The sequence below is a fragment of the Amblyraja radiata genome, chromosome 23 (genome assembly GCF_010909765.2).
Source record: "Amblyraja radiata isolate CabotCenter1 chromosome 23, sAmbRad1.1.pri, whole genome shotgun sequence".
NCBI classification, from domain to species: Eukaryota; Metazoa; Chordata; class Chondrichthyes; order Rajiformes; family Rajidae; genus Amblyraja; species Amblyraja radiata.
Genome location: NC_045978.1, coordinates 39,928,081 through 40,072,259, shown reverse-complemented (window position 1 = coordinate 40,072,259; position 144,179 = coordinate 39,928,081). Strand labels below are relative to the sequence as shown.

The 144,179-nt window shown below is 51.3% G+C and overlaps 2 protein-coding genes and 1 long non-coding RNA gene across 3 annotated transcripts; 1 reads left to right on the top strand and 2 right to left on the bottom strand.

Annotated features, from left to right (window-relative positions):
- Nucleotides 1-34,931: 34,931 nt before the first annotated feature.
- On the bottom strand, nt 34,932-60,664 carry eif6 (eukaryotic translation initiation factor 6). Its single transcript, XM_033042092.1, has 6 exons — nt 60,495-60,664; nt 51,681-51,766; nt 47,861-48,036; nt 39,284-39,460; nt 37,751-37,932; nt 34,932-35,105 (listed from the first exon to the last, which is right to left on the bottom strand). The coding sequence occupies exons 1-6, from the start codon at nt 60,599-60,601 to the stop codon at nt 35,096-35,098; spliced, it is 738 nt and encodes a 245-aa protein (XP_032897983.1). The 5' UTR covers nt 60,602-60,664; the 3' UTR covers nt 34,932-35,095.
- A 312-nt stretch (nt 60,665-60,976) lies between these two features.
- LOC116986500 lies at nt 60,977-61,902 on the top strand. The gene is made up of 2 exons (XR_004415493.1): nt 60,977-61,243; nt 61,592-61,902. It is a non-coding gene; the product is annotated as an uncharacterized LOC116986500 (long non-coding RNA).
- A 6,318-nt stretch (nt 61,903-68,220) lies between these two features.
- mmp24 (matrix metallopeptidase 24) lies at nt 68,221-103,499 on the bottom strand. The gene is made up of 10 exons (XM_033042091.1): nt 103,332-103,499; nt 83,243-83,391; nt 82,676-82,792; nt 82,096-82,400; nt 76,846-77,007; nt 75,839-76,053; nt 73,282-73,420; nt 72,662-72,812; nt 71,787-71,902; nt 68,221-70,738 (listed from the first exon to the last, which is right to left on the bottom strand). The coding sequence occupies exons 1-10, from the start codon at nt 103,476-103,478 to the stop codon at nt 70,401-70,403; spliced, it is 1,839 nt and encodes a 612-aa protein (XP_032897982.1). The 5' UTR covers nt 103,479-103,499; the 3' UTR covers nt 68,221-70,400.
- Between the last annotated feature and the right edge of the window lie 40,680 nt (nt 103,500-144,179).

Genomic DNA, 144,179 nt, shown 5'->3' with positions numbered 1-144,179 from the left:
TTCCTCTCCAGGGCGCTCAAATTGCTGAACCAAGCCACGATGCAACCAGTCAGTATGCTCTCGACTGTGCACCTGTAGAAGTTAGAGAGAGTCTTCCTTGACAATCCGACTCTCCGTAATCTTCTCAGGAAGTAGAGGCGCTGATGAGCTTTTTTGATAATTGCGTTAGTGTTCTCGGACCAGGAAAGATCTTCAGAGATGTGCACGCCCAAGAAATTGAAGTTGAAATTTTGTTTCACAATGTAGAAATTACAGCAGTGTTTATACATAGTCCCCCCGTTTCAGGGCACCATAATGTTTGGGACATAGCAATATCATGTAAATGAAAGTAGCTATGTTTAATATTTTGTTGCATATCCTTTGCATGCAATGACTGCTTGAAGTCTGCGATTCATGGACATCACCAGTTGCTGGGTGTCTTCTCTGGTGATGCTCTGCCAGGCCTGATATTCCAGCCATCTTTAGCTTATGCTTGTTTTGGGTGCTAGTCCCCTTAGGTTTCCTCTTCAGCATATAAAAGGCATGCTCAATTGGGTTCAGATCAGGTGATTGACTTGGCCACTCAAGAATTGACAATTTTTTAGCTTTGAAAAACTCCTTTGTTGCTTTAGTAGCATGTTTGGGATCATTGTCTTGCTGTAGAATGAACCGCCGGCCAATGTGTTTTGAGGCATTTGAACTTGAGCAGATAGGATGTGTCTACAGAATTAATTATGGTGAAACCATTGGCAGTTGTATCATCAATGAAGATAAGTGAGCCAGTACCTTCAGCAGTCATACATACCCAGGCCATAACACCCCCACCACCGTGTTTCACAGATGAGGTGGTATGCTTTGGATCTTGGGCAGTTCCTTCTCTCCTCCATACTTTGCTCTTGCCATCACTCTGATATAAGTTAATCTTCGTCTCATCTGTCCACAAGACCTTTTTCCAGAACTGTCGTTGCTCTTTTAAGTACTTCTTGGCAAACTGTAACCTGGCCATCCTAGTTTTGCAGCTAACTAGTGGTTTGCATCTTACAGTGTAGCCTCTGTATTTCTGTTCATGAAGTCTTCTGCGGACAGTGGTCATTGACATATCCACACCTGACTCCTGAAGAATATGTCTGATCTGTCGGACAGGTGATTGGGGATTTTTCTTTATTATAGAGATTATTCTGTCATCAGCTGTGGAGGTCTTCCTTGGCCTGCCAGTCCCTTTGTGATTAGTAAGCTCACCAGTGCTCTCTTTCTACTTAATGATGTTCCAAACAGTTGATTTTGGTAAGCCTAGAGTTTTGCTGATGTCTCTAACAGTTTTATTCTTGGTTCTCAGTCTCATAATGGCTTCTTTGACTTTCATTGGCACAACTTTGTTCCTCATGTTGATAAACAGCAATCAAAGTTTCCAAAGGTGATGGAAAGACTGGAGGAAAGACTAGGTGCTGAGAGCTCTCTTATACCTGCATTAAGGAGGCAATTAAACACACCTGAGCAATTACAAATGCCTGTGAAGTCATGTGTCCCAAACATTATGGTGCCCCGAAATGGGGGGACAATGTATTCACACAGCTGTAATTTCTACATGGTGAAACCAAAATGTATAAAAATGGCCTTTATTAAAATCTGACAATGGGCACTTTAAACACATGTCATATTTTCTGTTACAAATCTCAAATTGTGGAGTACAGAGGCAAATAAATAAATGATGGTCTTTGTCCCAAACATTATGGAGGGCACTGTACATGGGGATTTTGTATGATGTAAGTATGCCACATGTGTTTTACATGTAAGTTGTGTTTTTACATTTAAGGTTAGTTTATTGTCACGTATACCAACGTTGCATGCTAACCAGTCAGCAGATAGACAATACATGATTACAATCGAGAAATTTACAGTGTAGAGATACATGATAGAAGGAATAATGTTTAGCGCAAGATAAAATATTTAAGAGTGGAGGGATTGTAAGGAGTGATTGCTGATCCACTTTTGGGACCAGTACGCTGTCACCTGGCTTGGGTGTCATCTTTAAATATGATTTAAGTGTGTTTTACATGGGAATATGTGTGGTTTACATGTAATTTATGCGTGATTTCTGTGTAATATACGTGTGGTTTGTGTGTGAATTTTGTACAATTTCCATGAGGTTTAGAGTGTCATACAGTGTGGAAACATTCCCTTCAGCCCTCTTGCCAACTTGTCCCAGCTATACTAGTCCCACGTGCCTGCGTTTGGTCCATATCTCTCCAAACCTGTCCTATCCATGTACCTGTCCAAATGTTTCTTAAACGTTGGGATAGCCCCAGCCTCAACTACCTCCTCTGGCAGCTTGTTCCATGCACCCAACATCCTTTGTGTGAAAAAGTTACCTCTCAGATTTCTATTAAATCTTTTCCCTTTCATCTTGAACCTATGTCCACTGGTCCTCGATTCCCCTACACTGGGCATCTACCCGATCTACTCCTCCCATGAGGAATGGGTGAGATTTACATGTGGTGTGTGTGATTCATGTATGATGCATGGTCACTGCTCCCTACCCCGGTCCCAAGAGCCGGCCAACCCCCCCCCCTCCCCTCCTCCTCCCCCCAGGGCCGTGGCCAGAACGTCCCGGCCGGACCGGTATAGGCGAGGTATCCGGGTTGGCATTGACTGGTTGGGCTGAAGGGCCTGTTCCCCAGACTCTACATCCCTGGATGTGGCTGCAGACAAAGGGATTCTGCGGAGATGCAGAGATCCGGCAGTGGAAGCACTGCCCCAAGGGGGAGCAGTAGTGGGAACCTGTGGGCACCTCAGCCCAGTGTCCGTCACTGGGAGAAACCCTGGTCTGTTATTAATGGGGAACAGTGCTGGAGGAAGGCAGCAGGTGGGGAATGGACAGCGGTGGAGTGGAGCGGTGGGGCAGGAACCAGCGAGTGATGGTGGGGCTAGTGAGGAGGGGTTGATGGCCAGGTGGAAGGGGGAGAGAGTAACTTCTCCAGTCCAGAACGTAGTGAGTCTGAACAGTCCTTCAATAAGCCAGGGTACTGTCCGATTCACCTCCACCGCATTGCAGACATTGAACTTTGCCTCTGGAGCTGATGTGCTACAATGCTGTGAACCAAAGATCTTATTGCTGAGAACCATCTATCTATCTTCTATCTATACTGTAATGGCGCCACCTGTGGCTGCAGGATTGTTAGTGAATGAATAAACCACAGTGCAGCTGTGCAGTGATGGTCTGGTCAGCAGTGAGTTAATTTGTTATTCTGTGCCTGAGCTCAAGATATCACAAATTGGCTACGGGAATGGGATCGTAGATTCCCCAGCTTTAATTGTTCATGTAGATAAGGAATTCTACAGAGGCACGGAGAATGTTGTATAACGTTTGGTGTCAGGGAAAGCTGAAAATCTGTTCACAAAGTTTGAATGCTGTGAGACTGTAAAACTGTGAGACTGTAAAAAAAATGCTGTGAGACTGTAAAAAAAAAATCTAAATGGCGGTGCCCGGTGGAATTATTGGACGATTGGGTGAGTTCCAGCAAAGCCGGGAAACATTCAGTGCATACATCGAACGTTTAGAGATGTTTTTTGCTACAAATAACATTAATGAAGTAGAAGCTTCTGACACAGAATCAAGACGTTTGAATGAAGCAACTCAAGCTAGGAAAAGAGCAATTTTTCTCACTGAAATGGTTCCCGATTATGATACGGTAAAGAATTTGTTAGCTTCAGCCAAACCAAAAGACATGCCCTTGAAAATATTCTTAAGAAGTTAACAGAACATTATGATCCTGTTCTTAGAAATAGCTGAAAGCTATCGATTTGGAACGAGATGCCAACTTCCATAGAAGGACATTAGTCATTTTATTGTGGCACTCAAGAGGTTATCAATTCATTGTAATTTTGGAAATTTCCAAGACGGAGCAGTAAGAGACCGTTTCGTATGTGGACTGAAAAGTGAGCGGATCCGCAGTAAGCTGATGACGGTGTATGACCTGACCTTTGAAACAGCTTGTAAAACTGCTTTGTTTATGGATATGGCAGATAAGGGTTCTAGAGAAGTCAGGACAACTTCTAGATAACCAGCGGAAGAGTTGAACAAACTGCAGTCCAAAGACGGATAAGTCGACAAAGACGTCAGAGAATCGTTATCCATGGAAGGGTAACAAGACTACTGCAAAGTCATGCTATCGCTGTTTGGGCTCACATTCAGCACAGTCTTGTCCGTTCTTCAAGGCAGAGTGTTACTCGTGTCACAAGACGGGACATCTAGCGAAGGCTTGTCGCAAGGCTAAGCAGAAAAAAGGTTCAACATCAAGTAAGCATCTTCATTCTGTGGATCAACTGCAGGCAGAGCAAGAGCTTCTCGACATATACACCATCTGCAGCAATGAGCTAGTAAACCGGAAGACAAAGAATGTGTCCATGCAAGTCCAGTTGAATGGAGCTCATGTTAGCATGGAAGTCGACACAGGAGCATCTGTGAGGGTGATTCCAGAATCTGTGTATCGGGAGAAGCTGAATCAGATTCCTAAGGAAGCGAAGCGTATCGATCTACGTGGTTACTCTGGAGAGAAGATTCCAGCGTTAGGATGCGTACAGGCACCAGTTAGGTATGAGGAGCAACAGGCGGAATTGACTCTCATAGTTGTAAAGGGAGATAAGCCTGCATTGCTAGGTTGGAATTGGTTGCAGATCTTGAAGGTAAACTGGAACGAGATATTCATTGTTTGCGAAGACTGTAGGGGTTTCGTTTCCCTTTACTCCACTTCGGGCCCAACTGCCCGAGTTATTCTCTCCCTTGTCGGAGGGTCAAACGGCCACCACTCCACTCGAGCGGTTTCCAAGAGAGAGAATACAACAAAAGGGATTCCCCTAGGTTCTGGACCTCGGAATTATGGTGGGATATGATAAAAGGTTGAATTGACCAGAGTGTGCTGATGAGAGAAAACAGAAACCAAGATGGACTCAAAGCAAGTCTGAAATTTACAGGCTTTATTAAACAATGAGAAATCGAATCTCACCAACACTACATAATGCGTGGCTAAACTTATGCTTTAAACTAAGACTATGGAAGGAAAACTATCGGGCACGTCGTAAAACTTACTTTACACAATTTTACTTGCAAGTACACTCCCCCTTTCCCCATCTTCTCTCAACCTCTATCCTATTTCGGGAACTTCACCAGGTCACTGGGATACTTACAGCTAGGTTGATGCAGGCTCACGAGCCGTCCAGCAGAGCAGAAAGGGAGCGAGTTCTGGCTTGACTACGGCTTTTTATACCTGAGTTTCCTTTGAAACCCCCAGGTGGTCCTCTGGATAAAAGGGTTCTTTTGATAATTCCCAGTTTCGATCTGGCATGAACAATAGGCTTCCGATGATAAGGAGTTTGCTGATGTCATGATCCCTCAGCCTGATCATTATCCCATCGCCTACATGGGCTCCCATTGTCCTGATGGATGGGTCATCCACGATGGTGATTGTGCTTGCTGCTGGCCTGTTTACCACCGTCTGCTGAGGCTCGGTACCTTCCTTTGTGTTTCCAAGATAATCTCATTATCTCCGTTTCAGCCTTTCCTGCCCACACCATCCGCATAGTTGTGTGATGCCCAAGTCCACAGGCCAGACAGGTTTGAAACTTGAAACTGATTCTTTTTTTGTGGATTGTTTTTTTCCCTTTGCAGCCAGCAAGTCTGTCTTTTTAAAATGTCCATGTCCTTATCCGAGTTCTTCCATAATTTTGGAGGATTTGCCCCAATAACTTACATGCCCCTACGATACGTCCAGGCTTGCACGGACCGTATCGATTGATAAAGTTAGTGGGCAATCCTCCAGCCTCAAGAGCTGTAAACACTCCTTGTGAGAAGGTGAAATTATGTACCCCGAAAGCCCCTTTAATTGCTAAATTAGGCCCTCGAAGCACATTAACTTACACTATACACCTTTTACTTTACATCAATCCCACAAACCATACAGTACCCTCACGACCATTCCCTGAAAATGCAGGGATTACAACATATGTACAAAAACTATTGCACTAGAGTACAGACATTTTACAGTGATGGGGTGTCGTTACGGTGACGTCGGGCGGCTCGATTTACCAGCTGTTGTAATTTGGCCATCCTTCTCCGCCTTTTAAATTTGCAATTAATGCATAGCAAATACACCACAATTATCATCTGGCAGATGAACAGAACATGGGACACGATGCGGGCCCATGCTGGAACTATGATCCAGGACTCCAGGTCCCACCAACTTGGAGACTTGATCTCTTCGATCTCCCTGGCGATATCCAGAGTCTTTTGTTCCAGGGAGAAGAAGTGTTTGTGCGAGAACTCGACCGCCACCAGCAACTCTTTTAATTCTTCATTCACTGGGGGAATATCATACCCAAAATGGGCAACATAGTTAAATAAGTCAGTTACATTTTCTCGTACCGATGGGTAATATTCGCTGCTGTGCCACATGGACTTCTGCCCTGGGTTTAAAGCAGAAGCTGCTGTGCGGTATCGGGCACCACAGCTGTGATCCGTGCTGATACCGCTGGGCACTTGTGGTGACACAGTACGTCCCACTGCCTATATACGCCACCTGTGGAGGGACATGATCTGCTGCCATCGCCTCCATGGTACAGTTTATAGGCTGTGCCCCAACAGCCCTGAACCCACACTGAGGCCTAGCCTCAGCGCCCATGTGCTGGGGACACAGGATTACCTGTGCTCACCAGCTCCGACAACCCAAAAGGTCAATGCCTGTCACAGCTTGCTCCCTCACTATGACATAGGGCCGGACCTTCCCATAGCGAATATGCACCCCCCCCACGAACAACTCCCACGTTCTCCACTCGGTACAGAGGAGCTGGTCTTGCCGAGGTTCCCATCACCGGGATTCTTACGACCACTCCCATTATGGTGTGATTGGACTTTCCGCAATCCACCGGTACCGGGTAGGCCTCGGAGGCCACACAAAGCTGACAAGGACTCAAAGTGCTGTTATAAGGGTGTAGCGCTGCTAGGTGCTGGTTGCTTATCCAGGAGGGGATCCGACCTTGCCTCAGGTCATCCAGGTTGCTCCTTTCCTCCCCCAACAACCACGCACCATACAGCCCACACACCTCATTCTGTGCAGCCTGATCGGACGCATTCCGGTCCTCTTTAATCAAAGCGTTTATCGTTTTTGCATGTGTCTCCAATTGTGCTATGATTTTTTTTAGATGTAGAGTCATTGCCACCTCTTCGTGCAGTCCCGATCCTACCACCGCATTTTCCTCCCCCAGAACCTTTCGTAACTGGCCCTTCAACTGATTGATCTGCAAGGCCAGTTCTACGTTGTCCATGCTATTAATAATAGACGTCCCCGTGTTAAATGCTGTAAACCCGTCGTTAACCACCCCTCGTCTTTGCCTACCGGACCCCATAGTGAAATCCCCTCCCCCGCGGTACATCTCTTCTATGTCTATGTCCCCAAAATCCAGGTTGTGGAATTTCTGGAACATGTCTTTTAGCAGGGCCTGTTATAATAATTCCGTCTCGCGGGGGCACCATGCGGGTAACCGCACTTCAGTCAAATTTAATACTACTGAGTCCACAGCGTAATGCACTCCCTGGTATAGCACCTTTTTGGTTGGGACAAGCACTAACCCATTCTCCGGCCCTTTGGTGGTGGTTGGACAGTTGTGAGGGTCGATCGGTTGGGCTGTGGGTAGGGGCTTCTTCACCTGAACCAGCAATTCGGTGACTTTTACTGTCATCCCAGTTCTGGGGGCCACACATGCCTGCCCACTGCGGTCCCAATCTATCCCGTTCCCGGGGTCCTGCCACCACTTGTCAAAAGTGATTGATGCCCCTACCGGACACACCTCGGCAGACCCCCATAGACATAAATAAAGCCCCTGGTCATAGGCCCACCATTTGTCCCAACATACAGTGATCCCTCCCGGTGACCCCGTGATGGACCGTTAGGTATCATTGTCCAGTCTTTCCCAGTCCGAGGATCGATCCCTCATGTCCGAGCTCAGCTTCCTGAGCCACCACCATCTCCCCAAAGGAACGTCCCCCTTACAGGTTAAACACACCCGCCTGCCCTCAGTCACCCTAACCCGGTCGGTAGCCATCTGTATCTCGGCACAGGGTATGGATGCTTCCCCGTAGGCGAAGCTCCTGTGGCTGGAGAACATGGTCGAGTTCGACCCCAGCCACCCAGGCCATCTCCCCTCATGGGAGTATCCGGTCTGGCTATCCGCTACCAGGTTTCCTTGCCCAGTAGGCACGAGGGGTGCTCTGTCCCCTGAGCACCCATATACGATGGACTCCTCCATGTCCCCGCGACGTGCCACGCACATCCGGAGGCACATCATTGCCATCATCCATATGGCGGGGCTACCCATCTGGAAAACAAAGCAAAACACCTCCTTGCCTCCACAAAGCTATCCGCCTAAAATGGCATTTGGGGCTTTGTCTTTGACTGTTGTGGCCAACTCATAACCCCGTCCTTTATTGTCCGGTTCAACCGCTCTACCGGACCCGAGGACTGGGGGTGATAGGCCACATGCCACTTGGCCTTGATGCCCAGTATTCTAAGGGTGGACTGCATGACCTGTCCTGTGAAATGGCTCCCCTGATCTAACTCCACGAACTGTGGGAGTCCCCACCTGGTGAACACCTCCCTAACCAGGATTTTTGCCATACCCATAGCGGTGGCTGCTCTGCAAGGGAAGGCCTCTACCCATTTTGAGAACACATCCACAAGGACTAAGCAGTACTTGTAACCCCCTTGAGCGGTTGGAAGGGGTCCGATGTAGTCGATTTGAATCGACTGCCATGGCCCCTCCACCCTCCCGATGTGTCCCATGGAAACCTTCCTTTTCTGGGGGTCTGGGTTGTTTGCTGCGCAAACCAGACAGCTTGCACAAAAGTCGCGAACGTCTTCCCTGAGCCCTGGCCACCATCCTGCCATCTCTACTCGCTGCCAGGTGGTCTCTGGCCCAGGGTGACCTGCCCCTGGACCCTCATGGGCTAGTTTTAAAAATTCCCTTCTGTACAGGGAAGGCACCACCCACTTATCTCCCTTGAATAACATTTTCTCCTGCCTGCAAATGGCTGCTGAGGCAGCCTTTAAAATAGGGTCTTGTGCCTGGACCGTGGTCAGGTCCGGAGCCAAAATCACTCCCGCACTCTCCTTTTCTCGAGTCTGCTCCCTGGCTGCAGCTACCTGTCCTTCCTCATAGGGGTCCCATGCTTTCCCACTCCTGGCTCCTTCCCTGGCCAAGCAATCCGCCCTCTGATTTCCCTCGCCCCGTGGCTCCATTTTGGAATGGGCCTTCACCTTAAGTACATTTAAAGGTGAAATTTTATGAGTACAGAATCTTTATGTCCCTGTTCGGTTGAAAGGAAATAATAAAAATTGGAAAGAGCCATGGTTTTCAAGGGAAATTGGATACTTGGTTCGGAAAAAGAGAGAGATCTACAATAATTATAGGCAGCATGGAGTAAATGAGGTGCCTGAGGAGTATAGTAATGTAAAAAGAATCTTAAGAAAGAAATTAGAAAAGCTAAAAGAAGATATGAGGTTGCTTTGGCAAGTAAGGTGAAAGTAAATCCAAAGGGTTTCTACAGCTATATTAATAGCAAAAGGATAACGAGGGATTAAATTGGTCCATTAGAGAGTCAGAGTGGACAGCTATCTGCAGAGCCAAAAGGGATGGGGTAGATATTGAACAATTTATTTTCTTCGGTATTCACCAAGGAGAAGGATATTGAATTATGTGAGGTAAGGGAAACAAGTAGATTAGCTATGGAAACTATGAGATTCAATGAAGAGGAAGTACTGACACTTTTGAGAAATATAGTCAGGAAATCCAAGATCCAGTTGCAGGTGGGTTGCATTTCCTGACTGAAAGACCACAGGTGGTGAGGATGGGAAGGAGGGTGTCTGCAGAGCTCACCGTCAGCACAGGATCACCACAAGGCTGCTGTCTCAGTCCCAAACTTTTCACCCTGTACACACACGACTGTGTCTCCACCCAGGAAAACACCATCATTATTAAGTATGCGGATGATACCACCATCCTGGGCCTCATCAAGGGGGGGGACGAGTCGGGCTACAGGAGTCTGGTGAACGACATTCTTGCCTATGGTGAGGTGAACGACCTAAGCCTCAACACAGACAAGACAAGAGAAATAATAATGGACTTCAGAAAAAATCCACCCCCCCTGCAGCCCCTCATCATCAAGGGGACTGTGGTGGAGAGGGCTGACAGTTACAGATACCTGGGATTACAAGTAACATCAGATCTGAACTGGACTTTGAACACTGCAGCCACAGTGAAAAAAGCCCAGCAGAGACTGTACTTCATCAGGCTGCTCAGAAAAGCTGGTCTGCACTGTCGCCCTCTCACCCAGGTCTACAAAGGACTGGTAGAGAGCATCCTCACCACAGGCATCACGGTGTGGTATGGAAACACCACACAGACAGAGAGGAAGGCTCTGCAAAGAGTCATAAAGACTGCAGAGAGGATTATCAGAACTGAACTCCCCTCCATGGACACAATCTACACACAGCGCTGTCAAAAAAGAGCAGAGAGAATCATCAGAGACACACTACATCCAGCTCACTCCCTGCTCAAACACAAAAACTGCACATACAACCTCAGGCACAGACGAGCGGACAGTATCGCCACAAATAGAACACGCTTTTTTAAGAGCTTCTTCCCTGCAACAGTGAGACTCTTGGCCAAAACAAAACAAAATGAACTGATGTCCTGATATAGGGTTTGTGCAAGTTACAATGCTCTCACTTTCCCCTTTGTATAGGGTTTTAGGCATTTTCTTTTTTTATTTCTGGAGTGGTATGTGTTTTTTATGGATTATGTGTCTTCTCTGTGTCTTTTTAATTTTTAATTTTAAATTTGACTTGACTTGACTCTCTGAATAGCCGCACAAGAGTTCCTATGTGTGTAAGCACAAATGGCAGATAAAGTTTTTGACCTTTGACCTTTTGAAATAGCAGGGGCTATGACAGAAATATTTCAAATGTCATTTGAAACGGGAATAGTATCGGAGGATTGGCGTACTGCGCATGTTGTTCCATTGTTTAAAAAGGGGTCTAAGAGTAAACCTAGCAATTATAGACTTGTTAGTTTGATGTCAGTGGTGGGCAAATTAATGGAAAGGATACTTAGAGATAATATATATAAGCATCTGGATAAACAGGGTCTGATTAGGAACAGTCAACATGGATTTGTGCCTGGAAGGTCATGTTTGACTAATCTTCTTGAATTTTTTGAAGAGGTTACTCGGGAAATTGATGAGGGTAAAGCAGTGGATGTTGTATATATGGACTTCAGTAAGGCCTTTGACAAGGTTCCTCATGGAAGGTTGGTTAAGAAGGTTCAATGATTGGGTATTAACGGTGGAGTAGCAAGATGGATTCAACAGTGGCTGAATGGGAGATGCCAGAGAGTAATGGTGGATGGCTGTTTGTCAGGTTGGAGGCCAGTGACTAGTGGGGTGCCACAGGGATCTGTGTTGGGTCCACTGTTGTTTGTCATGTACATCAATGATCTGGATAATGGTGTGGTAAATTGGATTAGTAAGTAGGCAGATGATACTAAGATAGATGAGGTTGTGGATAATGAAGTAGATTTTCAAAGTCTACAGAGAGATTTATGCCAGTTGGAAGAGTGGGCTGAAAGATGGCAGATGGAGTTTAATGCTGATAAGTGTGAGGTGCTACATCTTGGCAGGACAAATCAAAATAGGACGTACATGGTAAATGGTAGGGAATTGAAGAATGCAGGTGAACAGAGGGATCTGGGAATAACTGTGCACAGTTCCCTGAAAGTAGAATCTCATGTAGATAGGGTGGTAAAGAAAGCTTTTGGTGTGCTGGCCTTTATAAATCAGAGCATTGAGTATAGAAGTTGGGATGTAATGTTAAAATTGTACAAGGCATTGGTGAGGCCAATTCTGGAGTATGGGGTACAATTTTGGTCACCTAATTATAGGAAGGATGTCAACAAAATATAGAGAGTACAGAGGAGATTTACTAGAATGTTGCCTGGGTTTCAGCAACTAAGTTACAGAGAAAGGTTGAACAAGTTAGGGCTTTATTCTTTGGAGCGCAGAAGGTTAAGGAGGGACTTGATAGAGGTCTTTAAAATGATGAGAGGGATAGACAGAGTTGACGTGGATAAGCTTTTCCCACTGAGAGTAGGGAAGATTCAAACAAGGGGACATGACTTGAGAATTAAGGGACAGAAGTTTAGGGGTAACATGAGGGGGAACTTCTTTACTCAGAGAGTGGTGGCTGTGTGGAATGAGCTTCCAGTGAAGGTGGTGGAGGCAGGTTCGTTTTTATCATTTAAAAATAAATTGGATAGTTATATGGACGGGAAAGGAATGGAGGGTTATGGTCTGAGCGCAGGTATATGGGACTAGGGGAGAATACGTGTTCGGCACGGACTAGAAGGGTCGAGATGGCCTGTTTCCGTGCTATAATTGTTATATGGTTATGGATATATCTATCCCCGCCCTTCCCTACGGCTGCTACAATCCTCTCTAATAGGAGTTTAGTGGTCAGGGACTTCCCGTCCGATGAGGTGTACCCTCGGCGGGACCAGATGGCCAGATATTCCGTGCAGGAATTGCATGTGAACATATGGTGTATGGAGTGGGGAAACGCTCGGGGTGGGTCACCATGTACATTACCACCGCCAGCTCGGCCTGCTGGGCGCTTAACGTATGTGGGAGTTTAAGAGCTAGGGCTATCTCTGCCTCGGGGTCCCAGATCCCACAGCCCGTGAGCCGTATGCCCTCGGACACGAAACTGGACACGTCCACGTATATATCCCTACCCGTGGGATGTAACCCTGCTCTAAGCCCAAAGTCCACCTCCCATACCCCTTCCACCGAGCAATGGTGTGGCTCCCCTGGGTACACCAAATTGGCTGTGAGCTTGGGCTCACATAGCCTCTCAACCCGTAAGGCCATTTGGGAAAGGAGAAGGGTCCAGCGAGTGATCCTCGCACTGCTAACGGTCCCATCCTTAATCCGACCGCCCAGCAGCATCTGGGTTGGGGTATGGTGGGTCAGGAGGGTTATGGGGGACATTCTTATGAAGACCTGTACCCTCTTCACTGCCCAGTATGTGGCTAGCAGGTGCCGCTCACAGTTTGAATAGGACCTTTCTACCTCTGTGAGGACTCTGGAGGAATACACCACTGGCCTTAACTTGCCGTGCCGTTCCTGGAGGAGCACTGCGCTCAGGCCATCGCTGCTTGCAGCTACCTCCAGGAAATATTCCTCCATGAAGTCAATGGCTCCCAGAGCTGAGGCCTTTTGCAGGTCCCGCTTCAAATGGACGAATGCCGACTCGCACTGCTCATCCCACTCCCACTCTACCCCTTTGCGTAGCAACCGGTGCAGAGGTGCTGCGGTCGCGGCATAGTCCTCTATAAAGTCTCGGCAGTAGCCCGTGACTCCCAGAAATGATCTTACCCCCCCCACGTCCGTTGGGACTGGGAGTTCCTGCACTGCCTGCCTTCTTGCTGTATCGATACCCCTTTCTCCGGCCCTAAGGGTCAGTCCCAAGAACTTTACCTCTTGTAACCCTATCTGTGCCTTCTTGGGATATATTTTTAAACCGCTCTTACAGAGCAGCTCCAGCAGTTCATTTACTAGGGGCCCATGTTCCTCACTGGTGTCCGTGAATAGCAAAATATCGTCCACATACTGGACGATCTTGTGGGGCTCACTAAATTCCTTTAAACATTCTGCCATACATTGGTGGAAAATACTGGGGCTATTGTGGAACCCTTGGGGAAGACAGTTCCACGTGTACTGCTGCCCCTTGAATGTGAAAGCAAATTTGTACTGGTCTTCCTTCCTGACCGGGATAGACCAGAAACCGTTCGAGATGTCTAGCACCGTAAATACAGGTGCAGACGCTGGAATTTCCGCTAATAGGTCTGCTACAGCTGCCACAGTTGGTGCGCAAGCCGGAATATTCTTATTCAGGACCCTATAATCTACTGTGGCCCTCCAGGAATTGTCTGGCTTCCGTACGGGCCAGAGCGGTGAGTTCACGTGGGTGGCTATGGGCCTCAACACGCCTTGCTTAACCAGTGAACTCAGGGCGACTTCTAAGTCAGCCTCCGCTTCTCGGGGAAAACTATACTGTTTCTGCGGTCGGGACATGGGATCCCCGTCTATCCTGACCTCAGTTCCTGTGACCCTTCCACAGTCGTGCTTGTGAGTAGCGAATGCGGCCAAAATTCACTTAACATGGCCTCGATACTCTGTCGGGGTCTGCCTCACTAGGACCTCTAGATCGTACCCCTCTCTGGGCTTCACGACACACAGAGCCCCTCTCTCTGGTGCCCTCTCGATGACCATTAACTCCTTCTCTCTCTCAGCCCCTTCTCCTGCTATGCCCCACAAACAGTGGTTCCTCAGGTCCACCAGGACCTGGTGGGCCACTAAAAGTCGGCGCCTAGTATCCCCTTTCCCTCCTGCTCCCAACTCATCAGGACGCATTTCCACTGCGCCTGGAGTGCTCCTAATTGAATGGACAAGGGAACAGAGAAAAACCCCGTCTTCTCGTTTCCCGTAAAACCGACAAGACTATAGGGTACCCCACTAGATAGAGGGCATGTACGGGGATTGTCCGTGTGGACAATGGTACTGGAAGCACCTGTGTCCAGCAGGTAACTCCCGACCACATCCTGGACCTCCATCTTGACCCAGGGTCTCCCACATGGGCCATACTTTAACGGGCATAGGAATGTGGGCTGTTTCGCTGGCAGTCATAAAGGTGCCAGGGGTGCGGATACGGGTGCGCCCTGGCCTGTTGCCATGGCTACCTGTCCGGATCCTCCTGCCTTTGACTGCAAATAGGTCAATAGATCTCTTACATCTATTGTTACCTCCGGGGCTGGGTTGGCCGTTACAGGGGTCCTATCCCCCACTGCTCTACTTGGGTTTCTGCACTCCCTCTTGTAGTGCCCGGGCTTCCCATACCCGTAGCACACCAGCCTCATCTCGGAAGAGGTCTGGCTGCCTTCCTGTTTCCACTGCCTCCTTTTGGGGGGTGCCGGTACTATTTCATGCACCTTGCCCTTAAAGGGCTTCTCCTCACTTCTCTCCCCATTGCGACACGCAAGGGTGAGCTTCCTGATCACCTCCGCATCGTTAAGGTTTGGGTCAGCTGGGTGGAACCAGTGCTCGGCCCTTGCCCTAACCCGCGGGAGGCAATTCGCCACCAGAGTCTTCAGCCAGTGAGCTGTTCTCTCATCTAAATTCTGCCTATCTAAAGGCATCCCACACGCTCCCTCATACACTGCCCACAGCATGTCTGCGAACATGTCCGGGGACTCAGCTACCTGCTGCTTCGTCTCCCCCACCCTGGTGAAAGGACTACCCTGATTCAACCCCATGGCCTCCAGAACCGCTGTCTGTGCCGCTACCCATGTTTCAGGTCTTCCCCCTTCCCTGGAGGTCGCCGCCTTGCATAGGTATGAATCTAGGGTCATCAGTAGCAGCTTTACCCGTTCTACCTCATCGCAATCGTTTATGTCGGCTGCCTGCTGCACCTCCATAAAATGCAATGACGGGTCTCCCGCCCTGGTTAACTTGGGAACGTGAGCCACCATCCCCCTCAGCACATGTGCCCCATGGGGAATGATGATATCACTCTCTATGGGCCCCCTATCTGCCTGCCCTACCGGGGGACCATATTTCCTTTGCCGTACCGGGCACATCTGCCCTACTCGGGGCTGTTGCCCATTTACCCCCGGCTTTCCCACCATGATCGGTAACCCCACCACCTCGTGGTGTGCTACACATGGCGCGGACGCCACTAACTGAGGGTGCTCTCCCGCCCCTCCTTGGGCCTGTCCCTCCCCGGACAACCCGAACCCCACCTGCCGACCCGGACTTATCCCCGGCGCCTCAGGAGGCGGTCTATTCCCCTTTGCCCCTGGGGAATCATCTGCTGAGGGAAGCCCTCTGCCCCCGGGGGACCCCCCTGGTCCTACTAGGTGAACCCGTCCCCTAGTCTTGGACAGAGTCTCCTCCAGCTGCGCTATCCTTGCCTGGCAAGGCCCGTGATCACTATCCCCTAGCTCGCTACGGGCCACCCTGTATGCTGCTTGGATATCTTGGAACTTTCCCTCCAGCTCCCTGCACTTCTGTGTACTCTGAGCCAGGAGTTCCTGGGCGTTCCGTTCCCTCTCCTTTGCCTCTACCACCTGGCATTGGAGGAATTCCAGGGCATTTCTGTGGGACTCCCTCGCCTGCAAGATACACTGCCTGGCTTTACTGCGTTCCTCATATAGCCCTTCCCCTTCTCTAGCGCTTTCTTCAGCGCTGGCCCTAGCTTCTCTCAGTTGCTCCTCCAGACTATCTACCTGTCTCTGCATTTTTGCTACCTGCTGTGATAGGCACGCTAGCCAAACTGCCTTTTCCTGCCCTTTATTATACGCTTTGCTTTCCGTCCATTGAGCAGCAGCTGCTGCAGGCTGCTCTGCTGTCAACAATGCTATCACCCATTGTTTGGTGAGATTGATCTTTTTAATTAGATAAGAGGAGATTCTCTCCTCCATCTTGCTACGTTCTCTCACCCCCTCTGGCAAGTCACATATCCCAAACCACCGAGGTCCTGCCGCGGTCGCCATTCTGTAGGGGTTTCGTTTCCCTTTACTCCACTTCGGGCCCAGCTGCCCGAGTTATTCTCTCCCTTGTCGGAGGGTAAAACGGCCACCACTCCACTAGAGCGGTTTCCAAGAGAGAGAATACAACAAAAGGGATTCCCCTAGGTTCTAGACCTCGGAATTATGGTGGGATATGATAAAAGGTTGAATTGACCAGAGTGTGCTGATGAGAGAAAACAGAAACCAAGATGGACTCAAAGGAAGTCTAAAATTTACAGGCTTTATTAAAAAATGAGAAATCGAATCTCACCAACACTGCGTGGCTAAACTTATGCTTTAAACTAAGACTATGGAAGGAAAACTATCGGGCACGTCGTAAAACTTACTTTACACAATTTTACTTGCAAGTACACTACCCCTTTCTCCTTCTTCTCTCAACCTCTATCCTATTTCGGGAACTTCACCAGGTCACTGGGATGCTTACAGCTAGGTTGATACAGGCTCACGAGCCGTCCAGCAGAGCAGAAAGAGAGCGAGTTCTGGCTTGACTACGGCTTTTTATACCCGAGTTTCCTTTGAAACCCCCAGGTGGTCCTCTGGATAAAAGGGTTCTTTTGATGATTCCCAGTTTCGATCTGGCATGAACAATAGGCTTCCGATGATAAGGAGTTTGCTGATGTCATGATCCCTCAGCCTGATCGTTATCCCATCGCCTACATGGGCTCCCATTGTCGTGATGGATGGGTCATCCACGATGGTGATTGTGCTTGCTGCTGGCCTGTTTACCACCGTCTGCTGAGGCTCGGTACCTTCCTTTGTGTTTCCAAGATAATCTCGTTATCTCCGTTTCAGCCTTTCCTGCCCACACCATCCGCATAGTTGTGTGATGCCCAAGTCCACAGGCCAGACAGGTTTGAAACTTGAAACTGATTCTTTTTTTGTGGATTGTTTTTTTCCCTTTGCAGCCAGCAAGTCTGTCTTTTTAAAATGTTCATGTCCTTATCCGAGTTCTTCCATTATTTTGGAGGATTTGACCCAATAACTTACAAGAATTCAAGTGTCCGGAGGACGTAATCAAGCAGCATCCGAAGGTGTTCAGTGACCAGGGAGAGCCAATCAAGGGGTACAAGGCGAAAGTGTGCGTGAAGCAGGATGCGACACCAGTGCATTGCAAACCACGGGCTGTACCGTATGCACTTAAGGACAAGGTCGAGAAAGAACTGAAACTGAGAACATTATCAGTAAGGTAGAAAGTAGTGAATGGGCAACACCCATTGTAGTTGTACCTAAACCGGATGGTAATGTTAGACTTTGTGGGGATTATAAGGTAACCGTAAACCAGGTACTTGAAGGTAGCATACCAGATACCCTACCAACGGCAGAGGATTTGTTTAGCACCCTCACAGGCGGCCATGTCTTCACAAAAATGGACTTGACTAATGCCTACTTGCAGTTAGGTGTAGATGATGAATCTAAATCCAAGCTGACTATCAACACGCATTTGCGATTGTTTCAGTTCAATAGGCTCCCATTTGGCATATCATCAGCCCCAGGGATTTTTCAAGGGGTGATGACACCAATTCTAGAGGGAAATGAAGGTGTGGTGTGTTATTTGGATGACATCCTCATCTCAGCCCCTGACAGGCAGACACATGATGAAAGGTTGGAAGTGGTACTCAAACGCCTTGAGACACACAGTGTAAGAGTGACGGCACAAAAGTGTGAGTTCTTTCAGAACTCAGTAGAGGACTTGGGTCATAAGATAGACAAGGATGGTCCACACCCCACCAAGGGTAAAGTTGATGCGATCAAGAACGCGCCCACTCCCAGAAACATATCTGAGATCCAATCCTTTTTAGGATTAGTGCATTATTGTGGGAAGTTTGTGCCAAATCTGCCCACCTGTTTACATCCCTTGAACGAGCTTTTGAGAAAAGATGTACCATGGAAGTGGACACGTGAATGTGACCAAGCTTTCAAGTCACTCAGTTGGCAGAGAGTACAATGTTTGTTCAATACGGTGTCAATAAGTCAATGAAGTTAGCATGTGATGCTTCACCATACGGTGTTGGTGCTGTGATCTCTCATGTGCTAGAATATGGAGAGGAGAGGCCAATAGCATTTGTGTCTAGAACACTCAATGCCAGTGAGAGACATTATGCACAAATAGAGCGAGAGGCTCTCTTGCATTGATTTTTGGTGTTAGGTGGTTTCACAAATACTTGTATGGTAGAAGGTTTGTAATCGAGACAGATCACCAGCCGTTGACAGTGAGCCTAAATCCAAAAACACACGTACCAACTCTGGCAGCAGCCTGAATGCAAAGATGGGCATTGATATTGTCTACATACCAGTATGATATTTAGTATCGTAAGGCAGCAGAGCACAGCAATGCTGACGCCATGTCTAGATTACCTTTGGAATCGGAGGTTACCCCAAACAGAGAGGACTTGTTTTATTTCTCTCATGTAGATGAGTTACCTATCACTTCAGGGACATTCAGAAAGCTACTCGCATTGACAGACTTTTGTCAAGAGTGCAGGAATATGTTACAAATGGATGGCCAAACACATTGCCGGATTCAGAAGCAGAACTGAAACCATTCTTTGTACGTAGGAATGAACTCTCAGTAGACCAAGGGTGTGTCATGTGGGGAGCAAGAGTTGTAATTCCTGAAAAATATGGAGTAAAATTGCTAGGAGATCTTCATAATCTGCAATTGGGAATGTGTCTAACAAAGAGTCTAGCTAGAAGCTATCTATGGTGGCCTGGTCTAGATAAGGACATAGAACAAATTGTGAACGAGTCTAGCTCATGTCAAATAGTTGGAAAGAATTCACCAACAGTACCGCTACAGCCATGGAAATGGCCAACTAGAGTGTGGCAAAGATTACACGTTGACTTTGCAGAGTTAGATGGACAACAATTGTTCATCTAGAATAGCTCCATACCATCCCGCTTCAAATGGTGCAGCACAGTGCAAATTGTGAAGCGTACATTAGTTAAGCAACTGCTGGATCCAAATCCAAAGAAAAGACAGTTGTCTCTGTTTCACAAACTGGCTAACTTTCTGATTACACATCGAAACACACCTCACACCACTACTGGTCAAACACCAGCTGAACTGTTCTTGAAGAGAAAATCCAGAACAAGGTTTTCACTGTTGAAACCAAACTTGGCTCCAACAGTAGAAGAGAAACAAAAAGAATATCATGACAGAAGTAGAGTAAAGCAAAGGAGACTTGAGTTGAATCAGAAGGTAAAGGTGAAAACCCATCATCACTAGTGGGTGAAGTGGTTACCTGGAAGAGTAGTGAGAACGTGCAGACCACGGGCATACTTGGTCAAGATGTTTGGAAATGGGGACGAGTCAGATAATTTGGTTACCACACAAGTACAGGTACCAACGGATGAACCAGAAGGTACACAAGAACCAGCCTGAAAATAGAGGTTCAAGTGTGGTTGACAGTCAAACAAAAATTGACTGATGGACTGGAATCTAAGAATGTAGGTCAAAAGGAAGACTTGACGATTAAAAATGAGTCCATGTGGTTCTAAACAGTCAGAAACTTTTGGTCAGGGAAGATATCCAGAAAGAAGGAGAAGCCCAGTGGTTAGGTTAAATTTGTGAATTGTACATGTAACATTATGCCGGATGCCCTCATTTTATTGTTATATAAAAGTAAACCACCAGACAAATTGTAATAAATTCATACCGTTTGTATTATATTCAAAAATGTCAACAAGGCGATAACTTTTTTATTAAGGTGGGAGGAGTTGTAATACTGCCACCTGTGGTTGGAGGATTGTAAATGAATGAATAAACCACAGTGCAGCTGTGCAGTGATGGTCCGGTCAGCAGTGAGTTAATTTGTTATTCTGTGTCTGAGCTCAAGATATCACATATCTATATTACTAAAAGTCTGATCTTGACCGCTTTTGGTCCATTGTGGTGCAATTTCCGAGAGAACACCGCCACCTATGGCCGTCATTTTTGGCCACCTCGCTCAGAGACCCCCTCCGCCTTCCTGGACCAGAGGATTTTTCCCCATCGATGAAAAATCAGAGAGATATTAATGTTTTTTTTTAAAATCCCCATTCTCTCTGCTGCCCCCGCTGGCGGCAGGGGGAGGGACTATAAAACCCGGGAGTGTAGTGCCTCACTCAGTCTCCGCCAGACCCTGGAAGCGAGAGGGTCATGGCTCTCTGAGCTGCGAATAACACTGAACGCACGTCTACTCCACGACGAGTCCCCTTGATGCGGCTGTAAAGCGGCTGCACCCCAATTGTTTGCCTCGCCTTTTTAACAAGTTTGTGTTCACAAAATGAATTTTGGTTGTCAGGTGGCTGCAGCCCAATTGTTTGCCTCGCCCTCTGGAAACCAGTATCTTCGGCCCGCAACACCCATACTAGCGCAACAGACAGCCCCCCCACTGGCGAGCATTATTGGAATTGGTGGAGAGGTGGAATATTGCGTTGGTGACCAGCCCTCCCATGTGATGCTGGGGCCCAACGGGTCCCACTTAGTCTAGTACTACTACTAAAACTCTCATCTTGTCCCCTTTCAGTTTGCGGTTTTTAAATTTGTGCATAAACATATGGCTAGGATTTTTCGCCATCTTACTCACCGTTCTCTGCTCCAAGCGCACCAAGTTTTGTTCCGATCGGTGGAATATTACAAAACTTAGGAAGGTTTAAAAAAATCGTGAGAAGCAGATTGGTCTTCTTGCCTGTCGTTCACCATGAAGGTAACGCCCCTTCCGGCACCCGCTGTCAATCACCGGGGCGAGAAGAATAAAACCCCGGAGGCGGGGCTCAGTCCAGAAGTCGGGCGTGAGTCAGTCAGCCTGGAAGCCGTGAGAGTTGAGTCCAGAACCATGGGTCCACAAGCCGTGAGTGAGTGAACTGTGAGTCCACAAGCCGTGAATGAGTGAACTGTGAGTCCACAAACTGCGACTGAGTGAATTATCTCAAGATGGTGCGGCCCTATCCAGTCGCCGTCGTGGCAGCTCCGCGGAATTTTTAACTTGCATGTTCTTTTTTAACTTATTTCTAAGTATTTCTAAGTACCAACTCTAGCACTAACAAAATATGACAGGAAACTCTCTTAAAACTAAACTCTAGCGTAAACGGAGACTCTTTAAACGCTGTACTTAATGATCCAGCGTGGCCAGCAGAGATCAACAGAGCGCGCCGCGGCAACAACAATGGGAGCGCGGCTCCAAGGAAAACCCGGAGAAAACATCGGGGTAACCGGGGGTGGGGGATTCAGAATAGGCTGAGAGCCCAAGCCTTTCGTCCTCCTCTGCCCAGCATTCTTCTGGCGAACGTCCTGTCCCTGGAAAACAAGCTGGATGACCTCAGGGCGAGGGTCAGATTCCAGCGGGACATAAGGGACTGCAACATCCTCTGTCTGACTGAAACATGGCTGACCTCGCTGATTCCGGATCAGGTAATCTGCCCAACCGAGTCCTTCACTGTCCACCGTGCTGACAGAACAGAAGCATCTGGGAAATCCAAGGGTGGAGGAGTCTGCTTCATGACCAATAACAACTGGTGCAACCCTGGAAATATCAAGATGCTTTCCCGTTCCTGCTCGCCGGACCTGGAGCATCTGACGATCTCATGCCGCCCATTCTACCTTCCCCGGGAGTTCAGCTCAGTGATCGTCACAGCCGTCTACATTCCACCGCATGCGGACACCGACGTGGCACTATCGGCCCTACACAATGTGTTATGTCGACACCAAAACAAGTACCCGGATGCGCCTATGGTGGTGGCTGGAGATTTTAATAAATCAAATCTCAAAAAAGTCATGCTGAACTTCTACCAACACATCACGTGTGCCACCAGGGAGGAAAGAACATTGGACCACTGCTATATGCCGTTCCGGAAGGGCTACAAGGCCGTTTCACTCCCTCCCCTAGGAAAATCTGACCACGCTGCCATTTTCCTGCTGCCGGAGTATAAACAGAGGATAGTTCGGGAAGCGGTAGAGACGAGGGACGTTAAGTGTTGGTCTGACCAGTCAGAGGCTATGCTGTAAGATGCACTGAGCGATGTCGACTGGAATATGTTCCAAGCAAGTTCTAGAGACATCAGTGAGTTCGCGGAAGCGGTCACGGACTTCATCGTAACAATAGCCGATAACATCGTCCCCAAGGTAAGGGTTAGCACCTTTCCAAATCAAAAACCCTGGGTGGACAGGTCTATTCGTGTTACCTTGAATGCTCGCACTGCTGCTTACAACTCTGGCCTGGCATCCGGCAATATGGACTTCTACAAGGCAGAGTCCGACCGACGGCGAAGGATGAAAAATGAGGTACAGGGACAGGATGGAGTCACAGATGGACACCAGACGCCTTTGGCAGGGGCTACGGACTGTAACCAACTTCCGGAGCAGGTCCCCCTCAACCGGAAGTGCTGGCACCTCCCTAGCTGATGACCAGAACTCTTTCTATGCTCGTTTCGAGACGGGCAACATCACCCCAGGTCTGCCGACTAACGACAATACCGCCAGCGGGCTGGCTATCGAAGCTGAAGGGAGGAATGTGCACACATTCTCGTTGTCCGAGCACAATGTGAGGAGGGCTCTGACATGTGTGAACACGAGGAAAGCTGTAGGCCCAGATGGTATATCTGGGCGAGTACTTAAGTCTTGTGCTAAGCAGCTTTCTCCAGTGCTCACCACAATATTCAACCTCTCCCTGGACAAGTCCGTGGTCCCTGCCTGCTTCAAAAGATCCATCATTGTACCGGTACCAAAGAATGCCTCTCCAGCTTGTCTGAACGACTACTGATCATTCCGGTGGCCCTCACCTCGGTAGTCATGAAATGCTTTGAGAGGTTGGCCAAGAAACACATCTGCGCCTTCCTCCCTCGCAACATGGACCCGCTACAATTCGCATACCGTCCGAACAGATCCACGGATGATGCGGTCTCAATAGACAATAGGTGCAGGAGTAGGCCATTTGGCCCTTCAAGCCAGCACTGCCATTCAATGTGATCATGGCTGATCATCCCCAATCAGTACCCTGTTCCTGCCTTCTCCCCATATCCCCTGCATTCTCATAGCATCCTCCTCACAGTTCACACTGTCACCCAGCTTTGTGTCATCTGCAAATTCGCAAATCATTGATGTATATTGTAAATAGCTGCGGTCCCAGTGAGTGAACTGAGTCCACAAGCCATGAGTGAGTGGACTGTGAGTCCACAAGCCGTGAGTGAACTGTGAGTCCACAAGCCGTGAGTGAACTGTGAGTCCACAAGCCGTGAGTGAACTGTGCGTACACAAGCCCTAAGTGAGTCAACTGTGTCCACAAGCTGTGAGTGAGTGAATTGTGTCCACAAGCCGTGAGTGAGTGAACTGTGAGTCCACAAGCCGTGAATGTGTGAACTGTGAGTCCACAAGCCGTGACTGAGTGAACTGTGAGTCCACAAGCCGTGAGTGAACTGTGTCCACAAGCCGTGACTGAGTGAACTGTGAGTTCACAAGCCGTGAGTGAGTGAGCTGTGGGTCCACAAGCCGTGAGTGAACTGTGTCCACAAGCCGTGACTGAGTGAACTGTGAGTCCACAAGCCCGTGGCTGTGTGATCTGTGAGTCCACAAGCCAAGTGACTGAACTGTGAGTCCACAAGCCGTGAGTGAGTGAACTGTGAGTCCACAAGCCGTGAGTCAACTGTGTCCACAAGCTGTGAGTGAATTGTGTCCACAAGCCGTGAGTGAGTGAACTGTGAGTCCACAAGCCGTGAATGTGTGAACTGTGAGTCCACAAGCCGTGAGTGAGTGAACTGTGAGTCCACAAGCCGTGAGTGAACTGTGAGTCCACAAGCCGTGAGTGAGTGAACTGCGTCCACAACCCGTGAGTGAGTGAACTGTGTCCACAAGCCGTGACAAGCCAATGCAATTAATCCTTCCCACGTGGGGGGGCAGTCGGCGCTTCCCGGGGCCAATGAATGGACTCGACCTTTGGGACAACGTCAGAGCTCCCTTGAGCCAATCAATCCTTCTCACGTGGGGAGGGGGGGCAAAAATCTCACTCTCCTTACTCCCCTTGAAGCTGCTGATCACATTGTCTTACTGACACCTTTCTCTCCCTCTCCTTTTTCCTACCCTCAGTCACTCCCTCCCTCACCTCTCCCCTGTCGCACTAGCCCACTAAAGACAATGTTTAAATAACATTTATTTTCCTCCCATCCCCCACTCCGTTAACTTGTGTAAAGCTAGTGCATTGGCAGCTGACATCACATTGAGGTCATTTTTGGTTTTCGGAATCTTCACGGCAGCTTGTGTAAATGAGATCCCATTGTGATTCGATGACTGTGAGATGCCATTGTGACATGATCACTGGAAGCTGCTAGAAAATTCTCCCACTCACAGGCACTTATTATTTTCAAAGTTGGCTTTTTTAAACTTTAAATATCAATAACTTGTGAATTATAACATCAAATGTGAAGAAACTTTATACTAACGACCATGGGAAAATGCAGAGTAAGATTCTGCAAATATTTTTGCGCTTTTGTGTACTGTTTTTGCGAATTCCTTGATCTCACAGACAAACAAGATGAGACAACAGACAATAGGTGTAGGAGTAGGCCATTCGGCCCTTCGAGCCAGCACCACCATTCACTGTGATCTTGGCTGATCATCCATAATCAGTACCACATTCCTGCCCTTTCCCAATATCTTTAAGAGCTCTATCTAACTTTCTTCTGAAAGCATCCAGACAACTGGCCTTCTGAAGTCTCTGTGTGAAAAAGTTTTTCTCCATCTCCGCTCTAAATGGCTTACCCCTTATTCTTAAACTGTGGCCCCTGATTCTGGACTCCCCCAACATCGGGAACATGTTCCTGCCTCTGGTATGTCCAAACCCTTAATAATCTTATATGTTTCAATAAGATATCCTCTCATCCTTCTAAATTCCAGAGTATACAAGCCCAGCTGCTCCATTCTCTCAACATGAGAGTCCTGCCATCCCGGGAATTAACCTGGTGAACCTACGCTTTTATGAGACTTTAATAGTATACTAGACTAAGTGGGACCCGTTGGGTCCCATTCTCACACGGGAGGCTTGGTCCCCCAACACAATATTCCACCACTCATGCATAGCCCCCAACTGCACAGACGAGGCTGATGGGTTCCCATTGTGACGCCCCTGATCCCCTCAGCCCCCCACTCCGCCCCTTGCCTTTTCCCTTCCCCCCCACCCACTCCATCCCCCCCTCAAACCCTCCCACATCCACTCTTAGCGGCGCAGCCATTCCATTGGGTTCCCATTGTGAAGTAGATTATTATCTCAATGTGATTAGGTTAGGTATGGGGGAGGTGCAGCAAGACCTGGGCGTCCTTGTACACTAATCACTAAAAGTTGGCGTGCAGGTACAGCAGGCAGTGAAGAAAGCTAATGGAATGCTGGCCTTCATAACAAGAGGATTTCAGTATAGGAGTAAAGAGGTTCTTCTGCGGTTGTATAGGGCTCTGGTGAGACCACATCTGGAGTTTTGGTCTCCTAATTTTAGGAAGGACATCCTTGTGATTGAGGCAGTTCACAAGATTGATCCCTGGGATGGCGGGACTGTCATATGAGGAAAGATTGAAAAGACTAGGCTTGTATTCACTGGAGTTTAGAAGGATGAGGGGATATCTTATAGAAACATATATAATTATAAAATGACTGGACAAGTAAATGCAGGAAAAATGTTCCCAATGTTGGGCAAGTCCAGAACCAGGGGCCACAGTCTTAGAATAAAGGGGAGGTCATTTAAGACTGAGGTGAGGAAAAACTTTTTCACCCAGAGAGTTGTGAATTTGTGGAATTCTCTGCCACAGAGGGCAGTGGAGGCCAAATCACTGGACGGATTTAAGAGAGAGCTAGATAGAGCTCTAAGGGCCAGTGGAATCAAGGGATATGGGGAGAAGGCAGGCGTGTCATTGATTGGGGACGGTCAGCCATGATCACAATGAATGGCGGTGCTGGCTCGAAAAGGCCGAATGGCCTCCTCCTGCACCTATTTTCTATGTTTCTAGAACATGCAGGTATTACTGCGAAGGTGCAGCTGACGGGCACGGCAAATGGAAAAGGGATTTATTAAGGTTTAAAATGTGAATAACTCATAAAATATAACAACAATTTAAACGTTAAAGAGATTTATTAAGTCCATACTAAGTAAACTAGCACATAATATACAGAGAAAGATGGCTGCACACACACTTGTGTTGGAATCAAAAACAGGAATGATTTATTTCCAAGTCAACGGCCGCTGACTGATTTACTGAGCATGTGCGAGTAATGAGCACAGTTGATATGCATAAATTACATGGATATTGTCACACTCAGTCACAGCTTGTGGACTCACAGTTCATTCAGTCACGGCTTGTGGACTCACAGTTCACTCACTCAGGGCTTGTGGACTCACAGTTCACTCGGTCACGGCTTGCGGACTGATAGTTCACTCAGTCACGGCTTGCGGACTCAGTTCACTCAGTCACGGCTTGTGGACTCACAGTTCACTCAGTCACGACTTGTGGACTCACAGTCACGGCTTGTGGACTCACAGTTCACTCATTCACGGCTTGTGGACTCACAGTTCATACAGTCACGGCTTGTGGACACAGTTCAAGCAGGAATACAGCTTTTTGATACCGTTTCTCCTTATCCAGTTCTGTTATCACTGCATGATTTTCATACATTTGTTTAAACATTTTCCACTCTTCCACCCTGTTCGCTTTGATTGGGTAGTGGAGCCATGTGGAAAGATAGACTGGCCTGCTCTATTTTGAAATATCAGCGTATTCCCTAGCTTTTAATAGCTTATCTAATGTTTAAGCAGTCTCCCACAGCATTGTTTTAAACTTCGATTCCCACAGCACTGATTTACAGGCAGCATCTTATCTTTGTGTGTTCACTTACCTGCATTCGGTCCGGTCGCTGAGCATTGAAAATTGATTCCTGAAAGCTTTTCAAAGCAGTGTCTATGTGATTCACAAATGTTCATTTTAACCGCTGCCACCATATTTTGATATATGTCTGCTTACAAAATAAGTAAACTAGCACATAATATAGAGAAAGATCGCTGCACACACACTTGTGTTGGAATCAAAAAGAGGAATGATTTATTTCCAAGTCAAAGGTCACTGACTGATTTACTGAGCATGTGCGAGAATGAGCACAGCTCATATGCATAAATTATATGGATATTGTCACACTCAGTCACAGCTTGTGTACTCACAGTTCACTCACGGCATGTGGACTCACAGTTCAGTCACTGTGGGGGGATAGGGAGGTGGAGCGGGAGGGAGATGAGGGGGAGAGAGGAGGGAGAGGGGGTAGTGGGGGAGACGGGGGGGGAGGTGGAGGGGGATAGGGGCGGGGTGGAGGTAGGTCAGAGGGGTGGAGGGAGAGAGGGGGGAGAGAGGAGGGGGGGAGAGGGGGAAATGGGGTGGAAAGGACGGGAAGGCAGATCGATGGGGAGGGGAGAGGGGGAACAGAGGGAGAGGGGGAGAGAGGAGCGGGGAGAGGGGGGAAGGGGGAGAGAGGAGGGAGGAGATTGGGGGGTAGAGGGGGATGCGGGGAGGGAGAGAGGGGTGTGAGGGGTGGGGAGGGGGGGGGAAGAGGAGGGAGGAGAGGAGGGGAGAGAGGATGAGGAAGAGAGGAGGGGAGAGTGGTAGCGAAAGGGCGTGGTGGAGCAGAGAGGGGGTGTGGAGGAGGGGGTAGTGGGGCAGAGGGGGAGGGAGGGAGAGATAGGGGTGGAGGGAGGAGGGGTAGAGAGGAGGGGGAGAGAGAGCTGGAGGGAGGGGAGAGAGGAGGAGGGGGGAGAGGAGGAGGGGGAGAGGAGGAAGCGGGAGAGGAGAGGTGGAGGGGGAGAGGAAGGGGGAGGAGAGGTGGGGGGGAGAGAGGAGGGGGGAGTGGTAGCAAAAGCGAGGGGGTGGAGCGGAGAGGGGGTGTGGAGGAGGGGGGTAACGGAGGGAGAGATAGGAGGGGGAGAGGTGGGAGGGGGTAGAGAGGAGGAGGGGAGAGAAGAGGGGGAGAGAGAGGAGGGGGGGAGAGGTGGAAGGGAGGAAGAGGAGGACGGGAGCCGGCTGAGTGAGCGGGCTGCGGAAAGCGGAGAGCCCAGGGAGAGAGAGAGAGAGAGAGAGAGCGAGAGAGAGCGAGAGAGATCTAGTATAGGGCCCGACTCTGGGACAAAGCTCTCGGCAGCTGTCTGGAGTTCTCGGGAAAGCCGAGCAGAGGCGCTTAGCGTGTGTCGAACTTCGGAAGCCCTCGGGATCTGCAGAACAGAGTCCACTTGCTCGTTCTTTCTGCGTCTTTTGAAGAACCAGGGGGGGGGGTAACGTAACTCGCAGCGCGTGCAAGAACAGTGGCCAGCAGGCTGCGCTTTGAAAACTCTGCGCAGCTGGCCGCGAGGAGCAGAGCCATTGTGATGTCATCAGCTCGTTAGATTTTAAAAATATCTCAGATTTGTGAACAATTTGAAGAAATAACTCAAGAAATAATGAATCAAAGTGGGCTTTGTTGGTCGGCACGTGTAGGTTGGGCCGTCGGGCCTGTTTCCACGCTGTATCACTCTATAACTGTACCGATTGAAGAGGGAACTACACTCGCTCCTCTGCAGGAACTATACATCAGAAGGTGTAAATCCAGAGCCAACAAGATCATGGGAGACCCCTTCCACCCCAGCAACAGACTGTTCCAGCTGCTACAGTCAGGCAAACGCCTCAGTTGCCATGCTGTGAAAACGGAGAGGATGAGAAGGAGTTTCTTTCCAGAGGCCATTAGGACAGTAAACTCCTATCTCACCAGGGACTAACTTACTGTACCAATTTACTGTTGTGTGGTGTCTTTTTAAAATTGCTGTTTTTTCTTTTTTTCCCCCTCCCACAAATATGTAATACTAGACTAAGTGTGACCCGTTGGGTCCCATGTTCACACGGGAGGGCTGGTCCCCCAACACAATATTCCACCTCTCCACCAATTCCAATATTGATGGCCAGTGGGGGGGGGGGGGGGGGGGGGGGCTTTCTGGAGTGCTGGTATGGGTTCTTGAGGTGGCAGCTCAGTCCCTTAAGCCTGATCTGCTGGCAGCTCACTCACGGCTGGTGGGCTGGCAGTTGACTCATGACTATGCAAGGGTGCAAGGCCATCAAATTCAAATCCATGTTCCTACCATTTCAAGCAGGGTGCAAGGCCACCAAATTCAAGTGCAGTTTCATACCACTTTCAGCATGGTGCAAGGCCACCAAATTCAGTGCCGTTTCATACCACTTCAAGCAGGATGCAAGGCCGCCAAATTCAAGTGCAGTTTCATTGCATTTCAAGCAGGGTCCAAGGCCACCAAATTCAAATGCAGCTTCATACCATTTCATGCAGGGTGAAACCACCATAAAACCACACAAAACACCAAACCCACAGTTCAGTAGACATTCAGTGTGTTCAGTTGATTCACAGCGCAGACAGAGTCATGACCTCTCCCTCCCCCATCATGCAGAGACTGAGCCACACCCACACATCTGGGTTTTATAACCCCTCCCCCTCCCACCGGAAAAGGTGTGGCTTTCAGGGCGTGATTGACAGGAAAAAGATTCTCAACATTTTTTAAACACTAATAACACTTTTATTTTTCATTGATGGGAAGAATTCTCTGCACCTGTTCAGCGGAGTAAGATGGCCAAAAATCACAGCCGTAAGTTTTATCTAAAATCAATATACAGTGCAAACAGGAAGTAAGTGCATTTGCAGTAGTGCCTTTCAACTTCATGCCACCATTTGCAGTAAGAAGTGCCTTTCAACTTCAAGCCAATGCACCCACACCACCATTTGCAGTAAGTAGTGCCTTACAACTTCAAGCCAAAGCACCCAACCCACCATTTGCAGTAAGTAGTGCCTTTCAACTTCAAGCCAAAGCACCCAAGCCACCATTTGCAGTAAGTAGTGCCTTTCAACTTCAAGCCAAAGCACCCAAGCCACCAATTGCAGTAAGTAGTGCCTTTCAACCTCAAGCCAAAGCACCCATGCCACCATTTGCAATACATAGTGCCTTTCAACTTCAAGCCAAAGCACCCAAGCCTCCATTTGCAGTAAGTAGTGCCCTTCAACCTCAAGCCACAGCACCCAAGCCACCATTTGCAGTAAGTAGTGCCTTTCAACTTCAAGCCAAAGCACCCAAGCCACCATTTGCAGTAAGTAGTGCCTTTCAACTTCAAGCCAAAGCTCCCAAGCCACCATTTGCAGTAAGTAGTGCCTTTCAACCTCATGCCACCATTTGCAGTAAGTAGTGCCTTTCAACGTCATGCCACCATTTGCAGTAAATAGTGCCTTTGAACGTCATGCCACCATTTGCAGTAAATAGTGCCTTTCAACTTCAAGCCAAAGCACCCAAGCCACCATTTGCAGTAAGTAGTGCCTTTCAACTTCAAGCCAAAGCACCCAAACAACCATTTGCAGGCAGTGCCTTTTTACTTCAAACCATATTTTCATTTTCAAACCACATTAAGGGTACTCACAGTTGTGTAGACATTTGTTCAGTGTTATTCAGAGCTCTTAGAGACGTGACCCGTGGCTTCATCCACCTTGCAGAGACTGTGAGGCACACCACTTCCTGGTTTTATAGTCCCTCCCCCTGCCTCCAGCAGGTGCAGCAGATAGAATGGTGATTTTTTTAAACTTCAAGCCAGCTCCCAAGTCACCATTTGCAGTAAGTAGTGCATTTCAACTTTAAACAAAAGCTCCCAAGCCACCATTTGCAGTTAATAGTGCCTTTCAACCTCAAGTCAAAGCACCCAAGCCACCATTAGCAGTAAGTAGTGACTTTCAACTTCAAGCCAAAGCACCCAAGCCACCATTTGCAGTAAGTAGTGCCTTTCAACTTCATGCCACCATTTGCAGTAAGTAGTGCCTTTCAACTTCAAGCCAAAGCACTCAAGCCAAAGCACCCAAGCCACCATTTGCAGTAAGTAGTGCCTTTCAACTTCAAGCCAAATCACCCGCCACCATTTGCAGCAATTAGTGCCTTTCAACTTCAAGCCAAAGCTCCCAAGCCACCATTTGCAGTAAGTAGTGCCTTTCAACTTCAAGCCAAAACACCCAAGCCACCATTAGCAGTAAGTAGTGCCTTTCAACTTCAAGCCAAAGCACCCAAACAACCATTTGCAGGCTGTGCCTTTTTACTTCAAACAAACTATATTTTCATTTTCAAACCACAGTTGTGTAGACATTTGTTCAGTGTTATTTAGAGCTCAGAGAGACGTGACCCTTGGCTTCATCCATCTTGGAGAGACTGAGTGTGGCACACCACTTCCTGGTTTTATAGTCCCTCCCCCTCCCTCCAGCATGGGGCAGCAGAGAGAACGGTGTATATTTTAAAAACATTAATATCTCTCTGATTTGTCATCAATGGGAAAATTCCTCCGCACCCGTAAGGCTGAGGGGGGCTCTGAGCGAGGTGGCCAAAAATGACGGCCGTAGATGGCGCCGTTCTGTCGGAAATCGCAGCACAGTGGGCCAAAAGCGGTCAAGATCAGAGTTTTAGTAATATATAGATGTGATTCTGTTCCATTCCGTTTTGTACTTTTTTGCACTATGCGCAGGCATTGCCACTTTTCATTTCACTGCACATCTCGTCTGTGTATGTGACGAATAAACCTGACTTGATTGTACTTGAGTTGAAGTTGGATATTCACAGCAGTTCCTTGTATCTGCAGTTCCTTGTATCTCCAGTAGAGGGAATCGTTGGGCATTTACGAAATCGAAAGACAATTGGGTGAAGTCGGAGGTTTCACGAAGAGAGATGATGAGCGGGAAATTACTGGTCATGGTCGGTCCTGGTGAGGGTGGGGGGGGGGAAGAGACATGTGGGGGAACGCAGAGCAGGGCGAGGCGACCCGAGAGATGGGTAGACTGGGAGGGGGGGGGGAAGTGGGGAGACAGGTCTGACCTTCTGTGCCCACAGGGTTGGCTGCAAAAGGTGCCCCCGGGGCACAAAGGCTGAAGCTGCCGGGCGACTTGATGGACGTGGGTTCACGGGAAGATCCTGACACAGGCGACGGCTGCAGCGGGCCTTATGGGCAGCTTGTATATGGGCTCTGTGGACTGTAACTGGGGATTGCACTTGTGTAATGCAACAATCAGACCAACCCCGCGGGGGGGAGGGGGGGACTCGCCCGTTAATTCTCAGCCCACCAGCCGAAAGGTTTCGGCGGTCGGTGCGATGGAGCTGGAGAGCGGACGCGAGGAGCAAGGGCCAGTAGGTGAACCAGGGTCGTGCCTCCAGCACCTTCAAGATGGCCAGGCCAGTAGAGGCAAGGGATGGCGGCTCGCGGGAACTGCTCCAGTACATCGAACACGTGGGCCGACCGGATGTTGGATAATGGAACCAAAAGTGGCAACGCCCGCACATGTAATATGTACAAAATAAATGTCACTGTCCAGTTGCATATGTGACAGATAAAGCTATAGAGAGTGAGCCGTGGGTGGAGGAGACCCAGCATTGGGGAGACGGGGCAGAGTCACGGGTGGAGACCTTGAGGGGAAGAGTGGAATGGGGGGATGTGGGATGGTGAGGTGGGGGGGAGTGAGGTGGGGGGGGAGTGAGGTGGGGGAGAGAGGTTGGGGGGTTGTGGGGTAGGGAGCCAGGGCGTGCAGGGGGAGAGAGACGTGGGGTGGGGAGTCGTGGAGAGAGGGGTGGGGAAGCTGGGGTGGGGAGTATGTGAAGCAGAGTGCAGTGCACTGGTGCCGGGGACGATCACTGGTGACGTGGCTCCCACCGTGGCCATGGACGGGGATCAGGACCCGGGCGCCAATGGCCTGCCAAGGAGAAGTGGGAATAGTCGGGAATGTCACCATGTTCCGGGTGAGAAATAACACGTGTTACTGTGTAGGAAGTAACTGCAGATGTTGGTTTAAATCGAAGATGTACGTAAAATGCTGGAGTTACTCAGCGGCGAGGAATGGGTGACGTTTCGGGTCGAGCCCTTTCTTCAGTAAGGAACTGCAGATGCTGGAGTCTGAAGAAGGGTCTTGACCCTTCATTTACTGCTCTTTCGGAACGATGCAGTACAGAGCGGCTGGTCCCACAAACACCTGGACTGGCAGCTGTTGTACAAGGCAAGGTTTGGTGAGCTCTGGGTTGAAACAACATACTGAGTGGTCTTTACTATCAGATGGCATTACAGCTTGGTTTGTGAACAGCTCCATCCAAGACCACAAGTAATCACAGAGAATCATGGACGCAGCCCAGACCATCAAACAAACCAATCTCCCTTCTATTCCCTCAACTCCCGGTCCAAGGTAGATCCTGACCTCAGGCGCTGTCTGTGTGGAGTTTGCACATTCTAAAGCTGTGGAGAGTGGTAGGTACCCCACTGCTCTAGTGGGCAGGGGATGAGAGGGGGGGGGGGGGGGGGAATGTTGCGGGGGCAGGTTGCAGTGATTGATTTGTGAGCCAGCACAGACTCGACGGGCCGAACTGCCATTCATCAATGTTGCAAAGAACCATTTATACCTCATGCTGCCTGGGCAAGGCCAGCAGCTTAACCAGTGAAACCCTGGCCACTCCCTCTTCTCCCCTCTCCCATCAGACAAAAGATATGAAAACATGCGCCACCAGATTCAGGGAGTTATCAGGCAACTGAATCATCCTACCACAACGGAGAGCAGTGTTGAACTACTATCTACCTCATTGGTTACCCTCAGACTATCTTTGATCGGGCTTTGCTGGCTTTACCTTGCACTAAACGTTATTCCTTTATCATGTATCTGCACACTGTAAATGCATTGATTGTAATCATGTATTGTCTTTCCACTGACTGGTTAGCACACAAAAGCTTTTCACTGTACCTCGGTAACTAATCTAAACAGGTCCCATCGGTGGATGTGGGGAGGTAGTTTCCCCTTGTGAGGGAATCTAGAACCGGGGTCCCGATCAAGACAGATGAAGCTAATGGTTTCTGTCCAAGGACCGCAGAGCCCGAGACAGTTTATAAATCAGAAATGATAGGAGCAGAATTAGGCCATTCAGCCCATCAAGTCTACTCCAACATGCAATCATGGCTGATCTATCTTTCCCTCTCATCCGCATTCTCCTGCCTTCTCCACTTAACACAGCTGGCGGGGTAGAGAGATGAGGGGTGAAGCAGTTTAGTGTACAGTAAGGAGTGTTTGTGGCATGCTATCTGGTGTATCCTGGAGTTGTCTCTGTGATGGCCGGCTCCCCCCACTGCCCGTCCACTGGGGGCTTCTCCCTCCAGCAATTCCTGCTGCAGAGTCCCCCATTCACCAGCACCCGATCACCAATCTCACTAACGTGGCCTCAAACACCAAGGCTTTATCTTTTTATAGTAAATAGCAAATTATTTGTTTAATCGACACTGACCATTCAGCAATGTTATATTTTACATTCAGACTTTGTTCGTGGTAAACGGGAGGTGAACAACGACGGTGGCACTGTCGGTCGGCTGCCAGTCCCAGCACAGCCCAGCCAGCGGGCCAGCGTCCTATGTCAGGCTGGGGGAGAGAGGGGGGGAGGGAGAGAGAGGGGGAGGAGGGGAGGGAGAGAGAGAAGAGATGACGATGGAGATGATGAGAGACGAGAGAGAGAGAGAGAGGGGAAGAGAGATAGGGGAAGGAGAGATAGGGGAAGGAGAGATAGGGGGAAGGAGAGATAGGGGAAGGAGAGATAGGGGGTAGGAGAGATAGGGGGTAGGAGAGATAGGGGCAGGGAGAGAGAAAGGGAGAGAGAGAAAGGGAGAGAGAGAAAGGGGAGAGAGAGAAAGGGGAGAGAGAGAAAGGGGAGAGAGAGAAAGGGGAGAGAGAGAGAGAGAGGGGGAGAGGGAGAGAAAGAAGGGGAAGAGTGAGGGGGGGAGAAAGAGAGGGAGGGGGAGAGAGAGCGAAGGGGGAGGGGGATTGAGAGAGAGGGGAAGGGGGAGAGAGAGAGAGAGAAGGAGGGGGAGTAAGGGAGGTGGAGGGAGTGAGAAGGGGAGGGAGAGAGAAGGGGAGGGAGAGAGTAAAAACATGTCAGCATCACTCCACTAAAGGCCAACATCTGGCCAGCACACAGTAACCATTCATTACACAGGTAGTGCAGTGCCTCAACTCCCGGTCCAAGGTAGATCCTGACCTCGGGCACTGTCTGTGTGGAGTTTGCACATTCTAAAACTGTGGAGAGTGGTAGGTACCCCACTGCTCTAGTGGGCATGGGATGAGAGGGGGGGGGGGGGGTGGGAATGTGGCGGGGGCAGGTTGCAGTGATTGATTTGTGAGCCAGCACAGACTCGATGGGCCGAACTTCCATTCATCAATGTTGCAAAGAACCACGTAAATAAATAAAACATGGCCGGATTCAGACGGCTAATGGGAGAGGGTGCTGGAGGCAAATGGAAGGCACTGTCCCAGTCACTGCCCAGTGATGTTCCCCAGTGCCCATGCCCAGAGTTGTTCCCAGAGGGTCAGTGCAGGAACTGGGCATCCGTGTGTAGTGCGGCCAGCTCTGCTTCAACCACGCTCGCCACTGCCTGCAACACCTACAGCTGAGTGTGGCGCACGTTCCCACCGTTTTGATGCATGTCAGCCTCCGGCAACCACAGTGCCCGCAGCTCCCACTTTTCAGCACAGTGGCGCAGCAGTAGAGTTGCTGCCTCACAGCACCAGAGAGCAGGGTTCGATCCTGACCATGGGTGCTGTCTGTATGGAGTTTGCACGTTCTCCCTGTGAGATCATATTGACAGGTTTGTAGGCGACTGTAAATTGTCCCTGGTGCATAGGATAGAACCAGTGTACGGGGCGATCGTTGGTCGGCATGGACTCGGTGGGTCGATAGGCCTGTTGTTTCCGCACTGTATCTCTAAAATGTAAAGTCTAAAAGCCCCCACTGAAGGTGGGACAAGGAGCCTGCGACGTTGTGAATCAGAGAGCAGACCACGTGGAAGGGGGGACGCAGGTCCGGGCGGTCGTGGTGCCGCAGTGGTAGAGTCGCGGCCTTACAGCGAATGCAGCGCCCGAGACCCGGATCCGATCCCTTTGGGTCTTGACCTGAAACGTCGCCCATTCCTTCTCTCCATAGATGCTGCCTTTACCCGCTGAGTTACTCCAGCATTTTGTCTCCACCTTCCATTTTATCCAGCATCTGCAGTTCTTTCTTCCACAGGTTTGTAGGTTAATTGGCTCAGTAAATGTAAAAATAAATGTCCATTGTGGGTGTTGGATGGTGTTGAAGAGCGGGGATCGCTGGTTGGCATGGACCCGGGGGGCCAAAGGGCCTGTTTCCGCGCTGTATCTCTAGACTAATCTAAAGAGCGTGACGGGGCTGTGAGCTCAGCTTCTCAAGGCCCAGGACAGCACAGGGGGAAGCAGCAATGCAATCCCAGCGGGAGCCTGGGAGCCCTGGATGGAGCGAGCAGGAATATGCCGAGTGGTGAATCTCCGGAGTGGGAGGGGCTGTGGACAGCCTCCATGTGTTTAGTTTAGTTTAGAGATACGGCGCAGAGACAGGTCCTTCAGCCCACCGAGCCCACGCCAACCACAGATCACCCTGTACACCAGCACTATTCTACACACCAGGGACAGTTTACAATGTTACCAAAACCAATTAACCTGTTCAGTGCCACCCCCAAGTTTACTCGGATCATGACCAATAGTGACAAATAAACTTGGCAGTGAACAGGTTAACCTACAACCTGTGCGTCTTTGGAGTGCGGGAGGAAACTGGAGCACCACAGGGACAATATACACACGGGCACAGGGAGAACGTGCAAACTCCGTACAGACAGCACCCGCAGTCAGGATGGAACCCGGCCTCTCTGGCGCTGTGAGGCAGCAACTCTACTGCTGCGCCACCATGCTGACTTCCCAGTGCCAGAGGCTGAGGCCACGGAGGAGGGGCTGCCACTGACCACATCTACACAGTGATGGCGGCTTCCGTTCAGTGGTTCAGCTCAGACCGTGGTCCTGTGAGGAGAGGGACGGGGAGGTGAGAAGGACAGGAATAGGTGGGGAGGACGGGGAGGGGAGGAGAGGAGGGGGATGGGGAGGAGGGGGGATGGGGAGGGGAGAAGGACAGGGAGGGTAGAGGGACGGGGAGAGGTGGGGTACAGAGAGGGGTACAGGTTGGGTAGAGGGGGGGGGGAGGGTTCCAGGCTGGCCCCAGCACTCACCTGTCGATGAGTGAGTCCCTCATGGTGGTGGCGATGGCGCTGGGCTGCGCTTCGTTGAGCCGGAAGATGCTCTCGATGACGGACAGCTCCGTACTAGTGGTGTCCAGGCCACAGAAGGCACACCAGTCGTTCACCACCAGCCCCCCCCCGATCACCTCACTGCCACGGTTCACCGTGCCCGCCTGCAACACAGCACACCGTCACACAGGGCCCGCCGCACCGCAGCAGCAACAACAGGTGCAGATGAAAGGGATGTTGTATCAGGCGGCGAGAGACCGGGGCAGAGTGAGGAGCGGAGGGGACGTGTGGAGGGACAGAGAGTGCCAGAGCAGCGACGGTGTGCAGGGTGGGTAGGTGCTGGGGCAGCAGTGACCAGGGGGAGGGTCACTGTGCCTCTCCCCCCCCCCCCCTCAACCCCGGCGCTGAGGGACAGCATCCTGGTGTCCTTGAGTGGCTGCAAACAGGAACCCTGGGCAACGGGCCAGGCCAGGCCAAGGAGGGTGCTGCAGTGTGTCGGGTGGGTCGATCCATGATGAGATGTGGAGTGGGGATTCCCAGACACGGCAGGGGGGAAGATAAGGCTGATAAGTGTGAGGTGCTACATCTTAGCAGGACAAATCAAAATAGGACGTACATGGTAAATGGTAGGGAATTGAGGAATGCAGTTGAACAAAGGGATCTAGGAATAACTGTGCATAGTTCCCTGAAGGTGGAATCTCATGTAGATAGGGTGGTAAAGAAAGCTATTGGTGTGCTGGCCTTTATAAATCAGAGCATTGAGTATAGAAGTTGGGATGTAATGTTAAAATTGTACAAGGCATTGGTGAGGCCAATTCTGCAGTATGGTGTACAATTTTGGTCGCCAAATTATAGGAAAGATGTCAACAAAATAGAGAGAGTACAGAAATTTACTAGAATGTTGCCTGGGTTTCAGCACCTAAGTTACAGAGAAAGGTTGAACAAGTTAGGTCTTTATTCTTTGGAGCGCAGAAGGTTAAGGGGGGACTTGATAGGGGTCTTTAAAATGATGAGAGGAGTTGACAGAGTTGACGTGGATAAGCTTTTTCCATTGAGAGTAGGGAAGTTTCAAACAAGAGGACATGATTTGAGAAATAAGGGACAGAGGTTTAGAGGTAACATGAGGGTGCAGGTGCAGGTGAAAGAGAGTACTCAGAGAGTGGTAGCTGTGTGGAATGAGCTTCCAGTGGAAGTGGTAGAGGCAGGTTCGATTTTATCATTTAAAAATAAATTGGATAGGTATATGGACAGGAAAGGAATGGAGGGTTATGGTCTGAGTGCAGGTAGATGGGACTAGGTGAGTGTAAATGTTCGGCACGGACTAGAAGGGCCGAGATGGCCTGTTTCCGTGCTGTAATTGTTATATGGTTATAAGATGAGACACGGGGAGGAGGAGGTGGGCATGGGTTGACATGCAGCTGGGGAGGGGCTGGGGACATGGGTGTGGGGAGGGGATAGGAGACGGGGCGGGGGGAGAGGGGACGGGGCGGGGGGAGAGGGGACGGGGGCACTCACCACGAGGGGCACCTGCAACAGGGAGGAGAGCTCGTCCTGGTCGTGGGTGGGGGTTTGGGGGTGGAGCAGGCCGCCCTGGTTACTGAAGCTGCAGTAACTGCCCACCAGCACCTGCTGGGCCACCGTCTGCCGGAACACCTCCACCTTCAGCACGTCCGACACAATCTCCTCCGTCTCCTGCTCTCCCACAGGGGAGAAACACAGTCACCACAGTGTGAGAATCATCCCATCAAACCTCCCTTGCCCCACACCCCCTCCCCCACCCTGCCCCACACCCCCTATCCCTACGCCCCCCCGCCTCACATCCCCTCCTACTACGCCCCACCCCCTCCACCCCACGCCTCACCCTCCCACCGCCCCACACCCTCCTCACATCAGGGGGCTGGGGGGTGGGGGGTGGGGCGTGCCAGGGGAGGGTACTAGGGGAGGGAACCGTTTGGGGACTGCGTGCCACAGTTGTGAGACGTTGACCTGCTACAGAATGAGTTGTTGCTGGTTTACACCAGGAGGGGTGAGGTTGTGATGGTTCAGAGTGAACATGTTGAGTATGAAGGGGGCAGGGCCATGAAGTGATGTGGAAGCAAGACTGAGAATTCCCATTGTAAACGGCAAGCATTGGTGTTGCAGCGGCTGTAAATGGGAGCGGCGAGCTGCAGTGAGCAGCTGGAGGCAGCAGAGGGCGTCTGGAGCCAGGAACCAGCTCTCTCCGTCAAAGCTGCTCGTGTGAAACAGGATAGACTCATCTTCACTTAGGGTTGAAGATGTAATCAAGGACTGAATCTCCGAGGCTTTCTGAGCTGCAAGATTGTAGGAACTTCCAGAACCCGAGTAGAGATATTTCTCCTCGCCCTGCCTCTTTAGCCAACTATCCAGAGTTATGTCGGAAGGAACTGCAGTTGCTTTAAGGTGAAGGGGAAAAGATTTAAGAAGCAGTTAAGACAGGTACATGGATAGGACAGGTTTGGAGGGATATGGACCAAACGCAGTGTGGGACTAGTGTAGTTGGGACATGTTGGCCGGTGTGGGCAGGTTGGGCCGAAGGGCCTGTTTCCACACGGTATCACTCTATGACTAAATTCTGGGTTAAACTGAAGATTGACACAAAAAGCTGGAGTGACTCAGCAGGTCAAACAGCATCTCTGGAGAAAAGGTTTAGTTGACGTTCGGGTCAAGACCCTTCTTCAGACTTCTCAATCTCCCAGCAAAAGGAGACAGGTTCTTACCACTCCTATTCCACGTCTCGAATCTAATCTCTCAGTGAAGCCACAGTATTCTAAGCTCCAGCGTGTGTCTGGGGCAACATTTCAGTTTCTCATCAAGGGGCAAGCTGCCCGTCTTTAGTGGAGAACGGGTTGAGGGCTGTGTTCAGCTAAAAACTGGGGGACGCGACACTGCAATAATGATAGGTGTTTCAAAGCCCTCCACTGACTCCCACACATGGTGGAGGGCTGGGGCTGGAGTGCGGGAGTGCCCGCTGTACCATCGCTGACTGCATCATGCTGGCATCCATTGCTGGACATGCCGAGGTGGGTGAACGCAGACCCTTGTGTCAGCGCACTGCTTCCCCACACCAGTGGGCACAGAGGAACGGGACCCAGGGGCGGGAGAGGGCTCAGTCTCCGAGTGCACTGGCATTCAGTACAGTCACACCTGACCTGACCACCACTGCAACTCCACCATACAGTCTGAAGAAGGGTCTCGACCCGAAACTTCACCCATTCCTTCTTTCCAGAGATGCTGCCTGACCCACCGAATGACTCCAGCATTTTGTGTCTACCTTCAATTTAAACCAGCATCTGCAGTTCTCTTACACATTCTTCCACCATACCACCATACCAGCTTGCCATACCTGCTGCGTTTAAACTACTAGATTACTTAACATTCACCAATTCATGATTGCAAAACAATTGGAGCAGACGGCTTGCATGGTAAAGGATCCGTGCTGACTTATAAAGTTCTTCAGGAAGGACCGTGCTCTGTGCTCTGGAGAGGCTGAACAGCACTGACAGACCTGGCTGGAATTGTTGCAAGGGGTGTCGGCATTAGTAGGCTGGTATATTGAAAGATGTATTTGGATGGTTCCAGAATGTATTTCTCTCATTCGTCCTGCACCACTCATCCTGTGCCCACCCACCCTGCACCCCTCACACTCAGCATCTATGGAGAGAAGGAATGGGCAACATTTCCGGTTGAGACCCTTCTTCAGACTGATGTCAGGGAGGGGACGGAACAAAGAATGTAGTCGGAGACACGAAGACTGGTGGGAGAACTGGGAAGGGGGAGGGGATGGAGAGAGAAAGCAAGGGCTATCTGAAGTTAGTTCATACCACTGGGGTGTATATTGGGGTTCAATGTTCATATCACTGCGGTGTAAACCACCCAAGCAATATATGAGGTGCTGTTCCTCCAGTTTGCGCTGGGCCTCACTCTGACAATGGAGGAGGCCCAGGACAGAAAGGTCAGATTGGGAATGGGAGGGGGAGTTGAAGTGCGGAGCCACCGGGAGATCAGGTAGGTTAAGACGGACTGAGCCGAGGTGTTTAGCGAAACGATCGCCGAGCCTGCGCTTGGTCTCGCTGATGTACATACAGATGGTGACACCTGGACAACGGATGCAGTAGATGCGGTTGGAGGAGGTACAAGTGAACTGCTGCCTCTATCATGGCTGCTCACCCAATCCAGGTCCTGCTCCCACCTTCTCCATAAAACCCTCAAACATCAATACAGACAGTGGTTGATTATCTAACATGGATAAACCGGCCTGTTGACCCACTGTCCACACACAACCCACAGCCACCTGTGCAAGCCATCCATAGTGGCGCTCAAGTTGGGAGGGTAACTGGCCTCTGGACATTGCCCCTACGTGTAGCTGGGTACAGAATCCCAGGGGAGTATTGAGAACACGGGGGGAATAAAGATGGGGCTAACATCGTTCATGTGATGGGAGGCCATTCGGTCCCTAAAGTCTGCTCCGCCATTCAATCATAGCCGATTTATCTCTCCCTCCTAACCCCATTCACCTGCCTTCTTGCCATAACCCGCCACCCGTACTAGGTACACACCAGGGACTAAGACGTTGGAATCTTTGACCTCCACACATGCTGCCTGACCCACTGAGTTCCTGCTGTAGTTAATGATTAGTATTTGTAGATGATCTGCTTGGAGCAGGTGGGCTGAACGCCAGTTTCTGTGCTGGATCCTTCTTCCTTCTCCAATGTTGAGGATGCTTGGCTCCACCCCGTAGACAGTCCAGATTTCAACTGCCCTGCCCTTAAATCGTCAGTCGCTCTCCCACTGCTGGTCTTAAACTAGTCAACAGTGTTTCATTGCCACACGCACCGGGTCCACAACACAACATTCTCATTGCAGACCCCCACAAAACACTCAATCCTTCCCCCCCCCCCCCCCCCCCCCCCCCCCCCCCACACGGCCTGGGATCGGGCCCTGGGATTTGTCCATGGTCACCACTGTTAATCCATCTCATTCAGGAGTAATGTCCCCCTTGCAGCCAAATCCATTAACCACCATAATGAACACAAATGAGAAGCATTCAGTTCCACACACACATTGCCACTTTAATCTTTCCTGGTATAATTCTTTCCCTGATAAATTCAGTTATAACCGCACAGACACAGGCCCTTTGGTCCACCTAGTCCATGCCGACCAGGATTCTATCCAGCGAATCCCGTTTCCTGCAGCTGCAACTAACTACCCTCAGGATTTTTATAAACCTCTGCAGCCTGTGTGGCGGGCTGTGGATTACGTGTGCAGACAAGAGCAGGTCAAGGCCATTCAGCCCATCAGGAGCTCCCGTCTCTTCTCTTGCAGATTACACGGCCCTTTAAATTGCCCCCCATGTGTGTGCAGCTGCAGAGTGTGGGGGAGATGATCAGAATGTGGACAACATTGTGGGATTAGTGTTTGTGGGTGGTCGATGGCTGGCATGGCCTCGATGGGCCGAAGTGCCTGTTTCCACGCATAATCTTTACACATCTGTGCGGTTTGTCTTCGAGTGGAGAAACCAAAGGCAATTGGAATGCGGCTGTGCTGAACGCCTCCATTCAGTGCCTCGGTTCCATTGGCCGCGCCCCTGACCCACCGCCTTGGTCTCCCAACAGTACAGAAAAGATTCACGAGGATGTGGCCAGGACTCGAAGGGCTGAGCTACAGGGAGAGGATGGGCAGGCTCTGTTCCCTGGAGTGTAGGAGGATGAGGGGTAATCTTCAAGGTGTATAAGATTACGAGAGGAATAGATCGGATAGACGCAGAGCCTCTCGCCCAGAGCAGGGGAATCAAAAACCAGAGGACATGGGTTTATGGTGGGGGGTGTGGGAGATAATTTCTAGGAACCTGAGGGACAAGAGATTGTGAGTGTATGGAATGAGCTGCTGTAGGAGGTAGTTGAGGCAGGGATTATTGCGACGTTTACAAAGGAATTAAAGCCCTGTCCCATGGTACGAGTTCATTCCAAAAGTTTCTCCCGAGTTTGCCCTGATTCGAACTCGTAGATTTACGGTAATGGCCGCTCGTTGGTACTCGGGGCTCTTGTGGACATTTTTCAACATGTTGAAAAATCTTCACGAGTCTTCCTGAGCTTACCTGCCATTAGCGAGTCTTCCCGAGTACCTGCCGTTAGCGTTACGAGTCGCTAAGAGATGTCCCCGAGCTCCGACGTACCCGCTACGTTCATTCCCCATGCTTACCACGAGTTTTTTTAAACTCAGGAGACCTCTTGGAATGAATTCGTACAGTGGGACAGGGCTATTAGACAGGTACACGGGTAGGACAGGTTTAGAGCAATATGGGCCAAACACAGGCAAGTGGGACCAAGTGTAGCTGTGACCATGTTGGTCGGCGTGGGCAGGTTGGGCCGAAGGGCCTGTTTCCACACTGTATCACTCTTTGACTGCCTCCAACGATGATCCCTGTAGGTAACAGCGGCCAGTTGTGATGTAGTCACCCACATCTACCTGTAACGTTCATGCTTTGTCTATCCAAGATGCTGTCTGATTGAGTCAAGGGTGTTTCATTGTCATATGCTCTGACAAGGGATGAATGAAACTCTTACTGGCAGCAACTTAACAAGCAGGGTATTTGGAGCATGTTGTTTTGTTCCAGATTTCGTCTCCACTCCACCCCACATTTATTTTATATTCTCTAGCTGCCCTGACTGGTTAGTATTTGAATGTGTCCTGGACACCGTGGTCTCCATTTCCTCAGCTCTATCACTCCCCCTCTCTCAATGCCGACACACTGCTTTCCTCATTATCCAATTGTGGAGGAGGATCACTGGCTGAGACCTTCAGTCTGTTTGTTCTCCACAGATGCTGCCTGACCTGTGAAACCGTTTGTTTTTATTCCAAGGAGCGGCTCCTGGATGTGGCTTCAGAACAACCAGTCTCCGTTCCAACTCAGTGGAGAGATTCTAGAGCTGTTGCCATGGCTACGACATCGAACACTTTCTCCTTCAAAAATGTGAGAATCTTCACACTCCAAATCCTTTTACTCAATGAATCGGCATGACATAAGGGGGGGAGGTGACAGCTCGCGTCTAATCAGCTGGCATGCATGCAAACAAAGGTGCTTCTAGGCACCACAATATGGAGAGTTCTCAAAATCAATCACGCTAAACCCGCCTAACTATTCCCCTGAAGATAGACACAAAATGCTGGAGTAACTCAGCGGGACAGGCAGCATCTCTGGATGGAAGGAACGGGTGACGTTTCAGGTCGAGACCCTACTTCAGACTGAAGAATCTTCTGTCTTCAGTTTAAACAAGCATCTGTAGTTCCTTCCTACACTAACTATTTCCCTGATGTTTCTGTTGTGTGGTCCAAGGACACGAGTGCAAAGGGGCTAAAACACAGCATTTAAGTAAAATAGACACAAAATGCTGCAATACAGGCAGCATCTTTGGAGAGAAGGAATGGGCGACGTTTTGGGCCGAGAACCTTCTTCAAACGTCACCAATTCCTTCTCTCCGGAGGTGCTGCCCGTCCCGCTGAGTTACTCCAGCATTTTGTGTCAATCTTTGGTTTAAACCAGCATCTGCAGTTCCTTCCTCACATTGAAGTAACCTTGCTGGCAACAACACTCACCAGATTGTTGGCAATCTACCCAGCTCAGCTCCATATGGAGCAGGCAGGGAGATGCATCTCAGAACCAAACCCCTGCTGGCCTGAGGTAAGCAGGAGGAGGGATTACACCAGATAATGTGGGGGGGGGGGGGGGGGGGGGGGGGGGAAAGGGCGATTACACCAGGAAATGTGGGGGGGGGGGGGGGGGAATGAGTTGGGCTTAAGAGCCAGTTTCCGTGTTGCCTAGCAATATGATTAACACTTTAATTCTATCGATGGGCACATTTTACGTTTAAAAGACGTTCAGACAAATAGAGGGGAAAGCTTGAGGGCTGAACGCGGAGAAATGGGACTACCTCATGCACCTTGGTTAGCATGGACAGGTTGGGCTGAAGGGCCTGTTTGTGTGTGGTTTGACTATGTCCCCGTGTTCCTGACCCCTGCACCAGAGTGGTGCTGACATCTCATCTGTTACTCTCCCTCAAAGGGCGGTCAGAGTGGAATATTTGCATATCTTTAAGGCACATGTGGACAGGCGTTTGACAAGGCAGTGAATGTTTACCCTGGGTGGACAAGAGCATGTCGAATCAGAAGAGCCATCACTAACACAATGGCGGAAGTGTTGGTGATTCCCTGGGGCGGGCGCATGTTTACTTGGAATGCCACAGACTGATTAGAGCAGCAAAGCAACTAGCCCTTTGGCCCACAATGTTTGCGCTGAACACCACGCCAAGTTAAACTAATTCCTTCTGCCTGCGTGTGATCCATGTCCCTCCATCCCCAACTTCCAATCTAAAAGGCTTGCAAATGCCACTAATGTATGTGCTTCCATCACCCCCCCCTGGCAGTGGGTTCCACTGTGTAAAATGACCATGCCCCAATCAACTCCTTTAAACACTACCCCTCTCACCGTAAAGCTCAGGAAAAGCTTCTGACTGTCTACCCTATCTTCGCCTCTAAGTGTTATATACTTCTATCAGGAGTCCTCTCAGCCTCTGATGCTCCAGTGAAAACGATCCATGTTTGTCCAATCTCTGCTCGGAACTAAGATTTTTTAATCCATGCAGCATCCTGGTAAACCTGCACCTTCCCCAAAGCCTCCACATCTTTCCTGCAATGGGGTGACCGAAGCTGCATACAATACTCCAAATGCGTACAAATCATAGTTTAATCAGTCTGTAGAAGGAAACGTCGCCCATTCCTTCTCTCCAGAGATGCTGCCTCACCCGCTGAGTTACTCCAGCATTTCGTGTCCACCATAGTTTTATACCACAGTAGCAGGACTTCCAGTCTCTTACTCAATGCCCTGCATGATGAAGGTGATCGTACCATACGCCTTCGTTACCACTATCTACTTCTGTTGCCACTTTCAGGGTTTGCATCTCAAGATCCCTTGTATATTATTCCTTCCTAAAGGGCAGTTTTTCCTCACAGAAATGAACACGATGTTCCAGTATTGATTGGACCACTGTTTTGAAAAGGTTCACCTTGACTTCCTTGTACCCCATGCACTGCTAAGTATTTTAACCACTGACTCAATTTGCCCCCACCTCAACATTTTTCACTGTACCTCGGTACACGTGGCAATAAACTGAAACGGAAACCTTCAACAAATAGTGCATAGATCAGAGGGTCGGCAACCTGCGGCCCGAATGCGGCCCGTAACCCGAAATCATCCGGCCCACAGGCGGATTCCCCCCCCGTAATTATCTGGCCCACCGAGCGCCGAGCTGTGGCTGTACCGCATCCTGCGCAAAGCCGCCGGCATGGCCGCGCACCTTCTGTGTACACATGATAGATATGGCCCGCTACCCGCCCACAGACGTGCGTCCTGGCCCCAATGCAGAACAAGGTTGCCGACCCCTGGCATAGATCTTTGTTCTTGTATCCCCTGTAGAGTTGTGCCTCCTGCTAATATCACCTCTCCTCTTTTTTCCCCCCTGTCAATATGTAATACTTCATACCTCTCAACATTACATTTCAGCCAAAGGTAGACACAAAATGCTGGAGTAACTCAGCATCTCTGGAGAGAAGGAATGGGCGAAGGGTCTTGGCCCGAAAGGTCGTCCATTCCTTCTCTCCAGAAATGTTGCCTCACCCGCTGAGTTACTCCAGCATTTTGTGTCTTCCTTCGATTTAAACCAGCATCTGCAGTTCTTTCTTATAGCCCATCCACATCGCATTTGTCTGCACCTCCTCTCCTCCTCGTCCTCCGCAGCCTCCAGGTTTTGTCTTTGTCTTGTGTACTCGAACTCAAGCGAGTAAAGATAAAACGTGCTGCCCGAAGTGAGACTTGCTGGGGTGCAGCTGGGGTTGGATGGTACGTTGGAGTGAGGTCTTGTCTACCTGCACCCCCCCCCCCCCCCCCCCCCCCCACCCCTTACTCAGCACAGACCACAAATCAGTGCCAATGGTACCCAGGGGCAGCACTGCCCAGCACTGCGCTGGTCCCCTGCACCATGCCCACCACGGGGCAATGCGGGCAGAGGGCAGACTTACCCTGTCGAGGTCGGGGTGCACCAGGGCCACGTAGTCGTTGCAGGCGATGACGTTGCCGAGTGCGGACAGGCGCTCCTCCACTCGCTGGATGGCCACAGCATCGGGCAGACAGTTGCGCAGGTGTTGCAGCTCCTGGTCAGTTGTATTGTTGGGCACCAGCAGCCCATGCCGGTTACCTGTTGCAACCAACACCATTCATTAGATCAGGACCATGCACCATTCACACAAACGGTATGATCTATAACAAAGTTTACCTCTACAACACGGTGATAACAGGCATAAAGAGCCTGTCCCACTCGGCGATTTTTTCTAGCGACTGCCGGCATCATTGACTGACGTAACAGGTCACCAAAATATCCTCGAATGTCGCAACATTTTTTTTGTCGCCGCTGGATTTTGAAATGTTCAAAATCTTTCAGCGACCCTGATACGTCAGCCAATCACGCCGGCAGTCGCCGAAAAAAATGGCCAAGTGGGCAGGCGCTTAAGGTTATGGAGCAAGCAGACTGGCCCCTTCAAGTGGATGTGTGACTCTGAGGGCAAGCTCACTGGCCCCTGGTGTTCCCCAAAATGCCTCCAGAGGGCGGTCTCCTTATAAATCAACACTTCATTCACACAAACTCTACGGGAAGATGCCTACAATGTTCGCGGGCACCAGAATGTACACTTTACTCCCTTCACATGGGTTCCCAGCAAGACTGCAATGATAAATATTTAAAACTATCGCTGTAATATTTTCAACACTCAGCGGTAATGAGGTCATCTCCATTAGACAAGTCCATGATGGATGGAGAATTGAGAATTGCAGACTTTGTGTTTTGTATTTGCAGTCTCCTGTGTCTCTACTGATTAGGAAGCTGGGAGGAGGTTTGAATGGAGAGTAAACACCAGCTGGGGGTGGCCGGGAGGAAGGGCCTCTGTCTGTGCTGTGCTCACAACCGTACACGGGTTTCTCACCAAATCCAGCACAGATTCAAATGCAGGTTCATCCAGAATGTCAACCCTGCACTCAATGTTTAGTGAGGTCGCGGTAGTGATGGGATGCGGAGATAGGGCAGGGAGATGGAGCTGAGACCAGTCCACACTCTGACCACACTTCTCCTTTTCCCGTTGAGTTAGCTTTAGAGTGTGCTGGGTCTGTTTTATACATCAGTCCCAAACATATGGCTCCATATTCTTCTACTTTCTTTCTTTAACTTTGGACAATGCAGCAGCCAGAAAATATCATTGTAAAACAGACAGCTTTTGCAGGAGAAGACTGTACACTTTGGCCATTTGCACAACGATTGCATTGCAAATGAGGACGGGTAATCTCAGAAGCGTTTAGCATTGATGTATTGAGTGAGAGCTGAGCAGAGGGGAGGGAACACACTAAGCTAACCCCCAGGTACAGCAGCAGAGGCAGGGAGAGGGTGGGCAGGGAGACCCTTGCCCCAGGGCAGCTTTGTATGGGAGTGCTCGAAGCTGCTGCCAAAGCCCAGAGGCAGCAGGCCGAGGAAACACTCAGTCAATGTCAGCACAGATCAGGTACACTTCCAGCCCGACCAGAAGAAATTAAACTCCTTACCCACGATATAACCTTAAAGATGACAATTATGAAGTGACACATTGCAAGGGGAATGCACGCAATCCAATTGCGATCAGTGTTTTGAGCACATTTCACAGGCAGGCAGGGCTCCACATCCATCCCAGCCAGGATCACAGCGTTGCAAACATTAAATATTCATGGCTGTCACTTCCATCAGCCCAGCACTGCAGTCAAGTGGAATAAATTACGCAGCGGCGGCAGCAAGGATCGACCCTGTGACTGTCACACACACCCTCCCCACACTGGGACCACAGCCGAACCCAAACCACAACGAGAACCCTGGCAGCAACATTCAACGGAAATTGGGTATGTTCTGAAGGAGCAAGCATGTTTAAGGAGCAAGTCATCAGGAAAGATCAGCATAGGAATGAAAACGTTTCAAGAACCTTTTACATAAAAAAAAGATTTGAGTGGAGTAGAGCGGTTTTCCTGGACCGGGCTGGTTCACTGGGGTCAGGGCTGGTTCACTGGGGTCAGGGCTGGTTCACTGGAGTCAGGGCTGGTTCACTGGGGTCAGGGCTGGTTCACTGGGGTCAGGGCTGGTTCACTGGGGACCGGGCTGGTTCACTGGGGTCAGGGCGGGTCTCACTGGGGTACCGGGCTGGTTCACTGGGGTCAGGGCTGGTTCACTGGGGTCAGGGCGGGTTCACTGGGGTCAGGGCGGGTTCAGCTGGGGTCAGGGCTGGTTCGCTGGGGTCAGGGCGGGTTCGCTGGGGTCAGGGCGGGTTCGACTGGGGTCAGGGCGGGTTCAGCTGGGGTCAGGGCGGGTTCACTGGGGTCAGGGCTGGGTTCGCTGGGTCAGGGCTGGTTCGACTGGGGTCAGGGCTGGGTTCGCTGGGGTCAGGGCTGGTTCGACTGGGGACCGGGCGGGTTCGCTGGGGTCAGGGCGGGCTCGCTGGGGACAGGGCGGGTTCACTGGGGTCAGGGCGGGTTCGCTGGGGTCAGGGCGGGTTCGCTGGGGTCAGGGCGGGTTCGACTGGGGTCAGGGCTGGTTCACTGGGGTCAGGGCGGGTTCACTGGGGTCAGGGCGGGTTCACTGGGGTCAGGGCTGGTTCACTGGGGTCAGGGCTGGTTCACTGGGGTCAGGGCGGGTTCACTGGGGTCAGGGCGGGTTCACTGGGGTCAGGGCGGGTTCACTGGGGTCAGGGCGGGTTCACTGGGGTCAGGGCGGGTTCACTGGGGTCAGGGCGGGTTCACTGGGGTCAGGGCGGGTTCACTGGGGTCAGGGCGGGTTCACTGGGGTCAGGGCGGGTTCACTGGGGTCAGGGCGGGTTAACTGGGGTCAGGGCGGGTTAACTGGGGTCAGGGCGGGTTCACTGGGGTCAGGGCGGGTTCACTGGGGTCAGGGGTCAGGGCTGGTTTGCTGGGGTCAGGGCGGGTTCACTGAGGTCAGGGCGAGTTCACTGGGGTCAGGGCGGGTTCACTGGGATCAGGGCGGGTTCACTGGGGTCAGGGCTGGTTCACTGGGGACAGGGCTGGTTTGCTGGGGTCAGGGCTGGTTTGCTGGGGTCAGAGTTGGTTTGCTGAGGCCAGGCCTGGTTTGCTGGGGCACAGACAAGGTTTAGAAGGATGAAATCAGACAGACACTACAAAGAAAGCAGGAAAGAACTCAAGCAGGGAATTAGCGGGGCCAGATGTGGTGAGCCTGATTAAAGACAATCCCAAGGCCTTTATACATACTGTACAAATAAGCGGGTAAGATAATTCAAAGATAAAGGAGGGAGTTATAGGCAGGGTACTCAACATTGCATCAGTATACAGCACTGGGGACAGTGAGATCAGTGTGGGCGACACTAATGTGCAAGGCCGGTTTGGGAAGCAAGTGGTGGTGTTGGGTCTCTTGAAGAGCAGGGAAGTGGAGAAATCCCCAGGGTCTGTCCCAGGTGGGTGAGAGGGCTCAGGCCTTGACGATCTATCTCTGCAATTTCTGACTCTGACTGGAAATTATTGGCCAGTGAGATTTGTATCAGTGGAGGGAGTGGGGCGGGGGGGGAGGGGAGATGTTGTCACAACATTCCTGTATCGTACCTTGGTGTGTGTAAATGTCCGTGGTGTGGGAGGCTGAGGCCAAGTGCTGGGAAGTGGCATGTGTACGTATACAATACACAGGTGCTTACGGGTAGGAAAGACACAGTGGCCAATGGACGTCTTCATGCTGCACAACGCCATGGGCACACTGATAAATTGGGACGGGGCCCAGCAATCACATAACCAATCTGTGTTTAAACTCACCAACACACATCCTCCCGATGATTCGGCATCCCGCGATGGAAGCATGCACCACCGGAATAGTTTCTGATAATTCCCCTTCAAAGACACTGGAAGCAGAGCAGAGCAGAGCAGATTAGCAGCCAGCTGGCAGCACGCTGGCACCACCTCACTCTGACCACGCTAACCCACTGAGCATCAGCGTGCAAGAAGAAAAACCCAGTGAAAGATCAGCTAGTCGTCAGCTCACACCCAACCAGACCCAGAGAAAAGGAAGAGGTGATGTTTCAGATTGAGTCCCCCCCTTCAGGGTCTCGACCCAAAATATCACCAATCTCTTTTCTCCAAAGATGCTTCCTGCCCCGCTGAGTTACTCCAGCTTTTTGTGTCTTTCTTCGGATTAAACCAGTATCTGCAGTTCCTTCCTACACTAACCAGGGTGAGGTAACGGCACTCCTCAGTCTGCATCAATCAGTATTGCTTGGGCAATGGAGGCAAGGCATGGAAGCAGCATGACTGACCAACCGACCACGCTGACCAGTGGACACCCGCCCACCCATGATACTCACCCCTGCCTTCTCACGCAGGCAGTTAGCGTCCAGTTTGCCCGGACAGACTGCAGTGCTGCCAGTGAGCAGCCGAATGTACTCCAGGTCATCAGCCCACCCCCTCCCCTCATACCCCCTCCATTCCCCCTGAAACCTACCTCTACCTGGGGAAATATATCTGCAACCCTCCCCTTTATATGCTTCGACCACAGCCCCTCCACACGTGTTCCACTGTGGGGAGCAGTGCCCCAGTGACACTCCCCTGCACCCTGCCACATGCCCGCAAGTCTATAGTTGATTGTTACGCGCACGGGTGTGAATGGGAAGAATGAAAGCCTCAGCTGCTGCAGCTTTACACATCAACCTCCCTGTACTCAGTGAGCACAGCAGCATGCAGCACCTTTCTCTAACTTTAAGTGGTATGAATATTGATTTCTCTAACTTCATGTAACTCTTGCATCCCCCCCCTCTGTCCATCCCACCCCCACCTGTCGTATTAGCTTCAGTCGTCTTGTTTAGTTTCATTGTCTGTAACTCGTTTTCACCTAGCTCACAGTAAACAATGGCCTGTTTCCTTTATCGTCATCACTCTTTTTGCATATCTTTCATTCATTTGTTCTATATCTCTCGATATCACCGTCCATATCTCTCGTTTTCCTTTCCCCTGACTCACAGTCTGAAGAAAGGTCTCAAGCCAAATGTCACCTACTCCTTTTCTCCAGAGAAGCTATCTGCCCTGCTGAGTTACTCCAGATTTTTGTGTCTAACCCCAGCTTCTGTTTTCAATGCCCTGACCATTAAGGCCCCCTCTTCCTAACAATGGTGATAAATCACAACACAAAGCGCAGGAACTCAGTGTGTCAGGCAGCATCTGGGGAGGGAATGGACTGGCCAGGACACATCTTCTGACTCATATTATCGAGAAAATTGCCAACCATGCTGACAATCTGTGTTGGAACCTTCAACAATTTATTGTGCTCCATCCACAGTGCGATTGTTTGTCAATCCTCCCCTACACTTCACCATTCAGTCTATGTCCTAGCGCATCAGTGCTGCCCAAACACATCATCTCACGTGTCTAGATTAAACTCCATTTGCCATTTCTCAGCCCATTCATCAACTCCTGTCTGCAGAATTACAAGCAGCAATCTACACACACACCGCATCATCGCCGTGACTCGGGTCATTGGAGCCCGAGTGGTCGGATCAGCCGATGGAGCCCATGGCTGGGGCGCGGCTCGGCACAATGGAGGCCTCAGGAGAGGACCCGGCAGCTTTGTGGCTCAACCTCAACCTGGCTGCAAACCTGTACCCTGGTTTCAACGGTAATGACTGTAACTGTAGCCTGGTCTCTGTGACGGCACCAGAATACAACAACCCTGCCACCCAAACATGACCGCTCCACCCCTCTACTGTGCTTTGCTCCCAGTTGCAAAAAGTTATTGATGAAAATCAAAATGGCTGCAGATGCTTCAATCTTGATACAAAATCAGAAATTAGCAGATCTAGCAGCACCTGAGAAAATCAAATCAAATGAATGTGTCACGTTTGGAAGAGCTTTCTTTGGAACGGTTTCTTTGGAGGTTGGAAGGAATGATACTAGATGCTGCAATGCATGGGCTCAATGCTGGGTCAGACGCACATGACGGGCCACAGTTCCCATATAAACCACTGATTGATTAAGGAATGTAGATGTCTCGGGAATTCTTGGCCCCAGAGCAGTATGGACCCCAGTGCCAGCACACAAACCAACCTCCCTTCTATTGACTCCAATTATACCTCACACTGCCTTGGCAAGGCCAGCAGCATCATCAAGGATGAGTTGCACCCTGGCCACTCCCTTCTCCCATCAGGCAAAGTTATAGAAGTATGAAAACGCATACCTCCAGATTCAGGGAGTTTCTTCCCAACTTTTATCAGGCAATTGAATCATCTTACCACAACCAGAGAGCATTTTGGTTTCACCGTGTAGAAATTACAGCTGTGTTTATACATTGTCCCCCCATTTCAGGGCACCATAATGTTTGGGACACATGGCTTCACAGGCGTTTGTAATTGCTCAGGTGTGTTTAATGGCCTCCTTAATGCAGGTATAAGAGAGCTCTCAGCACCTAGTCTTTCCTCCAGTCTTTCCATCACTCTTATTGCTGTTTAACAACATGAGGACTAAAGTTGTGCCAATGAAAGTCAAAGATGCCATTATGAGACTGAGAAACAAGGATAAAACTGTTAAGAGACATCAGCCAAACCTTAGGCTTACCAAAATCAACTGTTTGGAACATCATTAAGAAGATAGAGAGCACTGGTGAGCTTACTAATCGCAAAGGGACTGGCAGGCCAAGGAAGACCTCCGCAGCTGTTGACAGAAGAATTCTCTCAATAAAGAAAAATCCCCAAACACTTGTCCGACAGATCAGAAACACTCTTCAGGAGCCAGGTGTGGATTTGTCAATGACCACTGGCCACAGAAGACTTCATGAACAGAAATACAGAGACTACACTGCTAGATGCAAACCACTGGTTAGCCGCAAAACTAGGATGGCCAGGTAACAGTTTGCCAAGAAGTACTTAAAAGAGCAACAACAGTTCTGGTAAAAGGTCTTGTGGACAGATGAGACAAAGATTAACAATGATGGCAAGAGCAAAGTATGGAGGAGAGAAGGAAATGTACAAGATCCAAAGCATACCACCTCATCTGAGCATGTATGGCTGCTGAAGGTACTGGCTCACTTATCTTCATTGATGATGAAACTGCTGATGGTAGTGGCATAATGAATTCTGAAGTGTATAGACACATCCTATCTGCTCAAGTTCAAACAAACGCCTCAAAACTCATTGGCCGGTGGTTCATTCTACAGCAAGACAATGATCCCAAACATACTGCTAAAGCAACAAAGGAGTTTTTGAAAGCTAAAAAATGGTCAATTCTTGAGTGGCCAAGTCAACCACCTGATCTGAACCCAATTGAGCATGTCTTTTATATGCTGAAGAGAAAACTGAAGGGGACTAGCCCCCAATTCAAGCATAAGCTAAAGATGGCTGCAATACAGGCCTGGCAGAGCATCACCAGAGAAGACACCTAGCAACTGGTGATGTCCATGAATCGCAGACTTCAAGCAGTCATTGCATGCAAAGGATATGCAACAAAATACTAAACATGACTACTTTCATTTACATGATCTTGCTGTGTCCCAAATATTATGGTGCCCTGAAATGGGGGGACTGTATAAAATGTATAAAAATCTGACAATGTACACTTTAACCATATGTGATTTTTTCTATTATAAATCTCAAATTGTGGAGTACGGAGGCAAATAAAGTAAGTAAGTAAGTTTGTTTATTGGCCAAGTATTCACATACAAGGAATTTGTCTTGGTACTCCGCCCACAAGTAACAACATGACATACAGTGACAGTTACTAATGACTCAGAAAACACTAAACATTAATAATAATAAAATGTTAAATTTTATCATTAAACATTAATGATAAAACACCATTGATCAAGCTTGTGAACCAACAAAATACCAGATCAAAGGGAGGCAACAGATTTTTGGCTGTTGAGTAGAGCAATTACTCGTGGATAAAAACTGTTTTTATGTCTGGCTGTGGCAGCTTTGACAATCCGGAGTCGCCTTCCAGAGGGAAGTGATTCAAAGAGTTTGGAGCCAGGGTGAGAGGGGTCAGAGAGGATCTTGCCCGCTCGCTTCCTGGCCCTTGCAGTGTACAGTTCATCAATGGAGGGAAGGTTGCAGCCAATAATCTTCTCTGCTGATCGGACGATTTGCTGCAGCCTCCAGGTGTCGTGCTTGGTGGCTGAGCCAAACCAGACCATGATGGAGAAGGTGAGAACAGACTCTACGATGGCTGTGTAGAATTGGTCCATCATTGCCTGTGACAGATTATGCTTCCTCAGCTACCGCAGGAAGTACATCCTCTGTTGTGCCTTTTTGACTGTGGAGTCGATGGTAGCCCCCCACTTAAGGTCCTTGGAGATGATGGTTCCCAGGAACTTAAAAGACTCCACAGATGTGACTGTGGTGTTGTTGCTGGTGAGTGGGGTGAGGGGAGGGGGAGCTCTCGTAAAGTCTACAATCAATTCCACTGTCTTAAGAGCATTGAGCTCTAGGTTGTTGCGAAGGCACCAGGACGCCAGCTGTGACACTTCCTGTCTGTAGGCAGATTCCTCCCAATCCTGGATCAGTCCAATCAGGGTTGTGTCATCCGCAAACTTGAGAAGCTTGACAGAGGTGTCTGTGGAAGTGCAGTTGTTGGTGTAGAGAGAGTAGAGGAGAGGAGAGAGTACGCAGCCTTGCAGTGCTCCTATGCTGAGTGTTTGCGGGTCCGAGATGTGCTTTCCCAGCCTCACATGCTGTTTCCTGTCTGTCAGGAAGTTGGTGATCCACTGACAGAGGGGTTCAGGCACAGTCAACTCGGAAAGTTTGGAGTGTAGTAGCTCTGGCACAATGGTGTTGAATGCAGAGCTAAAATCAACAAACAGGATCCTCGCATAGGTCCTACGATGGGTCTCAAACATTATGAAGGACACTGTGTTTCCTTATCATGTATCTGTACACTGTAAAGTGCTTCACTGTATCATGTATTGTTTTTTTGCTGACCAGTCAACTCGCAACAAAATATTTTCACGGTACCTTGGTAATAGCTGATCATCCAAAATCTGAACTTTGTTCTGGCTTTTCCCCCATATCCCGATTCCATAACCATACAACAATTACAGCACGAAAACAGGCCATCTCAGCCCTACAAGTCCGTGCCGAACAATTATTTTCCCTTAGTCCCACCTGCCTGCACTCATACCATAACCCTCCATTCCCTTCTCATCCATATGCCTATCCAATTTATTTTTAAATGATACCAACGAACCTGCCTCCACCACTTCCACTGGAAGCTCATCCCACACCTCTCTGAGTAAAGAAGTTCCCCCTCATGTTACCCCTAAACTTCTGTCCCTTAATTCTGAAGTCATGTCCTCTTGTTTGAATCTTCCCTATTCTCAAAGGGAAAAGCTTGTCCACATCAACTCTGTCTATCCCTCTCATCATTTTAAAGACCTCTATCAAGTCCCCCCTTAACCTTCTGCGCTCCAGAGAATAAAGACCTAACTTATTCAACCTTTCTCTGTAACTTAGTTGTTGAAACCCAGGCAACATTCCAGTAAATCTCCTCTGTACTCTCTCTATTTTGTTGACAAGGATTCCCTGAGCCCTAAGAGCTAAATCTAACTCCCTCTTGAAAACATCCAGTGAATTGGCCTCCACTGCCTTCTGTGGCAGAGAATTCCACAGATTCACAACTCTCTGGGTGAATTTTTTCCCCCCAGCTCAGTCCAAAAAGCCCTTATTCTTAAACTGTGGACTCCCCCAACATCCGCAGCATTTTTCCTGCATCTAGCCTGTCCAATCCTTTAAGAATGTTACATGTTTCTACCAGATCCCCTCTCATCCTTCTAAATTCCAGCGAATACAAGCCCAGTCGACCCATTCTTTCATCATATGTCAGTTCCGCCATCCCAGGAATTAACCTGGTGAACTTACACAGCACTCCCTCAATAGCAAGAATGCCCTTCCTCAAATTAGGAGACCAAACTTGCACACAATACTCCAGGTGCGGTTTCACCAGGGCCCTGTACAACTGCAGTTGGACCTCCTTGCTCCTAAACTCAAATGCTCTTGCAATGAAGGCAAGCTTGCAAGCTTTCTTCACTGCCTGCTGTACCTGCATGCTTACTTTCAGTGACTGATGTACAAGGACACTCAAGTCTCCTAATCTGACACCATTCAGATAATGAGTGACATTTCGGGTCGAGATCCTTCTTCAGACTCCTTCATGAAGGGTCTCGAGCCGAAACGTCACCCATTCCTTCTCTCCAGAGATGCTGCCTATCCTGTTGAGTTACTCCAGCATTTTGTGTCTACCTTCGATTTAAACCAGCATCTGCAGTTATTTCCTGATAATAATCTGCCTTCCTGTTCTTGCCACCAAAGTGGACAATCTCACTTTTATCCACATTATACTGCATCTGCCATGCTTCTGCCGACTCACCCAACCTATCCAAGTCACCCTGCAGCCTCATGGCATCCTCCTCGCAGCTCACACTGCCACCCAGCTTTGTTGAATATGCAAACTTAGAGATGTTACATTTAATCCCCTCGTCTAAATCATTAATATATATTGTAAATAACTGGGGTCCCAGCACCGAGCCTTGCAGCACCCCACTAGTCACTGCCTGCCATTCTGAAAGGGACCCATTAATTCCTACTCCTTGCTTCCTGTCTGCCAACCAGTTCTCTATCCATGTCAATAACCTACAACGAATACCATGTGCTCTAATTTTGCACATTAATCTCTTGTGTGGGACCTTGTCAAAGGCATTTTGAAAGTCCAGATACACCACATCCACTGGCACTCCCTCGTCCATTCTACTTGTTACATCCTCAAAAAATTCCAGAAGATTAGCCAAGCATGATTTCCCCTTCATAAATCCATTCTGACAGACTTTCTGATCCATTCACAGCTTTCCAAATGCGCTGCTATAATATCTTTAATAATCAACTCCAGCATCTTCCCCACTACCGATGCAAGGTTAACTGGTCTATAATTCTGTTTTCTTTCTCCCTCCTTTCTTAAAAAGTGGCAACTAAATCATCCTCTCTGCCACAGAAGGTAGTTGAGGCCAGTTCATTGGCTATATTTAAGAGGGAGTTAGATGTGGCCCTTGTGGCTAAAGGGATCAGGGGGTATGGAGAGAAGGCAGGTATGGGATACTGAGTTGGATGATCAGCCATGATCATATTGAATGGCGGTGGTGTAGGCTCGAAGGGCCGAATGGCCTACTCCTGCACCTATTTTCTATGTATCTATGTATCCTATTACCAACTTGAGATCTAACTATTCCTTTGGTTTATTTATGTTTCATTCGCAAGAAGACCAACTTGCGAGCAGTCCTGATCTCCCATCCACCTTATTGGAGACCCTTGGACTATCTTTAACCAAACTTCAATGGACTTTATCTTGCACTAAACATTATTCCCTTTATCCTGTATCTGTATAGTATGGGCAGCTTGATTGCAATCATGTATAGACTTTCCACTGACTGTATCGCACATACCAAAAAAGATTTTCACTGTAACTTTGTACACGTGAGAATAAGAAACTAACTCGTCTACTCACAACCCGTCGTATATCTCTTTGTGTGAGTAGGACTTGTTTAGACCCACTTCAAGCTCTTTACCAGCCGGGGAAACTCGGTGGGTGCAGCAGCATCTATGGAGCGAAGGAAATTCGCTTCATAGATGCTGCTGTACCCGCTGAATTTCTCCAGCACTTTTGTCTCCCTTCGATTTTCCAGCATCTGCAGTTCCTTCTTAAACTCTTTGCCAGCCAGCTTTGATTTAGCAGTGAACCTGTATACGTTGCAAACTGCATACACTGCCATTCTTATGTTCCACCCATACAGCCTCACTGGGCAATCTGCTAGGAATACCCTCTCTGTACCACATTGATGTTCTGCCGAATCGAAAACACAACTCCCCCACCTACTTGAAGAATGGTCCCAACCCGAAACGTCGCTTGTCCACTCCCTCCACAGATGCTGCCTGACCTGCTGAAATCCTCCAGCACTTTGTGATTTGCTTAAGACTACAGCATCTGCAGTTCCTTGTGGCCCCATGCTCCCTGACCTCCACCCACGACCCTCCTGTGGCATTTGTACCCCATTTGTCCATTGAGCTGCCAGCCCAGTCCCTGCCTCAACCATGTTCCAGCAGTGAAGGAAGGTGTGAAATACCATGGGGGCAAGGAGAGAAAAGTCGATGAAAGGAACTACAGATGCTGGTTTACAAAAAAAAGGACACAGTGCTGGAGCAACTCAGCAGGTCAGGCAGTGTCTCTGGAGAACACAATGACATCTCAGGTCAGGCAGTGTCTCAAAGAGAGACTGTTGGGAGAACCAGTGGCAGCAACACACGGCGAGGTCTCACCTCCCCAGGTGGCCCTCACGCACCCCACCCCTCCATGTTCTCCTGCCCACCCCTTCCACAACCCCCAACGGCCCTGCCACCCCCTCCCCCATAAACCCTGCACAACCCGCTCACCTCACCTTAATCCCTCCCATCCACCCCAGTAAACCCTCCCTAACCCCCCCCCCCCTACTGACCCCACCACCGCCACAAACCCTCCCCCACCCCTCCCCTCGCCTCTGCCCACCCACCCATCCATCCACCCACCCACCCACCCATCCACAGCGGCCCCGTCAACCGCCCCCTCCCTCACCTGTAGAAGTTCTCGGAGCCGCCGATCGCCACCAGGCAATAAGCGTTGGTCAGTTTGGCGAAGCAGCCGATCTCGTTGTTGTTCTCGAAGGAGGCGCGGACGGCCATGGTGAGGGTGTCGGGGCCTGGGTGTCGGGGCCACGTGCTCCTCGTCAACGCAGCTTCCGCCGGCGACGTCACGTCCGGCAGCCCACAATGGGTTGAATAGAGCGCTTTCACCGCCGCCATCTTGGGCGCCGGAAGTGCATCGCGGGACCTGTCCGCCTGCCCGGGGCTGCGGGGAGGTAGAGGTGAGGAGCGGAGACCATGGAGACAGAGCAGGGGCCAGGCCTTTCGGCCCGTAGTGTCCGTGCAGAACACGATACAGAGTTACACTAAATATATAGGAAGGAACTGCAGATGCTGGTTTAGTCTGAAGAAGGGCCCCGACCGGAAGCGTCACCTGTGCATGTTCTCCAGAGATGCTGCCTGACCCGCTGCGTTACTCCAGCACTTTGTGTCTTTTTGTGTATTAACCAGCATATGCGATTCCTTGTTTCTACTGTCTGTCTAAAAGTCTCTTAAATACCACTATACAGCCCCCGGCAGAGTGTTGCAGGCCCCACACACTCCCACTATAAACAGGCCTCTTCAGCAGCATAGTCCTGCCGTCCTCATTGTGAGGAGACAACGGTGCCTTCAGGGGAAGAATGGGACGATAACTTCTCTCAACATGACGGCCTAAAGATTGTCGAGGACAAGCTGAACAAAGTCAGTAATGTGGGAGAGGGTGGGCTTGCAGAGGAGGTCAGGGACAGAGGCTACAGCATTAGGACTGTAAACTCATATCTCACCAGTGACTAACTTTACTGTACCACTCTACTGCTTTTTAAAAAATTGCTGTTTTTTCCCCCTTTTTCCTTCCGCCCACAAAAGGATCTGTTCCATTCTGTTTGTAGTTTGTTTGGTTGTTTGTTTGTCCTTTTGCACAAAGTCCGTGAGCATTGCCACTTTTCATTTCACTGCACTTCTCGTATGTGTATGTGACGAATAAACTTGACTTGACTTGATAAACCTGCTCAGTCATGGTCTAACACCTGACTTGATTTCCTTCCCCAGCAATGGGTGGTGAGCAGAGCAACGAGCCCAGCAGAGAGACCCTGAGAGAAGAGACTGCAGGAGAGGGAGAGGGAGAGGGGGCAGCAGCACGGCCCAGCCAGTCCGAGCCAGCGGACGGAGCCAGCGTTCCCCAGACACACATGGCCAACAAGACCGTTGACGACATGGCCTTCATGGTGGCCTGCACCAACTGGTACTGAGAAACGGTGACCTGCAGAGGCCATGGGCCACTTTCACCTTAACGCCACACACGCCCTTTGCGAGTCCGCATCCTCATATTTCTGTTAATAAAGGGGGAGCGTTGTCATCAATCTTCTTTGGGATTATTTGTTCCTGGATTAATCATTGCGATTGGGCTCTGCCTCCTGCAGGGGAAAGATTGTGTCACAAGTTAAAACATTATAGGAGTAGAATTAGACCATTCGGCCCATCGAGTCTACTCGATCATTCAATCATGGCTGATCTCTGCGTCCTAATCCCATTTTCCTTCCTTCTCCCCTTCACCCTTGACACCACCATGTGGCGCCAGCAATTGCTGCCTCGCCAACAGTCTGTCTGTCCCCTTCCTTCTTTGTTGTGTTAAATGGATGTTTTTAGTGTTCGTTAGCTTGTTTTATGTGGGGCTGGGGGAAACTTTTTAAAAATCTCTTACCTCGACGGAGATGCGATTTCTGTCCATATCGAATCCCTGTCCGCACTGCGGCCGAACATCGAGGAGCTCGTGGTCTCTGGTTGGAGACCGACTTCGGGAGCTCCAAGCCGCAGCAGCTTCAATCGCCCCGACGCGGGAGCTTCGATTGCCCTGACGCAGGGGCTTTGACTACCGGCTGCGGGGGCTTCGATCGCCCTGACCGCGGGAGAAAAATGAGGGAAGAAGATGAGACTTTATTGCCTTCCATCACAGTAAGGAATGTGGGCAATCCGCTGTGGTGGATGTTTATGTTAACTTTTATGTAATTGTGTGTCTTGTTGCTTTTGGTTGTATTGTAATACAAACATCACTGTACCTTAATTGGTACGTGACAATAAAAGACCGTTGAAACCTTTAATCAAGAATTTGTCTATCTCTGCCTTAAAAATATCCACAACCCTCTGTGGTAATGAGTTTCACAGATTAACTACCCTCTCACTAAAGAAGTTCCTCCTCACCTCCTCTCTAAAAGAGCGCCCTTTAATTCTGAGACTATGACCTCTGGTCCTATACTACCCCACTAGTGGAAGTATCCTTTCCATAGCCACTCTGTCTATGGATGTCATTATTCTGTAAATTTCAATGAGGTCCCCCCTCAACCTTCAAACTCCAGCGAGTTTCACTCATTCCTGGAATCATTCTTGTAAACCTCCTCTAGACCTTTGCCAGAGCCAGCTTTCTTCCTCAGATATGGGGGGCCAAATTTGCTCACAGTACTCTAAATGTGGCCTGACCAGCACCTTAAAGAGCCTCAGCATTACATCTCTGATTTTGTATTCCAGTCCTCGATATAAATGCTAGCATTGTATTTGCCTTCCTGACTACTGATTCAACTTGCAATTTAAATTTTTCGGAGTATTGCACCAGCACTCCCAAATCATATAACCATATAACAATTACAGCACGGAAACAGGCCATCTCGACCCTTCTAGTCCGTGCCGAACACGTATTCTCCCCTAGTCCCATATACCTGCGCTCAGACCATAACCCTCCATTCCTTTCCCGTCCATATAACTATCCAATTTATTTTTAAATGATAAAAACGAACCTGCCTCCACCACCTTCACTGGAAGCTCATTCCACACAGCCACCACTCTCTGAGTAAAGAAGTTCCCCCTCATGTTACCCCTAAACTTCTGTCCCTTAATTCTCAAGATATGTCCCCTTGTTTGAATCTTCCCTACTCTCAGTGGGAAAAGCTTATCCACGTCAACTCTGTCTATCCCTCTCATCATTTTAAAGACCTCTATCAAGTCCCCCCTTAACCTTCTGCGCTCCAAAGAATAAAGCCCTAACTTGTTCAACCTTTCTCTGTAACTTAGTTGCTGAAACCCAGGCAACATTCTAGTAAATCTCCTCTGTACGCTCTCTATTTTGTTGACATCCTTCCTGTAATTAGGCGACCAAAATTGTACCCCATACTCCAGAATTGGCCTCACCAATGCCTTGTACAATTTTAACATTACATCCCAACTTATATACTCAATGCTCTGATTTATAAAGGCCAGCACACCACAAGCTTTCTTTACCACCCTATCTACATGAGATTCCACTTTCAGGGAACTGTGCACAGTTATTCCCAGATCCCTCTGTTCACCTGCATTCTTCAATTCCCTACCATTTACCATGTACGTCCTATTTTGATTTGTCCTGCCAAGATGTAGCACCTCACACATATCAGCATTAAACTCCATCTGCCATCTTTCAGTCCACTCTTCCAACTGGCATAAATCTCTCTGTAGACTTTGAAAATCTACTTCATTATCCACAACCCCACCTATCTTAGTATCATCTGCATACTTACTAATCCAATTTACCACACCATCATCCAGATCATTGATGTACATGACAAACAACAGTGGACCCAACACAGATCCCTGTGGCACCCCACTAGTCACTGGCCTCCAACCTGACAAACAACCATCCACCATTACTCTCTGGCATCTCCCATTCAGCCAATGTTGAATCCATCTTGCTACTCCACCATTAATACCCAACCATTGAACCTTCTTAACCAACCTTCCATGAGGAACCTTGTCAAAGGCCTTACTGAAGTCCATATATACAACATCCACTGCTTTACCCTCATCAATTTCCCGAGTAACCTCTTCAAAAAATTCAAGAAGATTAGTCAAACATGACCTTCCAGGCACAAATCCATGTTGACTGTTCCCAATCAGACCCTGTTTATCCAGATGCTTATATATATTATCTCTAAGTATCCTTTCCATTAATTTGCCCACCACTGACGTCAAACTAACAGGTCTATAATTGCTAGGTTTACTCTTAGACCCCTTTTTAAACAATGGAACAACATGCGCAGTACGCCAATCCTCCGGCACTATTCCCGTTTCTAATGAAATCCTTTTGCACCTCCGATTCCTAGATTCTCTCTCCAATTAGAAAATAATCTACGCCTTTATTCTTATTACCAAAATGCATGACTCTGAACTTTGCTATACGGAATTTCATTTGCCACTTCTCTGCCCACGCTCCTAACCTGCCCTTCCTTCAGCAGAGTCCTTGCTTCCTCTACACTGCCTGCCCATTCACATGTCTTAGCGTCAACTGTAAACGTGGCCACAAAGCCTTCAATCCTTTATCCAAATCATTAATATACAACGTGAAGAGAAGCAGCCCCAGCACCAGCTCTTGCAGAACTCCACTAGTCACTGGCAGCTAACCTGACAAAGCGCCTTTTATTGCAGCAGTGTGTTAGTTTTTCAATTTGTTTTGTTTTTTTAGTGTCTTAATGTGTGTTTTTAATGTCTCTCTGTGTGGGGGGGGGGGGGGGATAAGGCGGAAACCGCCTTGGTCGCCTCCTCCATGGAGAGGTGACTTTTTCCATGTCGCCTCCCCCGTGGCCTAACAGCAAGGATCAGTGCGGCCTTTCCCGGACGTGCCCGGGGTTCAGCTGCGGGCGCAGCGAGGACGCTTTCGTCGAGGAGCGGGCGAGCCCTCGCTGGAGGGGAGCGCACCGTTCCCTGGCCCGCGGCAGCCTGAAGCCGCGGTCTGCGGAGCTCCAGCTAGCGCAGCGTCCGCAGCCTGGGATCCCGCGTTGGGGACCCTGGAGGAGAAGATCTACGACCACCGGCCCACGGCCAACTTCTACCGCGGGCGCGGCAAGGACTCACCATCCGGGGCGCGTTCCCTCGCCGGGGACCCCTGGAGAGAAGCTCCGACCGCCGGCCCTGCAGTCTGCGGTGCTTCTGGCTGCGGCACGGCGGGGACTTTAGATCTTTGACCGCCGGACTTCGACCGAAGCTTACCTGGACTTACCTTGTCTGAACATCTGGACGCCTGCCGCGGCGACTGCGGTGGGAAAATGGAGGAGGACTGGCCAAATGTTGTGCCTTCCACCACAGTGATGAATGCTGTGGTGGATGTTTGTGTTAAATATTTATTGTGTATTGTGTGTTCTTTTTTATTGTACCGCTGCTGGCAAATTCATTTCGCTTGCACTTTATGTGCAAATGACGAATAAAACTTGACTTGACTTATCTGTGCTAGTATCATCCCTTTAATACCATGGGCTCTCATCTTCCCTAGCTGCCTGACGTGCGGCACCTTATCAAAGGCCTTCTGAAAATCTAGGTAAACAACATCTACAGCCTCCCTTGTCTGTCCTGCTACAGCCCAAAGCAGGAAATCATTCCCCCACCAGGACTCGAGGATCTGAGCTGTGGGAGATGCTGGGCAGGCAAGGAATTTATTCTTTGGAGCGCGTTGATTTTATAGAGATGTATAAAATCATATGGGGAATAGATCAGGGTCTTTTAACCAGTGTCAAGGAATTAAGAACCAGAGGACATGGGTTTAAGGGTTGAAGGGAAAGATTTAATTGGAATCTGAATGGCAACCTTTTCCACAGGTGGGTGTATGGAGAGAGCTGCCAGATGAGGTAGTTGAGGCAGGGACTATAACAACATTTAAAATACATTTGGACAGGAGCGTGATTTGGACAGGAGGTTTAGAGGGATATGGGCTAAATGCTGGCTGGCATTGGCAAGTTGTGCCGAGCGACCCGTTTCCGTGCCGAATAACTCCATGACATTCACCCCCACAAACCCCCCCCCCCCACTGCTTTGTTTCCGTCTCTGATTGAACTCCACCCATCTACTTTAGCTCAATGATAGACAAAAGTGCTGGAGAGACTCAGCGGGTGCAGCAGCATCTATGGAGCAGAGGGTCTGAAGAAGGGTTTCGGGCTGAAACGTTGCCTATTTCCTTCGCTCCATAGATGCTGCTGCACCCGCTGAGTTTCTCCAGCACTTTTGTCTACCTTCGATTTTCCAGCATCTGCAGTTCCTTCTTAAATACTTTAGCTCCATTGTCCTCACCAGTGAAGCAACTGTGGCCTCCAGTTGGAGCCCAGACACACACTGGCATCGGAAAGTAAAAGGGAAAGTAACTTGGAGAGAGGGTGCAGAAAAGATTCACAAGGACGTTGCTGACACTGACTGGCCTGAGTACTGCACGGAGGCTGCATTGGCTGGGACTGTGTTCCTAGGAGATTGAGGGGTAACTATACATTTAAGGGAGGCATGGATAGGGTAGAGTAGCAGTTATTTCCCCAAGGTAGTAAGAATAAAGCCAGCGGGCACAGGTTTAAGGGGAAAGATTTATAGAGGGACCCGAGTGGCAGCTTTCACACAGAGGGTTGTGGGTATGTGGACCAAGCTGTGAGGAAACAGAGCAGGTACTATAACAATGTTCACCAGACATTTGAACACTTGTACGGACAGGAAAGGTTTAGAAGATTATGGGTCAAACACAGGTGAATGCGATTAGCTATGATGGCCATTTTGGTCAGTGTGGGCCTGTTTCATGTCACATAATGGAATGAACATTGGGTTTTATAAGGTTCAGCATCTTTGCCTTTTTAATGGAAGCACAAAACAAAGAGCTGGGTTGCTTTTCTGAATTGACGCAGCTCGAGCCGAGCTGGGCTGTTAAGGTGCCGACAGAGGCACCGTTTCAGACGGCCTGCCTGGTTCCGGGTGATCAGCATGCCTCAGGTGGTGACAGGGATTTCACCGTCCTGGTTCCAAGGGCAGCTACAGCACAGCCACGCTGCACATCCACTCACAAACCCCAGGCTGCAGTGGAGAGCAGCAGCTGCGGGCGGCCCCGTGGTTTTGCTGCCACGCAGGTTCCTGGCCTGTCCATTCTCTGTCAGCACAGAGGCCCCATGACCCTGGGCCTTGCAGGAGGGGCGCTCAGAGCGGGGTGAGGTGTCGGGACCGCACTGCAGCCTCACTGCCCTCCTTTCACAATCTGTCCTTTCCAAACCGATTCCGCATAAAACCAGCCAAATGCAGCTTGTCCCAGGATAACAAGACACGATGGGCTGGAGGAATGCAGCAGGTTGGGCAGCACCTTAGTTTAGAGATACAATCAGGAAACAGGCCCTTCGGCCCACCAAGTCCACACCGCCATTGATCACCCATTCACATTAGTTTGATGCTATCCCACTTTCTCATCACACTGGGGACAATTTACAGAGGGCAATTAACCTACAAACCCATGTTGTTGGAATGTGGGAGGAAACTGGAGCACCCAGAGGAAGCTCACGCGGTCACAGGGAGGACGTGCAAACTCCACCCAGACTGCCCAGGGTCGATTCCGGGTCTCTGGCACCGTGACGAAGCGGTTCTACCTGCTGCGCCAGCGTGAAGGGTCAGGGCCCCTCCGCAGCCAGACGACCCAACCCGTAATGTGGCCCGACCACTCGCCCCACAGACGCTGCCTGATGCGCCGATCTCCTCCAGCACTTTGTTGAGCTGAAGATTGCAGCATCTGCGTTCCCTTGTGTCTCCCATCTCAGGAAAGAACCAGCTACACTTCTAAAGCAAACTGGAATAGCGACCTTCGAACAATCGCACTGGGTGATAGTGAGAGCGGGAAACATTATACAAAAATAAAGACAAGCTCGTTCAACTTTCCGTGGTTTTTTGTTAAACTTTACAAAGAATTTCTACATCTTTTATCAACATTTACATCTGTACAAAGCGTCGCTCAGTTCACACTCAATGATTCCAACAATGCAGACTGCAGCGTGAAACATTGCGGAGAAATCACATCCCTTCCACACCAGGCCAGTCTGGCTGGCCAGCCACCACTTGGCTGGATGCATCAACTTTAGCAGCCGTCCCGACTACAACGCTAGCTGCTAGCCGAGTGTATGGGACAGAACTGCACCACCAATGAAATATGAATTTATATTAATAAATAGCACTTAAAAAATGAACAATCCAAAAAAACTCAGCTCTAGCCCATAATTGGATATGCACTTTGTAGCAACATCAGACTGTGGGTAACAGGGAGAAACCGCGGACATTGAACCTGATTATTGGTGTTGGTGGAGTGCGATCGGGCGCAGAATCAATCAGTGCACCAACTAAAGATGGAAGGCATTGCGTTATGGAGAGGCCGACCTGTCAACTGGTCAGATGGTGCCTGGTGTATGTAGTTACAGACGAATGGGTCAGTTAATGTTTCACCGTTCCTCAATAGTTACAGCAGACTATACAACCCAACCAAGGTCTCCTACCTCAGTCCCGATAACAGCTCAGTCCCATAAGACTCAACGTTCCACCCAAACGCATAAAGGAACTCCTCAGCACCCCTCCAGCCACCGTCTCTGCTCATGTCACTCCCCATGGAGTTGGGGAGGTTTCAAACTTTGACTACATTTTCACCGAGTTGTGGAGTTGAACAGGTTCAGCTGTTGAAGGTGGACAGAGTGACCAGGCTCCCCGGCGACCAAGGGCAGCAGAGACCAGGGGCGGCCCCTGCTTCACCCCTCTGACACCAGCCATCACCTGCCCCCAGTACAGGTGTGGCCGTGAGCCCAGGGCACCGTGAGTCACACCTGACAAACCAACAACAGTGGGTGGGTGGGCAGTGATGGCTTCCTGCCCTCACTTCATCCTTAAACCAGCTCATCCGCGAGTTACTAATGTGCGAGACCCGTGCCACAAAACTAAAGCTGCTGCAAACTGCCCACCAGCCCCAAACGTGGCCTAGTAATCTCAGTCATGGGAACAAATGTCGCATGAAGTTGGCTCAGATTTTCCAATTAGTGTAAACAAAACAAAGGGATTGGTGCAGCCGTGCACAAGGAGATTCCCACACACCGGAACGCTGCTGCATTCCCAAAGCCTCCCAACACCTGGTGCCCTGGGCAACATCTCAAAGCCCATGCAACCCTTCAGCCGTTGTCAACCTGACATGGTTACCGATAATACTGCAAACTTCAGCACAGACCCATCTCCTGCTCACTCCCAAGTCACCAGCTTCCCCTGTGGCGGTGGTGGCTGAGTGACGAGGATACTGACCTGTGGCAGGCAGGCTGGGTCTGGGCCAACGCTACACCAGGCAGGCAAGGCTAACACTGTTCAAACATGCTTGGTCCTGGTGCCCAAGTCACAGCCGCTTCCAACGCCAGTCACCCTCACAGCTTCAGAAATGACACTGATGAAGATTCACAAAGACTCAGTAATGTGGACATTCAAGACTTGACCAAACAACTAACAAAAAAATGTTTTAAGGCTGTTTAACTATTGTAGATATTTTGGCCCCCACTTATTTCAAAATACATTGAAATATTTGAATCCCCTGTAGATGAACAAAACCATGTTCGTTCCCTTCTCTCTGTTGCATGTATTGTGTAATAAAATGACACTAGTACATTAAGATCTTTGTCCGTTTGGCTTTAGATGTCCTGCTTCTCTCACCACCAATAACACCTCTGCTTGTCCAATGTCTCTGTTCAAAGATGCTTTGAGTTAAAAGGATGTGTCTTGGTGTGAGTATTGGCCAAACAAGTCACCGTTCAACACTGCAGAATGAGGAGTTGCTCGCCCAGTGTCCTCGCCGCCTCTGCCTTTCTTTGCTGAGGTCCAACGTATGGGTATACGTACACAGGCTGGGCTGACAAAATGGCACATCACAGACATGAATGAGGCATTGCAGGAACGATGTGCGGTGGCAACTCCCAGTTCACCAGTGGAAACACCACGTACGACAGGGTTCACATTCCAGCCTCTCCAGTTATCCTTCCCACGGACGGAAGAGCCCAGCCTCATGGACAAACAGCGCTGGTGAACCAGCCCCTCACACCCACTCCTGCACCGAGCGCTTGCTGACCACCAGGTTCTGCTGGGAGCCTTTCTGCTTGAACTGGAAGATGGTGTAGACCAGCACAAGGATGCAGAGGGAGAGGATGCAGGGGATGACCACGGCAATGGCGTTCACCGTGCTGGGCACGTCGTTGATCTGCACCATGATGTCCACATCGTCACTCGGCCGGTGGCGGTCACGGTTCGAGTCCCCGTCTTTGGCGTTGCAGCCCATCCAGTCCCGGACTATGGAGCGGGGATATCCCGGCTCCACCACCAGCCGCTGGTTGTCAAATTTCCAGTACTGCTTGCCCTTGTAAAAGTACGTGTAGGCTGGGAGGAGAGAGAGACAGTGTTAGACTCTGTCCAACCCACACTAACCCTGGTCCCAGTGACCTGCCCACTGTTGCCCAGCGTTAGAGTGCGGACCCCTGCCTCTCGGTCTCATGGGCACGGTGCAAGGCCGACTTAGACCCAGGGGCAGACTGGCACAGCATGGTGAGAGAGCAGCACCAGCTCAGTTTTGGGCACCAATGCAGCAGACAGCACGGGCATGATGGGCCAAATGGCCTCTGGTGCTGCTGGGGATCACTGCCAGTGTTGGCACAGGTGATGAGCTTCGCACTGCCTCGGCTGCACCAAGGACTGTTGTTTTGCACCATATTGTTTTTCTAATTTATTGCACTTTTAGTTTATTGTGTTATGAGTGTTGTACATAGACCAGTTATTCTGCTGCTAGTTAGAATTTCATTATTCTGGCATTACTTATGGCAATTAAATCATGGATTCTGGACTCGAAACGCAGGGAGCCGTGCTCGCCATCACCCGCGGCCGGACTGGTCACTGGACCAGGGTTAGTGTCACAGGGACCGGGGTCAGTGAGGTCACGGGGACCGGGGTCAGTGAGGTCACGGGGACCGGGGTCAGTGAGGTCACGGGGACCGGGGTCAGTGAGGTCACGGGGACCGGGGTCAGTGAGGTCACGGGGACCAGGGTCAGTGTGGGAGCCGTGCTTCACCATAGCCCAGGGCGTTGAGGTCAGACGTTGTTGGCACCGGCGTTGGGCAGTGACCCCCACCGGCCGTTCCCGTGACCCCTGGGGTTTGAGTTCAGGACCACAGTGTCGGCGAGGCACAGGTCACAGTCGGACACGGTTGGGGTCACGCACAGCCCAGAGGTCATGGCCCAGGGTCAGGGGTCATGGCTATACCCCACCTCCGCTCGGTGCCACACTCACTTCATTCCCCCACCCTCCGCTCGGTGCCACACTCACTTCCTTCCCCCACCCTCCGCTCGGTGCCACACTCACTTCCTTCCCCCACCCTCCGCTCGGTGCCACACTCACTTCCTTCCCCCACCCTCCACTCTGTGCCACACTCACTTCCTTCCTTGCTGATGAAGGCTCCCTGCGGGGCCTCGGGGATCCCCTTCCAGATAGTGATGGGTTTGGGGTAGCCGGGGTCCGACGCCTGGTTCTCCTCATTGTACCTCCAGTACCTGTGGAGTAGAGACCACCTCAGCACACGGCACCTTGGCCTGCTGCCCCCCACCCACTCCACCACACCCCACGCCCGGGTCTCCTCCTTGTACCAGTGCAACAGACACAGCCTCAGCAGTCAGCGCCCTGCAGCTGCTGCCAGCCCCACCCCACTCCCCCCCTGCCCCCCAACCCTGTCCCTCCCGCCACCCCCTCCCCACAGCTCTGCCTGCTCCAGGGATCACCCCAGCACCCCTTCACCCATCTCTGCCCTCCCTGCCCCATCCCTGGTGGAGGAGGGGGGGGGGTCCTCAGAGCTGACGATTCACATTGTACAACATACATTCCACAAACTGAAGAAAGGGGTCGGAGTATCGGCCCTGGCCTTGACTGGACCCCGCACCCTGGGAGCTCCGTGCAACGTGGACCCCCGTCCGTCCGTCCGTCCATCCCAGCCCCCTCCCCACCCACAGACCACAGACCGAACACACCCACACACTCTCATCCAGTAACACGGCCGGCTTGGGGTGGGGGTGGGGGTTGCTAAAGACAGCAAGGGGAAGGGTTGGAGAAAGAGAGAGAGAGAGAGAGGCAGCAAGCAGGAGGGGTGGGGAGAGAGGGGCATTAAGAGAGAGATGTGGCGAGAGAGGGTGGGGAGAGGGGTAGGGGTGGAGAGAGACAGAGGGGCATTAAAGGAGGCATGGGGAGACAGGGGCAGCAAGGGAGAGCGGTGGGGGAGAGGGGGTCAGTAAGCAGGAGGGGTGGGGAGAGGCCATTACTTGTTTCCTTTGAAGAAGTAGGTCTTGCCAGCGGGTTCCCAGCGCAGGGCGGTGTCGATGCCTTCCCGCGGCAGCCCCTTGCCCAGCTGCAGCAGCCCGTGGGGGTAGCCCGGCTCTGCCGTCACCTCCTTGAACACCCAGTACTTGTCCCCTGTGGGGGCAGCAGCCAGTCAGTCACAGTGCGGGGAGTGAACCACTGCCCATGACCCGTCCCGTCACCCCTCCCCTCCTCACCCCCTCCAACCATCACCCCTCCCCCTGCCCATGACCTCTCCCCCTCTCACCATCTCCCCCGTCCCACCACCCTCCCCCTCATCATGGACCCATCAGCTCCTTAAACACCCATGATTTAACCTTGGTGGGAGGTAGCCGGTCAGTCAGTGTGGGGAGTGGTCAATGACACCCCTTCTGTGTGAGGAGTGACCCCCCCCCCCGCCTGTCTCCATCCATCGCTGCCTGCCTGGGGCAGGGGCTCTTTAGCCCGCAGCGATTTAGCCGTCTTTCACCCACTGATCGGGTTGGGGGACATTGGGGGACGGGCAGCTAGTGTCTGTGTGCTGGGGACACAGGGCGGGGGGGACGGAGCGACCGGGACAGGGAGGGAGCGGGACGTGTCTCACCTTTAAAGAAGACAAACTTGCCGTCGGAGCGCTCGTAGGCAGCGTCGATGCGAGTGGGCAGACCTTTCCAGAACTGGTCGATCTGCATGGGGTACCCCTCCTGCACACGCTTGTTGCGCAGGCGCCAGAACCAGCGATCCTGCAACCACACACGCAGATCACTGTCGCCGCTGCCCCATGCACGTCTGCAACCCCCCTCCCCCCAGGCCTCACACTGATCCTCGGTACCCCGCAGCTCCCCCGCCCTCTGCACATACAGCGCATAATCCTCCAGTATTTCCGCCACCTCCAACAGGATCACACCATTAGTCACATCTTCCCATCTCACCCCTTTCTGCCTTCCGCAGAGACCATTCCCTCCACAACTCCCTGGCTAACTCATCCCTTTCCACCCAAACCACCCCTTCCCCAGGTACCTTCCCCTGCAACCGCAGAAGATGCAACACCTGTCCCCAGACCTCCTCCCTCGACTCTGTCCAGGGACCCCGACAGTCCTTTCAGTTGAGGCAGAGGTTCACTTGCACCTCCTCCACCTCATCTATTGTATCCACTGTTCTAGATGTGGACTCTTATACATCAGTGAGACCAAACGCAGACTGGGCGATCGTTTTGCGGAACACCTTCGCTCAGCCTGCCTGGACCAACCTGATCTCCCGGTTGCCGGATGCTTTAATTCTCCTTCCCATTCCCACATAGACATTTCATATTTTGCTTGGGTAGTTTACAACCCAGCGGTATGAATATTGTTTCCTCTAACTTCAAGTAACCCGTGCATCCCTCCTCTCTCCATCCCTCCCCCCACCCAAGTCGCTCTTCTAGCTTCAAAGTCATCTTGTTCAGTCTCATTGTCTGTAACTCGTTTTCACCTCGCCCGCAGCTAACTGAAGAAGGGTTTCAATACACAATAGGTGCAGGAGTAGGCCATTTGGCCCTTCGAGCCAGCACCGCCATTCAATGTGATCATTGCTGATCATCCCAAATCAGTACACCGTTCCTGCCTTCTCCCCATATCCCCTGACTCCGCTAATTTTAAGAGCCCTATCTAGCTCTCTCTTGAAAGCATCCAGAGAACCTGCCTCCACCGACCTCTGAGCAGAGAATTCCACTGACTCACCACTCTCTGTGAGAAAAAGTGTTTCCTCGTCTCCGTTCTAAATGGCTTACTCCTTATTCTTAATATGGCCCCTGGTTCTGGACTCCCCCAACATCGGGAACATGTTTCCTGCCTCTAGTGTGTCCAAACCCTTAACAATCTTATATGTTTCAAGTGGGCAGAAACGTTGCCTATTTCCTTCGCTCCATTGATGCTGCCTCACCCGCTGAGGTTCTCCAGCATTTTTAGCCTGTTCCATTTATCATCGTTACTTTTTTGCATATCTTTCATTCATTTGTTCTATATCTCTCTCTATATATCACCGTCTAGAGGTTTAGAGGGATATGGACCAAACGTGGGCAGATGGGATTAGTGCAGATGGAGCATGTTGGTCAGCTTGGGTACGTTGGACCAAAGGGCCTGTTTCCGTGCTGTGTGCCTCTATCCAACCACGTCATGTGGGGAGATTTGTAAAGAACAAATACTGGCTGCTCCTTCAACCTCCAGCAAGCCCACCGACCTCCAAGATTTATCAGCCACCATTCCCTTTCCCCGAACCCCCACTGACTCGTTCAACGCTCTCATTCCCCAGGTCCCTGCTGCCATTATTGATAACGGGTGCAACTGTTTACTGCGACGTGGACAGCAAGACCACAACCCCATGCGGCACCAGCACCCATGTGCACCTGCGCATCCTGCAGCCCTACACTCTGCAACATGTCACCGTGCCGTCACTGGTCTACGTGCAGCGGCAGCTCAGCAGCACCTCCTCCTGGGCACGGGGCACGCCATCAATAGGGAGCACTGAAACAGGCCCTTCAGCCCACCTCGTCCAAGACTATCTCCTCACGTTTGACCATGTCCCTTTGGCCACCTTTCTTATCCATGCACATGTCCAAACTTCTGTCAAATGATTGCAATCATTTGATGTACAATCTTACCTTGCACCAAACATTATTCCCTTATCATGTATCTCTACACTGTGAATGGCTCCAATGTAATCATGTATTGTCTTTATGCTGACTGGATAGCCCGCAACAAAAGCTTTTCACTGTACCTCGGTACACGTGACAACAAACTAAACTGTTGTTGTGCTGCCTCTTCTGGCAGCTCATTCCATGTTCCCACCACCCTTGCTGCCTTGTGGTGTGTAGAAGGTCCCGACCCAAAACATCACCTATCCTGGTTCAGTGTATGAAGGAACTGCAGATGCTGGTTTTACACCGAAGATATACACAGAATGCTGGAGAAACCCAGCGGGACAAGTCGCATCTGGGTAGAAGGAATGGGTGACATTTTGGGTCGAGACCATTCTTGAGACTGTCTATCATGTTCTCCAGAGATGCTGCATTACTGACCCGCTGCATTACTATTGTATGTTTTTCAGTAGCTGGCACCTGTGGTTCCCTGTGTCTCCCTGCTGACCGTAGGGAAGTCGATCGAACACTAGGCAACGTTGCTCACCTTGAACACGAACATCTCTCCCCGGAACAAGGCGATGGTGTTGAAGTGTCCATCACAGATGTTGGGCTTGGAGCCAGGGTAGGAGGGTCTCTCTCCGGAGGGCGGTCTGGGGGGCCGGGGCTGCCGCTCGTGCTTGCGGTCGGACGTGGAGTGGATCCTGCGGACCGTGAGGGTGGGCAGTGGCCGGGTGGGAGCCAGTCTCTCAGTGGGTGGGCCTGTAGAGTGGATAGGCAGCGTTACAGGCCAGGGGCTCTCTGGATAACACCGCTCCCATAGCCCACCCACCCGTGACGCCCCCCCCCCCCCCCCCCACCATCCCTTCCCAGGGAGATGAGATTGGCTCCGGGGAGACCCCTGCCCCAGCCTGGCCCCCCCTAGCTGGGGGAGGGGCAACGTCAGCATGTAGATGACCAGATGGTGTGACGGGCCAGAGAGAGGAATCACTTCAGGCTAACGGGTCCATCCAGGGGCACTGGCTAGTCGCCACCCAGCCGTCTGTCTGTCTGTCACGGGGAGACCCCGGGCCGAGAGAGATGGGGAGGGAGTGGGTGTAACGCAGCTGATTAGAGTGGGTTACAGTGTAGAGCATTGGGGTAGATGGGCTGAGCGGCCTCTGCGCCATTAGACACACCCCTCAGGTGCCCCACTGCTCAGGAAGTCCAGACCCTCCTCCACACGTCACCCTCACCGCTGTGCTGACTCAGTCACCGCAGCAGTGGCGCATACAATGCGGGCGCAGGAGCGGTGCAGCCATTTGGAGGGGGGGGGGAGGAGACACAGCAGCGGTGCAGCCATTTGGAGGGGGGGGGAGGGGACACAGCAGCAATGCAGCCGGAGGAGGCAACAATAATGCAGCCAGCCAGAGCTGCAGTAAGGATCACACAGGGCTGCAGGGACAGCCAGCAGCTTTGCAGCCCCAATGCAGCAGCGGGCTAGATCTGCAGCGACGGTGCACAGGGCTGCAGGAAGAGCCTGCGGTGGCAGTGACGGGGTCATGCACCACCCACCGTAGATCTTCTGGATGCCCTGCAGGTCGTCCTGCGGCAGCTTGAACTTCTCTGTGTCCATGTACTGGTAGAAGGGGGCCATGATGGCACTCGGGTCATTGGAGTGCTCCAGCCCCAGCGCATGGCCCAGCTCATGCACTGCAACCAGGAACAGGTCGTTACCTGGGGGGGAGAGAGATGGGGGAGAGATGGGGGAGAGGGTGGGGAGAGAGGGTGGGGAGAGAGGGTGGGGGAGAGGGTGGGGAGAGAGGGTGGGGAGAGAGGGTGGGGAGAGAGGGTGGGGAGAGAGGGGAAGAGAGAGGAGAAATAATCCATCTGCCACAGGCACCGTGGCCAGCCCCTTGACCACCACACCGACCACCAATCCTGGACCCCCAGGGACACCAGACCCCTCCCCCGCACCCACAGACCATGCACCCCAAACTTCGGTTTACATTTTGAGCCTCTTCTATCAATATCTCCTCATCTCAAACTTTACATCTTTTCTTCTCTGGCCTTGATCAAATATCTGCATATCGACACCTCCACCCCTCACTGGTATCCACCTATCACTTAAGATAGATGCAAAATGCTGGCGTAACTCAGAGGGACAGGCAGCATCTCTGGAGAGAAGGAATGGGTGACGTTTTGGGTCAAGATTTCGGGTGGGCGGCGCGACCGACGTCGCAGCGGCCTCTGCAGTCCGTCTGTCTTTTTTTTATTTTTTTGTCCCGTTGAGGGTATAGTTTGTAATAGGTTTTTAACTGTGTATGTGTGGGGGGGGGGGGGGGGGGGGGGGTGGGTGGGGGAAACTTTTAAGTCTCTTCCCTGTACAGGGACCCGACCTTTTCCCTGTCGGGTCTCCATTGTCTTTGGGGCCTGGCGCCGTGGAGCGGCCTCCAACCGGAACTACCTGGGGGCTCCAGTCGCGGAGCTGCGGACCTACCATCGTGGAGCTGGCCGGCTTCGGAGCGTGGAGAGCTGCGGTGGTGCGCGGCTGCGACCCGACTCCGGTAGATGGTGACACCGGGAGCGCGCGGGTCCCCGGTGGGAGACCGCTTTACGGGGCACCGGCAACGGCGACTTCTCCCGCCCGAATTGCGGGGTTGAAAGTGACCTGGAGCGGGGCCTTACATCGCCCGGCGCGGCTTAAACAGCCGCGGGACTTGCTAGGGGCCGCCGGGGGCTTTGACTTTGACATCGGGAGAAGAATGGAGAGCAGGGGAGAGACAAGACTTTGCCTTCCATCACAGTGAGGAGGAGATTCACTGTAATGGATGTTTGTCTAAATTGTGTTGGTGTGTGTCTTGGTTCATTTCTTGTATGACTGCAGAAACCAAATTTCGTTTGCACCTCATGTGAGGTTCAAATGACAAATAAATGGTATTGTATTGTATTAAGACCTTCTTCAGACTGAGTCAGAGGATCGGGAGGCACAGAGATATGGAAGGGTAAGGTGTCAAAACATGGATCAAAGCAGGCGATGGTAAAGAAAATTGTACTGTAGAATGGTTCATTACTGGCTATGGAGAAGGTGACAATGAGGCAGACAAACAGTAAAATGTAATCAGGACGGTGAAACTAGTGGGAGAACTAGGAAGGGGGATGGATGGAGAGAGAGAGGGAAAGGAAGGGCTACTTGAAGTTAGGGAAGTCAATGTTCATACTGCTGGGGTGTAAACCACCCAAGCGAAATATGAGGTGCTGTTCCTCCAATTTGGGCTGGGCCTCTGACAATGGAGGAGGCCCAGGACAGATTGGGAATGGGAGTTAAAGTGCTGAGCAACCGGGAGATCAGGTAGGTTTAGGCAGACTGAGCGGAGGTGTTCAGTGAAACGATTGCCGAGCCTGCGCTTGGTCTCACCGATATACAGGAGTCGACACCTGGAACAGCGGATACAGTAGATGAGGTTGGAGGAGGTGCAAGTGAACCTCTGCCCAACCTGAAAGGACTGTCGGGACCCCTGGACAGAGTCGAGGGAGGAGGGACAAGTGTTGCATCTTCTGCGGTTGCAGGAGAAGGTACCTGGGGAGGGGGTGGTTTTGGTGGGAATGGGATGAGTTAACCTGGGAGTTGCGGAGGGAACAGTCTCTGCAGAAACCGGAAAGTGATGGAGATGGGAAGATGTGACTAGTGGTGGGATCCCATTGGAGGTGGCGAAAATATTAAAGGATTATGTGCTGTATGCGACGGCTGATTGGGTGAGGACTAGGGGGACTCTGTCTCTGTTGCGACTGGGGGGAGGGGGAGCAAGAGTGGAGCTGCGGGATACTGAGGAGACCTATCCTCCTATCACTTGCCAGGCTTTGTCCCACCCCCACCTCTCATCCAGTCGAAGAAGGGCCCCAATCCGAAATGTCACCAATTGTATATGGACACATAAAGCTGGAGTAACTCAGTGGGACAGGCAGCATCTCTGGAGAGAAGGAATGGGTCGGGACCCTTCTTCAGACGGATATCAGGGGAGTGGGCGGTACAGAGATAAAATGTAGTCGGAGACAGTAAGACTGGTAGGAGCACTGGGAAGGGGTAGGGGTTGGGGCGAGAGAGAAAGAGAGTAAAGGCTACTTGAAGTGTAAGCTATCCAAGCAAACTATGAGGTGCTGTTCCTCCAATTGGCGCTGGGTGACGTTTCGGGTTGAGACTGAAGAAGGGTCTCGACCCGAAACACCACCCATTCCTTCTCTCCTGAGATGTTGCCTGAACCGCTGAGTTACTCCAGCACTTTGTGTCTATCTTTGGTTTGAACCAGCACCTGCAGTTCCTTCCTACACATGTCACCCATCGTTCTCGGCACCATCTTGTCAAGCAGCATCTCTGGAGAACATGGATAGGTGACGTTTCAGCTCAGACCGTCTTCACACTACAGTTCTCCAGTGATGTTGCCTGAACTGCTGAGTTCATCCAGCACTTTGTCTTTCTTTTGCAAACCAGCATCTGCAGTTGCCCGGATGTCCAGCACTCCAGGAGGCCAGGATCAGGGTCCATACTCAAGGCACTACGTGGGAGAGGGTCAGGGAACATTCACTAGGCTCCTGACGCAGGGTCTTCACCCAAAACCTCCTCTCTCCCTCTGCCTCCACAGATGCTGCCTGACCTGCCCAGTTACTCCAGCACTCTGCTCTTTGCTCCAGATCCCAGCATCTGCAGTTCCTGTGTCTCCACAAGGTGGTTTCTGGGAGGGGGTCGGGACCGGGACATAAGGGGGGGGAAGGATGGGCTACAAGTGGGGGAACGGGCCGTTTCACTCGAACAAGGGAGGCCCAAGGGTGACGCTGTGGAGTTGTATAAAATCAAAGGGACCACAGCTAGGTAGAGAGTCACTGTTTATTCTCTAGGATAAAACTAAAGGGCACAGGTTTTAGGTGAGGGGCAGGTTCCCCCAGCACAAGGCTCGCTCGGGGCCCGGCCGCCAGTCTCTCGGGATCCCGCTCCCCACGACCCCAGTGATGCATTGTTGGCCCCGCTCTGCCAGCGAGCTGAGCCATCATGCACAGGGAGTGTCTCACAGACACAGGGGCTGATCAGGGGGAGTGAAGCACACACACACACACACACAGGGCTTTGTGCAGAGACCTCTACATGCAGGGCCGCCACCTCAGCTGCAACTCAATGCCAGGCAGACACAGGCACGGGCTGAGGAGAGTGGCAGACGGAGCCATGCTCAGGGGGTGACTGGGAGCACTAGAGGGAGAGAGGGAGCAGGGAAGACGGGTGGACAGTGGGGACAGGCAGAGGCTGGAGTGGGGCCCAATGGCTATACCCAGGGCAAACGGAGACTGCTCCGTATGAAGGTCCGCACGCCCCGGAACTCTCTGGAAGCCACTGGATTGACCCACAGGAAACCCAGGCGAGGACAAGTCCCCAGAGTGTTGCCGTCACTGGGGCCAGGCTGAGGCAGACACTGCATCAGGGCAGTGGGTTGCCGAGAGGAACACCTTGCACAAAGTCCACAGTTTCTTGTTGTCCTCAGTAAGACCAAGGTAAGAGTGTTACTTTTATGACTGTCGTAGAGTTATAGAGAGATACAGCGTGGAGACCGGCTCAAGTTGCCTACACCGGCCAACGTGTCCCAGCCACACCTGCCCACCTTTGGTCCATATCCCTCCAAACCTGTCCTATCAATGTACCTGTCTAACATTCTTAAATGTTGCGATAGTTCCTGCCTCAACTACCTCCTCCGGCAGCTCGATCCACTGTGGTAGAGATGGGAGAAGAGAGCAGGGTGAGCCCGGGGTGAGGAGTTTTAACACAGATGGCGCTCGAGGGGCTAACGGAGTCAAGGGATATGGGGTGAAGGCGGGCACGGGTTACTGATTGTGGATGATCATAATGAATGGCGGTGCTGGCTCGAAGGGCCAAATGGCCTCCTCCTGCACCTATTGCCTATGTGTCTAGAACAGCAGCAGGCGTATCTTCGAGGGCGAGGGTCAACTGGGGAATTTAGGAGCGACATTCAGAGATTTTTATTAGGTGAAGGTTTTAAGGGATGTGGACCCAAGCCAGTCATGTGGAGTTAAACTGATCAGGGAGAGTCGAGCGCATGGAACCAGACCCTTTGGCCCATCTTGTACATACTGACCAAGGTGCCCTCACGTGCTAGACCTAAATGCCTGTGACTGGTCCATTTCCCACCTCTGGCAGCCCGATCCAAATGCCCACTCCATGTGAACATCATGCGCCTCAGGTCCTTTTAAAATCTTTCCCCTCTCCCCTTCAGTGCCCTTCGGTTTTAGACCCCCCACACCCAGACTAGGGACTGTGTGCGCTACCCTGGGGGTGAGACATGTACGGGGCAGAGTGTAACATGACCAACACTGAGCCCGAGCACCTCCCACCCTCCGCCCCCTCTCCCCCCCTCCTCCTCTCCCCCCTCTCTCCCTCCTCCTTTCCCCCAACTCCACCCCTCCCTCCCCCCTCCTCCTCTCCCCCTCCCTCCCACCCCCCTCCCGATGGGTCGAGGCTGAACGATGGGTGGAGGAGGCCTCGAGACCACTGTCCCCGTCACCCCCATGATGAGAGCAGCGAGTCAGTGCTTGGTGGGGGCCGTACCCCGGTGAGCATGACCGTCATCTGTGGGCCACCACGACCGAACGCTGGCACAGTAACCAAACGGTGGCATCACGGCAGCATCGAGACGGAACGTGGGCACCGAGACGGAACGCGGGCACCGAGACGGAACGCGGGCACCGAGACGGAACGCGGGCACCGAGACGGAACGCGGGCAGAACGTCGCTACCGCGCGGCACTGGGGCGGAGGCTGCTCTCACCGTCGTGGTTGGAGTTCCCCAGCGTCCAGGGCTCGTCGGAGTCGAAGTGCGTGTCGCCGCCGATCCCTGGCCCGGGGAAGTAAGCGTGGGCCAGGAAACCCCCCTCCCCATCGAATGGGGAGCTGTCGCCATGGAAACCAGACGCAAAGAAGATCATAATGTCTGCTTCCTTCTTGCCACTCTTGATATCGTGAAAGGGAACCTCCTGGAAGCTCAGCGGGGTCACATCCTGCCAAACCTGGAAGGCACGGCCGATCGCCCGACGTGTCTCACCCTCGCCAACCTTGGGCGTGAAGTTGTTGATGCTGCCGGGACAGCGGGAACAAGGGTTACACTGGCCTGTCCAACCCACCGCCACCCCCCACCCTGTTCCCCACCCCACCTTGGGCGTGAAGTTGTTGATGCTGTGGGGAGGGTGGTGCAGGAGTTACAGTGGGGAAACTGCCCCCCCCCCCCCCCCCCCCCCCCCCACCACCATCAACAGCTTCAGCAGGACCCTGGGCCCATGGGGTGGGGGAGTCGACATCGCAGGGTGCTGCGGGGAGGAGGGACGGAGGAAAGGGGAGGGGGAGGGGATTACCTGTAGGTGATGTGCTTCTGTCTCCACTTCTGGCCAGTCAGGGCGTAGCGTTTGCTCCGCTGTCTGCGGCTGATCCGCGGCTGGTCACTCACCCCGCACCGTGGTCTCCTCATCCACCTAGACCAGCACAGGCTGCTCACACCGTGCCCACAGACCCCACCCTCACCCCCAGCCCACCCCACACTCACCCCCAGCCCACTCCACACTCACCCCCCCACCCTCACCCCCAGCCCACCCCAACCCCCACCCTAACCCCCACCCTCACCCTCAGCCCACCCCTCACCCCCAGCCTACCCCACACACACCCTCACCCCACCCTTACCCCCACCCCACCCTCACCCCCAGCCCACCCCAACCCCCACCCTAACCCCCACCCTCCCCCCCACCGTGGTCTCCTCCTCCACCTATAGCAGCACAGGACATCCCCATAGCCCCTTCAACACTCCCTCTCTCTCCCTCCCCACACCCCCTCCATCACCCCATCCCCACAGCTGGAGGGTGACACACACGTGTCTGGGTGTAATGGCCACATGCGGTGATCCACCCCACCTCCCCTGGAGTACTCACTCGATGGTGGCCTGGTCCAGGATGCCGGTGACGGGGATACGGTAGAAGCGCTGCATGGCTGCGATGGCGGCCTGCATGGAATGCGCCGAGCGCAGCGCCGAGGTACGCAGCTCATCGGGCAGGAAATACCCGTACGTCTTCAACCAATTCTGCCAAAGACAACCGGCATGGTGGTGAGCGGACCCCACAACACTCCCCTCTTCTCACCCACACCCCCTACATCTCAACTGCCCTCCCCACTACTCCCCCCCATCACTACCCGCACCCTCCCCCACTCCTCCTTCATACGTCCCCCACCCTCATATCCCCACTCCCCTCAACATCCCTCACCCTTCTCCATTCCTCCCCCCACCCCACACCCCCTCCATAACACTCCCCCCCCCCAGATCAGTCCCCACTACTCCCCCTCCACAACAGTCCCCTCCTCACCCCTACATATCCCCTTCCCCACCCCCCTCCCCAAGGCAGCCGCTCCTTCCTCGATGCCCAGACCCACCCCCTGCCCACTGCTGGGCGAGCCCCATCCTCCATGGTCGTAGCCAGGGGCAGTGTGGGCACCCCGTCAGTCTCCAGCACCCACTCTGCACAGAGGGGTGCAGGCAGGGAGGGAGGTCTAGGGCTGTCTGCTGGGCTGTACCCGCTGGCTGACCCGACATGGACCGGCACGGACATAGCATAACGTCAGGAGGAAGGAAAGCTCAAGGTACAGAGAGTCAATCATGGCAGCTACACGAGTGTCACTGTCCTGCTGATTAATGTTACTGTTTGTACGCCTCGTTGTCACCTTCGCCTCAGCCAACAATGAACCGTTCTACATTTCCTTGATCATCGTTTGCTTTGATCTGTGTCGGAAGGGACTGCAGATGCTGGTTTAAACCGAAGATGGACACAAAAAGCTGGAGTAACTCAGCGGGACAGGCAGCATCTCTGGAGAAAAGGGATAGGTGGCGGTTTGGCTCGAGACCCTTCATCACTCTGAAGTAGAGTCTTGACCCGAAACATAGAAAATATGTGCAGGAGTAGGCCATTCGGCCCTTCGAGCCTGCACCGCCATTCAATATGATCATGGCTGATCATCCAACTCAGTATCCCGTACCTGCCTTCTCTCCATACCCCCTGATCCCTTTAGCCACAAGGGCCACATGGAAACTTTACCCATTGCTGCTCTCCAGAGATGCTGCCTGTCCACCGCTGAGTTACTCCAGTGTTTTGTGTCTATTGGGCTACGCAGGTGATGGTGGAGGGCTGGTTTGTGGTTGGAAGCCATTAACTGGAGGTGTAGCACAGGGATCAGTGTGACCACCATTGTTTGCCATGTACACAAGGCCCACAGCAGGTCATGTCAGCTGGACAGCCGGCATCACAGGAGGCAGCGGGCCATGGATGGAGAGTTTCACTGTGACCACTGGTGTCACACAACGGCCATTGCTGGGAGCTCCGGTTTGTAATCTGTGTAAATGGTCTGGACGCAAGGTGGGTAGTCTGATGGGTAAATTTGTGGATTAATCAGAAGTTGCAGAGCTGTTAACGGCAGCGGGGGGGATTGTCAAAGGAGCCAGCAGGAAACAGATCCGTTCAAAATATGGGCGGAGAAATGACAGATGGAGTTTAATCTGGACAAGAACGAGGTGTTGCAGTTTTGGAGGTCAAATGAAATGCAAGAGCAAAATGTACAGTACATGCCGGGACTCAACAGCACTGATGTACAGAGGGATCTGCCGGTACCGCCATAGCTCGTTGAAAGTGGCAACAAAGCTAGATGAACTGCTAAAGAACTGGTATGTTTGCCTTCAACAGTCGGGGTATGGGGAATAAGTCAGGAAGTCATGATGCAGCTTTACATGACATGGCAGATGCAGTATAATGTGGATAAATGTGAGGTTATCCACTTTGGTGGCAAAAACAGGAAAGTAGACTATTATCTGAATGGTGGCCGATTAGGAAAAGGGGAGATGCAACGAGACCCGGGTGTCATGGTACACCAGTCATTGAAAGTAGGCATGCAGGTACAGCAGGCAGTGAAGAAAGCGAATGGTATGTTAGCATTCATAGCAAAAGGATTTGAGTATAGGAGCAGGGAGGTTCTACTTCAGTTGTCCAGGGCCTTGGTGAGACCACACCTGGAGTATTGCGTACAGTTTTGGTCTCCTAATCTGAGGAAAGACATTCTTGCCATAGACGGAGTACAGAGAAGGTTCACCAGGCTGATTCCTGGGATGACAGGACTTTCATATGAAGAAAGACTGGATAGACTCGGCATGCACTTGCTAGAATTTAGAAGATTGGGGGGGGGGGGGGGGGGGGGGATCTTATAGAAACTTATAAAATTCTTAAGGGGTTGGACAGGCTAGATGCAGGAAGATTGTTCCCGATGTTGGGAAAGTCCAGAACAAGGGGTCACAGTTTAAGGATAAGGGGGAAGTCTTTTAGGACCGAGACAGAGAGTGGTGAGTCTGTGGAATTATTTGCCACAGAAAGTAGTTGAGGCCAGTTCATTGGCTATACTTAAGAGGGAGTTAGATGTGGCCTTTGTGGCTAAAGGGATCAGGGGGTATGGAGAGAAGGCAGGTATAGGATACTGAGTTGGATGATCAGCCATGATCATAATGAATGGCGTTGTAGGCTCGAAGGGCCGAATGGGCTACTCCTGCACCTATTTTCTATGTTTCTATAGCTAAGCCGCATTTGGAGTATTGCATGCAGTTCTGGTCACCCCATTTGAGGAAGGATCTGCAGGCTTTGGAGGGAGTGCACAGGAGGTTTGAATGCTGAAGACAAAATGCTGGAGTAACCCAATGGGAAAAGCAGCATTTCTGGAGAGAAGGAATGGGTGACCTTTCACAGACCCTTCTTCAGACAGCTGTCACCCTGAGTTACTCCAGCATTTCCGCCTATCTTCAGTATAAACAAGCATCTGCAGTTTATAAAATGATGAGAGATGTAGATAGTGTCGTACAGTCGTACAGTGCCCTCCATAATGTTTGGGACAAATAGTCTGAAGAAGGGTTTCGGCCCGAAACGTTACCTATTTCCTTCGCTCCATAGATGCTGCTGCACCCGCTGAGTTTCTCCAGCATTTTTGTGTACCTCCCATAGTTTATTTATTTGCCTCTGTACTCCACAATTTGAGATTTGTAATAGAAAAAATACACGTGGTTAAAGTGCACATTGTCAGATTTTAATAAAGGCCATTTTTATACATTTTGGTTTCACCATGTAGAAATGACAGCAGTGTTTATACATAGCCCCCCCCCCCCCCCCCCATTTCAGGGCACCATAATGTTTGGGACACAGCAATGTCATGTAAATGAAAGTAGTCATGCTTAGTATTTTGTTGCATATCCTTTGCATGCAATGACTGCTTGAAGTCTGTGATTCATGGACATCACCAGTTGCTGGGTGTCTTCTGTGCTGATGCCCTGCTAGGCCTGTACTGCAGCCATTGTTAGCTTATACTTGTTTTGGGGGCTAGTCCCCTTCAGTTTTCTCTTCAGCATATAAAAGGCATGCTCAATTGGGTTCAGATAGGGTGATTGACTTGGCCTCTCAAGAATATACCATTTTTTAGCTTTGAAACACTCCTTTGTTGCTTTAGCAGCATGTTTGGGATCATTGTCTTGCTGTAGAATGAACCACCGGCCAATGAGTTTTGAGGCATTTGTTTGAACTTGAGCAGATAGGATGTGTCTATACACTTCAGAATTCATTATGCTACTACCATCAGCAGTTGTATCATCAATGAAGATAAGTGAGCCAGTACCTTCAGCAGCCATACATGCCCAGGCCATAACACCCCCACCACCGTGTTTCACAGATGAGGTGGTATGCTTTGGATCTTGGGCAGTTCCTTCTCTCCTCCATACTTTGCTCTTGCCATCACTCTGATATGTCAATCTTCGTCTCATCTGTCCACAAGACCTTTTTCCAGAACTGTCGTTGCTCTTTTAAGTACTTCTTGGCAAACTGTAACCTGGCCATCCTATTTTTGCAGCTAACCAGTGGTTTGCATCTTGCAGTGTAGCCTCTGTATTTCTGTTCATGAAGTCTTCTGCGGACAGTGGCCATTGACAAATCCACACCCGACTCCTGAAGAGTGTTTCTGATCTGTCGGACATGTGTTTGGGGATTTTTCTTTATTATTGAGAGAATTCTTCTGTCAACTGTGGAGGTCTTCCTTGGCCTCCCAGTCCCTTTGTGATTAGTAAGCTCACCAGTGCTTTCTTTCTTCTTAATGATGTTCCAAACAGTTGATTTTGGTAAGCCTAAGGTTTGGCTGATGTCTCTAAAGGGCCTGTCCCACTTGCCGATTTTTTCAGCTACTGCCGGTGTCATTTCAGGGTCGCAAAAAGATTTTGAACATTTCAAAATCCAGCGGTGACAAAAAAAATGTTGCGACACTTGCGGAAACACCGTGCGTCAATACGTCATCACGCCGCGTCACGCCGCGACTTTTTCAGTTACCTGATACGTCAACCAATGATGTAGGCAGTCGCCGAAAAAAATCACCAAGTGGGACAGGCCCTTGTTTTATTCTTGTTTCTCATCATAATGACTACTTTGACTTTCATTGGCACAACTTCGTTCCTCATGTTGATAAACAGCAGTAAAAGTTTCCAAAGGTGATGGAAAGACTGGAGGAAAGGCTAGGTGCTGAGAGCTCTCTTATTAAAATGGCCTTTAATAAAATCGGACAATGTGCACTTAAATAACGTGATTTTTTTCTATTACAAATCTCAAATTGTGGAGTACACGGGCAAATAAATAAATGATGGGTCTTTGTCCAAACCGTTTTCCCCCCAGAGTGGAAATGTCAAAAACTAGAGGGCATGGCTTTAAGGTGAGAGGGGCAAAGTTAAAGGAGATGAACAGCAGGCATTGTGACTGGTTTGATTTACACTCAACACCTTCACACGTTGAACCCCCACTCTACCCCCTCTCTAACCCCCCCCCCCCCCGGTGCTGCAGGGCTGTGTGGGGGTATCTGAACTCTGGGAGTCATGCCCCTTATCCCCTCCACTCCCCTGGTGCTGTAGGGGTGGGGGTGGGGGTGGGGGGTCTTTGATCCCAGGGGCCCAGCCTCACACACATGAAGGCCTGCGTTTGCTGCCTTGCCAGTGGTCACCATGGAAACACTCCAATCATTCATCAGATCACATTTACATTCAGGGTCTCCAGATGCTCCCCGCTGCCTGGGGGCTGTCTCTCTCTCCCTGGGGGCAGGGGACAGGGGGCGGGGGGTGCTAATGCCACCATGTGTGGTGGCATGGTGGCATCCCGGGTATGTCGCCAGATCCGGAAAAGTCGGCGTACCCTTTGGGACGACTTTGGGACGACAGATGGCACAATGGGCTAAGTGTTCGGCTGGCAACCGGAAGGTAGCCGGTTCGAATCCCGCTTGGAGTGCATACTGCCTGTGTGTGAATGTGTGTGAGTGATTGGTGGTGGTCGGAGGGGCCGTAGGCGCAGATTGGCAGCCACGCATCCGTCAGTCTGCCCCAGGGCAGCTATGGCTACAGAAGTAGCTTACCACCACCGAGTGTGACTGAGGAGTGAATGAATAATGCGATGTAAAGCGCCTTGAGTATTAGAAAGGCGCTATATAAATCCCATCCATTATTATTATTATTATTATGTGTGTGGGTTTGGGGGGTGCCCCTGTGTGTCGTTGGGGGGGGGCAGGGGGGGGGGGTGCCAGTGCCACCCCTGTGTGTGGGTTTTGAGCGGGGGGGGGAGTGCCCCTGTGTGTGGGGGGAGGGGCTGCTCGTACCACCCGTCCGTCAGGCGAGTGGGGGGGGGGGGGGGGGGGGGGTGTCAGTGCCTCCGCTCTGTACTTTAAAAAATCAAAAATAATTTATTCGATTATTATAAAATATATTTGCAAACCATAACAGTGGTAACACACTGATCACCATAATACAAAATCACCAAATTATCTAATCACTAAATTTTCAACTAACTATATCACCATCCTTACTAAGGATACATTCCCGGAAATCCCCCAAGCGTCCAAAGATGAGGATGGGACGTGCCCGCTGGCTCAGCCTCGGCAGCTGTGCCTGCACATCGCAGGGTTACCATCCATAACCCCAGCCTCAACGACCTCCTCTGGCAGCTCATTCCATACACCCACCATTCTCTGTATGCAAACGTTACCCCTCAGATTCCTATTAAATTTCCCCCCTCACCTTGAACCTGTGACCTCTGGTTCATGATCCCCCACTCTGAGTAAAAGACTGTGTGCATTCATCCAGTCTATTGCCCTCATGATGTTATGCACCTCTATAAGATCACCCCTCAGCCTCCAGCGCTACTAAGAATAAAGTCCTCGCCTATTCTGCAGGTTGACTGCTACCCCCTGCACTTAGGTTCCAGTCAACCTGCCTCCCCTCAGCCAGCACGCTTCAAGTGCCACGCACACTGACACTCACACACACGCATGTGTGCACACCTGCACACATGCGCACACAACGTACAGTGAGAGGCCCCTGTACAGTGAGAGGGGCTGTTGCACAGTGAGAGACCTCTGTCACTGTTCTTCACAACCCAGTCCCGGTCTGCAGACTCACTGCTCTGCTGCAGAATAATTCTCCGCTCTCCTTACAAATCCACCGCAGCTGTTAATTTAATCCGGCAGATAAATAAAACAAATATGTTTATTTGATTTAAATCCAACTCTGAGAGCTAATTGTGCTCAGACTGGGGAGGGATGGGGGCCGTCTCCGAGCTCCAGTGCAGTGAACAGACTTGCCTCACTTCCCCGCAACCCAGCCGGCAGGCTGCTGCCAGAATGCTGGGAACTCGGTCAGGCAGCATCCGTGGGGAGAGAGCCACTCACGTGTCAGGCAATGATCTCTCATCTCTGGTCCACTCACCCTGCCCACCCTGCTGGGAGGGCCCAGCGTTCTGCGCCCCCCACCCCCTGCCCCCGCTGTCGTATACAACCTGGTTAATGCTGCTGGCAACATGTGTCTGCCACACATGGTGTGTCACATGCCACATACTGTCATGCCACCCGCCAGGGCGGCTGCACCACACACTGTGCCACACGCCCACCGTGCCACACACGGCCACCGTGCCACACACGGCCACCGTGCCACACACGGCCACCGTGCCACACACGGCCACCGTGCCACACGCCCACCGTGCCACATGCCCACCGTCACACCCACTGTGCCATGCCCACTGTGCCACATGCCCACCGTCACACTCACTGTGCCACACACACCCACTGTGCCACACATGCCCACCGTGCCACATGCCCACTGTGCCACACACGCCCACCGTGCCACATGCCCACCGTCACACCCACTGTGTCACACACCCGGGCCACTGGTGCCCCCAACTCTACAGGAACACGGCGCAGCCATCAGACCACAGACAATAAACTCTGCGCCCCAGCTCTCCCCACCACTGGAAATTGGCCTGTCTATCCCCCAACCCCCCCCCCCACTGCATCACCAGACCCCCCCCCCATCCACCCTCTGGCCCGCTACTGATACTCCCGCCCCTACCCTCCCTCTACAGGTGATTGCAGCTCTCGCTGAGGGTTGAAGGGTTGAGAATTGTTAAGCCAGAGGATGGAATGTGGGTGGAGGGGGAGGGGAGAAATAGATAAGAGTCCAGGTGGGGCACAGGGGAGGGGGTGGGGGAGAAAGCGGAGGGGGAGGGGAGAAATAGCTGTGCCTAGGGGGGTACAGTGGATGTTGGGGGGTGGGGAACCTCAGTCCCCGGTTCACACCTCCTATGGGATGGAGACCAGATGTGCACAGATGTTCCAGATGTGTTGCACCAGGATTCTATAACCGGAGTATGACGTCTCTACTCCCAGACCAAAGCCTCTTGGGATGAAAGCCAGGATACCCAACGCCTTCCTGCACATGCGGTACCCACATTAACATTCAATGTTTCATGCGTTACCACACACATTACCACACGCGCTGTACCCACACGCGCTGTACCCACACAAGCGCTATACCCACACATTAACGTTCAATGTTTCATGAGCCGATCACCAGCACCTTGCACCCCTCCCCATTTAGAAAGCGCTCTCCCTTTCTAAGTTTGGCACCGGACTGGATGGCCTCACCTCTGCCCACACATGCCATGAATTTCCCAGTCACTTCAACTGTTTACATTCCCAAAGACTCTCACATTCACCGCACAGCACACACCCGCCACCGAGCCTTGGATCACCAGCAAACTGGAGTACATCACACTTGATCGCCACAACCAAATCACTCATTTAGCTCAAAATACAAAGTGCTGGAGGAACGCAATGGGCCAGGCAGCATCTGTGGAGGAAATAGTCAGACAACATTTTGGGCCGGGACTCTTCTACAGGCTGATGGAGTCATGGGGAGAAAGCAGGAAAAATAGGATTGGCCCAAAGGCTGGCAATGATAAGTGGACACAGATGAGGGGGAATTTGATGGCCAAGGCTAGAGGCGAAAAGACGACAATAAGGGTGGATGAGGAGTGCAGTGTAAAGCCGGAGGGACAGTCATCGATGGGAGGAGACGGGGAGGGGACAGAGGAGAGATAAAAGGGAAATAGCGAGGGGGGTGGGAGATGAGAGTAGAGAATGTGTACAGTACGCTTGCCTTCATCAGTCAGTCAGGGATGGGTCAGGAAGACACGTTGCAGCTTTATAAAACTTTGGTTTGCCAGTATTTGGAGTGTTGCACGCAGTTCTGGTCGCTCCAGTGCAGAAATAATGTGGAGGCTTTGGAGAGGGTGCAGAGGAGGTTTACCACAACGCTGCCTGGATTAGAGGGTTTCTGGTTTTAGAGGGTGAGGTTGGACAGACTTGGAATGCTTTCTCTGGACAAGGCTGAGGGGAGACGAATAAAATTGATAAAATTATGAGAAGCAAAGATAGCGTAGACCGCAAGTCGACACAAAATGCTGGAGTAACTCAGCGGGTGAGGCTGCATCTATGGTGAGACGGGACGTCGCCAATTCCTTCTCTCCAGAGATGCTGCCTCACCCGCTGAGTTACTCCAGCATTTTGTGTCTACCTTCGATTTAACCAGCATCTGCAGTTCTTTCTTAAACTCAACGAGTAGACCGTCAGAATCTTTCTCGCAGGGTGGAAATGTCAAATACTAGAGGGCACAACTTTAATGTGAGAGGGGCAGTTTGAAGTAGATGTGCACAGAGGGTTGCCTGGAACGTGCTGAGGGGGTGATGGTGGAGGCAGATAGGACACTGGCATTTGGGAGGTTTCCAGATGGGCACATGGACATGCAAGGAATGGAGGGATATGGATCACGTGCAGGCAGTGGAGATCAGTTTAATTGGGCATGGACATTGTGGGCAGAAGGGCCTGTTCCTGTGCTGTACTGTTCTATACACTGAATCCTGCACCAGCCAGTGACAGTCCACGTTCCCCACCCAGAGTGCTCTCATTGTGTTTAACAAAGAACTGCAGATGCTGGGAAAAATCAAAGGTAGACAAAAATGTTGGAGGAACTCAAAGGATGAGGCAGCATCTATGGAGAGAATGTGCGACGTTTCGGGTCGAGACCCTTCTTCAGACTGATGTCGGGGGAGGGGGTTGACACCTGGAACAGCGATATAGTAGATGAGGTAGGAGGAGGTGCAGGTGAACCTCTGCCTCACCTGGAAAGACTGCTTGGGTCCTTGGATGGAGTCGAGGTGGGAGGTAAAGCGACAAGTGTAGCATTTCCTGCGGTTGCAAGAGAAAGCACCCGGGGAGGGAGTGTTTTGGGTGGGAAGGGACGAATTGACCAGGGAGTTCCGGAGGGAACGCTCTCTGCGGAAAGCAGAAAGGGGAGGAGATGGGAAGATGTGGCCAGTGGTAGGATCCCGTTGAGGGGCCAAAAAGGTCAGAGGATTATATGTTGTATGCAATGGTTGATGGGGTGGAAGGTGAGGACAGGGGGGACTCTGTCCTTGTTACGGGTAGGGTGATGGGGAGTGAGAGCGGAGCTGCGGGATATCGAGGAGACCCTGGTGAGAGCCTCATCTATAATAGAAGAGGGGAACCCCCGCTCCCTAAAGAATGAGGACATCTCCGATGCCCTGGTTTGGAACACCTCATCCTGGGCGCAGATGCGGCGCAGACGCAGGAATTAGGAGTAGGGGATAGAGTCCTTACAGGAAGCAGGGTGGGAAGAAATGTAGAAAAGATAGCCCTGGGAGTCACCTGGAATAGCGGATGCAGTAGATGAGGTTGTGTTCAAGGGTCTTGTGGCACCCCGAGGCCATTTTAGTCCAAAAGCATTTCAAGTTTATTAAACCCTTGAACCTGCCTGTCAATGAAATTGTGGCCAATCCATGACCATGTGGCCAATTCATTTCTCTTAAATGAAAGTTTGGTCAAATTAACTTCCTAATCTACAAAATTCTAGGGAATACAACCCTAATTTCAGAACATCTCCCTGTCATTTACCCCATGTGTCCAATGTACATAATGTTTGGGACAAAGACCCACCATTTATTTATTTGCCTCTGTACTCCACAACTTGAGATTTGTCATAGAAAAAAAATCACATGGTTAAAGTGCACATTGTCAGATTTTATTAAAGGCCATTTTTATACATTTTGGTTTCACCATGTAGAAATTACAGCTGTGCTTATACATAGTCTCCCCCATTTCAGGGCACCACAATGTTTGGGACACATGGCTTCACAGGTGTTTGTAATTCCCCAGGTGTGTTTAATTGCCTCCTTAATGCAGGTATAAGAGAGCTCTCAGCACCTAGTCTTTCCATCACCTTTGGAAACTTTATTGCTGTTTATCAACATGAGGACCAAAGTTGTGCCAATGAAAGTCAAAGAAGCCATTATGAGACTGAGAAACAAGAATAAAACTGTTAGAGACTGAACCTTAGCCAAACCTTAGGCTTACCAAAATCAACTGTTTGGAACATCATTAAGTAGAAAGAGAGCACTGGTGAGCTTACTAATCACAAAGTGACTGGCAGGCCAAGGAAGACCTCCACAGCTGATGACAGAAGAATTCTCTCTATAATAAAGAAAAATCCCCAAACACATGTCCGACAGATCAGAAACACTTCAGGAGTCAGGTGTGGATATGTCAATGACCACTGTCCGCAGAAGACTTCATGAACAGAAATACAGAGGCTACACTGCAAGATGCAAACCACTGGTTAGCCGCAAAACTAGGATGGCCAGGTTACAGTTTGCCAAGAAGTACTTAAAAGAGCAACCAGTTCTGGAAAAAGGTCTTGTGGACAGATGAGACAAAAATTAACTTATATCAGAGTGATGGCAAGAGCAAAGTATGGAGGAGAGAAGAAACTGCCCAAGATCCAAAGCGTACCACCTCATCTGTGAAACACGGTGGTGGGGGTGTTATGGCCTGGGCATGTATGGCTGCTGAAGGTACTGGCTCACTTATCTTCATTGATGATACAACTGCTGATGGTAGTAGCGTAATGAATTCTGAAGTGTATAGACACATCCTATCTGTTCAAGTTCAAACAAATGCCTCAAAACTCATTGGCCATTGGTTCATTCTACAGCAAGACAATGATCCCAAACATACTGCTAAAGCAACAAAGGAGTTTTTCAAAGCTAAAAAATGATCAATTCTTGAGTGGCCAAGTCAATCACTTGATCTGAACCCAATTGAGCATGCCTTTTATATGCTGAAGAGAAAACTGAAGGGGACTAGCCCCCAAAACAAGCATAATAATAATAATAATAATAATACACTTTATTACGGACTCAAGGTCCAGACAAGAGGCAACATTACATTAAAAATGCATTGCATATCAAATATCATAAATATATATAAAATCATGGTATATCACATAAAAACATCATAATTTATATTTAACAAAAACCCACAATACTTAAGTTAAAAATCCAGATTAAAAGATGATCAATGTCCTACAACGAGACAACGATACCAGTGTCTCCACAGCTGGGATTCGTAGCGTGTAGTGCTAACCCTTATGTTTGTCAAGGCCACAATAAGCACATTTTTAGAGTCATTTATCCTGCAAATGAATTTATACATGTGGTGTCTTAGGATAGCTTCTAAAGTACTGACTCCTGCAGCCACAAACATATTACTGGCACTACACCATCTAGGTTGCCTTAGCAGTGTTCTCATGGCATCGTTATATGCCACCTTTAGTCTCTGCATACTTGTCTTTAAATAGTTCGACCACAGGTGCGCAGTGTAGAGGGGTGTGCAGTATGCTCTAAATAGCGACATCTTCACCACATCTGCACACGCACCAAATTTAAGCAAGAGGATATTTGCCTGTACATACAGCATGCGGCGTTGCCTATAAATATCCTCATCATCTGTCATTTGTTCTGTAATAATATGCCCATAAGCTAAAGATGGCTGCAATACAGGCCTGGCAGAGCATCACCAGAGAAGACACCCAGCAACTGGTGATGTCCATGAATCGCAGACTTCAAGCAGTCATTGCATGCAAAGGATATGCAACAACATACTAAACATGACTACTTTCATTTACATGATATTGCTGTGTCCCAAACATTATGGTGCCCTGAAATGGGGGTATTATGTATAAACACAGCGGTAATTTCCACATGGTGAAACCAAAATGTATAAAAATGGCCTTTATTAAAATCTGACAATGTGCACTTTAACCACCTGTGATTTTCTCTATTTATAAATCTCAAATTGTGGAGTAGAGGCAAATAAATAAATGATATGCCTTTGTCCCAAACATTATGGAGGGCACTGTAACTCTCTCAAGAAGTGTGAATAGACAATAGACAATATACAATATGTACAGGAGTAGGCCATTCGGCCCTTCAAGCCAGCACCACCATTCAACGTGATCATGGCTGATCATCCCCAATCAGTACCCCGTTCCTGCCTTCTCCCCATATCCCCTGACTCCGCTATTTTTAAGAGCCCGATCTAGCTCTCGTGAAGACGGATCTCGACCCAAAACGTCACCTATTCCTTTTCCCCAGCGATGCTGTCAGACCCACTGTGTTACTCCAACTATTCATGTTTAAATGCACATCTGCAGTTCTTTCCTACACAATTCACCATTCTGTCCAAGGCCAACATCTGTCCCCGGAGCCACTGAGCAATGATGAGTGGTGTGACTGGGGCCCCCAAAATGCCAGGTCTCCATAAGGCCCATCAACCAGTATACCATCTATACCATGTCCATTGATCTTTCTACAGACACAACCTCGCCCCTATACCAGCTCTGTCTCCACCACTTCCAGCTTCTTGCCATTGAGGGAGAGTTCTTTCTGCTCCAATGTTGATCTGAAGATGTATCTGTACTGACAGCCACTCCGCACAATAACACTGTCCCTGCACAGTATGTTCTCAGCCCTTTGTCTACATGGGAAACTTGACCTGTGACATTTGCAAATTTGCGTTCTACACTTGTCCTATCACTGTGGGCTGTGAAGATTGAAAACACAAACAGGGCAGAGTTTTCAATGACTTTCGGACAATGAATCCGAGCAAGGATGAGTCCAGGCTCATCTGTAACATGCCGGCCTGCTTCAAGGCACTGAGAAGCTTTCCTTCCTTTCCCCAGAACTTTAACCCTGTGTTCCCTGCTCTCCCCTCACCCACACACCCAGGGAACGCCACCCTACAGGCCATGCCAACAATAACCACCCCACCTTCTCCTTGCCTCCACATTCACCCAGCTCCCTCAACCCTGGGGATCATTCTAGTCCATCCCCTACTCACCTTCCCCAACATGACTGGTCCCATTAGCAAAAGGGAAGCCGTATACACGGACACCACCAGTTCAGTTTATTGTCACGTGTACCGAGCTACCGTCAGCAGCTTTTGTTGCGTGCTAACCAGTCAGCAGAAGACAATACATGATTACAATCGAGCCATTTACTGTGTATAGATACATGGTAAGGGGGTAACGTTTAGTGCAAGGTGATCTCCTCCCGCACCTCCCACCCCCTCTCCTCCCCCACCCCTAACTCCCTTTCTTCCCCCATTTCCCCTCCCACCAACCTCCTCTCCCCTCAAACCTCCCCCTCCAGCCCACCCCCCTCGCCCTCACCCACCTGCCCCTGGTGTTGAGTCCATGTGTGGGCCGACATTGCTGCCCCACCCCTCACCATCAACACCCAGCCTATACTCTGATCTGAACATCCCATAATCCTGAGACAGGGTCTGTGCCCAAAATGCCAGCACCCCGCACCCACCCCCCGCGCATATAGGAGCTGCCCAATCTGCTGCAATCCTCCAGCACTTGCTTATTTGGCTCCTGATTCTAGCACCCAAAGTCACGTGCATCTATCTCAAGGTAACACCAAGAGGCACCACACTGCATTCCTATGCAGTTCTATGGTAGACAGCTGTATAACACCTTGACAACTTCAATATCATTGCACCCAATCTACACCCCTCCCTCACTATCACCCCATCTACACCCCTCCCTCACTCCCACTCCATCTACACTCCTCCCTCACTCTCACCCCATCTACGCCCCTCCTTCACTATCACCCCATCTACACCCCTCCCTCACTCTCACCCCATCTACACCCCTCCCTCACTCTCACTCCCACTCCATCTACACTCCTCCCTCACTCTCACCCCATCTACACCCCTCCTTCACTATCACCCCATCTACACCGCTCCCTCACTAGCACTGCATGCAATGGAGCGGAGGACAGCTTGTCACACCGGTGTTGTTACCATGCACCAGTCAGCGGGGGTCCCAGCACGATCTCTGCCGTGCTCCACTATCACAGTCCCGGTCAGCACAGCACCATTCTACCAGCACCCTCTGCTCCCCTGCCTCCCATCACCAAAGGTGCTTCAGCCCGTGATCACCTTTGATCATTGAAAGATGTAGCAGCAGTGGCCGGGCTTGGGCGAGTCATGGTCATTAACTATCCACCTCTGACCTGCTGCTGAGCCACAGAGTTCACACTCAGTCTGAAGAAGGGTCTCGACCCGAGACATCACCCATTCCTTCTCTCCAGAGATGCTGCCTGTCCCGCTGAGTTACTCCAGCACTTTGTGCCTGTCGCTGGTGATTGCTGGGGGTGGTGAGCGGGGTGGGGTTAGGGTCAGAGCTGGTGAGTGCTGAGAGTGGGATGCAGGCCTGGGGCAGGGGCAGGGGCAGGGCTGGGGCTGCTTTGATCTGTCATTTTCACACCATCCCCCTCCATATCTCTAGACTCCCTCTCCCCTGACTCAGTCTGAAGAAGGGTCTCGACCCGAAACGTCCCCCATTCCTTCTCTCCAGAGATGCTGCCTGTCCCGCTGAGTCACTCCAGCATTTTGTGTCTACCTTCACAGAATTTACACAGCAGCTGGTCAATAGCGACTGTCCCCCAGGCAAGGGTGCTGGACGTTGCTGGTCAAGGTGTGTACGGGGGGGGTGGGGCTCGATGGGTGAGGGGGCAGCCCCCCTCCTAGGGAGTTTCCTCGATGCCTGGCCATCTCTGCTCCGCTGGCTCATATGCCGGTGCTGCCAGCTACATCTACCGGCTGCCTGCTGCTGCTGCCTCAGGAGTGACAACTACCCAGCACAGTTTAAAACAAACCTATGTTTTGGTGAACGTAATCCCCAGAAATAGGCACAGGTCTGTTGTGGTTAAAGCCACGGCAACAACAGATGAGCAAGTCGGCAAGAGTGACACCACTGTTGGTGTTGACAGCTCCAGTGACGTCAGCCGTTAACAAACACCTTGCGTCCCAAGGCTGCGGACACACACACATCCCTGCCCATCGCCTCTCATCGTTAAAGAACAGCCTCTGCAGCTGGTGGAAGGGCACAGGGCCCCCGAGGGTCTGACGCGCCTGAAAAGCTGCAGCAAGAAGGAGTTCATTGTCTGTTCACATCCGGTGCACATGACAAATACACACTCCTCACCTCGCAAATCCTGAATGATGCATTTGTTTTTTAAACCAAATAAACAGTCCAAGCCGAGCTCAGGGGCAGGGGAGAGCAGCACTGCATCTTTAGGGGCAGGAGAGAGGAACGCTGCATTTGGGGCAGGGCAGAGGAGTTTTGTATCTTTAGGGGCAGGGGAGAGCAGCGCTGTATCTTTGGTGTGTTACAGATTGGAGTTCAGTACCAAGTACTGGAGGGTTTCTGACAGCCTTCTGCCCCAGTTTCCCAGGGTCTGCCAGAGAACATTCTGGACTCGGACTGTAAATAACAGCATTCTCACACATAGAAGTAGCACCCGGATATAGCACAGGTGGTCGTTTGGCCCATGGTGCCTGTACTAGCCCGTTGAAAGAGCTTCTAGTGAGACCCAAGGCCTCACTTTAAACAGCAGCAACCAGACCCAGGACCACAAGCACATTCCAGCCACACCATACGTGTGCACACACAGGTAAACCATCCCACCAGGTAAACAAGTATGGCCATACCACCCAGACACAATAAACCCTTCCAGATAGAAAGAACACATTTATTTTCTCCAGAGATGCTGACTGTCCCGCTGAGTTACTCCAGCATTTTGTGTCTATCTTTGGTGTAAACCAGCATTTGCAGTTCCTTGCTACACAGTAAACCCTTCCAACAGGTATGGCCACCCCACCCAGACACAGGTAAACCCCTCCAACAGGTAAGCAAGTACCTACCTCCTACTCACAGGTAAACTCTGCAGTACAACAGTAGAGGCTTCACAGCAGCAGCCAGGATGTCTCAGCAGAGATCAGTAGAGGTGTGGGGAGGTTAAGGAGGGATATTCAGTGGATAGGGTGTGCCAACCGGAGCAGTGTGGCAGTGCACGGCACAGCCCAAGCACATCTGGGGCAGTGCACACCTGTGTCCAACCACATCTGGACAGTGCACACCTGTGTCCAACCACACACTCCACACAACGCCACTCAGGGATGTGCCATTTTCCTGTATGTGTGACTTCCGTCCTCAACCTGAAGGCTCAGCCTCCCATCCCACACGTTCTTCAGTCCCCTTTCCCTTTACACACTCCAATCAAATCTCTCCCACACACACATGGATGTGGCAGGCATCAGCAAGGTGACACGCAAAGGCTGCTCGTGCAAGGTAATCTTAGGCCAGAGAGAAAGAATGAGGTGTTGGTGAAATGGGCTGAGAAATGGCAGAAGGCGTTTAATCCAGACAAATGTGAAGCATATTAATGAGGCTGGGACATATACCATAAGTGGGCAAATCCTAGAGAGTATTGAGGATGAAGGATCTTGGCATGAAGGGCAGAATGTTGGAGGTGACAGCGTCGGTGGACAAAGTGGTTGGGAAGGTGTGTACATAATGACCATCTTTAGTTGGGGCATTTGATACAAGAGCTGGGAGATTTTGTTCCAGCTTTGTCAAACCGTGGTCAGACCTCATCAGAATGGTGTGCACACTACAGGAAGGATGGGACGCTGTGGAGAGGGTGCAGGGAATAACCAGGACCTGGTCTGGGATGGAGCGGGTCAGTTCAGGGGGGACTGGAGAGGCCGGGTCAGTTCTCCCTGGATGCAGAGGAGGTAGAGAGGAGAGATGATCGAGTTGTATAAGATTATGAGGGGCACAGATAGGTTTGACAGCAGGAATCCTTCCTCATGTCAGAGTTAGAAGAAACCAGAGGACATGGGTTTATGGTCGGGGCTAAGTGTTTCGGAGGAGACAGAGAGGGACTTTCTTCAGCAGGAGTGGTGAATGCTGGCAAGCACATTGAATCTGGGTCACTGACAGCAGCAGATGCGTGTTGAGACTGAATTGCAGAGCATAGAGGCCCTGGACCATGCACTAGGGGTGGGTCCACATGGAGGTCAGGCAGTGCGGACAGGTTGGGAAGAATAGATTGTTCTAGGTCTATTTAACACTGTCTCCACCATCTGCAGGAGAAGGGATGTAAACACGATAAACTGGGACAAAGCTAATTGGTATTTGGGAAAAGTATGGATTGATAAATAAAGGGAACCCGGAGGAGCAAACTATAACTGAGCCCAAGATAGACACAAAAAGCTGGAGTAACTCAGCGAGTCAGGCAGCACCTCTGGAGAAAGGGAGTAGGTGACGTTTAATAACTGGGCCCAGTCCCTTGAAGGGGAGATCTGGTGAAGACAGACCAGTTGTTATTGTATGCATTGGAACTCCAGAGGCATTCGGAAAGGACCTCTACGTGGACTTGCGAATGATTCCGAGTCTGATGGTAAAGTGACAACAGCAACATAGATACAGAAATGCCACAGGTTGAGACTGGAGCTCGACTGCTGCGCAAGACTCAAGGGGCAAAGCCCAAGCAACTTCCTTTCCACATGATCCCACTCCACACAGCCCGAGGTAGAATCCTATCCCCAGTACAGGTGTATGGTACCCCTTTACACCACACAAAGGGTGGTGGGTGCATGGAACAAGCTGCCAGAGGAGGTCGTTGAGGGACTGCCCCAACGTATAAGAAAAAGATAGACAGGGATATGAACCAAACGCAGGCAGGTGGGACTAGTGTAGCTGGGACATGTTGGCCAGTGTGGGCAAGTTGGGCTGAAGGGCCTGTTTCCACGCTGTATCACTCTAGGACTAGAGTGGGAAGACATTGGTCTGTGCTGCATGACTTTGGTGCTGGAGTCAATTCCTGCAGCCTGCAGCATCAATCCTACCCCAGGTTACAGTGGCCAAGGCAGGATTCATCCTGTGATCATCACACACAGCTAGCAGCCCATCGATTACCTCTTTACTGGGGACGATAGAGCCTCCAAGCCTTGTACGCAAACTGTCTCACTGTTCATCCCAATATATTAGCTTTGTTTATAGAGTCACAGAATTGTGCAGCATGGAAACAAGCCAATCGGCCCAACATGTATGCCAGCTAAGCTGCCTGAACGTGTAGTGTCTTTTAAACATGTAATTGTACCTGCCTCAACTACTTCCTCTGGCGGCTCGTTCCATAAACCCATCTCTGTGGGAAAGGTCAAGTACATAAAGTAACACAGTCGTGTTTTATTTGGAGGATGTGGCCATCTTGAATAGGCTCCAAGTGCCAAGAGTTCACTCCGGCCAATTTGTCACTGATACTCATCCACATCTGATTTCCCCACAAACCAGTAGCCAATGTGGTCAGACTCTGAACTCCAAAGACATAAACATCGCCTAGGGTGCGATCGACAGGAGATGACCAACTGTCGGCATGACCACTGGCATCTGGCAAACCAACTATTCTAAGCTAAAGGCCAGGCCGAAAGCTCACATCAGGCCACTGCCCACAACACGGGCCCTGAGACCCTGCCTCCCTGCCACCTGAGACCCTCTCCCCCTGCCACCCTGCAGCTCACAACCTGATGCCGTGAGCAGGTAAATAGCAAAGATCAGTGGTAGTCGCCATGAAAAATCCATCCCCAACAACAATCTGCCCTTGACATAAAATGCCTTCAGCACCGCTGACTGTCCCCAGCTGGGGTTCACAACCGAGCAGGATAGGAAGCAGAGACACTGGGCTATGGGAGCAGATCAGAGGCTGGGGACCTGCAGCCAGTGACTAACCTCTTCAGCACAAGACTTTTCGCCCCCAGCCTCGGGGAGGGACCTCAGATCACACTCGAGGAGGACCACAACATCCAGGGCAAAGCAGTGGCACAATGGGCATCCCGTGCAGAACCCAGACCATCAACACCCCTCCCCCACGGCCCAGACCAACCCCCCCCACGACCCAGACCAACCCCCCCACCCCCACAGACAGCAGCACCCCGTGCACCCTGACTCCCTTCACCATCACCTTGACATCTCCCCACCCCAACCTATCCCCCTCCGCCCCGATCCTCAACCCCCGGGGACATCTTGCCCTCTCCCACCGAGACACCCCCCTGTCCCTCATCCCCACCCCTGGCTGCAGCCGGGCCCATCCACACAAAGCACCGCGGACACTGGCCCCGGCATCGCCCGCCTGATGCTCCCTCCTCCACCAGCCCCCCCTCACCTCCACCCCCCGCCCTCACCTCCACCTGCCCCCCCCCTCACCTCCACCTGCCCCCCCCTCACCTCCACCTGCCCCCCCCCTCAACCACCCCCCCCTCACCTCCACCAGCCCCCCTCCTCAACCACCCCCCCCTCACCTCCACCAGCCCCCCTCACCTCCACCACCCCCCCTCCTCAACCACCCCCCCCCCTCACCTCCACCCCCCCACCCCGCTCACCTCCACGATGAAGGGCCGCTCCTCGCCGCTCACCGCCAGCAGCCAGAGCAGCGCCTGCAGGCAGCAGCCGGTCCAGGAGAGCGCGGCCCGGCCCCGGGTGCCCGCACCACCCCCCGCCCGCGGCTCCCCGCCCGCCGCCGCCGCCATCGCTCGCTGCCCGATCCCCGCTCCCATTTCTCCGCAGTGTCTCCGCCGCTGCCCCGCTCTGCGCAGCCTCCCGCCTTAAAGCGGCCGCGCTGCCAGTGGGGCCCACCGTCCGCGCCAGCTTCAGCACCAGCGCCCGGCCGGCCCCGCCCCCAGCCGTCAATCACGACCCCGCCCACCACGCGTCACCCCCAGTGCCCGACCCCAGAGGCCCCACCCACTGACGAGCCCATCATTGGCCGCTCCCACTGCCCCCCTCATCGTCCATTCAGCCCGTAGGCCGGTGCTAGCAGATGTGTCAAGGGTTATGGGGAAAAGGCAGGAGAATGGGGTTAGGAGGGTGAGATAGATCAGTCATGATTGAATGGCAGAGCAGACTTGATGGGCTGAATGGTCTAATTCTGCTCCTATCACATGATGTGAAGAAAGCGAATGGCATTTTGGCCTTCATAACAAAAGGAGTTGAGTATAGGAGCAAAGAGGTCCTGCCATTGTATAGGGCCCTAGTGAGACCACACCTAAAGTATTGTGGCATTTTTGGTCCCCTAATTTGAGGAAGGATATTCTTGCTATTGACGGAGTGCAGTGTAGGTTTACAAGGTTAATTCCCGGGATGGCGGGACTGTCATATGCTGAGAGAATAGAGCGACTGGGCTTGTATACTCTGGAGTTTAGAAGGATGAGAGGATATCTTATTAAAACATATAAGATTATTAAGGGTTTAGACACGCTAGAGGCAGGAAACATGTTCCTGATTTTGGGGGAGTCCAGAAACAGGGGCCACAGTGCAAGAATAAGGGGTAAGCCATTTATAATGGAGACGAGGAAACACTTTTTCTCACAGAGCGTTATTTGTCTGTGGAATTCTCTGCCTCAGAGGGCAGTGGAGGCCGGTTCTGTGGATACTTTCAAGAGAGAGCTAGATAGGGCTCTTAAAGATTGCGGAGTCAGGGGATATGGGTAGAAGGTAGGAACGGGGTACTGATTGGGGATGATCAGCCATGATCACATTGAATGGTGCGGGCTCGAAGGGCCGAATGGCCTACTCCTGCACCTATTGTCTATTGACCTTATGACCAATCACTGGGGGCGGCTGGGGGCGGGCCCTGCCGGCGAGGGCTGAAGAACCATGGCATACATTCAGCGCTCCTGCGGCCTGCTGCTGCTGGGATCGGTCAGCCTGTGCGGTCACCATACACCCAGGTAAACTTTGTCTTCCTTCATGTGGCGTTCATCGCCTCCCCTCGTCCGTCCATTGTCACCCACTCCTCACTCACATGAAGCTGGGAGTGAACAGTGTACTTACAGTAATGATAAACACGACAATAAACACACAACACACTGCAGAATGGTGCAAGACTGTAGTGCAATCCAATGTATGCACAAGAACATTGACAGAATAAATGAGGTAGGAGTAAGAGCGTGAGGCAGAACATGTGGGAAGGGGGTATGAGAGACATTACTGGTTCAGGAGCCTGGCAGCGGTGGGGAGGAAGTTGATCTGAAGTCTGGATGTCCAGGCTTTCAGCTCTTGTATTGTTTCCCCAGAGGTGGGAGAGAGAAGGGAAGGTCCTGTGACGAGCATCCTTGACGACACTTCCAGCCACTTCCACGCACCATGACGATGGACTGTGTGTAGTCACCACTCCCTGCAGGATCATGCAGCCAAGAGCGGAGGGGTGGCCGGACCAGGCTGAGATGCATCCGTCAGTACACTCGCTATAGCACAGCTGTGGGAGTTGAAGAGATTCATCGTGGACATGCTGAATCCTCTCTGATGCCTAGCTAAATATGCTAATGTGCTGCCTTGATCACTGCATGAGTGTGAAGGAAGCAGATGAGGTTGCTGGTGATAGGCCAAGGATCATGAAGCAATTGACCATGTCTGTGGCAGCTCCATTGTTGAGACAGTGTCCTGTTCACCACTCACCTCTTTAGGCAACACCCAATTCTTTCCTCTTGCTGATACAAGGACCAGGTTGTTGTTCTGACTCTTTGACCAATTTCCCAATATTTCTCCATTCCATTGTCTCACATCCCTTATAATCTTCCTATCAATGGGCACCGTGGCATAATGATAGAGCTACTGCATTACAGCGCCAGAGACCCGGGTTCAATCCTGACTACGGGTGCTGTCTGTGCGGGGTTTGTATGCTCTCCCGTCACCTGAATGGGTTTTCTCAGAGATCTTCGGCTTCCTCCCACATTCCAAAGACGTGCAGGTTGGTAGGGTCTGAAGAAGGGTTTCGGCCCGAAACGTTGCCTATTTCCTTTGCTTCATAGATGCTGCCGCACCCGCTGAGTTTCTCCAGCATTTTTGTCTACCTTCGATTTTCCAGCATCTGCAGTTCCTTCTTAAACAGGTTGGTAGGGTAATTGGTTTGGTGTGAAATGTAAAATTGTCCCTAGTGTGTGTAGGGTAGTGTTAATGTGTGGGGATTGCTCGTTGGTACGGACTCGGTGAGCCGAAGGGCCTGTTTCGATGCTGTATCTCTAAACGAAACTATGCAGCTTTTCCCTCCATCAACCAACAGCCAGTGTTGGTGTTAATGGTATGCATGCTTCCTGATGCAGATTGAATCCAAACATTGACCATTTCTTTGTCACCAGGGAATCTGCTCGACTCACTAACTGCAGAGTAGGCATCCAGCACAAAGCTGCTTTTGGACTGGGGCTTCTTGTTCCTTTTGTTCCCGCCACCATCAACTCTTGATTCTGCTTGGAGACAAAAGAGACTGCTGATGCTGGAACCTTGAGCAAGAAAGAAAGTGCTGGAGGAACTGAGTGGGAATGGACAGAGATATCTGAAAAAGTCTCGATTTTCACTTGCTACTTTTTTCCTTTAATTCTTTTACAATCCAAACAGTTTATTAACAACTACATAGAAGAGCTCTTATCATGAAACAAAAATCAATTAGGCACAAATTTCAAGGTAACAAATCTGCCCTGACCTGAATCTGAAGGGTCCCGACCCAAAACCTCACCTATCCATATTCTCTGCTCCCTTCACACTCATGCAGTGACCAAGGCAGCACATCAAGGCAACAGGGATATTGCTGCTGCTGGTTTAGAAACCGATCCTACAGTCCCTCACTCCCCTTCTCACCATGTTTCCCTCTTACTCTTTAACCTTCAGCCAGGGAGATGGAGACATGGACCAGTACTCCAGGAACACTGGGCAGCAACATCACGAGCGACACATACTAACATTCCACCATTCTCTATTGTTAGAGCTTCTAGATGCCAGTTTATACTCAGCACTGGAAGAATGATGAGATACCCACTGCCTGATGTTTAATGACAGGTGTTGGCAGCTGATTCCCACGCTCTGCGTAACGCCACACTACCCGCTGCACACCTCTCGCTACTATTGCAACCTCCCACATTCACACCTGTGCATCCAACACCTGTGCACAGGTGCTGCTCTCTAGTAAACCACTTACAGCTGACTGTGTTTAGTTGTAACTAACAAGCAGTGTTGGAGACAGTGCACTGGTTACGAACACCATCTTCACGAACAGCTTCTTCCTAACAACCTCCCAGCTCTTGGCCACCACACACTAACCTCAACAACGATGACATTGCATGGACTGTGTCCGAGGTTGCACGATGCACTTGGCTTTGCACTATTATGGTTACCTAGAATTGATTTATTTTATTATGGTATATTTATTTGTGCATTATTGCATTTATGGGCTGTTAAGTTGCAGCAAGTAAGATTTTCATTGTACTGTGGCTGGTAGTCATGACAATTAAACCCGGCTCTTGACACATGGAGGTTGAACACTAAAGTGGGTCAGCACCCTGGGTAGATGTAGGGGGGTGTACAGAGCAGGGCTGTACATGGGGGTGGGGGGGTGTATAGAGCAGAGTTGCATGTCTGGGGTGGGGGAGGGGGTGTATAGAGCAAGGCTATATACAGGGTTGTGTATAACACAAGACTGCACACAGGGCAGTGTATAACACAGGAGACAGCACTGTACACATCCAGACTGTGGTGACCAAAGCTGGGCACCGTGCTCCAGCTTTTCAATGTACCTCAGTACACGTGACAATGTTAACCTAAACTACACAGCTGTGGCCTGGCTTGTGTTTGTGGAGCTGGCCATACCTTCCTTTGTACACTCACCATGCCCAGGATCCTGTACCCTTTTCTAATCTCTTTCTGATCCGATCCTGACTGCTTTGAGATTTGCCCGCACTACCCAGGATCGTCTATCCCTGCACCCCCTCTCCTTATCCTTTTATCCTGGTCCATCACATCTCACCACAGCCAGGGGTCTGCCCAGTCTCTGTCCATCGCTGTCATTCTCTAACCACACTCAAGTTCATATGGTGTAATACTGACCTGAACGTCCGATCTGCTCCAATATTTCGGCAAAACCAAGCACAGGCTTGGTGATTGTTTTGCTGAACACCTCCGTTCAGTCCACCTAAACCACATGATCTCCCCTTTAATTCCCCCTCCCGTTCCCACACTGACCTTTCTGTCCTGGGCCTCCTCCACTGTCAGAGTGAGGCCCAACACAATTTGTGCTCATATTTTGCTTGGGCAACTTACAACCCAGCTGTATTAAGGTCTCAACCCAGAATGTCACCCATTCCTTCTCTCCAGAGATGCTGCCTGTCCCGCTGAGTTACTCTAACATTTTGTGTCTTTCTTCAGTGTAAACTAGCATCTGCAGTTCCTTCCTACACAGCCCGATCTATAGATCAGGACAAGCCCAGAATTTTGTGGACAGCATGGCCCTTGGGTGGGGAGAATAACTGCTCACCTCTAACCTGTCCACATCACAGCATGAAGTTCCCATGTACACAGCCTCTGCCTGTTACTCAATGAGTTAACATCTGATGGCAAGTTATTACATGGCACCTTACAAACGACCTTCTGCAAATCCATCTTCACAGCAGCCAATGCTTAACCCTCATCAATGCTCTGCTGCCTCATCAGAAACACACTGGTTAATTAAACACAGTTTATCTTTAACTAATTTTTATTGGCTTTCCTTCATCATTCTACACCTGTGCAAATGAGTACTAATTTTGTCTTGTTCCGTAGTGCCGGTGTGACTGCCACTCACGGTTAACTGACTGCCTTCCAATCGATGGGTTTTATCATTATTGAACGAGCATATAAAACGTGACGTCCTTCCTCCAGCCCAGATGGCATTCCAGCATGGAAAGGGGACAGAAGGATTATAGACTGCAACTTCCACTCTCAATTCATCTGCAACCATTGTCACACTCCACCTGGGCCAGGTGACATCCACTACCAAAGCCCCTGGTTGTTCACCTCTCCTCTACTTCTTGGCCTTGCCAGCCTCTCGCCCTCCTATCCTGGCCTTTGGTGGCTCAATCCTGTTCGCTGTCTTACTGGCCCTGCTGAGTAGCCAACCTTCTCATTTGATCTTCCCCTTGCCTGCACATCCTCCAGTCTGTGCTCTGGTATTATCAACCTTCGATCAGCCACACATTCTCTTTCCCAACTTCATCACCCTCGCTCTTCCATCATCCACGGAGTCCTCGAACAATTCTCCCGATGTTTAAGAATGAGTGAGTGTCATCTGCTGCTCACCCTTCCCTGCCACTCTCCCGATGTCATGTTTTCATGCTTGTAGTGGAATCTTAGTTCAGAGTCATGGAGTTGTATAGCACAGATATAGGCCCTTTGGCCCACCCCATCCCTGCTGACCTATCTGCCCCGCTACACTAGGTTTGTATCCTGCTGTATCTTGCCAGTTTAATTTCCTGTCCAAATACCCCTTAAAGACAGTGGTCGCACCTGATTCTACCTCCTCTGACAGTCGGTGCCCTCTATGTGTGAAATATTGCGATGTAACATGCATTTAAACGGCTGTGTTACTTTAATGTGTAATCAGCACCCACCTGGCCTTGCTGCCGGGAGGTGGCCAGGGTGTACCTGAGACCGGTTATGGATGGGCTGGGTGGCAACACACATCCTCAGGCTAACTGTGAGTTCCGCAGTGTATCCAAGGCCGCGGGTCAGTGCTCCATCGATCCATCTGCCGTCACTGTGCAGCTGACAGGCAGTGGAGTGCAGGAGGAGGAGGGGTGGGTGGGAGTCTGTTCATTGACAAAAAACAGCCTGGCTCCACAAGGCTGGTCAAACGGAATAAGCTTCCTCTTCATTGCAAAAAAATAATTTGTTTTACAAAAGAAGCCAAATGAAATCAGTGTTAGCATTGATTTAAATAAAAAATGGACAATGTTAAAATGGAGAAAGCTGCCAAAGGTGAGTGGGTGAGGCAGGATAGATCCAAATGGATCTGTCTGTCTGTCTATCTATCTATCTATCTATCTATCTATCTATCTATCTATCCTATCTATCTATCTATCTGTAAAACTCTGATTTTGTTATCTTCCGGTTTGTGTGGTCTTTCTATTTGCTCAAAAACGGTTCGGGATAGCGCAACGATTTTTCGCCAGTTCACTCACGTTCTTCTGTGCTGCGATTGCACCAAGATTCATTCAGATCGGTTGAATGTCGTAAAAGTTAGCGAGATTAAAAAAAATCTTAAAAACTGCTCGTGCGTTTTTTCTCCTCTTCTCCTGCCGTTCAGCGCCGCGCGGATTTGTCTCTTCCCGTCACTCACCGGAACGGTCCGCCCCTTACTGCGCTATCGCGTTTTTACTGGAGCTGAGAATGGCTGGCGGAGGTTTCCAACCGGGCACAATTTTCGGAGGGATCCGCAGCAGCCCAGCATCGAGCAGCCCAGCCCAGCATCGAGCAGCCCAGCATCGGAGACCCAGCCCAGCGTCGAGCAGCCCAGCGTCAGAGACCCAGCCCAGCCCGGAGTCGGAGATGTCGCCAAACGGAAAGTGGAGACTCTGATCCCGGCGGAGGAGATCGACCAGTGACCAGCGCTCGCTGTGAGTCCCTATCGCACTGACAGCTCCAGCCACTACCCCTCTGGTCCCCCTCGCTGGCTACCCCCATGGCTCTTCCCCCATCTTTTTTCTGAGCTCACTACCCCCCCGTCCACACACCCCTCTCCCCACAACACCCCCCCGCCTACAACCCCCAGCCTACACCCACCCCCCGCCCCCACATCCCCCCACCCCTCCCCCGCCACCCACAACCCCCCGCCCACACACCCCTCCCACCCACAACCACCCTGCCCACACAACCCCTCCCCCTCTACAACCCCCCGCCCACACCCCCCAATACACACACCCAGCCCTTCACAACCCCCCCGCACCCCACAACTCCCCCGCCCCCACACACCCCTTCCCCCACACTTAGTCTATACTGTAAATAAATACAATCAAATCATACTCATCTACAATAGAGCAAAGGGGAAGCTACAAGCTGCAGAATATAGTTCTCAGCATTGTAGTGCATCAGTTCCATAGACAAAGTCCAATGTCCGTAGTGGGGCAGTACCCTAAATTATGGAAGGACCGTTCAGAAGCGTGATAACGGAGGGAAGACTGGTGGTGCGCACTTCAAAGCTTCTATACCTTCCACCGAATGGGAGCGGGGAACAGGAGAAAAGACCGGGTTGGACAAGTTTTTATGTTGGCAACTTTCCCGTGGCAGCATCAAGTGTAGATGGAGTAAAATGTGGTCTGTGGGAGTAAAAAGTCTGGTCTGTGGGACGGACTGGGCTACATCTACAACTCTGCAAATACTTGCAGTGGGACAGAGCTGTTCCCAAACCAAACTGGGATACAACCCAACAGAATGCTTTGTAAGGTGCATCTGTAGAGGTTTGTAAGAGTCATTGGAGACGTGCTGAATTTCTTCAGTCTCCTCAGGAAGTCGAGGCTTTCTGCTGTTGCATCAATGTTGTTGGTCCACGACAGATCGTTGGTAATATTAATGCCAAGTACTTGAAGCCCTCAGCCATTTCCACTTCGGCACCATTGATGCCCATCAGGGTATGTACTCCACCGAAAAACATTTTTTCAGGTTCTTACCTTCCCGGAGATGTGATCATTTTTCGGATCACATTCTCCGGGCTCTGCGGCCTACCATCGCTGGAGCTGGAAGCCGCCTCGGACTGTCGTGAGCCCCGCCGACTTAACATCGAAGCGGATCCCTTGCCTGGGATCGCTCCCACCGCGGCCTGCGGACTTACCATCACAGTCTTGGGAGAGGCAAGTCGGGAGCTCCAACGCCGCAGAAGGTTCGACCAGCCCCGACGCGAGGTTCGATCGCCCGTCGCGGGGAGCTGACATCCCCCCGATGCGGGAGCTGAACGCCTCGACGCGGAGGGCCCGAACGCCACCGGCTACGGGAGTCAAGATCATCTCGTTAACGGGTGCTCGAGGCCCCCCGACCAAGGAAGAACACAAGGGAAGGACTTGAACTCTATTTCGCCTTCCATCACAGTGAGGAATGTGTAGGAGTCACTGTAGCGGATGTTCATGTTACAATGTGTTTTTGAGTCTGTTGCTTTTAATTGTATGACTGACCTGGCCAGTGTAATTCCTCGTATGTTGCAAAACATACTTGGCGAATAAAATCTAATTCTGATTCTGATTAACAGTGGGCCTGACCTCTCCTTCTCCAAAATCACTTTAAAACGAGTGGAAGGGAGAGGGAAGAAGAGGGCCGAGCGGGGTGTGAATGGGCATGATGATGCTGGCTGCTGTTTCGAGGCAAAGATGTGTGGATATAATCAACTGGAGGAAGACAGGTCTGTGTGATGGACTGGTCTGTATCCACAACCCTTTGAAATAGCTTGTGGTCTTGTGCAGAGCAGTTGCCAAACCAAGCTGCGATGCTTCCTGACAGCATGGCATGAATGCTGTGCTAGGAGTGGTGTGGTTTCAGGGGTGCAATCGGTGGCTTCCCATGTCCCACCGAGCTGCCTCGCTCTCCCTGCCGCACTGGACTGTGAGGTTATTACATAAAGTGAGTACATTTCCTTTTTAAGAATACCTGTGAGTATTTTCTCATGAAGGCTGTGTGGATCTGAGCGTGCCCAGTACCTTGGGCGTGGTGAAGAAATCATTTGCTTGTCCTACTTCATGCAGCAGTAAGTTTGTCTAATTCAACACACACATCCATGGCTTTCAGCCGCAGCCACCGAGCTGAGCACGATGAACAGATTGGATACAATGAACTGCTCCCATTTGCAACATCTTCTGTGTGTCAGTGCCACCCAGACTGTCATTTTGCAAATTTTTTAATCCATTTGTCCAGGAACCCTGTGTGGTGAACAGTCAGTTAACTGTGCAGCTGCTGAGCAAAGTGTCAATTCTAACACTTCATCTAATTAGTTCCTGTGCCATCCTCCGTGGAGAGACTCGCCAGAACCGACTCTGGGAGGGTGAATGCCGCGATGACCAGCTGCCCACCGGGCACTCTCACACACTCTGGGGCCGAGCCCAGGGCGGAGAGGGGGCATCACAGGTTTAAAGGGGCAATGCCAGATGACGTCGGCGATCCTGGTACTCTGTGGTGGTGAAGAATTACAGGTGACACATTCTCACCTTCAACTGCTAATTCTGTAGCAAAAGCAGCACAGACTGCACTCCCCCCACGCTCAGCACACGTGTCTGAGACAACCCTGGGTGGCTCGACAGGCCCAGGGGTCAGCAAACAGATGATCAGAAAATGGCCCCCAGTGGGGGTCCGTCAACGCAGGAATTCTTCCCCTCTACATCGGGGACCTGTGGGGGAGGGTACTGCACCGAGGAGTCCCCTGCAACCCGTTTCTCTCGCGGTTCACAGACTCGCCAGCCACCTGCCACTTTTGCGGGTTGGAAGAGTCTGTGTTCCACGTGTACATGGAGTGTGTGAGGCTGCATCCCCTGTTCCAATATCTAAAGGGGCTGCTCCAGCCTTCTGGCTGCACTCCACACCCACCATCCTCATCTTTGGACACCCTGTGCGTAGGGGAGAGGGTAGGGCTGAAGATGTCCTGGTTGGGTTGCTCCTGGGCCTGGCCAAGCTGGCTATCCGCGAGTCACGGCGCCAGGCGGAAGAGGGTTCTGCCCGAGCCGGCTGCCTGCCCCTTTTCCGGGGTTACGTCCGTGCCCGGGTGGTACTTGAGCAGGACTACGCGCTGTCCACGGGCACCCTGGTGAATTTCCGGGACCGCTGGGCTCAGCGTGGGGTGGAAGTCATCCTCAATAAGGATGGGGAAATAGTTGTATAATAGTTGATTTAGTATATTTGTTTGTCTTGTATTATGGTGGTGAGTTTTGTTTTGACTTATTTCGCACTGTAAATATTATTGTAAATAGTTGATTAAAATTATTTTTGAAAAAAAACAGGTGATCAGAGGTGCATGAGTCTGAGGTGAGGACTTGGAAGATGTGAGCTTCTCTGACTGAGAGCATGAGGTGAATGTACAGGGGACCGGGGTCACTGGCGGAGTGAAGGTGAATGGTCCCTTGAAGGTGGCGTTTAGCACGCTTGCCTTCATTGGGAAAGGCATTGAGGACATAAGTTGGGACATGGTGATGCAGCTGTACAAGTTGTTGGTGAGACCACACGTGGAGTACTGTGTGTGGTCACCCATCTACAGGAAGGATGCCATCAAGTTGGAAAAGCTGAAGCGATTCACCAGGATGTTACCTGGACTTGTGGAGTAAGGAGAGGCTGGATGGACGGGGACTTTTTTCTTTGAGTAGAAGGGTGAGGGGTGACCTTATTGAGGTGTACAAGATCACATTACAAGGGCCATGGATGAAATGAATGCTCACAATCTGTTCCCCAGGGTAGAGGATTCTAAAACATGAGGGCACAGGCTTAAGGTGAGAGGTTTATGTCTGTGTCTGGATCATGTGTCAAATACTGCACTCTATCCTGTTGTTATGGCCGCTTCCTTTCCTTGGTTTTGTCCTCAGATTTGCCTTCTCTATCATTTTCTTTTGAAAGAGAATTTCTCTTTGGTTCTACCTCCCTCGATCTAATGCTGAGACACAAAAAGCTGGAGTAACTCAGCGGGTCGGACAGCATCTCTGGAGAAAAGGAAGAGGTGACATTTTGGGACATGCAATGTCATCACATGGTCGCTGATGGAACGTGTACAGACATTGCTCAGCAGGGAGATACGGGCTGGTTGTGCAGGAAGAAGATGTGAGTTCCAGGAATGTACGGCTGTGCGGAGCACATAGTCAGCAAGTGTCTGGCGTCTCAGGCCGCTGCCATGTGCAGCCTGTGACTGATCCAAATGGATCTGTTGCCCACAGGGCCGTGGGTAGGGAGGTGTCAGCATTGTTTCTGCATGTTTATGTTGTGGAGATTATTTGCTTCAGATTGCCAACAATTCCCTGTCGTAGAAACTGTTGGTTCCTGGAAAGCTCATTACAAACTCGATTGTGTGGTTTGTTGTGTGTGGATATCATTCGTTCCAGGCTTGTGTGGGGAGAGGGGGGACCAGCAAAGGTTTAGGTGAGTGTGAAAGATCAAGTGACAGCTCTTAGACTTGATCTTCTCCCAATAAATTGACAGCAGGGCATGAAATCATAAAGCTATGAAGCCTTGGTAACACAGTGCCATAGATCTCTCAGTCGCTGTGTATCCTAGCTGACTCCTTCAATGGGTTGCATTGAAAACACTGGGAACACAGAACGCATTTACATGGGAAAGACGTGGATGGAAAGCAGCCGTTGAAGTTAATGCTGAATGTGAAAACATTAGTCTGTCTCCATCACTCTGTCCCTTGACTCTGAAGGGAAGTGCTGTACCTCTAGTCCAGCTTGTACTTGCTGGAATCTCACAGGTCTGCACGGCAATGAATGGGGCCATTTTCCACGGCGTTTTGCTCTCGGTGGCACTGGACCAAGATCATCAACAACCGGCAGCACATTCCATGGCTGAATTACAACCTCTATGAGCTCTACTCAAAGCCCATCAACACATCCGCAATAAGAAGACGGAAATAAACAGCAAGTCATTATGAAGGAGAATGGAACATTGTCCATTATGCAAAGGGAATGGTGTGGAGGGAAGGTATTGATGCAGCTTTCCCAGGGTTGGCGAGGCAGCATTGTACAGTGTGGTTTGGTCATGTATTTGAGGAATGATACACAGTACTAGCATTGAGACAACGCAGGGCAACTGCACTGGGAGGAAGGGGTTAATGTGCGAAGACAGGGTGAGCAAGTCGTGCCTTTACTCATCGGAATTTACAAGAATGAGAGGTGATCTGAATGAAATATAATGTTCTCAACAACTGAGTGTTTTGGAGAGAGAGAACATACTCAATTGACAGACAACTGAACTAGGAGGAGTTGAGGGAGTGTGCCGGGCTGGCAAAGTGGTGTTGACACCAATATTGTATCAGCCACCATTTTATTGAACGGCGAAAGCTGATAACAGGACCCCCTCCTCCCATTTTTTGCGTATCTGGGAATGTGTGTGGCATCCGTTGGTCCTAGTTCAACTGTAATCGATGGGAATCAGAGAGAAAGTCTCCGCTGTGGAGCCATGCCTCAAATAAAGGAAGGTGGCTGCTCATCATATCATGATCGGAATGTCCTAACTTGCAGATTTCCCCGGTACAATGGACGAGGTGTCAGGCATTTTCTGAGTGTGTGGTCCTGGAGATGATGAAGTTACAAGGATTGTATGAAGGTGAGGGCTGCAGATGGCGTGTGGAAAGGAATCCCGTGTGATCCAGGCAGCAACAGGGATGTCCCCATGTGGCTGCAGGCGCCAAGCACCAAGCGCCACCTCCTAGCCCTCGGATCAACACTTAGACAAACATGGTAGCAGGAACAGGGAATGCCTCAATGACCATTCCCCTCACCAGGAATCCCCTTCGTCACCACTCTAAATCCCAAACGCCTGCAATCCCCAAGCTGGGGTGAACAAACCACATGGAGGGCCCCAGAGCTGAAGGATTTGGCTCAGCACCCACTTCCCACACATCATTATGGTTGGCTATAAAACCGGTGACCAAGTCCCACAAAGAATAATAGAATAGAATAGAATAGAATGCAATTTATTGTCATTCAAACCTAGGTTTGAACAAAATATCATTTCTACAGTTTACACACAATCCAAATCTCCTTCTCACCTCATGTAGATGTGGACCTGAGAAGGGACTGGCAGTGTTTTATGGAGAGACTTTGTGCTGTGATGTCAATGCTGCTGCCTCTGATGTATTCACCACGGTAATTAAAGCAGCATGGAACCCCAGCTTACTGCTGCCTTTTATTGTGTGACCAGTCCTGATCAGATAATACCTCCTCTGTTTGTGGGCACAGGAGGGTCACAGGCTCCAAGCTGTGGCTCGGGTACTCTGAGCAAAGCGACTATGAGCCAGACATCTTCAGCAGTTGTGTTCAAGAAGGAATTGCAGATGCTGGAAAATCGAAGGTACACAAAAATGCTGGAGAAACTCAGCGGGTGCAGCAGCATCTATGGAGCGAAGGAAATGGGTGACGTTTCGGGCTGAAACGTTACCTATTTCCTTCGCTCCATAGATGCTGCTGCACCCGCTGAGTTTCTCCAGCATTTTTGTGTATCTTCAGCAGTTGGTTCACTCTGACGACTGGTTTCCAGAGACACAGACTGAAGTCCAGTCCAGACCCTCACAGGCAGTTTACTTCTCAGGCTTCTTGCAATTGTGTTCACAGATAAAAACCTATCCACTTACCTTCTCTGGGGAGGACTGGAAATCAGGGGACATTGTTCAATAAGCATGTAAATAATAACAGGAAATGAAACACTAACAGAAGAGTTTATAAACCTTCTGCCAAAAGGCATGAATAGAAGTTATGAAACAAGGAGACGACTCTGGCACCCAATGGGCAAGACCCCAGTGCATGGTTGTGCCAGCAATCCCAGCAGAAAGGATCAGCGCAGTCACCTGAAACATCAACCCGTGGCCAACAAACTGCCACAGCTGGTACTGGCAGCTGACAACTGCTGCCTCAGAGCTCGAGAGACCCGGGTACAGTCCTGAAGTCCACTGCTGCCTGTGTGGAGTTTGCACGTGCTTCCTATGAACACCTGGGTTTTCCTCAGGTACTCGGGTTTCGTCCCACACTGTGTGGTTGGTGGGTGAATTGATCTCTGTAAGTTGCCCCTATTGTGTGGGAGGGGCAGAATGTGGGGAGAACAGGTTGCAGGGAAGAGAAGAGAGAGTAGGATTGCACTGTGAGCTGGAATGGGCTTGATGATCATCCAGGTTGTATAGAAAGATGGAACTAATCACCATGGCTGATTGTGTAGGAAGGATCTGCAGATGCTGGTTTAAACCAAAGGTAGACACAAAAAGCTGGAGCCATGGTAGACACATAAAGCTGGAGTAACTCAGCGGGTCAGACAGCATCTCTGGAGAGAAGGAATAGGTGATGTTTCAGGTAGACACCATTCTTCAGACTGAAGGGGCTTGGCCTGAAACATCACCCATTCCTTTGCTCCAGAGATGCTGTCTGACCCACTGAGTAAAGGGCCTGTCCCACTTACGTGATTTTTTTCAGCGACTTGCCAGCACCCGTCATGGTCGCAACAGGTCGCCAAAATTTTTAAACATGTTGAAAATCCAGCGGCGACCAGAAAAAGGTACGACTCTTTTTGTGGCTGATTGAGTGGGGCTTCAGCCAATGGGGATCGGTCTTCCGGAAACTTCCTTCCCCAGTCGGTCATCTGATGTCTGTGAAGCTCCCTAGATGAGCCATCATTCTGATATACCGTGCTGTTGATGGGACCAGTTCACATGTCGCGTGTATGGTCGTGAGTAGTCGCCCAAAGAGTCATACCTTGTTCTGGTCGTCGCTGGATTTTCAACACGTTGAAAATTTTCGCCGACCTGCCGCGACTATGACGGTGCTGGCAGTCGCCGAAAAAATTGTGTAAATGGGACAGGCCCTTTACTCCAGCTTTTTGTGTCTACCTTGGCTGATTGAGTGGGGCTTCAGCCAAAGGGGATCGGTCTTCCGGAAACTTCCTTCCCTGGTTGGTCATCTGATGTCTGTGAAGCTCCGTAGAAGAGCCATCATTCTGATATACCGCGCTGTCGATCGGACCAGTTCACACACAGGAGCATCATTCTCCGATGCAAATTGCTGCCGACAGCGTAAGTTCACCCAGAGCATCGTCGCTCTCCTCTCCACACTCAAATCCCCAAAAAACAATGGCAGAAATCTGAAACGTACAGCAGGTCGGGCAGCGTCCGTGGAGAGACAAGCAGACATTTACAATTATTAAGGGATGGGACATGCTAGTTACAGGAAACGTGTTCCTGATGTTCGGGGAGTCCAAAACCAGGGGCCACAGTTTAAGAATAAGGGGTAGGCCATTTAGAACTGAGATGAGGAAAAACTTTTTCAGCCAGAGAGTTGTGGATTTGTGGCATTTTCTGCCTCAGAAGGCAGTGGAGGCCGATTCACTGGATGCATTCAAAAGAGAGTGAGATAGAGCTCTTAGGGCTAGCGGGATAAAGGGGCATGGGGAGAAGGCAGGAACGGGGTACTGATTATGGATGATCAGCCATGATCACATTGAATGGCGGTGCTGGCTCGAAGGGCCAAATAGCCTCCTCCTGCACCTATTGTCTGTGTATCTATATATGACAATGTTTCAGGATGATGGTGCTATACAAGGTGCAAAGTATTTCCAGCACCTTCTATTTCTGAATGCAGTGGAAGCTCACGTTGAACAGAAGGTCAGTGGAGGGTAGATCATCTGAACCATTATCCCAGTGAGAAAATGTCAAAGGCGAGGGGACATTAGGTGAGAGAGGCAAAGTTTAACGGAGATGTGCTGGAGAGGGTCTCTGAAACATGCTGGAACATGCTGCCAGGGGTGGTGGTGAGGCACATACAATAGTGGCATTTAGGAGGCTTTTTCTACAGGCACACTTTATATGGATTACTAGACCAAGTTGGGTCTGTTCCCCCAACGTGCGGTTGTGGGGGGGGGGAGGCGGCAACGTCACACACACTGACTATCCCCCCCCCCCCCACACGCTAATTACCCCCCTTGATATTATATTAATATTATTAATTTGCTCCTTTTACCCCACAACCACCCCATCTACTGACGCATAGCCCCCAACTTGCAGTCACATCTAGAGAGGGGGGGGGGGGGGGGGGGGGGGGGGGGGGAGGAGGGGGGGGGGGGGGGGGGGTAGAGAGTGAGGGCAGAGAGAGAAGGGGCAGAGACATAGAGAGAGACAGAGACACAGAGAGAGGGGCAAGAGGAAGAGGGGGGTGGAGAGGAGGAGAAGAGGGTGGGTGGGTGAGGGGGGGGGGGGAAGGTGGGGAGGAGGGGAGGTGAGAGAGAGAGAGAGTGAGAGGGGGTGCTGAGAGGTGGGGAGCAGGGAGGGGGAGGGGGGAGGGAAGAGGGTGGGGTGTGTTTAGGGGAGAGGGGGAGGGGAGGGGGGAGGGGGGAGGGGGAGGGGGAGGGGGAGGGGGGAGAGGGTGTGCTGAGAGGGGGTGAGGTGAGGGGAGGGGGAGAGGTGGGGAGCAGGGAGGGGAGGGAGGGTGGAGGGAAGGGGGTAGGGGTGTGTGGAGGGGAGGGGGATTTAGGGGAGGGATGGTGGGGGAGGGGATGGAGGGGAGGAGGGAGAGAAAAAGAGGGGGGAGAGAGAGAGAGAGAGAGAGAGAGGAGGGGGGGAGAGGAGGAGGGGGAGAGGACGACGGGGGAGAGGAGGTGGGGCGAGAGGAGGAGGGGCGAGAGGAGGAGGGGGAGAGGAGGGGGGGAGAGGAGGGGGGGGAGGAGGGGGGGGAGAGGAGAGGAGGAGGGGGTAGAGAGGAGAGGAAAGTGGGGGAAAGAGGGGGGAAGAGAGGAGAGGGGGAGAGAGGAGGGGGGGAGAGAGGAGAGGGGGAGAGAGGAGGAGAGGGGGAGAGAGGAGGGGGGGGAGAGAGGAGGAGGGGGGGAGAGAGGAGGGGGAGATGAGAGAGGAGGGGGGAGAGAGAGGAGGGGGGAGAGAGAGGAGGGGGGGGAGAGAGGAGGGGGGGGAGAGAGGAGGGGGGGAGAGAGGAGGGGGGGAGAGAGGAGGGGGGGAGATGAGGAGGGGGGGGGAGAGAGGAGGGGGGGGGAGATGAGGAGGGGGGGAGAGAGAGGAGGGGGGGGAGAGAGGAGGGGGGGGGAGAGAGGAGGGGGGGGGAGAGAGGAGGGGGGGGGAGAGGAGGGGGGGGAGAGGAGGGGGGGGAGAGGAGGGGGGGGAGAGGAGGGGGGGAGAGGAGGGGGGGAGAGGGGGGGGGAGAGGAGGGGAGAGGAGGGGAGAGGAGGGGGGGGGGGAGAGAGGAGGGGGGGGAGAGAGGAGGGGGGGGAGAGAGGAGGGGGGGGAGAGAGGAGGGGGGGGAGAGAGGAGGGGGGGGAGAGAGGAGGGGGGGGAGAGAGGAGGGGGGGGAGAGAGGAGGGGGGAGAGAGAGGGAGAGGGAGGGGGAGAGGAGGGGGGGGGGAGGGGAGGGGGGGGGGAGAGAGGGGGGAGGGGGGGGGGGAGGGGGGGAGGGGGGAGGGGGGGAGGAGGGGGGGGGGGGGAGGGGGGGGGAGGGGGAGGGGGAGGGGGGGAGAGAGAGGGAGGGGGAGAGAGAGAGAGGGGGAGAGAGAGAGAGGGGGAGAGAGAGGAGGGTAGAGAGAGAGAAGGGGAGAGAGACGGGGGGAGAGAGAGAAAGAGAGAGGGATAGGGAGAGAGAGAGGTAGAGAGAGAGGTGGGGAGAGAGAGAGAGAGAGAGAGTGCTTTTTTACTTCAACCCAAACAACCATTTGCAGGCAGTGCTTTTTTACTCAAACTAACCATATTTTCATTTTCAAACCACATTAAGGGTACTCGCATTTGTTCAGTGTCATTCAGAGCTCAGAGTGACCATCTTGCAGAGACTGATTGAGGCACACCACTTCCTGGTTTTATAGTCCCTCCCCCTCCCTCCAGCAGGGGCAGCAGAGAGAATGGTGAATTTTTAAAAAACATTAATTTCTCTGATTTTTCATCGATGGGAAAAATACTCTGGTCCAGGAAGGCAGACGTGGGCTCTGATCGAGGTGGCCAAAAATGACGGCCGTAGGTGGCGGCGTTCTCTCGGAAATCGCAGCACAGTGGGCCAAAAGCGGTCAAGATCAGACTTTTAGTAATATAGATGTGCATGCAGAGATTAGTTTATCCTAGTTTAGAGATATCTTTGGAATGTGGGAGGAAACCGAAGATCTCAGAGAAAACCCATGCGGACACGGGGAGAACGTACAAACTCCATACAGACAGCACCCGTAGTTGGGATCGAACCCGGGTGTCCAGTGCTGCAAGCGCTGTAAGGTAGCAACTCCACCTCATAGGGTATTGGCATCTTGTTCAGCACAAACATTGTCTCAAATGACTCGTACCAATTTCTACAAACGCCCCACAGAAAGTATCCTTTCGGACTACATCACAGCTTGGTTTCTGTATTTGCCATTCTGCATTTGGCTTCTCTTTCTGCACTACCTGTACTCCTGCATGGTATATTTATTTAGAGAGCACACAAAGTTGTTCAATGTATCTGGGTAAACTGACAAGAATAAACCAATTGCTTACTAACGGCGATGCCACCACCTAGTGGCAGAGAAAAGAATAGTGACTCAAAGTACACGTTAGGTTCAGGTTTATTATTGCCAGCTGTACAGTGAAAACCTTTATTTTGCATGCTATCCAAACAGATCAGATATATCATACATGTCAAACTTAATTACAATAGATAGAGCAAAGGGGAAATGCAGATTGCAGAAGATAGTTCTCAGCATTGTAAATGGTGCCATACTTACAGGTAGAAAAGAGATTTAACAAAGTAGAGTACCAGATTATAGTAGATTCTTCTCTGGGAAGAGCATGCAAAGAGTCGCCATGCTGCGGTGCCATGCAGCCAATGCACTGTGTGTAAGTACCCACGACAGGCGTGTCTGCGAACACGGGTTAATGTGAACATGGCCATGACAAGCGTGTCTGTAGACATGGGTTAATGTGGGACATACCCAGTGGACTCTGACAAATGGGATCCCGACACAGGGATTGTGGCCAAGCTTGCCTTTAACCAATGGACAGACACAACAAAGCCTTGCTAATCATTTACATTCATTGCTGCTGTGTGCAGGAGTGTGTGCGTACCTGTGTCTGGTATACCTACATATGATTCTGTACATGCGTGTGTTCACATGTATGATTTCGATCTGCTTTGTGTGTTTTGGTTAACTACCCTGGCAGGTGCATCCCTCACCTCAGTTCATTGTCAATCTGTCAACTGGTGCCAGATTCCACTGTTCACATTGCAAATCCCATTCACCGATCACCCCATCTGCATACTGACATACACTGGCAAATGGCCACCCGACTCTGTAAACATTTCCCTTGTCTTGCTCTGTCTAGTGCAGTCTCTAAACAGAGTCTGTAAAGTACAGCTCTCCATCCACTGTTTGTCACTGCCTGCTTAGTCTGCGCTTAGAGCTGAAAACCAGCAAGGCCCAACCTTCTCCCTGGCTGACAGCAGCAATAATGAAGCCATGGCCTTTATAACAAGATGAGTTGAGTATTGGAGCAAAGAGGTCCTTCTGCAGTTGTACAGCACCCTAGTGAGACCACACCTGGAGTATTGTGTGCAGTTTTGGTCTCCAAATTTGAGGAAGGACATTCTTGCTATTGAGAGAGGGCACAGTAGGTTCACAAGGTTAATTCCCGGGATGGCAGGACTGTCATATGTTGATAGAAGCGGCTGGACTTCTCTTCTCTATCCCTCCTTCCAGGGCCGGATTTACGTATAAGCTAGACAAGCTTAAGTTTAGGGCCTCAAGATCTAGAGGGGGCCTCAGCCCGCTCCACCAAGGTGTATAAAACTTTTGACATGGTGGCGTTGTTACAAAACCTGCCATCGGTGGCGCTGTGCTTGTGATTCCGGAGGCTTTGGTGGTGGGGGGGGGGATTAAAATGCAGGTGAGGTTTATATTTGTTGTGGAGAGGAATTTGCTCCAAAGATCCTTGGATCCTTGGAAGTGCAGGACAAAGCAAAAGGTATGTAGTTTATTTAACCCTTTTCCCACGCTGAACCTCGCCGCCGTACCGGGTCTACCCACCTCTGCGCCGCACTGGGTGCCTACCTACCTCCGCGCCACACCGGGCCTATCCACCTCCCCGCCACACCGGGGCCTACTCACCTCGTTGCCTCACCGGACCAATCGAACCTCGCCACCCCACCGACCATCCTCCCACCGGGACCTCCCACGCTTTGCCCACAGTCCCTCGCCACTCCACCGCCCTCCAGCGGCCCGCAGTCGTCACCTTACCTGCAGCCTGGACTCAGCACTGGGCCTGGAGTTTCCACGCTGCAGACTCCAACTCCCCTGAGTTTGACTGCGCTGGGTCCTAGTGCTAGTCCCCCCAATCCTGGTAACCTCAGTGACTGTTCCACTGGGTCTTCCCCATTCCCCTCAAACCATATGACCCCAGCTCTTCCCCACCTACACTACAGTCCTCATACCCCCCCTACCCCCTGGCCACCCACCAGACATCGCCTCGGCCTCAGTCCACTCACCTGCCTTCCTCCGGCCCCAACCCCCATCCCTGCCATGTGTTCACTATCCCCCCTGACCTCCCCCTCTCAGATACCAAACGGTCTGTCCTCAGCAGAGGCCTCACCTTTGTCCCCCTCCGTCCCCACCTCAATGAGTTCCGTGCCCGCCGCGATTTGGAGCTCTTCTTCCGTCGCCCCCGCCTCACACCGTTCTTCCATGCGAAGGAGTCCTCGCCCCCATTGATGATCCCTTTTCCCATCTTCAACAGACCCCCTCCTCTTGGACCCCCCTCATTGCCATTGGTACAATGAAATCTGGGGGTCACCATCCAACGTCGGAACGGGAGAACATTCTCAGCGGCTTGGACTTCCGAATCGGCCACTTCCTACCGGAGACCGCAGTTCTCGAAGTCCACAGGCTGAGCTGGGTGGAGATTCACGCTAGCAGCCCTGCCTCCCTCCCAGCCACGGCTCCACCCCTCTCTCTCCACGGGGAGACACGGTGATCATTACAGGGAGGGCCGGGCCACTGATACTAGCCAGTGTCTCCCCAGCCATTGACCTCACCGCATGTCACTGAAACGGTGTCAAGTTAGGAAAAGGGGAAGTACAATGGGATTTGGGGGTCCTTGTTCATCAGTCAATGAAAGTAAGCATGCAGGTACAGCAGGCAGTGAAGAAAGCGAATGGCATGTTGGCCTTCATAACGAGAGGAGTTGAGTATAGGAGCAAGGAGGTCCTTCTGCAGTTGTATAGGGCCCTAGTGAGACCACACCTGGAGTATTGTGCGCAGTTTTGGTCCCCTAATTTGAGGAAGGATATTCTTGCTATTGCGGGAGTGCAGTGTAGGTTTACAAGGTTAATTCCCGGGATGGCGGGACTGTCATATGCTGAGAGAATGGAGCGGCTGGGCTTGGAGCGGCTGGGCTTGTATACTCTGGTGTTTAGAAGGATGAGAAGGAATCTTATTGAAACATATAAGATTATTAAGTGTTTGGACAGGAAACATGTTCCTGATGTTGGGGGAGTCCAGAATCAGGGGCCACAGTTTAAGAATAAGGGGTAAGCCATTTAGAATGGAGATGAGGAGACAGCAAGAGAGTTGTGAGTCTGTGGAATTCTCTGCCTCAGAAGGCAATGGAGGTCAATTCCCTGGATGCTTTCAAGAGAGAGTTAGATAGAGCTCTTAAAGATAGCAGAGTCAGGGGATATGGGGAGAAGGCAGGAACAGGATACTGAATGTGGATGATTAGTCATGATCACTGTGAATGGTGGTGCTGGCTCGAGGGCCGAATTGGCCTACTCCTGCACCTATTGTCTTTTGTCACTCAGTGGGTTGGTCACTCCGTGGGATGGTCACTCAGTGGGATGGTCACTCAGTGGGATGGTCACTCAGTGGGATGGTCACTCAGTGGGATGGTCACTCAGTGGGATGGTCACTCAGTGGGATGGTCACGCAACGGTCACTCATGGTGATGCTCACCAGGTCACTGCCCTGCTCAGGGACGTGCGGTCAGGGGAGGCAGAGCCTCACCTGTCATACTCCCAATGAAAATAGCTGTTAAGAAAAGTAAAGAAAAATAATAATAAAATAAATATAAAGATTTTTCCACTGATCTGTTATAAATGTAATTTCTATATGAATCTAATCTTTTTTTATAGTTAAAATCTCCAAATTTGTGCAGTTCTGCTGCAAATACAGGGAGAGATGAGAGGTGAGGCAGCGACGAGCTGAGCCTCCCCTCTGATTGCGCAACCCCTTAGAAACTGCATGGAGCGCGGGCACTAAGCGTGTGCCTGTTACTATCTCTATGTCACCAATGTAATGTGTGTAAACCCCTTCATTACATGTCCTCACCTTCCATAGTCCAGGTAACTTATTTCACATATAAATATATTAAATTTGTGCTCGCTGGTCTCATCATAAAACTGCAATGAAAAAGCACCAGGGGAGGCAGCGATCACATCTGACTCACAAGGGGGCGTGTCTTGAGCTCAGTGGAGGGAGAGCGAGCGTCAATTACGTAGGCTCAACCCATGTAATTGACTCTGCCTCACTCTCCCTCCATATTAGCTAGCTTCAGCAGCGGCGGCGGAGCACTGGATATACCTGTTAGGGATAGAGATCTACCTCGGGTAGAGGGGGGGAGAGAGGGGTGGAGAGAGAGTAGAGGGGTGGAGGGGGAAGCAAGGGGTACACGGGGAAGTGGGTGTGTGGGGGAATGGAGAAGGGGGAGAGGCGGAGGTCCCTCACGGTCCCAGGGCAGACGCCCCTCCAGTCGCCGTGCTTCACGCACAAAGCCCCGGCTCCACCACTCTCTCTCCCCGGGGGGGATGCGGTGAACAATACAGGGAGGGCTGGGCCGGGAGTTGGAGCAACGTTTACAAACCTCGGCCTCAGCGGACACGCGTTTGCCCGGACCCCGGCATCCACTCCCGCCGCCGGCCCTCTCCCTCCTCCTCTTCCCTTCCCACCCTCCTGCCCTTCTCTCCTTCGTTCCTCCGGCCCCAACCCCCATCCCTGCCATGTGTTCACTATCCCCCCTGACCTCCCCCTCTCAGATACCAAACGGTCTGTCCTCAGCAGAGGCCTCACCTTTGTCCCCCTCCGTCCCCACCTCAATGAGTTCCGTGCCCGCCGCGATTTGGAGCTCTTCTTCCGTCGCCTCCGCCTCACACTGTTCTTCCATGCGAAGGAGTCCTCGCCCCCATTGATGATCCCTTTTCCCATCTTCAACAGACCCCCTCCTCTTGGACCCCCCTCATTGCCATTGGTACAATGAAATCTGGGGGTCACCATCCGACGTCGGAACGGGAGAACATTCTCAGCGGCTTGGACTTCCGAATCGGCCACTTCCTACCAGAGACCGCGGCTCTCGAAGTCCACAGGCTGAGCTGGATGGAGATTCACGCTAGCGGCCCTCGGCAAAGGGTTCCCAGGGCTCCGCAATATTGAAATCAGCGCGGCCCGAGGCTGGGAGCTCCGTAAACCACAGCTCCATGATGTTGAAGCAGCAGGCCCAACACTCAAGAGCTTCAAACGGCGATCCAGGTAAGGCATCGCCCGCTCCACGGTGAATCCAATATGTATTTTAAAACCAACTGTTTAATGACAACATACAGTAGGATCTAAAAGTGTCACACTGTCACTCTTCTTCTTTTGTGTGGCATGCACAGCCTAAAGTTGTTGGACAACTTGTCTATTTGATCTTCCGTTTGTGCACGTCGAGTTGATTGCATTAGTCGAAACAGGGCGGACCACGTGAAGGTTGCAATCTTCCACCCCACAGTGTCACTGTGTGGGAGTCATGGTCCTCTAGTCTTGGGGGTGAGGGATTGGGAGGGGGGCCTCACAAATGAAATAGCTTAAGGGCTCTCTTCATCTAAATCCGGCCCTGCCTCCCTCCCAGCCACGGCTCCACCCCTCTCTCTCCACGGGGAGACACGGTGATCATTACAGGGAGGGCCGGGCCACTGATACTAGCCAGTGTCTCCCCAGCCATTGACCTCACCGCATGTCACTGAAACGGTGTCAAGTTAGGAAAAGGGGAAGTACAATGGGATTTGGGGGTCCTTGTTCATCGGTCAATGAAAGTAAGCATGCAGGTACAGCAGGCAGTGAAGAAAGCGAATGGCATGTTGGCCTTCATAACGAGAGGAGTTGAGTATAGGAGCAAGGAGGTCCTTCTGCGGTTGTATAGGGCCCTAGTGAGACCACACCTGGAGTATTGTGCGCAGTTTTGGTCCCCTAATTTGAGGAAGGATATTCTTGCTATTGCGGGAGTGCAGTGTAGGTTTACAAGGTTAATTCCCGGGATGGCGGGACTGTCATATGCTGAGAGAATGGAGCGGCTGGGCTTGGAGCGGCTGGGCTTGTATACTCTGGTGTTTAGAAGGATGAGAAGGGATCTTATTGAAACATATAAGATTATTAAGTGTTTGGACAGGAAACATGTTCCTGATGTTGGGGGAGTCCAGAATCAGGGGCCACAGTTTAAGAATAAGGGGTAAGCCATTTAGAATGGAGATGAGGAGACAGCAAGAGAGTTGTGAGTCTGTGGAATTCTCTGCCTCAGAAGGCAATGGAGGTCAATTCCCTGGATGCTTTCAAGAGAGAGTTAGATAGAGCTCTTAAAGATAGCGGAGTCAGGGGATATGGGGAGAAGGCAGGAACAGGATACTGAATGTGGATGATTAGTCATGATCACTGTGAATGGTGGTGCTGGCTCGAGGGCCGAATTGGCCTACTCCTGCACCTATTGTCTTTTGTCACTCAGTGGGTTGGTCACTCAGTGGGATGGTCACTCAGTGGGATGGTCACTCAGTGGGATGGTCACTCCGTGGGATGGTCACTCCGTGGGATGGTCACTCCGTGGGTTGGTCACTCCGTGGGTTGGTCACTCCGTGGGTTGGTCACTCCGTGGGTTGGTCACTCCGTGGGTTGGTCACTCCGTGGGTTGGTCACTCCGTGGGTTGGTCACTCCGTGGGTTGGTCACTCCGTGGGTTGGTCACTCCGTGGGTTGGTCACTCCGTGGGTTGGTCACTCAGTGGGTTGGTCACTCAGTGGGTTGGTCACTCAGTGGGTTGGTCACTCAGTGGGTTGGTCACTCAGTGGGTTGGTCACTCAGTGGGTTGGTCACTCAGTGGGTTGGTCACTCAGTGGGTTGGTCACTCAGTGGGTTGGTCACTCAGTGGGATGGTCACTCAGTGGGATGGTCACTCAGTGGGATGGTCACTCAGTGGGATGGTCACTCAGTGGGATGGTCACGCAACGGTCACTCATGGTGATGCTCACCAGGTCACTGCCCTGCTCAGGGACGTGCGGTCAGGGGAGGCAGAGCCTCACCTGTCATACTCCCAATGAAAATAGCTGTTAAGATAAGTAAAGAAAAATAATAATAAAATAAATATAAAGATTTTTCCACTGATCTGTTATAAATGTAATTTCTATATGAATCTAATCTTTTTTTATAGTTAAAATCTCCAAATTTGTGCAGTTCTGCTGCAAATACAGGGAGAGATGAGAGGTGAGGCAGCGACGAGCTGAGCCTCCCCTCTGATTGCGCAACTCTTTAGAAACTGCATGGAGCGCGGGCACTAAGCGTGTGCCTGTTACTATCTCTATGTCACCAATGTAATGTGTGTAAACCCCTTCATTACATGTCCTCACCTTCCATAGTCCAGGTAACTTATTTCACATATAAATATATTAAATTTGTGCTTGCTGGTCTCATCATAAAACTGCAATGAAAAAGCACCAGGGGAGGCAGCGATCACATCTGACTCACAAGGGGGCGTGTCTTGAGCTCAGTGGAGGGAGAGCGAGCGTCAATTACGTAGGCTCAACCATGTAATTGACTCTGCCTCACTCTCCCTCCATATTAGCTAGCTTCAGCAGCAGCGGCGGAGCACTGGATATACCTGTTAGGGATAGAGATCTACCTCGGGTAGAGGGGGGGAGAGAGGGGTGGAGAGAGAGTAGAGGGGTGGAGGGGGAAGCAAGGGGTACACGGGGAAGGGGGTGTGTGGGGGAATGGAGAAGGGGGAGAGGCGGAGGTCCCTCACGGTCCCAGGGCAGACGCCCCTCCAGTCGCCGTGCTTCACGCACAAAGCCCCGGCTCCACCCCTCTCTCTCCCCGGGGGGGATGCGGTGAACAATACAGGGAGGGCTGGGCCGGGAGTTGGAGCAACGTTTACAAACCTCGGCCTCAGCGGACACGCGTTTGCCCGGACCCCGGCATCCACTCCCGCCGCCGGCCCTCTCCCTCCTCCTCTTCCCTTCCCACCCTCCTGCCCTTCTCTCCTTCGTTCCTCCGGCCCCAACCCCCATCCCTGCCATGTGTTCACTATCCCCCCTGACCTCCCCCTCTCAGATACCAAACGGTCTGTCCTCAGCAGAGGCCTCACCTTTGTCCCCCTCCGTCCCCACCTCAATGAGTTCCGTGCCCGCCGCGATTTGGAGCTCTTCTTCCGTCGCCTCCGCCTCACACTGTTCTTCCATGCGAAGGAGTCCTCGCCCCCATTGATGATCCCTTTTCCCATCTTCAACAGACCCCCTCCTCTTGGACCCCCCTCATTGCCATTGGTACAATGAAATCTGGGGGTCACCATCCGACGTCGGAACGGGAGAACATTCTCAGCGGCTTGGACTTCCGAATCGGCCACTTCCTACCGGAGACCGCGGCTCTCGAAGTCCACAGGCTGAGCTGGGTGGAGATTCACGCTAGCGGCCCTCGGCAAAGGGTTCCCAGGGCTCCGCAATATTGAAATCAGCGCGGCCCGAGGCTGGGAGCTCCGTAAACCACAGCTCCATGATGTTGAAGCAGCAGGCCCAACACTCAAGAGCTTCAAACGGCGATCCAGGTAAGGCATCGCCCGCTCCACGGTGAATCCAATATGTATTTTAAAACCAACTGTTTAATGACAACATACAGTAGGATCTAAAAGTGTCACACTGTCACTCTTCTTCTTTTGTGTGGCATGCACAGCCTAAAGTTGTTGGACAACTTGTCTATTTGATCTTCCGTTTGTGCACGTCGAGTTGATTGCATTAGTCGAAACAGGGCGGACCACGTGAAGGTTGCAATCTTCCACCCCACAGTGTCACTGTGTGGGAGTCATGGTCCTCTAGTCTTGGGGGTGAGGGATTGGGAGGGGGGCCTCACAAATGAAATAGCTTAAGGGCTCTCTTCATCTAAATCCGGCCCTGCCTCCCTCCCAGCCACGGCTCCACCCCTCTCTCTCCACGGGGAGACACGGTGATCATTACAGGGAGGGCCGGGCCACTGATACTAGCCAGTGTCTCCCCAGCCATTGACCTCACCGCATGTCACTGAAACGGTGTCAAGTTAGGAAAAGGGGAAGTACAATGGGATTTGGGGGTCCTTGTTCATCAGTCAATGAAAGTAAGCATGCAGATACAGCAGGCAGTGAAGAAAGCGAATGGCATGTTGGCCTTCATAACGAGAGGAGTTCAGTATAGGAGCAAGGAGGTCCTTCTGCAGTTGTATAGAGCCCTAGTGAGACCACACCTGGAGTATTGTGCGCAGTTTTGGTCCCCTAATTTGAGGAAGGATATTCTTGCTATTGCGGGAGTGCAGCGTAGGTTTACAAGGTTAATTCCCGGGATGGCGGGACTGTCATATGCTGAGAGAATGGAGCGGCTGGGCTTGGAGCGGCTGGGCTTGTATACTCTGGTGTTTAGAAGGATGAGACGATATCTTATTGAAACATATAAGATTATTAAGTGTTTGGACAGGAAACATGTTCCTGATGTTGGGGGAGTCCAGAATCAGGGGCCACAGTTTAAGAATAAGGGGTAAGCCATTTAGAATGGAGATGAGGAGACAGCAAGAGAGTTGTGAGTCTGTGGAATTCTCTGCCTCAGAAGGCAATGGAGGTCAATTCCCTGGATGCTTTCAAGAGAGAGTTAGATAGAGCTCTTAAAGATAGCGAAGTCAGGGGATATGGGGAGAAGGCAGGAACAGGATACTGAATGTGGATGATTAGTCATGATCACTGTGAATGGTGGTGCTGGCTCAAGGGCCGAATTGGCCTACTCCTGCACCTATTGTCTTTTGTCACTCACGGGTTGGTCACTCCGTGGGTTGGTCACTCCGTGGGTTGGTCACTCCGTGGGTTGGTCACTCCGTGGGTTGGTCACTCCGTGGGATGGTCACTCCGTGGGATGGTCACTCCGTGGGTTGGTCACTCCGTGGGTTGGTCACTCCGTGGGTTGGTCACTCCGTGGGTTGGTCACTCCGTGGGTTGGTCACTCCGTGGGTTGGTCACTCCGTGGGTTGGTCACTCCGTGGGTTGGTCACTCCGTGGGTTGGTCACTCCGTGGGTTGGTCACTCCGTGGGTTGGTCACTCCGTGGGTTGGTCACTCCGTGGGTTGGTCACTCCGTGGGATGGTCACTCCGTGGGATGGTCACTCCGTGGGATGGTCACTCCGTGGGATGGTCACTCCGTGGGATGGTCACTCCGTGGGATGGTCACTCCGTGGGTTGGTCACTCAGTGGGTTGGTCACTCAGTGGGTTGGTCACTCAGTGGGTTGGTCACTCAGTGGGTTGGTCACTCAGTGGGTTGGTCACTCAGTGGGTTGGTCACTCAGTGGGTTGGTCACTCAGTGGGTTGGTCACTCAGTGGGTTGGTCACTCAGTGGGATGGTCACTCAGTGGGATGGTCACTCAGTGGGATGGTCACTCAGTGGGATGGTCACTCAGTGGGATGGTCACTCAGTGGGATGGTCACTCAGTGGGTTGGTCACTCAGTGGGTTGGTCACTCAGTGGGTTGGTCACTCAGTGGGTTGGTCACTCAGTGGGTTGGTCACTCAGTGGGTTGGTCACTCAGTGGGATGGTCACTCAGTGGGATGGTCACTCAGTGGGATGGTCACGCAACGGTCACTCATGGTGATGCTCACCAGGTCACTACCCTGCTCAGGGACGTGCGGTCAGGGGAGGCAGAGCCTCACCTGTCATACTCCCAATGAAAATAGCCGTTAAGAAAAGTAAAGAAAATAATAATAAAATAAATATAAAGATTTTTCCACTGATCTGTTATAAATGTAATTTCTATATGAATCTAATCTTTTTTTATAGTTAAAATCTCCAAATTTGTGCAGTTCTGCTGCAAATACAGTGAGAGATGAGAGGTGAGGCAGCGACGAGCTGAGCCTCCCCTCTGATTGCGCAACCCCTTAGAAACTGCATGGAGTGCGGGCACTAAGCGTGTGCCTGTTACTATCTCTATGTCACCAATGTAATGTGTGTAAACCCCTTCATTACATGTCCTCACCTTCCATAGTCCAGGTAACTTATTTCACATATAAATATATTAAATTTGTGCTCGCTGGTCTCATCATAAAACTGCAATGAAAAAGCACCAGGGGAGGCAGCGATCACATCTGACTCACAAGGGGGCGTGTCTTGAGCCCAGTGGAGGGAGAGCGAGCGTCAATTACGTAGGCTCAACCCATGTAATTGACTCTGCCTCACTCTCCCTCCATATTAGCTAGCTTCAGCAGCGGCGGCGGAGCACTGGATATACCTGTTAGGGATAGAGATCTACCCCGGGTAGAGGGGGGGAGAGAGGGGTGGAGAGAGAGAGGGGTGGAGGGGGAAGCAAGGGGTACACGGGGAAGGGGGTCTGTGGGGGAATGGAGAAGGGGGAGAGGCGGAGGTCCCTCACGGTCCCAGGGCAGACGCCCCTCCAGTCGCCGTGCTTCACGCACAAAGCCCCGGCTCCACCCCTCTCTCTCCCCGGGGGGGATGCGGTGAACAATACAGGGAGGGCTGGGCCGGGAGTTGGAGCAACGTTTACAAACCTCGGCCTCAGCGGACACGCGTTTGCCCGGACCCCGGCATCCGCTCCCGCCGCCGGCCCTCTCCCTCCTCCTCTTCCCTTCCCACCCTCCTGCCCTTCTCTCCTTCGTTCCCTCCCTTCTTTCTCTCCTTCCCTCCCTCCCTTCTATCTCTACTTCCCTCACTCCCTTCTCTCCGTCCTCCGTTCTCTCCTTCCTCCCTTCTCTCCTACATACACACGCACACACACATCACGCACACACACATCACGCACACACACACACCCACACACACACATACAACTAAGTTAGGATGGGGTAGAAGCCCAAAGGGTAGGATGGGGCTGAAGCCCAAAATTTAATGCCTGGACTGGTTTTTCGGCAATAGTTATTGGTTTGCCAGGATTTAGTTAATTAAATTACTTTTTTTTCATTTCACAGTCACTAAAACAAGTTGTATTGTAACTATGTACTTTTCAGAGGTGATCTACACATTTTGTTTGTTATTTATAGGCTTATATGTATGCAATTTTATATTAAAACTAAGTGGGACCCATTGGGTCCCATGGGAGGGCTGGTCCCCCGACGCAATATTCCACTTCTCCACCAATTCCAATATTGGTGGCCAGTGGGGGGGGGGCTTTCTGGAGCGCTGGTATAGGTTCTTGGGGTGGCAGCACAGTCCCTCAAGCCTGATCTGCTACAGCTCACTTACGGCTGGTGGGCTGGCAAGTTGACTCATGGCTATTCCTTGAAATTCCATTTCAAGCAGGGTGCAAGGCCACCAAATCCAAGTGCAGTTTCTCACCACTTTGAGCAGGGTGCAAGGCCACAAAATTCAAGTGCAGTTTCCTGCCACTTCAAGCAGGGTGCAAGGCCACCAAATTCAAGTGCAGCTTCATACCATTTCATGCAGGGTGAAACTATCATAAAACCACACAAAACACCAAGCTCACAGTTCAGTAGACATTCAGTGTGTTCAGTTGATTCACAGCTCAGACAGTTGTGACCTCTCCCTCCCCATCATGCAGAGACTGAGCCACACCCACAATTCCGGGTTTTATAACCCCTCCCCCTCCCACCAGAAAAGGTGTGGCCTTCATGGCGTGATTGACAGGAGAGAGATTCTCAACATTTTTTAAACACTAATAACACTTTTATTTTTCATTGATGGGAGGTATTCTCTGCACCTGCTCAGCGGAGGGGGACTGAGTAAGATGGCCAAAAATCACAGCCGTAAGTGGTAGCGTTTTATCTAAAATCAATATACAGTGCAAACAGGAATGAAGTGCATTTGAAGTAATGCCTTTCAACTTCAAGCCAAAGCACCCAAGCCACCATTAGCAGCAAGTAGTGCCTTTCAACTTCAAGCCAAACCACCCAAGCCACCATTTGCAGCAAGTAGTGCCTTTCAACTTCAAGCCAAAGCACCCAAGCCACCATTTGCAGCAAGTAGTGCCTTTCAACTTCAAGCCAAAGCACCCACGCCACCATTTGCAGCAAGTCACAGCTCCTGTGGATTTGGAAGCAACAGCAACAAAGATAAGCAAGAGAAAACACTGATTGGCTCTAGCCCAAGTGGAAGGAGAGTTAGAAGTGAGTCAGAGGGGGAAAGCAGTTGAAAAGGAGAGGCAAAGCACAGGCACACTTTACTCAGATTTCCAGTGGAGTTGGAAGCAACAGCAACCAAGATAAGCAAGAGAAAGTAAGCAAGAGTAAAGATAAGTAGGAGTAAACGGGTCCTTTTCACAATAATAATAATAATAATGGATGGGATTTATATAGCGCCTTTCTAATACTCAAGGCGCTTTACATCGCATTATTCATTCACTCCTCAGTCACACTCGGTGGTGGTAAGCTACTTCTGTAGCCACAGCTGCCCTGGGGCAGACTGACGGAAGCGTGGCTGCCAATCTGCGCCTACGGCCCCTCCGACCACCACCAATCACTCACACACATTCACACACAGGCAAAGGTGGGTGAAATGTCTTGCCCAAGGACACAACGACAGTATGCACTCCAAGCGGGATTCGAACTGGCTACCTTCCGGTTGCCAGCCGAACACTTAGCCCATTGTGCCATCTGTGGAAGGCAGTGACTAGTGGGGTACTGTAAGGCTCAGTGCTGGGACCCCAGCTATTTACAATATATATTAATGATTTGGACGAGGGAATTGAACGCAACATCTCCAAGTTTACGGACGACACGAAGCTGGGGGGCAGTGTTAGCTGTGAGGAGGATGCTAGGAGGCTGCAAGGTGACCTGGATAGGCTGGGTGAGTGGGCAAATGCATGGCAGATGCAGTATGATGTGGATAAATGTGAGGTTATCCACTTTGGTGGCAAAAACAGGAAAGTAGACTATTATCTGAATGGTGGCCGATTAGGAAAAGGGGAGATGCAACGAGACCTGGGTGTCATGGTACACCAGTCATTGAAAGTAGGCATGCAGGTGCAGCAGGCAATGAAGAAAGCGAATGGTATGTTAGCATTCATAGCAAAAGGATTTCAGTATAGGAGCAGGGAGGTTCTACTGCAGTTGTACAGGGTCTTGGTGAGACCACACCTGGAGTATTGCGTACAGTTTTGGTCTCCTAATCTGAGGAAAGACATTCTTGCCATAGAGGGAGTACAGAGAAGGTTCACCAGACTGATTTCTGGGATGTCAGGACTTTCATATGAAGAAAGACTGGATAGACTCGGCTTGTACTCGCTAGCATTTAGAAGATTGAGGGGGGATCTTATAGAAACATACACAATTCTTAAGGGGTTGGACAGGCTAGATGCAGGAAGATTGTTCCCTATGTTGGGGAAGTCCAGAACAAGGGGTCACAGTTTAAGGATAAGGGGAAAATCTTTTAGGACAGAGATGAGAAAAACATTTTTCACACAGAGAGTGGTGGATCTCTGGAATTCTCTGCCACAGAAGGTAGTTGAGGCCAGTTCACTGGCTATATTTAAGAGGGAGTTAGATGTGGCCCTTGTGGCTAAAGGGTTCAGGGGGTATGGAGAGAAGGCAGGTACAGGATACTGAGTTGGATGATCAGCCATGATCATATTGAATGGCGGTGCAGGCTCGAAGGGCCGAATGGCCTACTCCTGCACCTATTTTCTATGTTTCTAAGTAGTGCCTTTCAACTTCAAGCCAAAGCACCCAAGCCACCATTTGCAGTGTAGTGCCTTTCAACTTCAAGCCAAAGCACCCAAGCCACCATTTGCAGCAAGTAGTGCCTTTCAACCAAGCCAAAACACCCAAGCCGCCATTTGCATTAAGTAGTGCCTTTCAACTTCAAGCCAAAGCACACATGCCACCATTTGCAGTAAGTGGTGCCTTTCAACTTCTAGCCAAAACACCCAAGCCACCATTTGCAGTAAGTAGTGCCTTTCAACTTCAAGCCAAAGCACCCAAGCCACCATTTACAGTAAGTAGTGCCTTTCAACTTCAAGCCAAAGCACCCAAGCCAAAGCACCCAAGCCACCATTTGCAGTAAGTGGTGCCTTTCAACTTCAAGCCAAAACACCCAAGCCACCATTTACAGTAAGTAGTGCCTTTCAACTTCAAGCCAAAGCACCCAAGCCAAAGCACCCAAGCCACCATTTGCAGTAAGTGGTGCCTTTCAACTTCAAGCCAAAACACCCAAGCCACCATTTACAGTAAGTAGTGCCTTTCAACTTCAAGCCAAAGCACCCAAGCCACCATTTTTTAAATTTAAATTTTTTTTAATTCAATTTATTGTCATTGCACGTTTCAGTGCAACGAAATGGTTTAGCCTGCAGTCATAACATAGAATAAATAACAAACACTCAACACAGTTTAAGTCCCAATGTGTAACGGGTATAGCTTGGACCCAATAGCAGCACAGAATCAGGCAGGTATAGTTGGTAACAAACTTTATTACGATACTGTAACACAGAGTAGTAACACAGGAATGGGTACACCGTACTCACACAGAGGCTCAGGATTGAGCAAGGGTTCCGAAGAGGGGCAGGCAGGAGACGTAGTCGGGGTAGCGGAAGGTCCGGTAACCAGGAGATCCAACACACGATGCAAACAAACAAGCGAGGGACAGACGAAAGGAGAGTCGAAACCAGGCAGGAAGTCGGGAAATCGCTGGAGAGTCTTGCATGAATGCTGAGAACAATCTGGCACTGTGTGACCGGTGAGGAGAGTCTATATACCGGGTTAATAGGTGATCAGAGACAACTGAGTGCAACAGGTGAGGAGAGTTGGGCTGATGAGAGGGAAGTGGCAGGCAGGCAGGTGAGGAGAAGGAGGGATCGGTGGAAAAGTACTGGGAGGTGAAGTGGATGAGAATGAGGAGAGGGCAGACTATGACAGAACCCCCCCCTCAAGGGACGGCTCCTGACGTCCCAAAACAAAAAAAGAAAAAACAATAAATAAAATAAACCCAATCCCACGCAGAGTCGGGTGGGAGGAGGGGGACCGGAGGAGGGCTAATATTCGTCCGAGACATCCATGTCCGCATCCTCCTCCATAGCATCAGAGGAAAGCTCCGTCTCGTCGTCACTGGGCGCCTCAGACGGAAGAGGGGACAGAGTCTCAGGGGCGGAGACCCCTCTAGGAGTGGCGGACTTGGACGGCTGGTCGGGATGACGCCGGTGAAACTCCCTGATGAGGGAGGCGTCCAGGATGTGTTGAGCAGGAACCCAGGACCTCTCCTCTGGACCGTAACCCTCCCAATCGACCAGGTATTGGAGACCCCTCCCGCGACGGCGGGAGTGCAGGAGGCGGTGCACCGTAAAGGCGGGGCCTCCGTCGATGAGACGAGGAGGTGGAGGAGGAGGGACTGCGGGGACCAGGGAGCTCTCCCGGACTGGCTTTACTCTGGACACGTGGAACGTAGGATGGACCCGCATGGAACGAGGCAACTTGAGCCTCACAGCCGCTGGGTTGATGACCTTCTGGATCTCAAAGGGACCGATGAACTTGGGTGCCAACTTCTTGGACTCCACCCTCAAGGGAAGGTCCCGGGTCGACAGCCACACCTTCTGGCCCGCGAGGTAGGTGGGGGCCTGGGTGTGGTGACGGTTGGCAGCCGTGTCGTAACGGTCCACGGAGCGGAGAAGAGCCGCCCTGGCTTGGGTCCACGTCCTGCGGCAGCGACGAATGAAGGCCTGGACGGACAGGAAACCTCTTTCTCCAGCGCCGGGAACAGTGGAGGCTGGAACCCGTAGGCACACTGGAAAGGGGAGAGCCCAGTGGCCGAACTTGTCAGGGTGTTGTGGGTGTACTCCACCCACAACAACTGCTGGGACCAGGAGGAGGGATGCTTGGACACCATACACCGCAGCGCCGTCTCCATCTCCTGATTCTTCCTTTCAGTTTGGCCGTTGGACTGGAGATGAAATCCGGACGTCAGACTCACGGTGGCCCCCACAAGCGTGCAGAACTCCCTCCAGAACACAGAGGCAAACTGGGGTCCCCGGTCGGAGACCACATCGACGGGGAGACCATGGAGCCTGAAGACGTGGAGTAACATGAGCTCGGCAGTCTCCTTGGCTGACGGAAGCGTGGGCAGGGGCACGAAGTGAGCCATCTTGCTAAATCTATCGACCACAGTCAGGATGGTGGTGTGACCACTGGAAGGGGGCAGGCCGGTAACGAAGTCCAGGGAGATGTGGGACCATGGTCGATGGGGTACAGGCAGTGGAAGCAGATGACCCGCAGGAGCTTGGTGTGAGACCTTGTGCTGGTTGCAAACGGGACAGGCGTTGACAAACTCCCGAGTGTCCGCATCCAGCGATGCCCACCAGAACCTCCATAGCACCATCTCCTTGGTCCGCTGAATGCCGGGATGACAGGTGAGTCGAGAGCTGTGGGCCCACTGAAGGACGTCGGACCACAGGGCAGAAACCACAAACAGGCGATCAGGATGGCATGCGCTGGGTCCTGGCTGGTTCTCCAAGGCCGCCTTGACCCTCTCCTCCACTTCCCAGGTGAGGGAGGCAACCCTGTGCGGGGACGGGAGGATGGTGTTGGGGCCAGAGGCAGGCTCCTCCTTCGCCAAGAACTGTCGAGAGATGGCATCGGGCTTCACGTTGCGGGACCCAGGTCGGTAGGAGAGGGAGAAATTGAAGCGGGTGAAGAAGAGAGACCAGCGGGCCTGGCGAGAGTTGAGCCTCTTGGCTGACTGGAGGTATTCAAGGTTCTTGTGGTCAGTCCAAACCAAGAAAGGCTGCTCGGTTCCCTCCAGCCAGTGACGCCATTCCTCCAACGCCAACTTAACCGCCAACAGTTCTCGGTTGCCAATGTCATAATTCCTCTCAGCAGGGGTCAGGCGTCGGGAGAAGAAGGCGCATGGATGCAGCTTCTGGTCCCCGGCAGCCCGCTGGGACAGAACAGCTCCCACCCCCACGTCGGAGGCGTCCACCTCCACCACGAACTGTCTCTCTGAGTCCGGAACTTGGAGGATGGGGGCCGATGTAAACCGTGTCTTGAGTGTCTGAAAAGCTTCGTCGGCCACGGCAGACCACCGGAACGGAACCTTGGAGGAGGTGAGTGCAGTGAGGGGTGCGGCCACAGTACTGTAGCCACGGATGAACCGTCGGTAAAAATTGGCGAACCCCAGGAACCTTTGGAGCTGCTAGCGGGAGTCAGGAACAGGCCAGGTGGTGACAGCAGAGACCTTGGCGGGGTCCATCTTGATGTTCCCTTGGCCAATGATGTATCCTAGGAAGGAGACTGACGGGGAGTGAAACTCGCACTTCTCAGCGTTAACGAAGAGCGAGTTCTCCAGGAGCCGATGTAGAACTGCCTGGACGTGGTGTACGTGTTCCTCCTTGGTCTGTGAAAAGATGAGGATGTCATCAATATAGACGAACACGTACTTGTTCAACATGTCTCTGAGGACGTCATTGACCAAAGCCTGGAAGACGGTCGGGGCGTTGGTGAGGCCAAAGGGCATCACCAGGTATTCATAATGTCCCGTGGGAGTGTTGAAGGCGGGCTTCCACTCATCTCCCTCTTTGATGCGGACCAAGTGGTAGGCGTTGCGTAGATCCAACTTTGAAAAGATGGTGGCCCCCTCCAGGAGCTCGAAAGCAGAGGAGATGAGTGGGAGAGGGTAGCGATTCTTCACCATGATGCCGTTGAGCCCCCGGTAATCTATGCAGGGACGCAGAGATGTGTCCTTCTTCTCCATGAAGAAGAACCCAGCCCCAGCAGGAGACGAGGAGAGACGGATGAGACCAGCAGCCACGGAGTCGTTTATGTATTTCTCCATGGCGCCTCTCTCAGGGGCGGACAGGGAGTAAAGGCGACCCCTAGGAGGAGCGGAACCAGGCAGGAGGTCTATGGCGCAGTCATAGGGCCGATGAGGAGGAAGGGAGGTGGCCCTAGACTTGCTAAAAACCTCCCTAAAGTCATGGTACTCGGCTGGGACCCCCGTCAGATCTGGAGCAGAACTGGAGCAGGTGGCCGGTTGAGGAGCTGAGGCTTGCTTCAGGCACACTTGGTGGCAGGAAGGGCTCCAACCCAAGATGACCCCCGTCCTCCAGTCGATGTTGGGGTTGTGTCGCCGAAGCCAGGGATAACCCAGGATGAGGGGAAGACGGGGAGACTGCAGGATGTGGAACTGGATGGTCTCATGGTGATTACCAGACAGGAGCATGCGCACTGGGACCGTCTGGTGAGAAACAGTCCCCAGGAGATGGCCGTCGAGGGCGTTGGCGGGAACAGGTTCAGGCAGGGGAACACAACTGATGCCAAGCTGGCGGGCTAGTTCCTTGTCCATAAGATTAATGTCACAACCAGAGTCTATGAAGGTGGCGAGGGTGTGAGAACCATCAGACAACAGCAAACGGGCATGACAAAGAGGGCGTCGGGCAGAGGAAAGTTCAGAGGTTCGACTCACCAGTAATTCCTCCGCTACTGGTGATTCTGGCCTTTTACTGGACACTTGGAGATGTAATGACCCGCCGGGCCACAGTAGGGACAGAGGTTCCCCCGACGCCGACGTTCCCGTTCCTCGGGGGTGAGACTGGTGCGACCCACCTGCATGGGTTCGGGTTGCCCCGATGAGGGTAATCCAGTCTCCGGGGCGTAGCGCTCCGGGGTTCCCACCCGGGGCTCAGGTGATGGTCCTGGCGGACCGGGAGCTGGTGCTGACGGAGCCGGAGGCGAAGCATGGGGTGTAGCCTGGGCGAGGGTGGTCGTCAGCTGTTGGACCTGGGTGGCTAGTGCAACCAATGCTTGCTCCAGTCGTTTGACACAGCCTGTCGAACCTTGGAGTTGGAGGCAGTGAGCATAGCTTCGTGCCGCAGGAGCGTGTGCTCAATCCTCTCGAAGTGGTTTGACGGAGACGTTGTGTGCGCTGAGTCCATTGTTGGCTAGATTGTACTGTAACGGGTATAGCTTGGACCCAATAGCAGCACAGAATCAGGCAGGTATAGTTGGTAACAAACTTTATTACGATACTGTAACACAGAGTAGTAACACAGGAATGGGTACACCGTACTCACACAGAGGCTCAGGATTGAGCGAGGGTTCCGAAGAGGGACAGGCAGGAGACGTAGTCGGGGTAGCGGAAGGTCCGGTAACCAGGAGATCCAACACACGATGCAAACAAACCAGCGAGGGACATACGAAAGGAGAGTCAAAGCCAGGCAGGAAGTCGGGAAATCGCTGGAGAGTCTTGCATGAATGCTGAGAACAATTGGCACTGTGTGCCCGGTGAGGAGAGTCTATATACCGGGTTAATAGGTGATCAGAGACAACTGAGTGCAACAGGTGAGGAGAGTTGGGCTGATGAGAGGGAAGTGGCAGGCAGGCAGGTGAGGAGAAAGAGGGACCGGTGGAAAAGTACTGGGAGGTGAAGTGGATGAGAATGAGGAGAGGGCAGACTGTGACACAAAGTCATTATCTCTTCCCTCCTTGCTCTCCCTCTGCGCTGAGGCAATCCAAGCCTCCGATGTTGTGACCCCGCCGGGTGATGGTAGGTAAGTCCCGCGGCTGAATCCGAGCTCCGCAAACGGGCCTGTTGAAACTCCGCGGCCCGGGGCGGTCGAAGCTGCCGTCCTCCAGTCCAGCGGACGCAGCTGTAGTTGCGGGAGCTCCGAAAACAGAACTCGAGCTCCCGATGATGTCGTCCACTGGCCCGCGGCCGAGCCTCCGAGGCTCCAAAGTCGGGTCGGAAGTTGGGTCGCACCGCAACCACAGCCCCGAAGTCGGCCAGCCTCGTTGGTAAGTCCTGGCTCTGACTCCGCAGCCTCGATGTCGGTCGCAGTTGGAGGCCGCCAGCTCTGCCATTAGGCCTCAGCGCAGACGGACACGGAGACGGGGAATATGGCAGGAAAGGTCGCATCCCCCCCGAAGGAAGAGTCAAAAAACATGTTACACCCACCCCCCCACACATACATAACTAAATAAACTGTAAAAACGGGACAAGAGAAAACAAAAAACAGAAAAGACAAACGGACTGCAGGCGAGCCGCAGCTGCAAGGCAGCACCGCCACTTCCGGATACTTCAGGCCAAAGCTCCCAAGCCACCATTTGCAGTAAGTAGTAAAGCACCCAAGCCACCATTTGCAGCAAGTAGTGCCTTTTAACCTCAAGCCAAAGCACCCAAGCCACCATTTGCAGCAAGTAGTGCCTTTCAACTTCAAGCCAAAGCACCCACGCCACCATTTGCAGCAAGTAGTGCCTTTCAACTTCAAGCCAAAGCACCCAAGCCACCATTTGCAGCAAGTGGTGCCTTTCAACTTCAAACAAACCATATTTTCATTTTCAAACCACATTAAGGGGACTCACAGTTGAGTAGACATTTGTTCAAATATGGATGTTATTCAGAGCTCAGAGAGACGTGACCCTCTGGCTTCCTCCATCTTGCAGAGACTGAGTGAGGCACACCACTTCCTGGTTTTATAGTCCCTCCAGCGGGGGCAGCAGAGAGAGAGAATGGGGAATTATTTAAAAAACATTAATATCTCTCTGGTTTTTCATAGATAGGAAAGATCCTCCGGTCCAGGAAGGCGGAGGGGGGCTCTGAGCGGGGTGGCCTTAGGTGGCGGCGTTCTCTCGGAAATTGCAGTACAGTGTGCCAAAAGCGGTCAAGATCAGACTTTTTAGTAATATAGATAGATGTAGTTTAGATCTGTTTGGTCCAATAACTCGCAGGCACTTTTAAAGCACACATTTTTATTACTTTCCATTCTACCATAGAGATATAAAGTCTATAAATAGACTTTATTTGTATTTCTATGATTCTACAGACTTTGGCTGGGAACCTGGGGCTCACCAAAATTGTTCCCAATTCGGCCCTCCTAAGGCCGGCCCTGCGGGGCAACGCTCCCGCCCCTCCAGTCGCCGTGCTTCACGCACACAACCCCGGCTCCACCCCTCTCTCTCCCTGGGGAGGCGCCGTGATCAATACAGCGAGGGCCGGGCCACTGATACTAACCAGTGCCACCCCAGCCATTGACCTCACCACACGATTGAATCTGGCCCTGCTAGATTCAATCGCTGCTGACTGCTGCACTTCTTCATTCTGCCCTACGGGCAATACTTGGATGGGAACACCAAGGGCAGTTATATTGTCAGTTACGAAACAAGACTAGATTCACCAAGGGTGAAAATGGATCCAAACTGTTCTTTATTTTAATAATACCAAGTGCTTTTATTCAAAACAAACAAAAAATACAGAGTAGTATCACAATCAAAGGCTGTCTATATTGGCTGTTTACAAAGTTATCAATTTAAATTATTACCAATTTTATCAACAATACACTCGACCTCCCGCGGCGACTAGCGTTCACGGAAGGCCTCCAGTCCCCGTGGACACCGCTTGTTCCGTCTCCAGGGGCACACGGGACTTTTCACATTGGGAGTTCACAATTAGGATCTGGAAATTCTGAACCTGGCTTTTGGAGATCGGAGCTGAGACACTGGGGCAGAAGCTTGGGGTCATTGGATCCTGAGCTACAGACTTGGCCCGGTTAAGCAGACTGACATCCATACTCCAGGTGCGGCATT

Coding starts and splice junctions, on each gene's coding strand:
- eif6 (XM_033042092.1), bottom strand. CDS start 60,601: ATGGCCGTCCGCGCCTCCTTCGAGAACAACAACGAGATCGGCTGCTTC. Junction 51,767..60,494: donor GGCTCCGAGAACTTCTACAG/GTGAGGGAGGGG, acceptor CTCTGCTTCCAG/TGTCTTTGAAGGGGAATTAT. Junction 48,037..51,680: donor CATCGGGAGGATGTGTGTTG/GTGAGTTTAAAC, acceptor TGGTTGCAACAG/GTAACCGGCATGGGCTGCTG.
- mmp24 (XM_033042091.1), bottom strand. CDS start 103,478: ATGGCGGCGGCGGCGGGCGGGGAGCCGCGGGCGGGGGGTGGTGCGGGC. Junction 82,401..82,675: donor CAGAAGCACATCACCTACAG/GTAATCCCCTCC, acceptor CTGTCCCGGCAG/CATCAACAACTTCACGCCCA. Junction 77,008..82,095: donor GGGGAACTCCAACCACGACG/GTGAGAGCAGCC, acceptor TCTCCCCCCCAG/GTAACGACCTGTTCCTGGTT.